This window comes from Pongo abelii, chromosome 6, assembly GCF_028885655.2.
Source record: "Pongo abelii isolate AG06213 chromosome 6, NHGRI_mPonAbe1-v2.0_pri, whole genome shotgun sequence".
NCBI classification, from domain to species: domain Eukaryota; kingdom Metazoa; phylum Chordata; class Mammalia; order Primates; family Hominidae; genus Pongo; species Pongo abelii.
The window spans coordinates 26,728,505-26,841,462 of NC_071991.2; the positions used below are offsets into that span (position 1 = coordinate 26,728,505).

The 112,958-nt window shown below is 39.4% G+C and overlaps 1 protein-coding gene, 1 long non-coding RNA gene and 4 pseudogenes across 10 annotated transcripts in view; 2 read left to right on the forward strand and 4 right to left on the reverse strand.

Moving 5' to 3' along the window:
• Positions 1-454: 454 nt before the first annotated feature.
• LOC100438267 (glycine cleavage system H protein, mitochondrial-like) lies at positions 455-1,966 on the reverse strand (annotated as a pseudogene).
• Positions 1,967-14,302: 12,336 nt separating this feature from the next.
• Positions 14,303-17,215, forward strand: LOC100435275 (igLON family member 5-like; annotated as a pseudogene).
• A 4,415-nt stretch (positions 17,216-21,630) lies between these two features.
• Positions 21,631-85,707, forward strand: LOC100438994 (zinc finger protein 680). 9 transcript variants are annotated; one of them, XR_010140693.1, is made up of 6 exons: positions 21,648-21,828; positions 38,807-38,933; positions 39,437-39,532; positions 60,700-62,136; positions 62,494-62,649; positions 77,925-79,058. XR_010140693.1 is itself a non-coding variant. In XM_009242759.4 (4 exons), the coding sequence occupies exons 1-4, from the start codon at positions 21,799-21,801 to the stop codon at positions 62,037-62,039; spliced, it is 1,593 nt and encodes a 530-aa protein (XP_009241034.3). In that variant the 5' UTR covers positions 21,631-21,798; the 3' UTR covers positions 62,040-75,370. The 9 variants fall into 9 exon arrangements, 5 of the variants coding, with proteins under 5 accessions (XP_009241034.3, XP_054416497.1, XP_054416498.1 ...); XR_010140694.1 differs by lacking the exons at positions 62,494-62,649; positions 77,925-79,058 and adding an exon at positions 83,392-85,707; XR_010140692.1 differs by having other exon boundaries at positions 60,700-62,649.
• On the reverse strand, positions 82,783-83,943 carry LOC100435651 (heterogeneous nuclear ribonucleoproteins C1/C2-like; annotated as a pseudogene).
• Positions 103,267-103,698, reverse strand: PONPYGV1R-PS1842 (vomeronasal 1 receptor ponPygV1R-ps1842 pseudogene; annotated as a pseudogene).
• LOC129060635 (uncharacterized) overlaps positions 107,122-112,958 on the reverse strand; it is an 8,339-nt gene continuing 2,502 nt past the window's right edge. Inside the window, exon 2 of the long non-coding RNA XR_008527480.1 lies at positions 107,122-109,898. This is a non-coding gene — a long non-coding RNA (uncharacterized LOC129060635). The remainder of the gene's footprint in view (positions 109,899-112,958) is intronic.

The window sequence follows — 112,958 nt, forward strand, 5'->3', positions numbered from 1 at the left end:
TATTATGTTAAAGGTGACAAATCTTGGCTTAAGGAAAACCAGATTTGTGACTAAAGGAAACATTTTCTTGGAGCTTTTCATTGTTCTGGCTTAAATTTCCTTTTAAAAAGTAACTTTCCGGCCGGGCGCGGTGGCTCACGCCTGTAATCCCAGCACTTTGGGAGGCCGAGGTGGGCGGATCACGAGGTCAGGAGATCGAGACCATTCTAACACGGTGAAACCCCGTCTCTACTAAAAATACAAAAAATTAGCTGGGCGTGGTGGCGGGAGCCTGTAGTCCCAGCTACTTGGGAGGCTGAGGCAGGAGAATGGGGTGAACCCGGGAGGCGGAGCTTGCAGTGAGCCGAGATAGCGCCATTGCACTCCAGCCTGGGCTACAGAGCGAGACTCCGTCTCAAAAAAAAAAAAAAAAGTAACTTTCCATAAGTTAAAGTTAGCACTTTCACAAATACTAGCAGAGTCACTAAATGAAATATTAACATCAAAACACATGATTAACAAAAAAGTATTTTATTATTTTGCTGCAAAGCTGTTGCTTCACTGTGTAAAAACAGCATCAGCAAATGCAGTGTATTGCAAAATTAAGATAGTGTTGTTCCTCATCTGACACTGTACAAGCAACAAAAACCTCTTCACTCCCAGTTATTTCCAATAGAAAGATCATTAACTATTTCAGCCCAAATCCAGGTATGGATATATGCAAGTTACAATATTATATAAAGCTTAAGAATAACAACGTTATCTTTGAATTATGTAATTTTTATAACCAGTTTTTACCATGGATAATCTCATGAATTCTGAATACCAGAGCCTAGACTAAAAATCATAGGATATTGTGATAAAGACGTGTATTATATTTATCTATAATCATTAGAAAGTTAAAGGGCATTTTCTTTCATTAGCAGTGTTAACAGTTTTTTTTCCCCCAATCGGTAATGCTAAAAGTTGGTATTCTAAGTCTTACATCCACCCCTAGTTTAAGACAACTCTGCTGGGTTATTTCACACTAGTTTATTTAGGGGTTCCATTTTCACTCCTCAATAGATTTTCTCTATCTCTCATATGCTTCTTCACTCGTAAATTCATCTAGTTCTGAAGGGTTACTTGGTGTCATCTTGATCAGCCAACCATCTTCATAACAAGATTTGTTTACAAGTCCTGGATTTTCTCCAAGAGCTTCATTAATTTAAGTTACTTCTCCTGATAAAGGAGAATAGAGTTCACTAGCAGCTTTCACACTTTCCAAAGCACCAAACTCATTTTGTTTGTTCAATTTTGTCCTAACTTCAGGCAGACTACGGTAAACAATATCTCCCAACGCTTCCTGTGCAAAATTGCTGATTCCCAGTGTTCCGATATCATTTTCTGTTGCCATCCATTCATGTTTCTCTGTGAATTTATGCACCGAGAGCAGAGCTGGTCCCGCGCGCAGCGTCCGAACGGCGCCCACCCCCAGCTTCCAAGGCCTCGGCGGGCAGGGCGCGGCGGGTGACAGGGCCGCGCGAAGGGTACAGAGCACCACCCGCACGCACGCTCCGCGCCACTCGCAGCGCCACGTTCGCAGGGGTGCTGGGGGTCGCAGCCTTAAGCCTTGGCCAACCGCGTGGGGAGGCGGGGGGGGGGGGCGGGGCCTCTAGTAGGCATCTTTGTTAGTGGGTGAAAATCCTGTGGTGGTAGCTGTGGGGAAAAGGGGATCTGTTATCAGCGCTCCTTTCCTTTAAGTTTTCGGTCTTCTCTCATCCTGGGAGGTGACCTGGAATCACAGGACAATGGACAGTGTGACAGCCTGTGTAACAGGAGAGCAGAGCCTCCCTTTCCCAGATACCTAGAGTTACATTCCAGGCCAGGCCTCTGAGATATCTTTCTTCTGGCACCAAATCTGTAGTTTGCTGTATATCAAGCAATTCTCCAACACCAACGCACTGTCTAAAACTTGAATTCTGACTGTTAGTCCAAGCTGCTCCATTTTGTAAGCCCCCCCACCATTTCGCAGACCATGGTGTGTCCGGAATTCGTGGGTTCTTGGTCTGACTTCAAGAATGAAGTCGCGGACCCTCGCGGTGAGTGTTACAGCTCTTAAGATGGCGCGTCTGGAGTTTGTTCCTTCTGATGTTCAGATGTGTTCTGAGTTTCTTCCTTCTGGTGGGTTCGTGGTCTCGCTGGCTCAGGAGTGAAGCTGCAGACCTTCGTGGTGAGTGTTACAGCTCTTAAGGCAGCGCGTCTGGAGTTGTTCGTTCCTCCTGGTGGGCTCTGGTCTTGCTGGGTTCAGGAGTGAAGCTGCAGATCTTCATGGTGAGTGTTACAGCTCATAAAAGCAGCGTGGACCCAAAGAGTGAGCAGTAGCAAGATTTATTGCAAAGAGCGAATGAACAAAGCTTCCACAGTGTGGAAGGTGACCCCAGCCGGTTGCCAATGCTGGCTCCAGCAGCCTGCTTTTATTCTCTTATCTGGCCCCACCCACATCCTGCTGATTGGTAGAGCCGAGTGACCTGTTTTGACAGGGCGCTGATTGGTGCGTTTACAATCCCTGAGTTTGACACAAAGGTTCTCCACTTCCCCATCAGATTAGTTAGATACAGAGTTTCCACACACAGGTTCTCCAAGGCCCTACCAGAGCAGCTAGATACAGAGTGTAGATTGGTGCACTCACAAACCTTGAGCTAAACACAGGGTGCTGATTGGTGTGTTTACAATCCCTGAGCTAGACATAAAGGTTTTCCAAGGCCCCACCAGAGCAGCTAGATACAGTGTCGATTGGTGCACTCACAAACCTTGAGCTAAACACAGGGTGCTGATTGGTGTGTTTACAATCCCTGGGCTAGACATAAAGGTTCTCCAAGGCCCCACCAGAGCGGCTAGATACAGAGTGTCGATTGGTGCACTCACAAACCTTGAGCTAAACACAGCGTGCTGATTGGTGTGTTTACAATCCCTGAACTAGACATAAAGGTTCTCCAAGGCCCCACCAGAGCAGCTAGATACGGAGTGTCGATTGGTGCACTCACAAACCTTGAGCTAAACACAGGGTGCTGATTGGTGTGTTTACAATCCCTGAGCTAAATATAAAGACTCCACGTCCCCACCAGACTCAGGAGCCCAGCTGGCTTCACCTAGTGGATCCTGCAACGGCGCTGCGGGTGGAGCTGCCTGCCAGTCCCGGTGCCGTGCGCCCGCACTCCTCAGCCTTTGGGCGGTCGATGGGACTGGGCGCCGTGGAACAGGGGGCGGCGCTCGTTGGGGAGGCTCGGGCTGCACAGGAACCCAGGGAGGCGGGGGAAGGCTCAGGCATGGCGGGTTGCAGTCCCGAGGCCTGCCCCGCAGGAAGGCAGCTAAGGCCCGTCGAGAAATCGAGCGCAGCGCCGGTGGGCTGTCACTGCTGGGGGACCCAGTACACCCTCCGCAGCCGCTGGCCCAGGTGCTAAGTCCCTCATTGCCCAGGGCCAGCAGGGCTGGCCGGCTGCTCCGAGTGTGGGGCCCGCCAAGCCCACGCCCACCCGGAACTCCAGCTGGCCCGCAAGCGCCGCACGCAGCCCCGGTTCCTGCTCGCGCCTCTCCCTCCACACCTCCCTGCAAGCTGAGGGAGTGGGCTCCAGCCTTGGCCAGCCCAGGAAGGGGCTCCCACAGTGCAGTGGTGGGCTGAAGGGCTCCTCAAATGCCGCCAAAGTGGGAGCCCAGTCAGAGGAGGTGCCCAGAGCAAGCGAGGGCTCTGAGGACTGCCAGCACGCTGTCACCTCTCAATGGTCAGAATGAAACATTTCACGGGGATTCGGGCCGTGCCAAACATCCTGCCCAACCACAGGACTTTCTTATCACACCCGTCTGTGTAACAGTCCAAGCAACCTCCTTATTACATCTTGCTGGAAAAAGGGCCAAACTGCCTGACCACAAGAACATCTTATCAACATCCATCCAGGCAGCAAGCCATACTGCCTAGATCCCTCCCACCAGTCTGAGCCAACATACAATTCCATTTTATGTCCTTCCTAAGAACATGCTGACTTCAGGGTACAACACTTTCTAATCCAAAATCTGATATTTTCTCACTCTATTTGCCATTCCCCTTCCACCTTCTTTCTAATCTTGTTTGCTCCTCACTGTGAAAGAAAGCCTTTGTCTGCCTAAACTTTGCAATCCTTAAAGATTTTATAGTTGGTACTTCCTTCTGTTGCAATACTCTTTTAAAATGCAAATGTTTTAATAGAAACCTAATTTTATTTTATTTTACAAAATCTAGAAACTGCCTCAAAACAATAACAACTTTATTTTCAGTAAGACCCTCCCATTCCTTTTCCATTTTAACCTTAACTGCATCTGCCTGTGGGTCCCCAGCTTTCCAGGGCTCTGTAGCTTCTCTCAGTATAAAGGCTTCTTCCAAGGCTGGTGTGAGCAAGCTGGGACATCTGCAGGGGCAGCTCCCCAGAAAGAACTAACTGGGACTTTTAATAACCCCCTTTTGCAGACTCAATATTAGCCTTAGCTTGAAGTCACTGGACTCAAGCCTTAATTTCCATGTCAATTATTCATTTGGTTTTTGAAACTAAGTGTTTGAAAAATCCAGCAAAATTACTCAAACATGGTGTTAATATAAGAGAAGAATTTTTTTTTTTTTTTTTTCCAGACAGTCTTGCTCTCTTGCCCAGGCTAGAGTGCAGTGGCACAATCTCGGCTCACTGCAATCTCTGCCTCCCACGTTCAAGCGATTCTCCTCCTTCAGCCTCCTGAGTAGCTGGGATTACAGGCACCCGCCACCACGCCTAGCTAATTTTTGTATATTTAGTAGAGATGGGGTTTCACCATGTTGGCCAGGCTGGTCTTGAACTCCTGACCTCAGGTGATCTACCTGCCTCGGCCTCCCAAAGTGCTGGGATTACAGGTGTGAGCCACCGCACCCGGCCGACAGTTATATTTTATACCTCAATAAGAAATGCCAAAGTATCTATTCCTTTCAGAAAATAAACCCATTATTATTTGTTTTGTTTTTTTTTTCTTTGAGACAGAGTCTCGCTCTGTCGCCCAGGCTGGAGTGCAGTGGCGTGATCTCGGCTCACTGCAAGCTCCGCCTCCCGGGTTCACGCCATTCTCCTGCCTCAGCCTCCTGAGTAGCTGGGACTACAGGCGTCCGCCGCCACGCCCAGCTAATTTTTGTATTTTCAGTAGAAACGGGGTTTCATGGTGTTAGCCAGGATGGTCTCGATCTCCTGACCTCGTGATCTGCCCGCCTCGGCCTCCCAAAGTGCTGGGATTACAGGCTTGAGCCACCGCGCCCGGCCCCATTATTATTTCTATTAAAAATTATGTAGTAGGCCAGGCGTGGTGGCTCACACCTGTGATCCCAGCACTTTGGGAGGCCAAGGCGGGTGGATCACGAGGTCAGGATCACAAGGTCAGGAGATGGAGACCATCCTGGGTAACACGGTGAAATCCCGTCTCAACTAAAAATACAAAAAAAAAAAAAAAAAAAAAAAAAATTAGCCAGGCGTGGTGGCACGCGCCTGTAGTCCCAGCTACTCGGGTGGCTGAGGCAGGAGAATTACTTCAACGTGGGAGGCAGAGGTTGCAGTGAGTCCAGCTTGCGCCACTGCACTCCAGCCTAGGCGACAGAGCGAGAATGTCTCAAAAAAAAAAAAAAAAATTATGTAGTAAACAACTAGTCATATGGGAACACTTCTAGGAGTATCAAGTTTCAGCTCATAAAATTTAGCATAAATCTCAGAAATCAAGATGATGGGATATAGAACATAGATAGTCAGTGTCACAAACTTACTCTGCCAAAGGAAGAACTGATGTTTTCATAAATCTATGTAACTCACCAATTATTTACCACATTTTCTTGTGGAAATGTATTTATTTTCTGCAGCCAAAATGAGAGTTTTTTTCTATTCTTTTCCTTGGTAGCATTCTAAAAGCTAGGTCTTGGAATTCTGTTTGTAATCACCCAGCCATTTAAAAAAGACACACACACCTGAGAAAATCCCAGAACTCACTCTGGGCAAGAAAAAGGTAAATGAGAATTGTTAACAAATGGAGTATGAAATTAGGTATTAATTTACTCTGAAATCCACCTCTTTGATACCCTTTGTGAACATTTTCTTACCTTTTAAGTCCCACTAATAAAATGCAAGTTACAGTTTAAAAGCTGAAGTCAAAATAAGTGAACAAATTTTTTCAAGGTAACAAACCTAAAAAGTGGCAGTACTGATGAGAAAACAAATGTGTCTGACTCACGTGTCAAATCAGGCCATCTAATCACTTGAAAGATTCTCCCACCCCATCCTACTTATTTAAGTTCTCAAAGACCACCCTCTCAGGAGACACTGCCCTATGCCTCAGTGAGTGCCCCAGATGCTTTTTACTTTGCAAGTTCTTGCACCATTTCACTGGGGTCATGTTTGGGTTTTTTGTCTTTGGGGATACTACTTTTTCTTTCACAAATCTTAGAGAATACAGGTGGCAGAAATTATTTCTGTGCTTTACCCTCAATGGCAGCATCTGATTGGCTGACCAGCAATGTGTCTCCAAGAAATAAGCTGGGTTGGGCGAAGACAATCTTACTATCTAAAAAAGCCTGGGCACGGTAGCTCACGCCTGTAATCCCAGCACTTTGGGAGACTGAGATGGGCAGATTACCTGGGGTCAGGAGTTCGAAACCAGCCTGGCCAACATGACAAAACCCCCTCTCTACTAAAAACACAAAAATTAGGCCGGGCGCGGTGGCTCACGCCTGTAATCCCAGCACTTTGGGAGGCCGAGGCAGGCAGATCATGAGGTCAGGAGATCGAGACCATCCTGGCTAACATGGTGAAACCCCGTTTCTATGAAAAATACAAAAAATCAGCCGGGCGTGGTGGCGGGCGCCTGTAGTCCCAGCTACTCGGGAGGCTGAGGCAGGAGGCTAGAGAATGGCATGAATCCGGGAGGCGGAGCTTGCAGTGAGCGGAGATCGTGCCACTGCACTCCAGCCTGGGCGACAGAGCGAGACAAACAACAACAACAAAATTAGCTGGGTGTGGTGGACGCCTGTAATCCCAGCGACTTGGGAGGCTGAGGCAGAAGAATTGCTTGAACCTGGGAGGCAGAGGTTGCAGTGAGCCGAGATCGCGCCACTGCACTCCAGTTTTCGCGACTCTGTCTCAAAAAAAAAAAAAAAAAATCTAAAAAGGTTTGCTTTTCCAAGGAAGACTACACCAGGAGATTCCTCTCAGCCCCAGGGCACCCACCTGCTCCCTTGAGAGGCTACACTCCATACCTCAGGTTGTCTTATGGGAGAAAATGACTCAGGAGCTGATATTCACTAGACACTCTAGCCGACATAGCCACAGTGGATATCTTGGTTTATCCCCAGACAGTACTGAAACCCAGGACCAGAAAAAAACTGAAGGGTGGCTGAGGACGCATCACTCCATAAAGTTTCCAAAGGGAAACCTTCACCCAAAAACATTCTGATAAAATCTCTGTGGCTAGGAAAGATAAAAGGAAAAGAGGCACAGAGATTTTTTACAATAAAGCGTCAGGAGAATTATTCTCTGCTTTCTTCTCATGGGAAATATTTTCAAACAGAAAACAAAGTGCCATCCAACGCTTTATCAAAAAATGATTAAAATACGGAATATAAAATGCACACTGAATGGCAAAAATGTAAATGCATTCTAAATCTAAGGCTTTTTTTTTTTTTTTTTTTTTTTTTTGAGACAGTTTTGCTCTTGTTGCCCAGGCTGGAGTGCAATGGCGCAATCTCTGCTCACCGCAACCTCTGCCTCCCGGGTTCGGGCAATTCTCCTGCCTCAGGCTCGCGCCTCAGCCTCCCAAGTAGCTGGGATTACAGGCACGTGCCACCACGCCCAGCTAATTTTGTATTTTTAGTAGAGACGGGGTTTCTCCATGTTGGTCAGGCTGTTCTCGGTGATTCATCCGCCTCGGCATCCCATTGTGCTGGGATTACAGGCGTGAGCCACCGCGACCGGCAATCTAATGAATTTTTTTTGTAAATTACTCTTTGGGGAAACAAAATTCAGCCTTAACCAACTATAAACTGCCAATTAACCAATGATTACCTAACCAGGAAATTTCCACCTTGATCGTACAAATTAAGAAACTACATAACTCTACTAAATCAATTATTGAATTTGAGTTTCTCCATCATGCACTTTATACATAAAGTTTTTTCCATCATGCACTTTATATATAAAGTTTTTCTTTTATATTTAAAGTTTTAGGGACATGGATGAAGCTGGAAACCACCATTCTGAGCAAACTATCGCAAGGACAGAAAACCAAACACCGCATGTTCTCACTCATAGGTGGGAATTGAACAATGAGAACACTTGGACACAGGGTGGGGAACATCACACACCAGGGCCTGTCGTGGGGTAGGGGGAGGAGCGAGGGATAGCATTAGGAGATACACCTAATGTAAATGACACGGTAACGGGTGCAGCACACCAACATGGCACATGTATACATATGTAACAAAGCTGCACGTTGTGCACATGTACCCTAGAACTTAAAGTATTAAAAAAAAACCTAAAAAATAAAAAAAGGAATCGTTATAGAAAGTACTATGTAGAGATATAAGAAAAGCAGTAAAATCTCATTATAAAGAAAGAAAAATAAATAAAGTTTTATATATAAAGTTTTTCATGGACCACAAACTACAAACCATAGCTGCTAGCTGGGTGCTCTTCAATTCTTGAATTACCCTTTTTTTTTTTTTTTTCTGAGACGGATTCTCGCTCTGTCGCCCAGGCTGGAGTGCAGTGGCGCAATCTCGGCTCACTGCAAGCTCCACCTCCCAGGTTCACGCCATTCTCCTGCCTCAGCCTCCCAAGTAGCTGGGACTACAGGCGCCTGCCCCCACGCCCGGCTAATTTTTTGTATTTTTAGTAGAGACGGGGTTTCACCGTGTTAGCCAGGATGGTCTTGATCTCCTGACCTCGTGATCCGCCCGCCTCAGCCTCCCAAAGTGCTGGGATTACAGGCGTGAGCCACCGCGCCCGGCCCTTGAATTACTCTTTGATTTTATTCTTTAATATTTTTACCTTGACTCCCATAATTTTTTTTTCTTTTTTTTGAGACGGAGTTTCGCTCTAGTTGCCCAGGCTGGAGCGCAATGGCGCAATCTCGACTCACTGCAAACTTCGCCTCCCGGGTTCAAGCTATTCTCCTGCCTCAGCCTCCAGGGTAGCTGGGATTACAGGCGCCCGCGACCACGCCCGGCTAATTTTTGTATGTTTAGTAGAGACGGGGTTTCACCATGTTGACCAGGCTGGTCTTGAACTTCTGACCTCAGGTGATCTACTCGCCTCGGCCTCCCAAAGTGCTGGAATTACCGCGTGAGCCACCGCGCCCGGCCCGACTCCCATAAATTTTTAATCAAAAAAAAAAAAAAAAAAAAAGCGGGGGTACTGGAAACACCACAGCCCAAAAGTTCTTCTTATTCATGAACCCCACACCCCGAGTCAGGATTTTCCCTTGACTACCGTCCCGTGGTCCCGGCACAACAGGGGAGAGATGCGGCGATGCCAGTGCAGAGCTGCCCAGCGAGAGCTCCAGGCCATGGCACAGTCACTGCGCAGGGAGGAGACAGGGTGCCCGGGGTCCCGTCTGTCAGCCCAGCTGCCATCTTATGGCTGAAGGGGACTGAGGGCCGAGCTGTACCAAGGACAACTCTGGCCAAGGATTTTGGAGCCGACGGCGGGGAGGCCGGAGTCCCGCCACAGCCACTTCAGACTGGTTCCAACCAGCCCCTCCCCCTCTCTCGGGGTGTCGGACCCAGCAGACTCACCATTTTTCCAGGCTTCCCAGGGGGTCCTGGCATCTTAGCTGTGGATCTCCCAATACCTACAGGTCACAGGGACACAGAAGCTGGGCCTCTAGGAGCAGAAGACACAGAACAGAGAAGACCTGGAGCTGCGACTGCAGCCAGAGACAAAGGCCGCGCCAAATCTCGAAAGCCGTCCTGTCCACTCCAGCTGCGTGCCTGATTGGATGGATCCCAGCCCAGAGTCCCTGATTGGATAACATTTAACACCACACCCCCTCAGGCCCTGAGTGACAGAAGACGTGCTCAGGTGCTGGGCTGAATGAAAATAGAGTGAAACCTAAGCTGCAGCTTTTTCAGGCAGGGTTTCCTCCCTGAGCTGACCCAGGCCTGCCTCAGAGGGCATTTGCATTTAACCATGTGTAAAAGATCATATGCATTTATAAATAATATATTATATGGCTATTCACAAGTGAAGATAATGTAACAATTATTTTAAAATTCCAGATTTTATTACCTTCCCGGCTTCTGGTCCTTTGAGCAGGCAGCCTGAGATTTTAAAAAGAAGGCAATCCTCTGAAATAAAATGTGGGCCACATGTGAATTCTAAATTTTCTAGTAGTCAAATTTTAAAAAGAAAGAAGCAACAGGTGGAATAAATGGTAACCATTTAATTAACCCAATATATCCAAAATACTATCATTTTAATATGTGAGCAATGTGTAATTATTAATGAAGTATATATAATTTTTACTCTAATTTAACTTTCTAGCACATCGCAGTTCAGACCATCCACATTCCAAGCACCCAGAAGCAACATATACCCAATAACTGTCACATTAAAGTGCAGCTGTGATGTCAGGGTGGGCAAAGGGCCTGAAAATCCCTTTTCTGCCAGAGGTAAAGGAAGAGCCTCTTCCTACCAACATCTCTCTTTAGTTCCGAGGGTGCAACAGATAGTGACCATAGAAAGAGCAGAGGGCAGCCGGACAAGGCAGCTCACACCTATAATCCCAGCACTTTGGGAGGCTGAGGCAGGTGGATCACTTGAGGTCAGGAGTTCGAGACCAGCCTGGCTATCACGGCGAAACCCCGTCTCTACTAAAAATACAAAAATTAGATTGGCGTGGTGGCAGGTGCCTGTAATCCCAATTACTTGGGAGGCTGAGGCAGGAGAATCGCTTGAGCCCCAGAGGTGGAGGTTCTAGTGAGCAAGATCACGCCACTACACTCCAGCCCAGGTAACAGAGCAAGACTCTGTCTCCAAAAAAAAGAAAGAAAAAAAAGAAAGAACAGAGGGCAGCAGAAATAAAATAACCCCAGGTAGACCACTGCTGGCCACATGTTTTCCATTTTTGTTCCAGAGATCAGACAGTGAACAAAGGATGATGGGTCCACAGGAGAAGAAAACTCTATGTCTTCAGATATGTCCACAGTCTTGACCTCCAATGTATAAATATAGAGAAAACAGATTAAAGGTAAACTTATTTTGCCATTTGGCCTTGGCACTAATGGTCAGGCTGTGGTTATCTGTTTTCTCCTGTGGTTTATGGGAATGTGTGAGTATAAGCACCAATCACATGCATACATGTCTACATGTATTTATTCATTTCTCAATATTACAAAACATCTAACTTTAAATCAGGGAAAAAAAGTCAGCACTTTTAGGGTGCCCACTGTTAGAAGGTAACTAGTAATCAATTTGCCATTAGTTTTTGGCATCCTATCTGCACTGGGTGCACGTATTAGTTAGCTCTTACAGCATAACAAACCATCCAAAACTTCTTAGCTCATAATTGCAATGGTCAGCCATTTCGGCTAGGCTTGGTGGGGCCATTCTTCTGGTCTCAGCTGAGCTCCTTCAGACATGTATCATCAGCTACCTGTCAACTAGGCAGCTGTGCTTCTGGGCATGAGCTTCTGCTTCTGGGATTGTCAACAAGGGGCACCTTGCTTCTCCTCCCCGTTGTATCTTATCCTCCAGCTGGCAAACATGGGCTTTTTTCATAGAGATGGCAGCATTCTAAAAAACAATTAGAAGCATTTAAAACCACTTAAGCCTAGGCCTCAAACTAGCACACTGTCATGTTCACAGGTTTCTACCACCCTGAACAAATAAGGCCAGCCAGATCTGGGGTTTGGAAAACAGATTCTGGATCTCGATGGGAACACCTGTAAAAGCACCTGGCAATGAGCATGGAACAGGGAGAACAAAAAATTGCTACCATTTGTGCAATCAGAATCATTCTGTTTTTCAGCTTTTTGTTTTGTTTTGCTTTGGTTTTGGATATATGCGGCTTATAGAACTCTTCCACATCAAGAAATTGCCCAAACACCCACAGCTATTAAGTGACTGGGCTGAGACTCACTGTCCAGGGCTCTAAATCCTGGAGAGTAACACTTCTAAAATAGAAGCCAGATTCCTTTTAGATTTGTGCCCAAATAGTACTGTTTATTATTGGAAATAATCTCAATAAATTGCATAAGCACACGGTGGCTCATACCTGTAATCGTAGCACTTTGGCAGGCTGAGATGAGAGAATCATTTGATATCAGGAGTTAAAGTGCAGCCTGGGTAACATAGTAAGATCCTGTATCCATGAAAAAGACATTACCCAGGCATGATAATGCATGCCTGTATTCCCAGCTACTCGGGTGGCTGGGGCAGGAGGATTGCTTGAGCCTGGAAGGTTAAGACTGCAGTGAGCCATGATTGGTTACACCACTGCACTTTAGCCTGGGTGATGGAGTGAGACCTTGTCTCAAAAGAAAATAAAATAGCTGGGTGTGGTGGCTCACGACTGTAATCCCAGCACTTTTGGAGGCTGAGGTGGGCAGATCACCTGAGGTTGGGAGTTCGAGACCAGCCTGACCAACATGGAGAAACCCCATCTCTACTAAAAATAGAAAATTAGCCGGGCGTCATGGCACATGTTCGTAATCCCAACTACTCAGGAGGCTGGGTCAGGAGAATCTCTTGAACCCGGGAGGCAGAGGTTGCAGTGAGCCGAGATCACACCATTGCACTCCAGCCTGGGCAACAACAGCAAAACTCTGTCTCAAAATAAATAAATTAATTGGCCGGGCATGGTGGCTCACACCTGTAATCCCAGTACTTTGGGAGGCCGAGGCGGGTAGATCACAAGGTCAGGAGATCGAGACCATCCTCGCTAACACGGTGAAACCCCATCTCTACTAAACATACAAAAAATTAGCTGGGTGTGGTGGTGGGGGCCTGTAATCCCAACTACTCGGGAGGCTGAGGCAGGAGAATGGCGTGAACCCAGGAGGTGGAGTTTGCAGTGAGCCGAGATCGCGTCACTGCACTCCAGCCTGGGCAACAGAGTGAGACTCCATCTCAAAAAAAAAAAAAAGACATAGAATAATGTGGAGAAAACAGCTGAGAGATGAGTTTAGAAATCAAAGTCCAACAACACATTACTTATTTTTTTATAGAAAAAAATTTGAAAACGTTTCAAAGAAAAAAGCTTTTAGAGAAATTAAATTTCACAGAGTTTAATTGAGCAAAGTATTATTTGCAAATCAGGCAATCTGTGGGCCCAGAGTAGGCTCAGACTTCAACACAGCCACATAGTAAAAAAAGATTTATAGACAGAAACAGCAAAGTAACATACAGAAAAAGAAAGTGAGGTACAGAAGCAGCCAGATTGATTACAGCTTGAGATATGTCTTATTTGAACATAGTTCAAAAAGTTGATGTCCTTTTATTGGCATAAACACAGTAGTTGGTACAAGAATGGGTTACAGTCTATTTATATATCCAGTTAGGTTCAGTTTACTATGTACAGTTTACTATGGTACTATGTACTGTGGCAATTAGCAATTGCCATAACAGAATTAAATAAATATTTCTTATGGTCATCTGCTAAAAGCTAATTAATTAGAAAAATTGGATAATGACTTTATGCTTTATTACATGTTAATTGTAAATGGTTCCAATCAGCATAAATATACTATTTTCAACTTTGAAAGATCCAAGAATGATTAAATCCTTCTGAATAATTGTTTATAATAACTAAGATTATAGCCCTGTAGTTACAAAAATAATAGAAAAAATAAAGTTTTTCTATTTTATGATAACAACATTCTTCAAATTATTTGAAGTTTAAAGTTTAAAGGCACTGGGAAAAGGGATTACTACATTCTGGAAAAGGGATAACAACATTCTTCAAATTACTTGAAGTTTAAAGTTTAAAGGCACTGGGAAAAGGGATTACTAGAGATGTCATTTTACTATGTTACCCAATAATGTATTATTACCATTTGTTACCTGCAACCTTGATTAAGGTGGGATAGGTTACAGATGGTGACAGGATAGACTTCATTCAATGCACAACAATTTAAACACACTAAAGCCACTTTTGTTTGATCTTAAAAATTATGGGTCGCGCCCCCCCAGCCCCCTCCCCCCACACCCCGGGCCGGTGCAGCCGCAGGCGGGGTCCCCCTCCCCCTTCCCCCTCTCCCCCCAGGCCTCGCGCGCCCCGGACCGGCCCCCCCTTTCCCCTCCCCCTCCGTGCCGCCTCTGTCGCGATGCCCCCGGCTGCGCCCGGGGCCCGGCTTCGGCTTCTCGCCGCCGCCGCCCTGGCCGGCTTGGGCGTCATCAGCCGAGGGCTGCTCTCCCAGAGCCTGGAGTTCAACTCTCCTGCCGACAACTACACAGTGTGTGAAGGTGACAACGCCACCCTCAGCTGCTTCATCGACGAGCATGTGACCTGCGTGGCCTGGCTGAACTGCTCCAACATCCTGTACGCCGGCAACGACCACAGGACCAGAGACCCGCGGGTGCGGCTGCTCATCAACACCCCCGAGGAGTTCTCCATCCTCATCACCGAGGTGGGGCTCGGCGACGAGGGCCTCTACACCGGCTCCTTCCAGACCCGCCACCAGCCGTACACCACTCAGGTCTACCTCATTGTCCACGTCCCTGCCCGCATTGTGACATCTCGTCGCCTGTGATGGTGAATGAGGGGGGTAATGTGAACCTGCTTTGCCTGGCCGTGGGGCGGCCAGAGCCCACGGTCACCTGGAGACAGCTGCGAGACGGCTTCACCTCGGAGGGAGAGATCCTGGAGATCTCTGACATCCAGCGGGGCCAGGCCGGGGAGTATGAGTGCGTGACTCACAACGGGGTTAACTAGGCGCCCGACAGCCGCCGCGTGCTGGTCACAGTCAACTATCCTCCGACCATCAGGGACGTGACCAGCGCCCGCACTGCGCTGGGCCGGGCCGCCCTCCTGCGCTGCGAAGCTATGGCGGTTCCCCCCGCGGATTTCCAGTGGTACAAGGATGACAGACCGCTGAGCAGCGGCACGGCCGAGGGCCTGAAGGTGCAGAGGGAGCGCACCCGCTCGATGCTTCTCTTTGCCAACATGAGCGCCCGGCATTTCGGCAACTATACCTGTCGCGCCGCCAACCGGATGGGAGCGTCCAGCGCCTCCATCCGGCTCCTGCGCCCAGGATCCCTGGAGAACTCAGCCCCGAGGCCCCCAGGGCCCCTGGCCCTCCTCTCCGCCCTGGGTTGGCTGTGGTGGAGAATGTAGGCGCAACCCAGTGGAGCTCCCCTCCCCTCCCCCTGCAGGGGGCCTCAGGCCAAGAGTGAGAGAAAAGGGGGAGCAAGAGCCCTGGGTCTCTTGGGGGCAGAAGAGCTCTCGGCCACCAAGGAAGAAAAGAGGAGAGAGAGGAGGAGGCAGAGGAAGAAAGATCTTTAGAGAACCCATCACTGTGAGGGGTAAAGCAAAATTATGCATCTTTCTACAGCCATTCTCGCCACCCGTTCACGTTTCCGATTGTGACCCACTCCCGCCACCCCATACCCCTCTCTCTTAGCTCAGGCTGTCAACTGGCTTGTGTGGGTGTGGGTGTGTGAGTGTGCGCCTGCATGCTTGTGTAGGTGTCTGTGTCTCTGTGTGTGTGTGTGTGTGTGGATGGGTGGGGGGAAGGGACTCAGCCGTCCTCCCACCCCCAAAACCCCCATGTCCACTGTCCCCAACCCTACTGCCTCTCACCTCTGGCTGGAGGTAGGTATGAGGCTCTGCAGTGGAAGCTGTGAAGAGAGGCTTACCAGGCTCCCTGCTTCCCCAATATATGCAGGCACACTGACCCCTCCCCCTGTCGAAAGGACAACTCCTGGCAGGTTGGGAGTGGGGAGGGGCATCGCGCTCACCTGTCAAGCTGTCATTCAGCCTTTGTGAGTAAGTGGGGGACCTCCATCTGGGCTCTGGGCTTCCCTGCTGTCAACCACCAGCTTCCTGTAGCCAGAGGCCCCATCGCTGGCTCAGTGGCCTGAGACCTTCCCACTTTTCCTGTCCCTCCCCACCCTGGATTTTCTGGACCCCTCTTGGGCCAATCGGTGCTTCCATCCAACTGTCAGACTGGTGGCAGGAGTCACCTGTCTGTTTCCGTGCTTTGCCCTACCCCTGCCACCACTCCCTTTGGCCTTGATTTCCCCACCTGTGGCACCAGCCAGCTGCCCTTGGGGCCTTTGCAGCTGGCCCACAGGTGTGGGCTTGCTGGTCTATCACTTCCTGGCCTCTCCACCAACTGTACCTCCCAAAGGCTACCTGACCGCCCTCACACACACTCAGATGCACCACACACACACACCGGCGACTGTGACCAGCAATAGCCCCCTGGCTCCAGCTGTCCTGTAGCTGGTGACTAGCTGTATTTCCCCCTGGGTAGGCATCTGTTGTCAGGAAGGGACACTGAGAGGCTGCAGCCTCAGCTCTGATTGTAGGACTACTCCACCCTGGTACACCACACCACACAAAGTGGGGGACAGAGAGGCATCACACAGACATCCTGAGCCCAGACAAAGATGCCATGTCACCAACTCCGACTCCCAGGAGACCCTCTATATAAACACCCACCCCAAACCACACCACCCAGAGTCTGGTGGAGAAGAGGAGACAGCAAGGAGTAGTGACTGTACCTCAGACGGGCGCATGGGCCCCATCCCACATTGTCTTCCATTCCCAGGATCCAGGGGATAGGGTGGGACCTGGGAGGGATTCTAGGGAGGGGGTGGGGGGCCCTGGGGGCCATGTGTTCCAATTCATGGGGATTGTTGAGACCACCACACCAATAAACACCTTTTTCCAAAAAAAAAAAAAAAAAAAAATTATGTTCATGGCCAAGTGCAGTGGCTCACGCCTGTAATCCCAGCACTTTGGGAGGCCGAGACGGGTGGATCACGAGGTCAGGAGATAGAGACCATCCTGGCTAACACGGTGAAACCTCGTCTCTACTAAAAATACAAAAAATTAGCCGGGCATGGTGGCGGGCACCTGTAGTCCCAGCTACTCGGGAGGCTGAGGCAGGAGAATGGTGGGAACCTGGGAGGCAGAGCTTGCACTGAGCCGAGATTGCGCCACTGCACTCCAGCCTGGGCGACAGAGGGAGACTCCATCTCAAAAAAAAAAAAAAAAAAAAATTATGTTCACACAGGCTAGATGTGGCTTGCATTCCAATGGTTGAGACTCTTTCACCTGAGACTGAGACTCGGTGGTTTTCAGTTCACTGTCTTCTAGTTGCATGATGAGTGCTGTGTAAGATCAAGATTCAGAGGAAGAGGAGATGGTCAAGAGGAATCTGATTTGGTTGCATTCATGGCTTCCCAGAAGCACCGTGAATCTCAATAAAAGAAACCACTGGCTGGTGCGGTGGCTCGCACCTGTAATCCCAGCACTTTGGGAGGCCGAGGTGGGTGCATCACCTGAGGTAAGGAGTTCGAGACCAGTCTGACCAACATAGAGAAACCCTGTCTCTACTAAAAATACAAAAAAAAAATTATCCGGGCGTGGTGGTGCATGCCTGTAATCCCAGCTACTTGGGAGGCTGAGGCAGGAGAATCACTTGAACTCGGTAGTCGGAGGTTGTAGTGGGCCGAGATTATGCCATTATGCCATTGCACTCCAGCCTGGGCAACAAGAGCGAAACCCAATCTCAAAAAAAAAAAAAAAAAAAAAAGAACACTAACTGAGAATTAGGATATTAAACCTGGACAAGAGAGAGAATAAACACCTGTGATTGAGCAACTTAAATTGGAAGGTGATTGCCAGAAATTGCATCTGGAAAAGACTGGGAGTAAGTGCGAAGATGGCCCTGATGTAAAAGGGAAGACTCCACCTAATCTGAAGCGTGCTAAGATTATAGAAGCAGGAGATGGGCAGCCATAAATTAAAAAGAAGACGAAGTGGTTGGTCGCGGTGGCTCACGCCTGTAATCCCAGCACTTTCGGAGACCAAGGCGGGTAGATCACGAGGTCAAGAGTTCAAGACCAGCCTGGTCAATATGGGAAACCCAGTCTCTACTAAAAATACAAAAATTAGCCCGGCTTGGTGGCAGGCACCTGTAATCCCAGCTACTTGGGAGGCTGAGGCAGAGAATTGCTTAAACCCGTGAGGCGGAGGTAGCAGTGAGCCGAGATCCTGCCACTGCACTCCAGCCTAGGTGACAGAGTGAGACTCCGCCAAAAAAAAAAGAAGACACACACACACACACACACAGATGATGTCACATTGAAAATTTGGCTGAAATTTTGAAAATACTGTCAATTAAGTTTGAGTTTTCACTGAAGCAAAAAATAAAACAAGTATCTTAGAATTAACTGTATTTTATTGTCTTAAAGTGCAATTGGTAAAACCAATTTACTTCTTTAAATTTCAAATTTTTCTGACTATAATGCAGTAGACTATGACTCTAAACATTTCCCTCATGCATTTTGTGGGAATTATGACTTATCATAGAGTCAATCACAAAGAGAGTCTACACTTAAATTTTCTCCTTGCATCTTAAATTTCAGTATCTATAATCCTCCATAAAAAAGAATATGAGAGGCTGGGCATGGTGGCTCACTCCTGTAATCCCACCATTTTGGGAGGCCGAGGCTGGTGGATCACCTGAGGTCAGGAGTTCGAGACAAGCCTGGCTAATGTAGTGAAACCTTGTCTCTAGTAAAAATACAAAAATTAGCCGGGCGTGGTGGCAGGCGCCTGTAATCCCAGCTACTCAGGAGGCTGAAGCAGGAGAATCACTTGAACCCAGGAGGCGGAGGTTGCAGTGAGCTGAGATGGCGCGATTGCACTCCAGCCTGGGCGACAAAAGTGAAACTCCATCTCAAAAAAAAAAAAAAAAAAAAAAAATGAGGCCGGGCGCAGTGATTCACACCTATAATCCCAGCACTTTGGGAGGCCGAGGCAGGTGGATCACCTGAGGTCAGGAGTTCAAGACCAGCCTAGCCAACATGGTGAAACCCAATCTGTACTGAAAATACAAAAATTATCTGGGCGTGGTGGTGTGCGCTTGTGGCCCCAGCTACTCGGGAGGCTGAGGCAGGAGAATTGCTTGAACTGGGAGGCAGAGGTTGCAGAGAGTCTAGATTACTCTGCTGCACACCAGCCTGGGTGACTGAGCAAGACTCCATCTCATAAATAAATAAATAAATAAAGCAAATCTAACATAGAAGAACTTTTCATAGTTTTAATGCAGCCAACAACTGATCAAATGCTTTTCTATAAATGCTAAAATGAAGGCATAACATCAAGTGATTTGAGAGTTAAATTACCTCAACATTCATATTTTGAAAATTTAAAATTCTTTCAATGCAAAACAAGAAAAGTCAAATATAACTACAACGCCTCAAAAGATCAAACCCTTGCTTCTTTTAGTCTTACATAAAAGTAAATGATATATTTTAACTTTGGATTACTCTGTATAATAAACACTAGAGTAATGTCTAAAATGTTAGTGTCTTAGTGCTTTCTACTGTGAATTACCTGATGATTACTTCTACTTGATTTCTAATTTTTTTTACATTTACTGAATTTGAAGAATATTATTTAATGTGAACACTCTGGTGTTTTCTAAGGTATACTTCTTAGAACAAATGGTTTTTCTCTATTTATTATATTATTCATAGGGTCTGTCTAAAATACAAATTTCCTAAAGTTGAAGAAAGTGTCAACAACTGTTTGAGGGTTTCTCTCCAGTATAAATTCTCCTGTGTACAATAAGATATAAGTGAAGATATTAAACTCAACTTTTCAAAGTCAGGAAATGTAACATTAAAAAATGAGGTGAATCTTAATAACATAAATAAAGTATACAATCACAAAAAACAGATACTGTCGGAATCCACTTATATGAGATAGCTAGAAACAGAAACCAAAATGATATTTTGAAAAAGATAAATAATAGGAAATTGGGCAGTTGTTTCAGGAGTATTGAGTTTTGTTTAGAAGATAAAAATGTTTGCCGGGCGCGGTGGCTCATGCCTGTAATCCCAGCACTTTCGGAGGCCAAGGCGGGCGGATCACCTGAGGTTGGGAGTTTGAGACAACCCTGACCAACATGGAGAAACTCCATCTCTACTAAAAATACAAAATTAGCTGGGTTTGGTGGCACATGCCTGTAATCCCAGCTACCCGGGAGGCTGAGGCACTAGAATCACTTGAACCCAGGAGGTAGAGGTTGCAGTGAGTTGCGATCACGCCATTGCACTCCAGCCTGGGTGACAAGAGCAAAACTCTGTCTCAAAAAAGAAAAAAAGAAAAAGAAAGACCAGGGAGGGATCTGTAGACATAGAGCTTTCTTCTTCTGTGGCCCCATCGTGCTTTGTTTACTGTCTGATCTCTGGAAGAAAGGTGGGCAACAGGTGGTCTTCCTGTTGTTATTTTATTCCTGCTGTACTCTGCTCTTTCTATGGCCACTATCTGTTCTACCCTTGGAACTGAAGAGAGATGTTGGTAGGGAAAGACTTTCCCCTTATTTATGGCAGAAAAAGGATGTTCAAGCCCGGTGTGATGGCTCATGCCTGTAATCCCAGCACTTTGAGAGGATGAGACAGAAGGATTACTTAAGGTCAGGGGTTCGAGTCCAGCCTGGCTGACATGGCAAAATTCCATTTCTACTAAAAATACAAAAATAAGCCAGGCATGGTGGCACATGCCGTAATCACAGCTACTCTGGGGAGGATAAGGCAGGAGAATTGCTTGAGTCCAGAATGTGGAGATTGCAGTGAGCCGAGATTGCACCACTGCACTCCAGCCTGGACATAAGAGCGAGACTCTGTTTGAAAAGAAAAGAAGAGAAGAGAAAGGAAAAGAAAGAAAAGAAGAGAAGAGAAAGGAAATAAAAAGAAAGGAAGAAAAGAAAAGAAAAAAGAAAAGGGATGTTCAGGATTTCATCTTCTGCCATCAGAGCTGCACTTCAATGTGGCAGCTGTTGGCCACCTGTGGCTACTGGGTGCGTGGAATGTGGCTGGTCTGAACTGCGATGTGGTAGAAAGGTCAAATACATAGTTTTAATTTTTTTTCCAAAATATATATACCTTACTAATAATTACATACTGGTCACATATTAAAATGATAATATTTTGGATATATTGGGTTAATTAAATTTCTACAATGAATTCATCCTGTTTTTTTTTCTTTTTAAAATTTTCCTTCTAGAAAATTTAGAATTCACATGTGGCTCACATTCAATTTCAGAGGATTGCCTTTTTTAAAAAAATGTCAGGCTACCCGCTCAAAGGACAAGAAGCCAGGGAGCTCATAAAATTGGAAAATTTTAAATAATTGTTATTGTATTATTTTCATGTGTGAATAGCCACATAATATATTATTTATAAAGGCATACGACCTTATACACAGGGTTATATGCAAATACCCTCTGGGGTGAGCCTGGTCCGCTCAGGGAGGAAGCCCTGCCTGAGAACGCTGCAGCTTTGATTTCACTCTTTCTACGTTCAGCCCAGCCGCTGAGCATATATTCTGTCACTCAGGGCATTAGGGGGTGGGGCCCGAAACATTATCCAATCAGGGACGCTGGGCTGGGACCCCCGTCCAATCAGGCACGCAGCTGGAGCGGACAGGACGGCTTCCGGGATTTGGCGGGGCCTTTGTCTCTAGCTGCTGCGGGAGCTCCAGGTCTAGTTTTTACTGCTCTGTGTATTCTGTTCCTAGAGGCCCAGCCTCTGTGGCTCGTTACCTACAGGTATTGGGAGATGCACAGCTAAGATGCCAGGACCACCTGGAAGCCTAGAAATGGTGAGAGTGCGGTCCGACACCCCGAGAGAGGGGGAGGGGCTGGTTGGAACCGGTCGGAAGTGGCTGTGGCAGGACTCCAGGCTCCAAGCACTGGGCTCCAAAATCCGCGGCCCGAGTTGTCCTTGGCGCAGCTCGGCTCTCAGTCCCCTTCAGCCATAAGATGGCGGCTGGGCTGACAGCCGGACCCCGGGCGTCATGTCTCCTCCCTGCGCAGTGACTGTGCCTTGGCCTGGAGCCCTCGCTGGGCAGCTCTGCACCCGCAGTGCCGCATCTCTGCCCGATAACTCGGTGTGCAGGGTTCATAAATGGGAAGAGCTTTGGTCCATGGGGTCCCAGTCCCTCCTTTTTTCTATTAAAAATTCATGAAAGTCACTGCAAATATATTTAAAAATGTAATAGAAGAGTGGTTCAAAAATCATAGAGCACCCAGCTATGATTTGTAATTTGTGGTCCATGGGAGGGGCTTGAAGGAAAGACTTTTAAGTGGTGTATGATGAATAAAATTCAATAATCGGTTAGGTACAGTTACATAGCTTCTTAATTTGTAAGATCAAAGTGGAAATTTTCTGGTTATGTAATCGGAGGGTACTTGGCAGTTTATAGTTGGTTAAGCAAGAATTTTATTTCCCCCAGTGTAGTAATTTACAAAAAACAATGTATTTGAGTTAGATTTTTTTTTTTTTTTTTTTTTTGAGACGGATTCTCGCTCTGTCGCCCAGGCTAAGTGCAGTGGCGCGATCTCGGCTCACTACAACCTCTGCCTCCCGGGTTCAAGCGATTCTCCTGTCTCAGCCTCCCGAGTAGCTGGGATTACAGGCGCCCGCCACCACGCCCGGCTAATTTTTGTATTTTTAGTAGAGACGGGTTTCACCATGTTGGACAGGCTGGTCTCGAACTCCTGAGCTTGTGATCTGCCCGCCTCGGCCTCCCAAAGTGCTGGGATTACAGGCGTGAGCCACCGCGCCTAATGTACTTTTTTTTTTTTTCTTTTTTGAGACGGAGTCTCGCTCTGTTGCCCAGGCTGGAGTGCAGTGGCGCGATCTCGGCTCACTGCAAGCTCCGCCTCCTGGGTTCACGCCATTCTCCTGCCTCAGCCTCCTGAGTAGCTGGGACTACAGGCGCCCACCACCATGCCTGGCTAATTTTTTTGTATTTTTGTAGGGACAGGGTTTCACCATGTTAGCCAGGATGGTCTTAATCTCCTGACCTCGTAATCCACCCGCCTTGGCCTCCCAAAGTGCTGGGATTACAGGCGTCAGCCACCGCGCCCGGCCCTAGTGTACATTTTTGATACTGTATTTTAATTAATCACTTTTTGAGAAATCATTGGATGGTACTTTTTAAAAGATTTGTTTTCCGTTTGTAAAAATTTTCTGTAAGAAGAAAGCAAAGAGTAATCCCCGGACACTATTGTAAAAAATCTCTGCTGCCTCTTTTCCTTTTATTTTCCCTAGGCACAGAGATCTTATCAGAATTTTGGAGGGGTCACAGTTTCCCTTTGGAAACTTTATGGGGTGATGTGTCCTCGGCTACCCTTCAGATTTTTCCTGGTCCTGGGTTTCAGTACTGTCTGGGAATAAACCATGATACCCACCATGAGTATGTCTGCTAGAGTGCCTAATGAGTATCAGCTCCTGGGTCATTTTCTCCCATAGGACTGCCTGAGGTACAAAGTGTAGCCTCTCTAGGGAGCAGCTGGATGCCCTGGGGCTGAGAGAAATCTCCTGGTGTACTCTTCCTTGGAAAGGCTGACACCTTGAGACATTAAGATTGTCTTCACCCAACTCAGCTTCCGTTTCTTTGGGACACATTGCTGGTCAATCAGATGCTGGTATTGAGGGAAAAACATAGAAATAATTTCTGCCTTTTGGATTCTCTGAGGGGGCAGAAAAATAGTGAAAAAAATATGATGAAAAAAGAGTGAAAGACAAATAGTGAAAAATTTGTAAAGGAAATTAAAAGGTAAAATATTTACAAATGGTGTAAAAGAAGTGAGTTTCAGAAAAAAATTAATATCTACGTATATTCCATTTGTTAAAAATTCTCATTTACTATTTTGTTCTCCAGACTGAGTTTAGTAATTGTCACAGGTAGTTTTTTTATGGCTGGGTAATTTTTTTTTTTTTTCCCTGAGACAGTCTCATTCTGTCACCCAGGCTGGAGTGCAGTCACATGATCTTGGCTCACTGCAACCTCTGTCTCTTGGGTTCAAGCGATTCTCCTCCCTCAGCCTCCTGAGTAGCTGAGACTACAGGTGCTAGCCACCACGCTTAGCTAATTTTTGTATTTTTAGTAGAGATGAGGTTTCACCATGTTGGCCAGTCTGGTCTCAAACTCTTGATCTCAGGTGATCCACCCGCCTTGGCCTCCCAAAGTATTGGGATTACAGGCGTGACCCACCGCACCCAGCCTAGCTGGGTAATTTCAAACAGAATTCCAAGCCTTAACTTTTAGAATGCTAGCTATCTAGGGAAAAAATACAGAAAATCTCTTCTCCATTTTGGCTTTAGAAAATGAATACATTTCTGGCCGGGTGCAGGGGGGTGGATCACCTGAGGTCAGGAATTCGAGGCCAGCCTGGCCAACATGGTGAAGCCTTGTCGCTACTAAAAATACAAAAATTAGCCGGGCGTGGTGGCACATGCCTGTAATTCCAGCTACTTGGGAGGCCGAAGCAGGAAAATTGCTTGAACCCAGGGGGGCGGAGGTTGCAGTGAGCCAAGATTGTGCCACTTCATTCCAGCCTGGGCGAAAGAGCGAAACTTCATCTCAAAAAAAAAAAAAAAAAGTAAAGAAAAGAAAATGAATACATTTCCACCAGAAAAGGTGGTAGGTAATTGGTGAAGTTACATAGATTCTTGAAAACATTAGTACCTCTTTTTGCACAGCAAATTTGTGACAGTGAATATTTCTAGTCTATACCCTGTTATCTTGATTTCTGAGTTTTGTGCTAAATTTCATGAGATGAAACTTGGTACCTCCTAGAAGTGTTTCCATATGAATAATTGTTTACTACATAATTTTTAATGGAAATAATAATACATTTATTATCTAAAAGGAATACTTTTGCTTTTCTTATTGAGATATAAAATGTAAGCATCTTCAAAAAAGTCCTCCCTGGCCAGGCACAGTGGCTCAAGCCTGTAATCCCAGCACTTTGGGAGGCCAAGGTGGGTGGATCACTTGAGGTGAGGAGTTTGAGACCAGCCTGGACAACATGGTGAAACCCCGTTTCTACCAGATATATAAAAAATTAGCCACGTGTGGTAGTGGGCGCCTGTAATCCCAGCTACTCAGGAGGCTGAGGCAGGAGAATTGCTTGAACCCAGGAGGTAGAGGTTGCAGTGAGCTGAGATCGCACCACTGCTCTCCAGCCTGGGTGACAGGGCGAGACTCTGTCTCAAAAACAACAGCAAAAAAACCCTAAACAAACAAATAAAAAAAATAAGTGGATTTATATGCCTGTGCTCCAAACTTGCTGAGTCACTCTGGCCCGGATGTCTGCCTTTGCCTATTCCTGACCAAAGCACATCCATGTACCTTACAGCCCCCAAAATGAATAAAGCCTTTCCTAGAAGTTGCCAACTTCCTAATGAAAACTTTGCCCTTGACTTTGGTAATATCAAAAATTGCAGATATATGTGGAAGGAAAATAAACTCTTGGGACCCTGAACTCACTATGCCAAAAGTTAAGCTGGGAACTGGGTCATGTAAAGATTGGCTTCCTTTTATTCCCAAACAGATAGCTGTAATTTCACATGCTTACTTTATCTTGTATAAAATGTAGAGTTACTGAGGGAGAGAGAGAAGGGGGAATGCATGATTGACTTCTCCGAACCCTTTCTACATGTAAAATATAGATTCACTGAGTGCTAATCAGAGCCTCATGGGAATGTAGCCAATAGCCTCATCACCTACACTCCCTCTTGTTTCTCCCACCCGGCCTTTTTTCTTCCCCTCCCACTTGCTCTTTCTTCTTTAAATACTGAAGTTCCCAAAACATTCTTTGGAAAAAACACAGGACACAGATCCTATTGCGACTTGTGTTTCTTTCTCCCAGGTGTGTCCTCAGCGTTAACAAAATAAATCTCAAAATTGATTGAAAAAAAAGAAAAAAAGAAAGCAACCCCTTTTCTGCCTAAACTTTGCAATCTTTAAAGATTTATAGTTGGTGCTTCCTCCTTTGGAATTCAAATTTTGTTTACATAAATCTGTGTTTTATTTTACAAAGTCTAGAAACTGCCTCAAAACAGTAACAACTTCATCTTCAGTAAGACCCTCCCAATCCCCTTCCATCTTAACCTTAACTACATCTGCTGTGGGTCCCCAGATTTCCAGGGCTCTGTAGCTTTTCTCAGTATAAAGGCTTCTTCCATGGCTGGGGTGAGCAGCTTGAGACATCTGCAGGGGAGGCTCCCCAGAAAGAGCTGGGCCTTTAATAATCTCCTCCCAGGTGAGAGAGGACTGAACACTTACAGGAAATTAGCTCTGATAACAGACCCCCTTTTCCCACAGCTGCCACCCCAGGATTCCCACCCACTCACAAACATACCCAGAAATTGATGTGTCCACACTCCTCCCAGGACTAGGCACCACCATCAGGAATTTCACCACAGCATTTTTGATCCTAGTGTTTTTTTTTTGCCAAAAATCCACAAAAGTGTTTACAGTCTCCTGCATATCCCCACCCCCAGACACTGAATCTGCAGCAGCAACCTGCTTCTTCCACCAACCAACGGTTCTGTACCACCTGTTCATAATCTCATCTGCCTGCCCGGACACAGAAATAAACAAGTACAGCCCCACCTGGGCCACTATCTGTAGGACAAACTAGTCCTTCCACCTACATTGCACTCTCCTCCACCCATGGATTTTATTCCTTTTAACTTTTATTTTTGTTTCAGGGTTGGGGTAAACGTACGAGTTGTTATATAAGCAAAATTGTGGCATAGGGGTTTGGTGTAGATTATTTTGTTAATGAGGTACTATGCATAGCATAAACAGGTATTTTTTCTAGTCCTTTCTGTCCTCCCACCCACCACCCTCAACTAGGCCTGTGTCTGTTTTTCCTCTCTTTGTCCTCCACCTCCTGGGTTCAAGCAATTCTGCCTCAGCTTTCTGAGTAACTGGAACTACAGGTGTATGCAACCATGGCCGGCTAATTTTTGTATTCTTAGTAGAGACAGGGGTTTCACCACATTGGCCAGGCTGGTCTCAAACTCCTGACCTCAAGTGATCTGCCTGCCTCAGCCTCCCAAAGTGCTGGGATTGCAGGCATGAGCCATTGCACCCGGCTTTTTTTGGTTTTTTTTTTTTTTTTTTTTTTTTTTTTGAGATAGACCCTTGCTCTGTCACCCAGGCTGGAGTGCAGTGGCACAATCTTGGCTCACTGCAACCTCTGCCTCCCGGATTCAAGCTATTCTCCAGCCTCAGCCTCGTGAGTAGCTGGGATTACAGGTGCGTGCCAACACACCTGGCTACTTTTTGTATTTTTAGTAGAGACGGGTCTCGACCTGTTGGTCAGGCTGGTCTCGAATTCCTGACCTTGTGATCTGCCTGCCTCAGCCTCCCAAAGTGCTGGGATTACAGGTATGAACCACTGCACCCGGCCTTATGGTAAACTTTTTTTTTTTTTTTTGAGACAGTGTCTCGCTCTGTCGCCCAGTCTGGAGTGTAGTGGCGCGATCTTGGCTCACTGCAGGCTCCGCCTCCAGGTTCACACCATTCTCCTGCCTCAGCCTCCGGAGTACCTGAGACTACAGGTGACTGCCACTACGCCTGGCTAATTTTTTTGTATTTTTAGTAGAGACGGGGTTTCACCATGTTTGCCAGGGTGGTCTCAATCTCCTGAGCTCGTGATCCGCCTGCCTTGGCCTCCCAAAGTGCTGGGATTACAGGCGTGAGCCACTGTACCCGGCCCACCTTATGGTAAAAGTTTTAAAATTCCTTACAAATTTTGAATAATAGACCTTTGTCAGAAGCGTATTTTACAAATATTTTCTTTTTATTGTGTAGGTTGTTTGTTTACTCTATTGATAGTTTGCTTTGCTGTGAAGAAGCTCTTTAGTTTCTTTAGGTCCCATTTATCAAGTTTTTGCTTTTGTTGCAATTGCTTTTGGTATCTTCATTATAAAATCTTTGCCAGTTCCTATGTCGATAATATTTTCTTTATCCAATTGACATAGGTATTTTTTAGATTTTCTTTCAGGGTTTTTTACAATTTTATGTTCTACATTTAGGTCTTTAATCACCTGGAGTTGATTTTTTTTTATATGGTGTAAGGAAAGCATCCAGTTTCAGTCTTTTACATAGTGCTAGCTGGTTATTCCTGCACCATTTATTAAATAGGGAATTCTTCCTGCATTGCTCTTGTGACCTTTGTGGAAGATCAGATGGTTGCAGGTGTGTGGCATGATTTCTGGGCTCTCTATTCTGTTCCATTGTTCTATAGTCTGTGTTTGTACCGGTATCATGCTGCTTTGGTTACTGTACCTCTGTTGTATAATTTGAAGTCAGGTAATGTAATGCCACCTGCTTTGTTCTTTTTGCTTATGATTGCCTTGGCTATTCAGGTTTTTGTTTTTTTTTCGGTTTCATATAAATTTTAAAATACTTTTTTTTTTTTTTTTTTAGTTCCGTGAAGAATGTTTTTGGTAGTTTGATAGAAATAGCATTAATTCTGTAAATTTCATTTGGCAGTATGGCCATTTTAATGATATCAATCTTTTCTATCCATGAGCATAAAATGGCTGCCCATTGGCTTGTGTCATCTCTGACTTCTTTAAGAAGCATTTTGTAATTTTTGTTTTAGATTTTTCACCTCCCTGATTAGGTGTATTCCTAGACATTTTATTATTTTTGTGGTTATTGTGAATGGGATTTTTTTTTTATTTGGCCTTAGGTTGAATGTTGATGATGTTCAGAGATGTTACTGATTTTTGTACACTTATTTTGTATCCTGAAACTTCTGTTTTCTAGTTTGTGTGCATAGATTTTCTAGTTCCTGTGCATAGAAGTGTTCATAGTAGACTTCAATAGTTATTTGTATTTCTGTGGGGTCAGTGGTAGTCATTTCTAATTGTGTTTATTTGGACCTTCTCTTATTTCTTTATTATTGTAGCTAGTGGTTTGTTTATCTTTTTTTTTTTTTTTTTTTTTTTACAAAGATTTAACTCCTGGATTTTTTGGTCTCGTATGTTTTTTTCTGTTTAAATCTTCAGTTCAGATCTGATTTCGGTTATTTCTTGTCTTTTCCTAGCTTAGGGGTTGGTTTGCTCTTGCTTTCTCTCATTCTTTTATTCATGATGTTAGGTTGTTAAATTGAGATCTTTGTAACTTTTGGATGTGAGCTTTTAGTGCTGTAAATTTCTCTTTAACACAGCCTTAGCTGTGTTGCAGAGATTCTGGTATGTTGTATCTTTGCTCTCATTTTTTGCAATGAACTTCATTTCTGCTTTAATTTCATTATTTACTCAAAAGTCACTTAGGCTCAGGTGGCATAATTTCCGTGTATTTGTATCATTTCAAGTGGTTTTTTTTTGGTATTATATTTTTATCAAGCTGTGCTCTGTGTGTGTGGTTGGTGTAATTTTGGAATTTGCTGAGTGTCTTATTTCTGATTGTGTGGTTCAATTTTAGAGTATGTGCCACATGGTAATGAGAAGAATGTATAGTATGTTGTTTTTAGATTAAGAGTTTCGTAGGACTATTTGTCCAAGTGTTGAGTTTAGGTCCTGAGTTCTTTGTAAATTTTCTGCCCTAATAATCTAACAGGGTCTGGTGGGGTGTTGTAGTCTCCCACTCATATTGTGTCAGAATCTAAGTCTCTTCATAGGTCTCTGAGAACTTGCTTTATTCATGTACATCCACAGATTTTTTTTTATAACACCTTTCTGTATTCTGCTTTTTCTCTCTGTAAACATTCTTTCAAGTGCACACAGTGTGCCCAAGGCTACTCCTGGGATACCTGAATCCAGTGTCTACTGAAATTCAGATGTCCAAGAGTTCAAGAGCATGTCTAAAGACTTGGCTGTTATAGGAGAAAATAAAAATAAGAGGCTCTATTCTCCTACCTGAAAATAAGGAAGGCTATTAAGGCTATTATCCTCATCTCTCTTTTCTTAAAGCATTTGGATTATATGTACTTTTTTTCTCTGCTTTATTGAAATATATGTAAATCATATAAATCATATTAATCTAGGTGTAGCTAAATAAACAGTTCAGTATATAACAGTGGAGTTGGAGTTGAACCTTGGTTTCTATTTATTACTTCAGAACAATTACCATTGTCACATGAAGCATTTGTAGGCAACCTACAATCATATACTTTTTTTTTTTTTTTTTTTGAGATAGAGCGTTACTTTGTCCCCCAGGCTGGAGTGCAGTGGCACAGTCTCAGCTCACTGCAACTCCATTTCCCAGGTTCAAGGAATTCTCCTCCCTCATCCTCCTGAGTAGCTGGGACTACGGGCATGTGCTACCATGCCTGGCTAATTTTTGTATTTTTAGTAGAGACAGGATTTTGCCATGTTGGCCAGGCTGGTCTTGAACTCCTGACCTCAGGTGATCTGCCCATCTCGACCTCCCAAAGTGCTGGGATTACTGGCGTGAGCCACCATGCCTGGTCAACATTCATATAAATTAAAGAGTATTTTCTACAATAATATAAATATAAGGCCACAATATTTACTTTGAACCAAACCCTTAGTCATTTTAATATTGTTATTTCTACTTTTTAACTATAAAGTGTTTTAACTGAATTATGGTTAAAGAACACTTTCACAAATCCTACATACATTATGACCAGTACATTAAAATTATTTATATTTAGATACTTATCTCTAATATCTAAATAAAACTTATTACCAAATTGTTACAGTAGATACTAGTCTTACATACTTATTGCCTTATCCAGTAGGGATAACTATAAGTAAGCATGAGTTTAGTGTCTTTCATTTCAGTAAGTTAGAATGCTGCTATTAAAGGACAAATAAACACAAATGATGTGACCACCAAAAAACTATAATAGCTCTCCTCTTAGCTGTGTTGCAAGCTCAAATATATTCCACTATATAAACAAAATCAGATTCTAATTTTTCATCAAAAAGTGCTGGTGGTGACAGAGCACGGTGGCTCACGCCTGTAATCACAGCACTTAGGGAGGCCAACGTGGGTGGATCACTTGAGGTCAGGAATTCGAGACCAGAATGGCCAACATAGTGAAACCTGTCTCTACTAAAAATATAAAAATTAACCGAGTATGGTGGCAGGTGCCTGTAATTCCAGCTACTCTGGAGGCTGAAGCAGGAGAATTGCTTTAACGTGGGAGGCGGAGGGTGCTGAGATCATGCCACTGCACTCTAGCCTGAGTGACAGAACGAGACTCCATCTCAGAAAAAAAGTGCTGGTGGATGTAGTCTGATGTATTCCAATAGAATCCCCCCTTTCAATGGCTAAAAGATGAGAAAGCAGCAGAGATGGAGGAATCTTATAAAATTCTGCTGAGAATATGCTCCCTTCTTCATAATGCTCATGTTTCTCATGCTGAGTAGCTGTGTAATTTGGGTATTTAGAGAGAAATATTTTATAGGGAAATATTTTCTGGCTGACTTCATCAATCTTAGATGTAATCTGAGTTTTTTCTCAAGATGCATTTAACTTATTTTTTCTCTCAATATAATCTTTCTGAGACTGAGAGATGTTTTTCTCTCCAATGCTTTGAGTGTCTGTTTCAGAAGCCATTTTAGCATTTCACAGTGTCCGTGAATGAGGTGGGCTGTCACACTGGAACTCCTGGAGCTATCTCTTTACAGACTCATGCTGGAAATCCCGCAGAACGTTTTCCATGTCACCATTATAAATAGAAACTGAGCCTAAAACATTGTTCCCATTCTCATTATTGTGAAGGTGCATTCCTACCCAGGAGGCCTGCAGGCTCTCCTCCTGCAGCTCAGGCTTCGCTCTCTGATGTGGCGCTGGAGTGCTGCTGTGGCACTTGGGGTTCATGTGAGATGTGACCTCCCGGCTGTTCACCCTGTATTGTGGGCTGTACCTCAGTGGCAGAAGGTAGGGGTCAAGAGAAAACTCCAGCCACCAGGAGAGGGCAAGCAGAAGTGCTGTAGTCCAACGCTCGGGGAGTAGAGAGCCATTGCTTCAAAATGTAAATAGCCAAGATGATAGCACACTATTCAGATGTTTCTGTAGGAGACTGAGAGCCTACCTTTAGCAAGCACGTGGTTTTATATTGCAAAACTACCCTCTGTCATGAAGATCTTAAAAGTTTATTTTGTAATTATATATAACAAATTAACATACACGGATGGCCTCCCCAATTACCAGGTGAATTTAGAATGAACTACGCATGACATGGTGCTGTAAGTTTTTCTACTCATGGGCTAATTATGGTGACCATCTTTCTGTCTTTGCAATCTGTTAAGCAGATTGACCTTGATGCATGTCAAATTCTGGTTTAATTGTGTAATATAACAGTTTTATTTCTGTTCAGTCATTGTGGAGTTGCTCTAGGGCTGGAGAAAATTTGTCTTTTAATTATATTTCCCAAGAACTGTCTAGAATTACCAGACATGACATAAACATATAAGGCGCCAACCAAGCTTTACTCTAGAGGGGCCTTTCCCTCTCAGGCTTCCGGTCAGCTCACAATTGTGCTGCAGAATGCATACTCTCCCCTAAATATGCAGGCAGAATTGTTTCTCTGCTTGTTTGATAATCTGTAGTCCTTTATAGTCACTTTTAAAGAGGTTAGACCAAATTTCACAGGGCAGCAATCAACCATTTTACCTCTTTCAATGACTCTTGTATTTTCAGACCTGAAACTGATTCAGAGACCATGAGGCTCACAAACTTAAGAGTAACATGTGTGCATTGAGTAGAAATGAGAATCTCTGCTTTCTCTTTCCTCGTGTTGCTAAAATGTCCATAAATCTGCAGGTGACACCTGCTACTACTCCATTTATTCAGGACCTAAATCTGCAGCTCCAAATTCTGAATCGGGATCTTGGGAAAAAAATAAAACATTTTATCTGAGAAATGCATGTCCGTTTAGTTATAAGACTCAAAGAGACATTAAAATGAGACCACAATTATGTCTTTCTTCCTTCTTTTAGCTATTATCTCTTAAAACTGCTTACTATAGCCATAAGTAGCTATAAGTTAAACTAATAATTCCACACTGGACACTATAACCCACACCCTATAGCTTAACAATGTATAGCCAATTAGTAATCGATTTTATTTTTGTAAATAAATAAGAATTTCTAACAACTTTGTATCAGTCCACTCTCTGTCCCTCTGTTTTTGCCTTTACAAATCCACTTGTAACTGCTGCTAATCAAAGTGTAAATTTTTGACAGTTTGAATCTTTGCTCTCAAGTTAACAGTCCTCAAGCTTGACCCAAATAAGCATGTTGCCTCAGTTTTTCGTTTTTTGTTTTTTTTGAGAGGGAGTCTTGTTCTTGTCGCCCAGGCTGGAGTGCAGTGGTGCGATCTCTGCTCACTGCAGCCTCTGCCTCCCGGGCTCAACCGATTCTCCTGCCTTAGCCTCACAAGTATCTGGGATTACAGGCACGTGCCACCACACCCAGCTGATTTTTTTTGCATTGTAAGTAGAGACGGGGTTTCACTGTGTTGGCCAGGCTGGTCTCAAACTCCTGACCTCAGGTGATCTACCTGCCTCAGCCTCCCAAAGTGCTGGGATTACAGGTGTGAGCCACTGCGTCCAGTGTCTCAGTTTTTTTTTTTTTTTTAGATAGACATATCATTTAGAATGTGCTAGAGCAGCCTCTATAAGGGGATCTCTCCTTTGGTTGTACCCCATTTGCTGTAACACCCAAGAATGCAGAGCTAGGTTGATCCCACCTAGAATCTGCACATAAGGTTTGGCCTCTGCCTGGGTTTTACAATACAGGGCCAGACTTAGGATTGAGAATGTACAGAAAACCAACAGGAGGCATGTTCTGCATTGTGAGATGTCAACATAGACATCTTAAAGTTCTCTTTTGAGAGTATGGCTTCTTGAGCTTTTCAGATCTTGTTCCGTGACCTGCTACAGTTATGTGAGAGGCACCAGCTATACATAGAATCTCATGGGAGAATCAGTAAGTGTAAACAAGCGTCTTAGGAGTGAGAGATCAAGGCCACAGAGTATCCAAAGCCATGACCACAGCTGTATCTACCTGTAAAATGTGGTAGTGGAGTATTCCTGTCCTTCCTGTTACTCAAGAGCTAGCTCATCAGGACAGGTGATCCAAATTCTGGAGCTCCACCAGGGCAGTTTCATTGTTTTTTTTTTTTTTGAGGCAGAGTCTCACTCTATTGCCCAGGCTGGAGTGCAATGGCGTGATCTCAGCTCACTGCAACCTCTGCCTCCCGGGTTCAAGTGATTCTCCTGCCTCAGCCTCCTGAGTAGCTGGGATTACAGGCACATGTCACCACGCCAGGCTAATTTTTGTATTTTTAGTAGAGACAGGGTTTCACCATGTTGGCCAGGCTGGTCTCAAACTCCTGACCTCGTGATCCACCCACCTCAGCCTCCCAAAGTGCTTGGATTACAAGCATGAGCCACCGCGCCCAGCCAGTTTCATTTTTTATATAGGATCACCCTGAGTCTCTCCTGCTTGGTACATCATCGGGTCATCAGCCTAGGGTCATTGGGAACCCTCTCACAATCACCTAGGCATCTTTGAGACATTTGAGGTTGTCCAGAGCAGAACTGTGTCAGGCTGACAAGAGTGGTTAATTATGCTTCTGTCTCAGTGTAAGACAAATGAGTCAGTCTGCATTTGTTCCTCCCCTCATACAAGAGATGTCTTGGTTGGTACCCAGATGAGAGTTTCTCAAGTTTCCTGGTGCTTGGGTGAAAAAAAAGGAAAGGGTCTGGAGACTCAAATAGATAAACTAATTGCTTCCATTTTATATGGCCATTAGAAAATAGTTGAAGCAGTCAGGGTTCCTACCATGCAGGAACTTTAAGTCTAGACTAGTAACTGGATAAATGGTTGAAGCATTATATGGTTGGTACGATGTATAGATGTGTGGAAAAAAAAAAAACTTGGCCTTTGGCCACTTTCTTTATATTGTTGTGACTTCTGATGTCATCACCTGAAAGGATATTTATGAACAGAAGAGTTGTTATTGTTTGTATTCTTTTTTACTTTCCTATTAATACATATTTATGTCCTAATAAATTACCCTAGAAAACCTTAAGGAATTTGTTGAAATTATTTATTAGTATACGTTATAAAATTGACATGGCAGTGGCTAAAAGAAATTAGAGTTACACAAACTCTGTAATGTAAGTTTCTCTGAGGTAAGCTGAGAAAAATCAGAACTGGAAATACCTCAGTGGCATAGAGAGCAGAATTCTACATAGGGTCCACTCCCTGCCCCAGTTCTGCTAAGATTCACTCTTTTTGGAGGCCTTATTTAGGTCTGACCCCACTGTGGAGTCTTGCCTCACCAAACTGATTAGAAGAAATTAGTTTTGTCTGGTGAGTCCTGCAGCCTTTTTAGAACTGGTGCCCATAATTCTTTGAAACTCAGAAGCAGATAAATGGGAAAAATATTTATTTTAGGGCCTTAATTTTTTATTTTTTATTTTTATAAAAACCAGTACTTGCTGAAATGTTCCATGTAGCAACTTGTTTTCTATTACTGCAGATTTAGTAGTTGCTCCATAAGCCACGATAAAGTAAATATAAACACAATAAAAATTTTTCTAAATTACATTAAGCTTTTCTGTATCCCTCTCATCTGTCTATATTTAGCTTTTATTTTATACATCTTCAAGACAAAATCAATGACAGAGAAACAGAAGAAATAAAAATCCTGGGCTCTTTATCCTGAGATTTATTGAACACCTCTTACCAACTCCCAGGGTGTTATAAGGATTAAATCAAATAATGTATTTTTCCCAGCACAATGCTCTGTAACACTTGAGGACATAGTACCTGCTTAATAAACGTTACGCTAGTACATGTGTACATGTTGTTTTCCAAATGCAGACTCATTCAAATATTGCTCCCTTTTGTTTCCTCTGTAAACTTTAAAGGACCAGCAAAGAATATGATACTTGAGGATGGAGATTGGTTGTCTTTATTTGTGTTGTGACAAGAGTGCTGAGTTTAAGGGAGTCTGTGCTGTGCCTGCTTTCTCCAACTAATGCTAATAATGAGCCCAGGAAGAGCAACATCAGCATTGACAGAGGATTTGTTTAAAACACCCATTCACGGACCCTTTCCAAACCTGCAGAATCACATTACATAGAGACCAAAATTATCAAGTGATTTATAAGCTCATTAAAGCTTGAGAGGCAATGCTTAGCTAAGTGGTTATCAACCCAGGCTTCTAATTAGGATTAAATGGCCAATTTTAAAAATCTTACTTGTGTCCTTTCCACAGGTTCTGTTAATTGTTCTTGGTGGAAGCATCCATATTGTTTTAAGTAAGGGCCTCATGTGACTCTTAAAATGAGGACAGAGTCAAGTATGAGGGGTTCAGGATACATTCATGAGAGTTAAGTTCCACCTTTGCATTGAAGGTTGGTCACAGGGCCTGTTCTGTTCGGGTTTGGTAGAGACAGGTCATTGTGGCCCATATTGCCATTATTGTAGCAGAAATTGCTGGTGTCTGTGCCCGGGGAGGGCACCTGAGAACAGGAAAAGAGAAACATATATATATTTAAGAGACGGAGTCTCACTCTGTCGCCCAAACTGGAGTGCAGTGGCGCTATCTCGGCTCACTGCAACCTCTGCCTTCCAGGTTCTAGCAATTCTCCTGCCTCAGCCTCCTGAATAGCTGGGATTACAGGCTCATGCTGCCATGCCTGGCTAATTTTTTTATATTTTAGTAGAGACGGGGTTTCACCGTGTTGCCCAGGCTGGTCTCGAACTCCTGAGCTCAGGCAATCCACCTGCCTCGGCCTCCCAGTATGCTAGGATTACTGGCCTGAGCCACTGTGCCTGGCCGAGAAACTTACATTTTTATCTTCATGGAGCGTCTCATTGTTCCTGAATCTCTTCTTGTATAAAGGACAGAAGTGGGTGGACTTTTTCTTCAGGTTTTGGTTTTTCTGCCTGTGGGTGTGGTGATAGCAGGTAAACGGGGTGCTGACACCTATAGAGGCGTATTCTCAAGATACAAGTGTAATTTGTCCAGAGAATCTCATCTGAGAAGGAATTCCAAAAAAGGAAAAAGAAAAAGAATTGGTTCTTTTTTTTACTTAAACCTGTCTCAGATCAAGAGCTGTGTCCACTCTTCCTCCAGGAATGCCATGTGTTTAGTACTTGCAAACCCTTTACTTCTCTACTCGATCTTTTCCTCCCTAATGAGCTAGTTTCAATTACTTTAAAAATTCGTTATAATAGTCAAGGGTCTCTGAAAAATATTTTTCCTAGGTACCAGAGCCTTCTTTACATTCTCTGCATCATGGCTTCTTATGTGCCATGCAGAATTCTCATTATGAATTTATAATCTGCAATATTAAAAATATTTCCTTTGTAGCTGTTGAATTATGGGAACGTGTGGATACTCAAGATTTTTACTGGGGAAAAGCTGGGGTCCTTAGTAAAGAAAAAGAACATGTAATGTTGAGGATCCATCTGTGTTCTCTATTAGCTCTGTGCAGAAAAGGATCAAGAAAATGCTTATTTAAACAGAATGTCATTTATCACCCATGAAGTTCTGAAAAAAATTTTAGGAGATTCCTGCTCTCTAGGGTGCTGAAGAAAGACTACTTAAAATCACTATTTAATAGTACAGTAAATAGGAGCTACCTGTATTTTGAACTTTGCATAAAGTTGATGTTTCTTTATGGTTAAATTTAGATTATAATTTACTTTTTGGGGGCAGTATTCCAGCAGTGATGCTGTGTTCTTTGTGCATCAGCACATCATAAAAATTTGTTCCTAGTGCAATTGATGTTAATGATTCACTTGGCTAAAGAGCTCTCTGACAAGTTTTTTTTATAGTTAATTACTTTTCATTAGTATCTTTATGCAGCTGATGTGCATAAATTATCACATTTGATTTGGCAGCTGCCTTTCTTCCTTAGGTTTTATTTGCATATATGTCTTTGGAAGATGAAGGCTCTCATCTTTATTTACAAAAAAACTGGGAAAAACACAGGTTCTTTTTTTTTTTTTTTGAGATGGAGTCTCGCTCTGTTGCCCAGGCTAGAATGCACTGGCGCAGTCTCAGTTCACTGCAACCTCCGCCTCCCAGGTTCAAGCGATTCTCCTGCCTCAGCCTCCCAAGTAGCTGGAATTACAGACGCACATTGTCATGCCCGGCTAATTTTTGTATTTTTTTTTTTAGTAGAGATGGGGTTTTGCCATGTTGGCCAGGCTGGTTTCGAACTCGTGACCTCAGGTGATCCGCCTGCCTCGGCCTCCCAAAGTGCTGGGATTACAGGCGTGAGCCACCGTGCCTGGCCAGCACAGGCTCTTTTACTTAGTGGATGTTTGACAAAATACTCTTCTTGGGCCAAAAACATTGGCATTACTGGTGAGCTTGTTGGAAATTCAGAAATTCAAACTTTATTCCAGATTTTCTAAAAACAATCCGCATAATAAGATCTTCAGTTTATCATACACATTAAAATTTGAGATGTACCTTCTAACTCAACATATCTTTTCTATCTGAAAAATATACACAACTCATTGTGTATGATGTAAATATAGCACTCAAAAATTTACACGTTTGTATTCATGTCCTTTTGTAGTTTTTCTTCAAAAAAGTATATATACACTGATGTTGTGGATCTTATGCTGTTCTCTTATCTGAGTTAAAGAATATATTAGAGAATATTTCTGCATTGAAATTTATTTTATTGTATAATTTGAGTCACTCCTATAAGTCAGAATCAGTTTTCTATACTGTCTTACTTTGCCTTGAGCCAAAATAAAAATTCTGCCCATGGTTATTCAGTAAATATATGTGTGTGTGTGTGTGTGTTTTTCAGGGACCATTGACATTTAGGGATGTGGCCATAGAATTCTCTCTGGAGGAGTGGCAATGCCTGGACACTGCACAGCGGGATTTATATAGGAATGTGATGTTAGATAACTACAGAAACCTGGTCTTCCTGGGTGAGGATAACTTCAACACACAATTCCTAATATGCCCTAAAGGTTTTATTTCTCTTTTTTTGCATAACTTGTGGTAATTTGTGCTTTGCATAAATGAGTTTCAGATCCCTGTTTTCAAGAAAATCTTTGAGATTTGTCCGTGTAGAAAAAAATTTCTTCAGTACGTTTCATCGTGACCTGAACTTTCCACATTCCTGAGCTGATCTATATCCTTCACTCTAGATTAGTGGTAATTACAGAAATTTGATGGCATAAAATGTTGTTGCCCACACCTTAAAATTTAATTGCCACCACCAATTTTTGATTCAGTAGTACTGGGTAGTGAAATTAAAGACCTAAAAATTTAAAGTATTTTCTAAATATTTAGAAATGTCTGTTATAAATTAGTAATTTGGGATTAATTTACTAGAATATGCTATGACATTCTCTTTACTGAGCACATTAGTAGGTTGGTAACTGGAGAATATGAGCAAGATTCATGTTATTTATTTTTAATAAAACAGGTATTGCTGTCTCTAAGCCTCACCTGATAACCTGTTTGGAGCGAGGAAAAGAGCCCTGGAATAGGAAGAGACAGGAGATGGTAGCCAAACCCCCAGGTAGGTGAGAGTGATAGTGAATACAACAGATGACACAGATGAGAGGTCCAAATGTCAAAGAGAAAGTCAGTTCTTGACATGGGATTTGGGAAGCTATGTTCCAGAGAAAGTAGTTTCTGGGAAGCTCAGTTTCTTTTCTCTTGCTCTCACATAGGGGCATCTTCTTTATGCTCTTAAATTCTCTAAAAATTCTACTTTCCCATCAGTGATCTTCCTTCAAGTTTACTGTGAGCCAAAGTCCTCTTCATGGCTTATAAGAGACTGCACAATCTGACTGATGTTCCATTGTTTTAGGGATACACAAATATCTGCAAAATTTTGAGAAACCCTGTTATTTTTTAAGTTCTCTTTCTACATCACGTCTGAAATGTGTGTGATTAGTGGTTTCTTTTCCATTTTTTTGGTTCATTTTTCTGCACATTTCATCTTGCTTTTATTATTATAGTCTTTTTTTGATAGTCGAAATATAGTTTGAAATTATAATGTCCTTCTTTGTTCTTTTTCCTCAAGATTGCTTTGACTATTCAAAGTTTATTGCAGTTTCATATAAATTTTAGGATTTTATTTTTCATTGCTGTAAAAAAATGCCACTGGAATTTCGATAGGGAGTTCATTGAATCCATAGATTATTTTGGATAATATGGCACTTTAACAATATTTATGCTTTCAATCCATGGACATAAAATATTTTAAAATTTATTTGCGTTGGCCAGGCACAGTGGCTCACACTTGTAATCCCAGCACTTTGGGAGGCCAAGGCAGGGAGATCACTTGAGGTCAGGAGTTTGAGACCAGCCTGGCCATCAGGGTGAAATCCCATCTCAACTAAAAATACAAAAATTAGCCTGGCATGGTGGCAGGTTCCTGTAATCCCAGCTACCCAAAAGGCTGAGGCAGGAGAATTGCTTTAACCCAGGAGGTGGAGGCTGCAGTGAGCTGAGATTGTACCACTGCACTCCAGCCTGTGTGACAGAGACTCTGTCTCAAAAAATAATAATTATTTGCCTCTTCTCTATTTCATTAATATATTTTTATTGTAAAGATTTTTTTACCTCCTTGTTTAAATTTGTTCTCAGAAATTATGTTAATGCTACTGTAAATAAGATTGTTTTCTTAATAATCAGTTTGCTTTAAGTGTATGGAACCATATCTTAAACTTGTATGTTAATTTTATATTTTGCTAATTTACTGAATGTATTTATTAATTTAAACAGGTTTTAGTATACTGTTTATAATTTTTTATATATAAGAGCATGTGATCGATAAGCAGCAAGTTTTTACTCATTTGTCTTCAATTTCAGTGAGTTTAAAAACTTTTTGACGAATTCTTCTGCCACATACTTGCAGTTCTATGTTAAAATAAAGTATTTACAGTGGGTACAATATAGTTTTGCATTGGTGTCTGAATTTGAAGGAGCAAACACCTCTTTAAGTTTTTATAAACTGGTTTAGGAGGTAAAGATTTTTTTTTGTTGGGTTCTCAGGGTGATGGGATGCCCTCTGGGTTTGTAGTGGAGAGGGCCGTAGCTTGGTCACAAGGCTGCTGGGTCTGCACTAGGGCTCACCTTTAGTTGGCTTAACAGGGGCTTGGGTAATTGTAATTTCCATTATATTTTGGAACAGACTAAATATTTTTCTGGATATTGCTCTGTAGGGCAGACAGTAGGGCAGGTTTTTGTAATTGGGTCTATATATGGTGGGCCTCATATCAGAATGTGGATGAGTATGGCTTTCACTGAGTATCAAAGAGAATTTTTTCAGGTCACTGTGTGGGTTCCTATATAGGCAGAACTGGCCATGAACTATGGCTCAGGGAGCTGGAACTGAGTCATTGAACTGCTTCAGAAACCACAGTAAAGGACAAGGTCTGCAGGCCTGCCTGCATGGCTATAAATGGCTGTCTTCCTCCAGGCCTCTGGAAGGGCACGGTCTCTCTCAGACTGTGGCTGGGAGGAGTTTGGAATGATTAGAGAGTAAGTTCAGAATTCTCAGTGGGACCAAATTTGGTGGGCCATTTCCTGGTCTGCAGCCTAGAACAGGGGTCCTGTATTTTTCCACCTGAATGAGGGCCTGCCTTCTGAAAAGAACACTCCTTAATCTTAGACTGTAGCAGTTTCACAACACCCTCTCTGGATCTCAAAGCTCTCTTAAAGGCACTTATTTTTGAGATGGGTTTTGGCTTCATAACCCAGGTTGGTCTTGAAATCCTGGCCTGAAGCAGTTCCCCAACCTGAATGTACCATGTAGCTGTCATTACAGGTGTGAGCCATGGCTCACGTAAATGCATTTTTGTCAGAGATGGCTGATAAATTTTCTTGCTGTGGGATGATAAGCAAATAGGGAACCTTTTATTTTTCCATCTTACTGATGTCACTCTCCCTATACATTTTTACTTTCTATTTTCTATTTCAAATTTTTCTGTACTTTAGGTTCAGACATTTAGGACAATATGCTAGAACTTACATGATATGGCTGATGTTACTTATAAATTTAAGTTTGCTTCAGGCAAACAGGAATTATAGGATTTTCACCCACTTTCTTAAGCATATATCTAAGTAATGACATAACTAATTTCTAAATATTTGTTTTATATATAAGAAGTGCTAACCATATTCTGCAAAATATATAATTTTTAAATTTAGCAATGCAAGACTATTATTTTGCTTCTAAAGTTGGATTACAGTAGTTTTATTTTGTGTAAGAATAGCATATATTTAAAACATAAATACTAATTTATTATAAATTTATTGTTAGAATCTTTTATTTATAATTATACTGTTTTTTTCTGAAATTTTATTGCAACACAGCGCGTGCCAATGATTTGAAATACCTGCTTTCCATGAGTACACACAGTCAAATATTGTAATTATCTAGACAAATTCTTTAATGGTACATAAATATTGCAAAGCGGATTTTGTGAGTAAACATTTCTCTAGTTATTGTTTTGCAGTTCCATATTAGTGTTTTATTTAGTGTAGGTTTTTAAACATCAGTTTATTGTGATTTTTTGTTTTACTTATATATTTAGACATTTTGCAATTCTGTTTGTAAACTTTAAGTCAACATGGGGTTTAATTAAAAGATAAATCAGCCGGGCACAGTGGCTCACTCCTGTAATCCCAGCACTTTGGGAGCCCGAGGCGGGCAGATCAGAAGGTCAGGAATTCGAGACCAGCCTGGCCAATGTGGTGAAGCCCTGTCTCTACTAAAAATACAAAAATTAGCCTGGCATGGTAGCGGGTGCCTGTAGTCCCAGCTACTTGGGAGGCTGAGGCAGGGGAATCTCTTGAACCTGGGAGGCGGAGGTTACAGTGAGCTGAGATAGCGCCACTGTACTCCAGCCTGGGCGACAGAGCGAGACTCCATCTCAAAAATAAATAAATAAATAAATCAGCCATATGTCTATCACAATCAGTTTATATATGTGTGTGCTTTTATCTACAAATATGACCTCAATTTTGGTTATGGCTTATTTTGTATGTATTCTTTCTTAGCTGATTTTCAGTGGTTGTCCTATCATATCTAAATGAGTAGTCATGGAAATCGCCTTCTTTTCACCATGTGTTTAATGATGAATATATATTTCTTTTGCATGAGAGAAACACGTTTGTGATTTGAAGATAATTTTTGAAAAGATTTATAATTTATTTTTTTCAGTTTTTCTTTTAAAAAAATTAATTGTGAAAATATAACATAAAATTTACCATCTTAAATTCATTGAAGTGTACATTTCAGGACCAGGCATGGTAGTGGCTTACTTACATCTGTAATCCAGGGATTTTGAGAGGCCAAGACAGGAGGATCACTTGAGCCCAAAATTTGGAGACCAGCTTGGGCAACATATAAAGACCCAGTCTACAAAAAAATTTTTTTTTTAAGACAGGCATGGTGGTGTGCACTTGTGGTTTCAGCTACTTGGGAGATTGATGGGGGAGGATTTACTTGAGCCTGGTTGAGGCTACAGTAAGCCATAATTGTGCCACTGCACTCCAGCTTGGGTGACAGAGTGAGATCCTGTCTGAATAAAAGTTGTACATTTCAAGCATGTTAAGTGTATTCACACTGTTAGGCAAAATACTTCTAAAAGTTTTACATCTTGTAAAACTAAAACTCAGTACACATTAAGTAACGACTGCCCATTTTACCCTCTCTTCAGCCCTTGACAGACACACTTCCACTTTCTGTTTTTATGAGTGTGACTACTTAAGATATCTCATATAAGTGGAATCATACAGTATCCATCATTTTGTTACTGGCTCATTTTAGGTGACATAATTCTCTCAACATTTGTATTAAAATGGGACAAGATTTTCTTTTTGGTTTTTTTTTTTTGAGATGAAGTTTTGCTCTTGTTGCCCAGGTTGGAGTGCAGTGGTGCCATCTTGGCTCACCTCTACCTCCCAGGTTCAAACAATTCTCCTCCCTCAGCTTCCCAAGATTTTTTTTTTAAGGCTGAATAATATTCCATTGTATGCATATGTTACTTTTTTTATGTATTTATAAATCAACATCTGGATTGCTTCAGCATTTTGGCTTTTTTTTTTTTTTTTTGAGATGGAGTCTTGCTCTGCCTCCCAGGCTAGAGTGCAATGGCACAATCTTGGCTCACTGCAGTCTCCGCCTCCCAGGTTCAAGTGATTCTCCTGCCTCAGCCTCCTGAGTAGTTGGGATTACAGGCGCCCACCACCACACCTGGCTAAATTTTGTATATTTAGTAGAGACGAGGTTTCACCATGTTGGCAAGGCTGGTCTCAAACTGCTGACCTCAGGTGATCCATCCGCCTCCGCCTCCCGAAGTGCTGGGATTACAGGTGTGAGCCACCGTGCCTGGCCGCGTTTTGGCTTTTGTGATGCTGGTACAAGAAACATAAATGTTCAAATATGTCTTCCAGGTCCTGCATTGCATAGTTTGGATGTAGATCCATAAGGGGGATTGCTGTATTTAATAACTCCATTTTTAATTATTTGAGGAACATTTATAACATTTGTAAATAATGGTTGCATCCTTGTTTTGCACCAACAATTAACGTGGGTTTTATTTTCATTGCATCATCAACTGATTTGATGTTTCCTAGAAAACTTATAGTGGCTATTATAATGGGTGGGAGAGGATTCTGTTTTTCATTGTGATTTTCATGCATTTGTCTACAAAGTAGTATTTTTGTGTATCCTTTCAAATGCTTTTTTGCATTTGTATCATTTTGATGAAAATTTAATTCAATTATTTGTCCACTTCTAAGTCGTTATTCAACTTTATAATTCAGTTTTAATAGTTGTTTATATATTCTGAATATTAACTCCTATCACATGTGATTTGCAAATATTTTCACGCATTTCCTAAGAGGCATCATTACTCTTTTGAATGTTTTCTTTGATATGCAGAAATTTTGAAGTACAGTGTAGTTCAGTTATTCTGTTCTTTGTTGCTCATACGTTTAATGTTGTATCTAAGAAAATGGTGCCAATACCAATGTCGTGTTTTTTTCCTATATTTTTTCTAAGAGATTGTTATTTTTTAAATTTCTAAATATTTTATTTCAAATATTCTTTGTATATAGTTCAAGGAAAGGATTCAGCTTTATCAGTGTAGATAACCTGATTTCAACGTTATTTTTTTGAAAAGATTGTCTTTTCTCTATCATGTGTTAATGGTGACTTAGTGAAAGATCATTTGATCATACACAAAAGGGTTCTTTTCTGGGCTCTCTATTCTGTTTTTGTTTGTTTTTTTGTTTTTTTTGGAGATGGAGTCTTGCTCTGTCACCTAGTCTGGAGTGCAGTGGTGCTATCTCAGCTCACTGCAAGCTCTGCCTCCCGGGTTCACGTCATTCTCCTGCCTCAGCTTCCCGAATAGCTGGGACTACAGGCGCCCGCCATCACGCCCGGCTAATTATTTTTGTATTTTTAGTAGAGACAGGGTTTCACCGTGTTAGCCAGGATGGTCTCGATCTCCTGACCTCGTGATCCGCCCTCCTTGGCCTTCCAAAGTGCTGGGATTACAGGCATGAGCCAGTGCACCTGGCCGTCTATTCTGTTTTTTATCTCTTTATATGTCATTGTGTCAGTACCACATTATTTTTGCTGTTGTAGCTTTTAATATGTTTTTCAATCAGGAAGTATAATGCTTTTTTTTCATGGTTGTTTAGCTAGTTATAGTCATAATCAAATTTAAAAATTTTAAACATTTCTGTAAAAAAAACTATTGGGATTTTTATAGAGATTATATTGAATTTTTTTACCACTTTAGTTTATATTGACATCTTAACAAAATTAAATTTTTTGACCCTTGAGCAAAACTATGTCAAAGAGTATGTTTTATTTTATTTTAAATTAAATTAAGTTTAAAGACAGGGTCTCACCTTGTTGCCCAGGCTACTTTCAAACTCCTAGGCACAAGTAATCCTTCTGCCTTGGCCTCCTGAAGTTCTGAGTTTACACATTTGAGCCACTACACTCAGCCTGTGTGTTTCATTTTCATATATTTTTGGATTTGCCAATTTTACCTTTGCTTTTAATTCCTAGTTTTATTAAGTTTTTGTCAGAAAACACACAGTGTATGATTTTGGTGTTCTTAGATTTATTCATCATTGTTGTTTTGAGGCAGGATTTTACTGTCACTCAGGCTGGAGTGCAGTGGCATAATTTTGGCTCACTGCAGCCTCAGCCTCCTGGGCTCAAGTGATCCTTACCCCTCAGCTCCCCGTGTAGCTGAAACTACAGACATGCACTATCATGTCTGGCTATTTTTTTTTATTATTTGTAGAGACAGGGCCTCACTGTGTTACCTAGGCTGGTCTCAAACTTCTTGTCCCAAATGATACTCCCACCTTGGTCTCCCAAAGTGTTGGAATTATAGGCATGAGCTACTGCACCCAGTTGTTATTGTTAAATTTAATAAGACCCATTATGTGTTTTCACAGAATACACTAGGTGCAAATAAGAATATCATATATTCTGTTGCTTTTGACTGAGAAGTTTTTTATGAGTCTGTTAAGCCTAGTTGTTCTATGCTATGGTTTGGATGTCCGTGTTCTCCAGACCTCATGTTGCAATGTAATCCTGAATGTTGGATGTGGGACCTGGTGGGAGGTGTTTGGGTCATGGAGGCAAATTCCTCATGAATGGCATGACGCCATCCTCTTGGTAATCAGAAAGTTTACACTCTATTAATTCAAATGAAAACTGCTTCATTAAAAGAACCTGTTTCCTTCACCTCACACTTGCTCTGTCTCTTACCATGTGATATGTCCAGTTACTCTTTGCCTTCCACCATGATTGTAAGCTTCCTGAGACCCTCACCAGAAGCAGATGCTGGCACATACTTCTTGTACAGTCTGCCAAAGTGTGAGCCAAATAAACATGTTTCTTTATAAATCATCCACTCTTAGCTATTCCTCTGTATGCAAAATAATCAATGCAGTATATAATGTCTAAGTTTTCTGTTTTCTTATTAATCTTTTATCTTAATTTTTTATTATTGAAAATGGGGTCTTGATATCTACAATTATTATGTTGCTATGTATTTCTTTCTTCACCTTTGTCAATATTTGCTTTATATATTTTGGAGACCTGATGTTATTAATACACGTACATATAGATAGATAAATATGATAGTTATAGATTCCTGGCAAATTGACCCATTTTACTTACCATTATATAATATCAATCTTTGATTAATGCTACTACTTGACTTATTTGTTTGTTTGTGTTTTTGTTTTTTTGAGACAGAATCTCACTCTGTCGCCCAGGCTGGAGTGCAGTGGTGTGATCTCGACTCACTGCAACCTCTGCCTCCTGAGTTCAAGCAATTCTCTTGCCTCAGCCTCCCGAGTAGCTGGGATTACAGGAGTGTGCTACGATGCCTGGCTACTTTTTGTATTTTGGGTAGAGATGGGGTTTCATCATTTTGTCCAGGCTGGTCTCGAACTCCTGACCTCAAGTGATTCACCTGCTTCGGACTCCCAAAGTGCTGGGATTACAGGCATGAGCCACCGTGCCTGGCCAAGTATTTGACTTAAAGCATATTATATCTGATATAATGATGACCATCTCACCCAGTCGTGGTTACTATTGGCATGAAATAAGATTTTTTTCATTTTGTTACTTTCAGCCTATTTGACTCAATGTTAAAATGAGTCTCGTATAGAGAACATATTGTATGCTTTTTTACTTAAGCCATTCAGGCATCTTATTTCTTTTTCTCTTTCTCTCTCTCTGTCTCTCTCCCTCCCTCCCTCCCTTCCTTCTTTCCTTCTTTCCTTCCTTCCTTCCTTTCTTTCTTTCGTTCTTTCTTGTGGCCTCACTCTGTCAACCAGGCTGGTTTGCAGTGACGTGATAATTAATGGCCCACTGCATCCTCAACTTTCTAAACTTAGAAAATTCTCTAACTTGAGCCACTCCAGTAGCTGGGTTACAAATATGCACCATCACATCCAGTTAGTTTTTTTGTATTTTTGGTAGAGACAATGTTGTCCAGACTGGTCTCAAATTCTCTTTTATTTTTTATTTTTTTAATTTTATTTTTCTATAGGTTATTGGTGTTTGGTTCCATGAGTAAGTTCTTTAGTGGTAATTTTTTAGATTTTGGTGCACCCGTCACGTAAGCAGTATTCACTACACCCTATTTGTAGCCTTTTATCTCTTGCCCCTCTCCCACCCGAGCCCCCCTAAGTCCCCAAAGTTTATTGTATTGTTCTTATGCCTTTGCATCCTCATAGCTTAGCTCCCACATATCAGTGAGAACATACAATGTTTGGTTTTTCATTCCTGAGTTACTTCACTTAGAATAATAGTCTCCAATCTCATCCAGGTCACTGCAAATGCCATTGGTTCATTCCTTCTTATGGCTGAGTAGTATTTTATCCCATATATACACCACAGTTTCTTTATCCCATTGTTGATTGATGGGTATTTGGGTTGGTTCCATGATTTTGCAATTGCAAATTGTGCTGCTATAAACATGTGTGTGCAAGTATCTTTTTCAGATAGTAGCTTCTTTTCCTGTGGGTAGATACCCAATAGTGGGATTGCTGGGTCAAATGGTAGTTCTACCTTTAGTTCTTTAAGGAATCTCCACACTGTTTTCCATGGTGGTTGTACTAGTTTACATTCCCACCAGCAGTGTAAAAGTGTTCCCTGATCACCGCATCTATGCCAGCATCTACTGTTTTATGATTTTTTGATTACGATCATTCTTGCAAAAGTAAGGTGGTACTACTGCATTATGGTTTTGATATGCATTTCCCTGATCATTAGTGATGTGGAGCATTTTTTCATATGTTTGTTGGCTATTTGTGTATCTTCTTTTGAGAAATGTTTATTTGTGTCCTTAGCCCACTTTTTGATGGGATTGTTTGTTTTTTTCTTGCTGATTTGAGTTCATTATAGATTCTGGATATTAGTCCTTTGTCAGATGTGTAAATTGTGAAGATCCTTTCCCACTCTGTGGGTTGTCTGTTTACTCTGCTGACTGTTCCTTTTGCTGTGCAAAAGCTCTTTTGTTTAATTAATTTCCAGCTATTTATCTTTGTTTTTATTGCATTTGCTTTTGGGTTCTTGGTCATGAAATCCTTGCCTAAGCCAATGTTTAGAAGGGTTTTTCCAATGTTATCTTACAGAATTTTTATAGTTTCAGGTCTTAGATTTAAGTCCTTAATCTATCTTGAGTTTATTTTTGTATAAAGTGAGAGATAAGGATCCAGTTTTATTCTCCTACATGTGGCTAGCCAATTTTCCCAGCACCGTTTGTTGAAAAGGGTTTCCTTTTCCCACTTTATGTTTTTGTTTGCTTTCTGAAAGATCAGTTGGCTGTAAGTACTTGAGTTTATTTCTGGGTTCGCTATTCTGTTCCGTTGTTCTATGTGCCGATTTTTATACTAGTAACATGCTGTTCTGGTAACTATGGCTTATAGTATAGTTTGAAATCAAGTAGTCTGATGCCTCCAGATTTATTCTTTTTGCTTAGTCTTGCTTTGGCTATGTGGGCTCTTTTTTCGTTCCGTACACATTTTAGAATTGTTTTTTCTAATTCTGTGAAGAATTATGGTAGTATTTTGATGGGGATCTCATTGAATTTGTTTATTGCTTTTCGCAGTATGGTCATTTTCTACAAGATTAATTCTACCTATCCATAAGCATAAAATGTGTTTCCATTTGTTTGTGTTGTCTATGATTTTTTTCAGCAGTGTTTTGTAGTTATCCTTGTAGAGGTCTTTCATGTAATTGATTAGGTACATTTCTAAGTATTATATTATTTTTGCAGCTATTGTAAAAGGGGTTGAGTTCTTGATTTGATTCTCCACTAGGTCACTGTTGGTGTATAGAAGAGCTACTGGTTTGTATACATTAATCTTGTACCTGGAAACTTTGCTGAATTCTTTTATCAGTTCTAGGAGTTTTTTGGAGGAGTCTTTGGGGTTTTCAAGATAAACGATCATATCACCAGCAAACAGTGACAGTTTGACTTTCTCTTTACTGATGCCCTTTATTTCTCTTGTCTGATTGCTCTGGCTAGGACTTCCAGTGCTATGTTGAAGAAGAGTTGTGAGAGTGGGCATCCTTGTCTTGTTCCAGTTCTCAAAGGGAATGCTTTCACCTTTTTTTCCATTCAGTATTATGTTGGCTGCGGGTTTGTCATAGATGACTTTTATTACGTGGAGGTATGTCCCTTGTATGCCAATTTTGCTGAGAGTTTTAATCATAAAGAGATGCTGGATTTTGTCAAATGCTTTTTCTGCATCTATTGAGATGATCATGTGACTTTTAACTCTGTTTATGTGGTGTATCACACTTATTGACTTGCATATATTAAACCGTCTCTGCATCCCTGGTATGAAACTCACTTGATCATGATGGATTATCTTTTTGATATGTTGTTGGATTCAGTTAGCTGGTATTTTGTTAAGGATTTTAGCATCTATGTTCATCAGGGATATAAGTCAGTAGTTTTCTTTTTTGATCATGTCCTTTTCTGGTTTTTATATTAGCATAATGTTGGCTTCATAGAATGAATTAGGGAGGGTTCCCTCTTACTCTGTCTTCTGGAATAGTGTCAATAGGATTGGTACCAATTCTTCTTTGAGCGTCTGGTAGAATTCTGCTGTGAATCTGTCTGGTCTTGGACTTTTTTTGTTGGTCTAAAATTACCATTTCAAAAGCTACTTGCTTTTGGTCTGTTCAGGGTAGGAGGGTTTTATTTTTACAGGAATTTATTCATCTCTTCTAGGTTTTCTAGTTTATGTATGTAAAGGTATTCATCGTAGCCTTGAATGATCTTTTGTATTTCTGTGGTATCAGTTGTAATATCTCCCATTTTGTTTCTTATTGAGGTTATTTGGATTTTCTCTCTTCTTTTCTTTTTTTTTGAGATGGAGTCTCGCTCTGTTGCCCAGGCTGGAGTGCAGTGGCACGATCTCGGCTCACTGCAAGCTCTGCCTCCCAGGTTCAAGTGATTCTCCTGCCTCAGCCTCCCAAGTAGCTGGGATTACAGGCGCCCACCACCATGCCCGGCTAATTTTTTGTATTTTTAGTAGAGGTGGGGTTTCCCCGTGTTAGCTAGGATGGCCTCAGTCGCCTGACCTCGTGAGCCACCGTGCCTGGCCTATTTATGTTTTCAAAAAAACAGCTTTTTGTTTCATTTATCGTTTGTTTTTTTTTGCTTCAGTTTCATTTAGTTTTGCTCTAATCTTGATTATTTCCTTTCTTCTGTTGCATTTGGATTTGGTTTATTCTTGTTTCTCTAGTTTCTTGAATTGTGACCTTACTGTCTCAAGTTTGTGCTTTTTCAGTCTTTTTGATGTAGGTGTTTAGGGCTGTGAACTTTCCTCTTAGCACTACCTTTGCTGTATCCCAGAGGTTTTCATAGGTTGGGTCATTATTGTCATTCAGTTAGACAAATTTTTAAATTTTCATCTTGGTTTCATTTTTGACCCATTGATCATTCAGAAGCAGGTTATTTAATTTCCATGTATTTGCATGGTTTTGAAGGTTTTTTTGGAGTTGATTTCTAGGTTTTTTTTTTTTTTTTTTGAGATGGAGTCTCACTGTGTTGCCCAGGCTGGAGTGCAGTGGCACGATCTTGGCTCACTGCAAGCTCCAACTCCTGAGTTCACGCCATTCTCCTGCTTCAGCCACCCGAGTAGCTGGGACTACAGGCACCCGCCACCATGCCTGGCTAATTTTTTTGTATTTTTTAGTAGAGACGGGGTTTCCCCATGTTAGCCAGGGTGGTCTCGATCTCCTGACCTTGTGATCCGCCCACCTCGGCCTTCCAAAGTGCTGGGATTACAGGCGTGAGCCACTGCGCCCGGCCGATTTCTAGTTTTATTCCACTGTAGTCTGAGAGAGTGTTTGATATAATTTCAATGTTCTTTAACTTATTGAGGCTTGTTTTGTGGCCTATCATATGGTCTATCTTGGAGAAAGTTTCACCCACTGTTGAGTAGAATGTGTATTCTGTGGTTGTTGGATGGAATGTTCTGTATATATCTGTTAAGTCCATTTGTTTCAAGGTATAGTTTAAGTCTGTTGTTTCTTTGTTGATTTTCTGTCTTGATCTGTCTAGTTCTGTCAGTGGGCTATTGAAGTTCCCCACTCTTACTGTGTTTATCACATTTTTTAGGTCTATTAGTAATTGTTTTATAAATTTAGAAGCTCCATTGTTAGGTGCATTAATGTTTAGGATTGTGATGTTTTTCTGTTGGACAACGCCTTTTATTATTATTATTATTACTATTATTATTATTTTTTATTTTTATTTTTATTTTTATTTTTTGAGATGGAGTCTTGCTCTGTTGCCCAGGCTGGAGTGCAGTGGCATGATCTCAGCTCACTGCAACCTCTACCTCCTGGGTTCAAGCAGTTCTCCTCCTCAGCCTCCCGAGTAGCTGGGATTACAGGTGCCTGCCACCACACCTGACTAATTTTTGTATTTTTAGTAGACATGGAGTTTCTCCATTTTGGCCAGGCTGGTCTTGAACTCCTGACCTTGTGATCCACCTGCCTCAAGCCTCCCAAAGTGCTGGGATTGAACAAGCCAAGGCCTTTTATTATTCTGTAATGTCCCTCTTTGTTTTTTTAAACTGCAGCTGCTTTAAAGTTTGTTTTGTCTGATATAAGAATAGCTACTCCTGCTCACTTTTGGTGTCCATTTGCATAAAATGTTTTTTTCCACCCCTTTAATTTTATGTGAGTTCTTATGTGTTAAGTTAGTCTCTTGAAGGCATCAGATGGTTGGTTAATTCTTATCCATTCTGTATCTTTTAAGTGGCAGATTTAGGCCACTTACATTCAATGTTAGTATTTAGATGTGAGATACCATTTCATTTATCGTGCCATTTGTTGCCTGTGTACCTTGGTTTTTGTTTTTTTGTTTTTGCTTTTTAAATTGTATTTTTGTTCTATAGGTCCTGTGAGATTTATGCTTTAAAGAGGTTCTGTTTTGGTGTATTTCCAAAATTTGTTTCAAGATTTGGAGCTCTTTTAGCAGTTCTTGTAGTAGTGGCTTGGTAATGATGAATTATCTCAGAATTTGTTTGTCTGAAAAAGACTATATCTTTCCTTCATATGTGATGCTTAGTTTCACTGGATACAAAATTCTTGGCTGATAATTGTTTTGTTTGAGGAGGCTGAAGATAGATAGGGCCCCAGTCCCTTCTAGCTTGTAGGATTTCTGCTGAGAAATCTGCTGTTAATCTGATAGTTTTTACTTTATAGGTTACCTGGTGCTTTTGTCTCACAACTCTTAAGATGTTTTTCCTTGTCTTAACTTTAGATAACCTGATGACAATGTGCCTAGGTGATACTCTTTTTGTGATAAATTTCTCAGGTGTTCTTTGTGCATCTTGTATTTGGATGTCTAGGTCTCTAGTAAGGCTGAGGAAGCTTTTCTCGGTTATCAACCCAAATGTGTTTTCCAAACTTTTAGATTTCTCTTTCTCACAAATGCCAATTATTCTTAGGTGTGGTCATTTAACATAATCCCAGACTTCTTGGAGGCTTTGTTCATATTTTCTTATAATTTTTTCTTTGTCTTTGTTGGATTGGGTTAATTTGAAGACCTTGTCTTTGAGCTCTGAATTTCTTTCTTCTATTCATTCAATTCTATTGCTGAGACTTTACTGTAAGTGTGTCCAGTGTTTCCTGAAGTTTTGATTGTTTTTTCTTTATGTTATCTATTTTCTTGAATATTTCTCCCTTTGTTTTGTGTATTGTTCTTTGAATTTCCTTGCACTGGGCTTCGCCTTTCTCTGATGCCTTTCTTATTAGCCTAATAACTAACCTCCTGAATTCATTTTCAGGTAAAACAGGGATTCCTTCTTGGTTTGGATTTATTGCTGGTTAGCTAGTGTGATAATTTGGGGGTGTTAAAGAGCCTTGTTTTGTCATATTACCAGAGTTGGTTTTTTGGTTCCTTCTCAGTGGCGTAGGCTCTGTCAGAAGGAAGGTCTAGGGCTGAAAGCTGTTTTTCAGATTCTTTTGTTCCCTTGATTTGGTATTCTCCCCTTTTCCTGTGGATGTGGCTTCCTGAGAGCTGAGCTGTATTGATTGTTATTTCTCTTCTAGGTCTAGCCACCCAGCAAATCTACCAAACTTTGGGCTGGAACTAAGGGTTGTCTGCCCGGAGTTCTGTGTTGTGAACTGTTCATGGGTTTCTCAGCTGTGGATACCAGCACCTGTTTCAGTGGAGGTGGTAGGGGGGTGAAATGGACTCTTCTAGTGTTCTTAGCACTGGTGATTTAATGCTCTCTTATTGTGCTGATTTGCCTCCTTCTGGGAAGTGGTGCTTTCCAGAGAGCATCAGCTGCGGTAGTATGGAGAAGAACCCAGTGGGTGGGGCCTTACAACTTCTTAGAGTATATGCCCTTTGTGTTCAGATACGAGGGTGGGTAGGGAAGGACCATTGGGTAGGGGCAGGGCTAGGTGTGTCTGAACTCAGACTCTCCTTGGGTGCGTACTGCTTTGGCTGCTTTTGAGGATGGGGGTGAAGTTCCCAGGTCAATGGATTTATGTACCAAGGAGGATAATGGCTGCCTCTGCCAAGTCTTGCAGGTTGTCAGGGAAGTGGGGAAAAGCTGGCAGTCACCTGCCTCACCCAACTTCTACACAATCCAAAGGGCTGGTCTCACTCCTACTGTGCCCCACCTAACAGCACCAAGACTCTTTTCAGGCAGTTAGCAAGCAGGGCTAAGAACTTGCCCCAGGCTACCCACCTCCTAGCTGTGAAAGAAAAGGGCATTAGTTCTTCTCCGGCCCTGTGACCTGTGACCTGTGGACTCTGCAGGTTGGATTTGATGGATTCTCGCCCTTTGCCGAGTTCTGGCCCGGAGGCTTCTCAGCTGGTTCAAATTGTCACAAAGTTCAGCTGGAGGTTTTCTTCTCCCTGTGGTGTTTTTCTCGTGCCTGTGGCTGCCCTCCAAAAAGATCCTTGTGATGCCAGGAAGGAATGGCCTGCTTGGGGACCCAGTGAGCTCCTAGGGCCTTTTCTGCTGCTTCTTCCACCCCCATATTTCACTTGGCACTCAATTGACTCACCTCCAGGTAAGGTCGGCATCTTCTCCCACAAACTAGACCTTCAGTTTCCCCAGTGGGGGTGCATGTTTCAGAGGTGAAGGATCTCCCTTTTCCACTTCTGCAGTTTGGGCACTCACAGTATTTGGGGTGTCTCCTGAGTCCTGTAGGAGCAGTCTGCTTCATTCAGAGGATCTGTGGGTCATTTCAGGTTTCCTGATTTATTCCTGCAGTTATTCTGAAGCTAAAATTTATGACACAAGCCTCCACACACTGCTTTGTTCACCTGAGTTGGAGCTGCAGTCTAGTCCTGCCTCCCATCCACCATGATGCCCCCAGATTTGTCCTCAAACTCTTGAGATGAACTGATCAGCCCACCTTGGCTTCTCAAAGTCCTGAGATCACTTTTTTTTTTTTTTTTTTTGAGACAGAGTTTTGCTGTTATTGCTCAGGCTGGAGTGCAGTGGCACCATCTCGGCTCACCGCAACCTCCGCCTCCTGGGTTCAAGTGATTCTCCTGCCTCAGCTGCCCCAGTAGCTAGGATTACAGGCATGTGCCACCATGCCCTGCTAATTTTGTATTTTTAGTAGAGACGGGGATTCTCCATGTTGGTCAGGCTGGTCTCGAACTTCTGACCTCGGGTGATCCACCCTCCTCGGCCTTTCAAACTGCTGGGATTACAGGCGTGAGCCACTGTGCCCAGCACCTTTTTTTATTAATTAGTTTAATTAATGTATTTTTAAAATGATTGCTTAAAGAAGTAAAGTTACTATTATCAGTTTATTGTTATTGTTTTATGTGTTTCTTGTAGATATGTTTTCTTTTTCATTGTTCATTTTAATGCTTATTTTTGTTTATTTATTTATTTATTTTTTTGAGACAGAATCTTGCTCTTGTTGCCCAGGCTGGAGTGCAATGGCGTGATCTCGGCTCACTGCAACCTCCGCCTCCTGGGTTCAAGTGATTCTCCTGCCCCATCCTCCTGAGTAGCTGGAATTACAGGCACCTGCCACCACACCCAGTTAATTTTTGTACTTTTAGTAGAGAAGGGGTTTTGCCATGTTGGCCAGGATGGCCTCGAACTCCCGACCTCAGGTGATCCGCCCACCTCGGCCTCCTAAAATGCTGGGATTACAAGTGTGAGCCACCTTGCCGTGCCAATTTTTATTTAAGTTTGTTGTGACATACTTTGATTATTTTAAAATTTTGTTTCACATACTTTCTGGAAATACAATGTAATTATCTTGAAAAGTGGAGATTACATAAAACATCTTAAAGTTAAAACAATATATTTTAATTTCATAACAACTTCAATTTAATACAAAAACTAATATATTTTCCAGTTTTTTTATTGATGTTAAAAACTATTATTTTTTATTGGGTATCGACAGATTTATGCAGATTTATTTTTAGTTTCTCATATTATATAGAATAACTTTAAAGGTTTTATGCTCCATCATTATGAGAGTAAAGAATTCTATGTGTGTGTGTATATTTACATTTAATAGCTTTATATTTATATATAGTTTTATGATGCTGTCCAGCATCTTTTTTTTTTTTTTTTTTTAAATAATGGACTCACGTTAGCATTTCTGTTTGTTTATATGCAGAGTCTTACTGTGTTGCTCAGGCTGATCTTGAACTCCTGGTCTCAAGTTATCTTACTGCCTTGGCCTCCCTAAAGATGTGGGATTACAGGCATAATACACTTTGCCAGGCTACTATGTAGCCCTTCATGTAGAGCTGTGCTAGTCATAATGAATCATAACACTGTCACCTTTTATTTTGAAAAGCCTTTATTTTTCTCTGTTTTTAAAGTACACTAATCTTGAATCAAGTATTATTGGTTAGGAATTTTATTACTACATCAAAATTTGGGAAGTTCTCAGCCTTTTTTGTCTACAAGTAACCTCTACATTACTTTTTCCCTACATTCTTTTTCTAAGAGTTTTTTAATGAATATATTGATGTACTTGATGGTGTCCAATAAGTTTTACATTTCATGTTTTAATTTTCTTTTGGAATTTTATATTTTTGTGTTACATATTTTAGGATATGCCACCTCACATGAGTTAATTCTTTTGGTTTTTTAGTTTATATTATAATTGAGTATGCCAGTATTTAACTCTGTAAAATTTAAGACAGTGTGGAACAAAGTCAAATATGAATCAGCCATATGTCTACTACCAATATAACGATCTCTGTGTTTACCTGTATAAATATTTTCCCTGTTCTTTTTATGACTTGTATATTTCTGGTATAGGTTTGTTGCGAATGGTTGTTTAATCTTGACTAGGTGAGAAGTCATAGAAATTCTCCTAATTTCAACATCTATTTATTCATGAATCTATATTATTTTTGTGTGGGAGAAAAACTTCTCTATTTAAAGATAATTTACAAACGATCATAACTCTGTATCTCTTTTAGGTATTGTCTATTTTTACTTGTCAAAAACACATAACATTTACAATAGAATATTTTTAAATGTTTATTTTAGTCCTATTATATTGACATTGTTATGCAACATATTCCTAAAATGTTTTTATCTTGCAAAGCTAAATATCAATACCCATTAAAAAACTATGAATTTTACCCATTTCCTGGCACTTTTCAAACACCACTGTGTTTTCTCTAAGAGTGTAACTGCTTCGTATATCTCATACAATCTCTGTCTTTTTGTGACTGGCTCATTTTATTTTGCACAATGTCATCAAGCTTTATAGTTGTTAGAATATTTTCTGCTTTTTAAATACTGGGTGATATTTAAGTATTTTATATTTTAAATTATATCTACTGAGTAATTTGGTGACAAATTTGCACTGCTTTTACCTATTGGCTTTCAGTAACAATGCTGCAATAATTACAGGTATGCAAATGACCTATATGATCATATATGTGAAAGTTTATGTGCCGCATTCTGTTCTACTAGTGTACGTTTTTACCTTTGTACTCATACCAAATTGTTACAGTTCTGTAGCTCTGTAATGTGTTTCAAAATCAGAAACTGTAATGCCTTCAAAATTGTTTATTTTATTGCAGATTTTTGGGTACTTTATTATCTCTTAAGACTTTATATACTTTGGGGGTTGCTGTTTCTATTTCTTCAAAAATGCAATGAGAAATTTGAACAACATCGCATTAAATCTGTAAATTATATTGAGCAGGATGGACATCTTCACAAGATTAATTATTTTAACATTTCAACAAGCATGCTCAAGAGAGTGTATTGTTTAATTTCTATGTATTTGTGAATTTTTCAATTTTTTCTTCTTACTATTCTATACTCATTTCATTTTGGTCATAGAAAGTAATCCATAAAAATTTAGTTTTAAATAATTTGTTAAGACTTCTTTTTTGGTTTACCAGGTTGTCTATCAAGGAGAATTTCGTATGAGGTATTGAGAAGGCTGTTTATCGTTACGTTGTTGAGTGTTCTCTATGCCTCTGTTATAAATAATTGTTTTATACTCCCTTCAAGTCCTGTTTCTTTACCAATATTTTATCTTTTTAAAATCTTTATTACAGAAAGTGAAGCATTAAAATATTCTACTATAGTTATATTGCTCTCTGTGTGTTTCTTTCATTCTGACAGTATTTGCTTTATATATTTGGAAACTTAATGTGAGATACACACACACTGCCATATACAAATTTGTCATTGGTTCCCAGCAAATGAATCTATTACTGTTTAATATTCTTCTTTGTGAGCCAGGCATGGTGGCTCATGCCCATAATCCCAGCACTTAGGGAGGCTGAGGTGGGTGGATTGCCTGAGGTCAGGAGTTTGAGACCAGCCTGGTCAACATAGTGAAACCTCGTCTCTACTAAAAATACAAAAAATTAGCTGGGTATGGTGGTGGGTGCCTGTAATCTCAGCTACTAGGGAGGCTGAGGCAGGAGAATCACTTGAACCCGGAAGGCAGAGGTTGCAGTGAGCTGACATCTCACCATTGCACTCCAGCCTAGCCAACAAGAGCGAAACTCCATCTCAAAAAAAAAAAAAAAAATTCTTCTTTGTCTCTTTGGAGTTTGACTTCAAGTATATTTCATAAAATATGACAGTTTTTGACTTAAGATGTATTTTGTGTAATATTTTGACCTCTTCTTCTCTCATTTGATGAATATTTGCGTGAAATGTGTACTTTTGTCTTGCCACTTTCAGTCTCTGTTTATCATTAGATCTATCCTGACCCTTGTAAAAAGGCATGTTGGATCTTGGTTTTTAAAATTCTTTTTTTTTTTTTTTTTTTTTTTTTGAGATGGAGTCTCGCTCTGTCGCCCAGGCTGAAGTGCAGTGGCGCGATCTCAGCTCACTGCAAGCTCCGCCTCCCGAGTTCACGCCATTCTCCTGCCTCAGCCTCCCAAGTAGCTGGGACTACAGGCACCCACCACCATGCCCAGCTAATTTTTTGTATTTTTAGTAGAGACAGGGTTTCACCATGTTAGCCAGGATGGTCTCAATCTTCTGACCTTGTGATCCGCCAAAGTGCTGGGATTATAGGTGTGAGCCACCGCGCCCGGCTTAAAATTCTTTTAATAAATCCCTTTAATGAAAGTATATCTCTTGATTGGAAAGTTAATTTTACATATATTTTACATATATATATATATTTGGATAATTTTCTGAAAGAGAAAGAATGTTATTTTATTGTTTTATTTGATTCTTTTACTTTTGTCTCTGATTTTCTCTTTCTGTCATCCTTGGTGTCTTGTTGATTTTTGTATTGAAATGCTTCACTTCCTTCTTGTTTTCTTTTGTATATCTATGCAGATATACAAAACACTTTCTTTGTGGTACCTTGGGGATTACATAAAACCTCTAAAGGATACAATAATATATTATAATCTGGTAGAAAAATTAACTTCCCTTGCATATAAAAGTTCTATTTCATTACATCTGCCCTGAACTTTATTATTAATGTTGCTAATTATTTCTTTTTATGTTGTATATTAATAGACATTTATAATACTTTCTATGATTTTATCTTTCAAATTTTAGAGAATAATTAACGTTTTCTGCACCATTATAATAATGTTAAGGAATTCTATTTGTATGTGCATATCTTTTTCATAAAGTTATGTATTTTTATATAATAATGTGTTGTTTTCTGTCATGTTATTTTCAGTGGAAGAAACTGCTTTCAGCATCTTTTTTATGTAGGGAATTTGCAGTGCCAATATACTTTTTCAGAATTTGGTATTTTGGAAGTTTTTTTTTTTTTTTCCATTTTGTAGGACAGATTTGCTGATGGTATTATTCTCATTTGATATCTATTTTTCTCATGACTTTGACTATATCACACACTTCTTTTCTTGCCTGCAAAATTTTCTTGACAAATTCACTGGTTATTTAAAAAGACTATGCTTATAAATGACATATCATTTTTATACTGCAACTCACAAGATTCTCTTCTTGGTCTGTGACTTTTGAAATTGTGTTTATATATGTGTTTGTTATAAATATCATTGTGTGTATCCTAATTTGTCAAGCTTCTTCATTTGTACATAACTTTTTTTTTTTTTTTACTTTTAGGATTTTTTAGTTATTTATTTTTGTATTTTGCTTATGTAGTTGGTGTAATTTTATAAATTTGATTTGTAAAATATATTCTATCTGAGTCTAGGAAGTGGCATAATTTGTTATTTTTATGTCTTTCAGTTATATATTCTCATTTCACTGAAGACCTTTGGCCAGAGCACAGCATAAAAGATTCTTTTCAAAAAGTGATACTGAGAGGATACGGAAAATGTGGACATGAGAATTTACAATTAAGAATAAGCTGTAAAAGTGTGGATGAGTCTAAGGTGTTCAAAGAAGGTTATAATGAACTTAACCAATGTTTGACAACTACCCAGAGCAAAATATTTCAATGTGATAAATACGTGAAAGTCTTTCATAAATTTTCAAATTCAAACAGTCATAAGAAAAGAAATACTGGAAAGAAGTTTTTCAAATGTAAAGAATGTGGCAAATCATTTTGCATGCTTTCACATCTAACACAACATATAAGAATTCACACTAGAGAGAATTCCTACAAATGTGAGGAATGTGGCAAAGTTCTTAACTGGTTCTCAGAGCTTATTAAACATAAGAGAATTCATATGGGAGAGAAACCGTACAAATGTGACGAATGTGGCAAAGCCTTTAACCAATCCTCAACCCTTATTAAACATAAGAAAATTCATATTGAAGAGAAACCCTTCAAATGTGAAGAATGTGGCAAAGCCTTTAGTTTATTCTCAATCCTTAGTAAACATAAGATAATTCATACTGGAGACAAACCTTACAAATGTGATGAATGTCACAAAGCCTTTAACTGGTTTGCAACCCTTACTAACCATAAGAGAATTCATACTGGAGAGAAACCCTTCAAATGTGAAGAATGTGGCAAAGATTTTAACCAGTTTTCAAACCTTACTAAACATAAGAAAATTCATACTGGAGAGAAACCCTACAAATGTGAAGAATGTGGCAAAGCTTTTAACCAGTTTGCAAACCTTACTAGACATAAGAAAATTCATACTGGAGAGAAATCCTACAAATGTGAAGAATGCGGCAAAGCTTTTATACAGTCCTCAAACCTTACTGAACATATGAGAATTCATACTGGAGAGAAACCCTACAAATGTGAAGAATGTGGCAAAGCTTTTAATGGATGCTCCAGCCTTACTCGACATAAGAGAATTCATACTAGAGAGAATACCTACAAATGTGAAGAATGTGGCAAAGGCTTTACTTTATTTTCAACCCTTACTAACCATAAGGTAATCCATACTGGAGAGAAATCCTACAAATGTGATGAATGTGGCAATGTTTTTAACTGGCCTGCAACTCTTGCTAATCATAAGAGAATTCATGCTAGAGAGAAACCCTACAAATGTGAAGAATGTGGCAAAGCTTTTAACAGGTCCTCGCACCTTACTAGACATAAGAAAATTCATACTGGTGAGAAACTCTACAAACCTGAAAGATGTGACAATAATTTTGACAACACCTAAAACTTTTCTAAATATAAAAGACACCATCCTGTTGAGAAACCCTAAAAATGTGAAGAATTTGACAAAGCCTTCCAATGATTGTTACACTTGCTTGTAGGTAAGATAATTTATACTGGAGAAAACTTTATAAGTGTAAAGAATGTGACAAAACTTAACCAATACTCACATCTTATGGCACAGGAAAGCATTTTTACTTGAGAAAGATCGTACAAGTATAAAGAATGTGAAAAAGTCATTGATATCTTTTCACATCTTACTCAACACCAGAGAGTTTATACTTATTAAAAGCATTATAAATGCAATTACTGTCAAAAGAAATTTCAGAAAATATAACACTTTAAAGTGAAGAAGCATGTTTATTTTGAAGACAAACATAACAAATATAAGGAGTGTAGGAGGGTTGTAGTACCTTTACTTGTATTACAAATCTTATTGTACTCATTTTGTACTATAGAGAAACGCGAAGCAGTTGCTCAAACTTTGTTCAACATCAGGGAATTTATATTGGAGAAAAATCCTGCAAATGTAATGAATTTGGAAAAACATTTTTTTTCAAAAACTACGGTGTCGAAAACATGAGTTTATATTGAAATGTGTTTTTGCAGATGCAGTAAGTATGAAAAATATTTAATCCAAAATTAAGTCTATGTAAATATTAAAGAATTTACAGTAGAAATAACTAAGGCACTGACACTTTAGACATTACACTAAAACAGAGTGTTGAGTATAAAAAAATCTATAAGTTGTTAGATTATTTGTAAATAACTTTAAAAGGAGTAGAAGATTGTTTAGAGAGTTATAATTACATTGAAAGTATACTTTTTTCTTGAAAAAATTATAGCTTATTTGAAAAGTAAATAATGATGAAATTCAACTCTCAAATTACTTTATCTTCATTCCTGTTGTATTCACATGTGAAAGCGTGTTGCTGTGTCAGATATAGGAGAGATTCTTTTTTTATTAGATGGACATTATTTATGGTTTTTTCTGTGGAAGAGTATGGGCATTAAAATGTAAGGTTTATGATGAAAATCTAAGTGGAGAGGCCCTTGTTAGTTTACTTTCCATATTGAGTGATGCGTGAGGTGGGTGTTCAGAGTAATATTCTGCATCATAGTGAGAGAAAAGCATTTTTAATTTTACTTTAAATTAAATGTAATTAAATTACTAGTGAATCATTTTACTAATTGTACTTTTATGCTATAAATGCAGTACATTTGAAAATTTTTAGATTATGTATAAGCTTAATTTTGTAATTAAACATTTCTTTAACATGTTAAGACTATTGTGCATTCAATGAAGCGTTATTATGCCATTAACTTTAACCTTTTTCACTTTACTCAAGGAGGGAGGTAAAAGAGAGTAACAATATGTTATTTGGTCATGAGATGTTAATCTTTCTGTGCCTGGCTTATTTCAACTAATATGCTGTCCTCCAGGTTAACTGATGTGATCAAAAATAATAAAATTTTCTTTTAGATTCCACGTAGCAAAAGCAAGAGTAAGAGAAAAGAACAAATCTGGAGGCATCACATTACCTGACTTTATACTATAAAGCTTTAGTCATCGAAACAGCATGGTGCTGGTATACAAATAGGCACATAGACTGTAAACGTGTGTGCAAGTATCTTTTTTCATATGATGCCTTTTTTTCCTCTGGATAGATACCCAGTAGTGGGATTGCTAGATCAAACGATAGATCAACTTTTAGTTCTTTAAAAAAATCTCCACACTATTTTTCAGAATGGTGCTAATTTACATTCACACCAGAAGTGTAAAATTGTTCCCTTTGCACCACATCCCCACCAACACCTCTTATATATTTTTTTATTTTTTAATTATGGCCATTCTTGCAGGAGTGAGGAGGTATCATATTGTGATTTTCATTTTCATTACTCTGATAATTAGAGATGTTGAGCATGTTTCCATATGTTTCTTGGCCATTCGTATATCTTCTTTTGAGAATTGTCTATTCATATCCTTAGCCTACTTTTAAATGAGATTGTTTTTATTTCTTGCTGGTTTGTATGAGTTTTTTGTAGATTCTGGATCTTAGTCCTTTGACAGATGTATAGATTGTGAAGATTTTATCTCACTCTGTGGGTTGTCTGTTAACTCTGCTGATTATTTTTGCTCTGCAGAAGCTTTTTAGTTTAATTAAGCCCCATCTGTTTATATTTGTTTTTGTTGCATTTACTTTTGGGTTCTTATTCATGAAGTCTTTGCCTAAGCAAATGTCTAGAAACGTTTTTCCAATGTTATCTTCTAGAATTTTTACTGTTTTAGGTCTTAAATTTATGTCTTATATCTATCTTGAGTTTATTTTTATATAAGTTGTGAGATGAGTTTCCAGTTTTATTCTTCTACATGTGACTTGCTAAACATCCCTCCATTATTTGTTCAATAGGGTTTCCTTTCCCCACTTTATGTTTTTGTTTGCTTTGTCAAAAATCTGTTGGCTGTAAGTATTTGGTTTTATTTCTGGGTTCTCTATTCTGTTCCATTGGTCTATATGCCTATTTTTATATCAGTACCATGCTGTTTTTGTGACTATGGCTTTATAGTATAAAGTTATGTAAACTTTAGGATTGTCTTTTCTCATTCTGTGAAGAATGATGTTGGTATTTTGATGGGAGCTACATTGAATTTCTAGATTGCTTTTGGCAATGTAGTCATTTTCACAATAGTGATTCTACCAATCCATGAGTATGGGATGTGTTTCCATTAGTTTGTGTCGTCTGTGATTTCTTTTAGCAGTGTTTTGTGGTTTTCCTTGTAGAGGTCTTTCATGTCATTGTTTAGGTATATTTTTAAGTATTTTTTTTCCAGCTATTGTAAAAAAGTTGCATTCTTGAATTAATTCTCAACCCAGTCACTGTTGGTATATAGCAGAGCAACTGATTTGTGTACATAAATTTTGTATCTGGAAACTTTGCTGAATTCGCTTGTCAGTTCTGGGAGATTTTTGGAGGAGTCTTTATGGTTCTTTAGGTATACAATCATATCATCAACAAATAGTGACAGCTTAAATTCCTCTTTGGCTGCCCTTTATTTCTTTCTCCTATTTGATTGCTCTGGCTAGGACTTCAGTGCTATGTTAAATAAAAATGGTGAAAGTACACATCCTGGTCTTGTTCCTGTTTTCAGAGAGAATGCTTTCAACTTTTCCTTGTTCAGTGTTATGTAGGCTGTGTTTTTGACATAGATGGCTTTTATTACATTGAGGTATGTCCTTTGTATGCAGATTTTGCTGAGGGTTTTAATTATAAAGGAATGCCGGATTGTGTCAAATGCTTTTTGTGTGTTTATTGAGATGATCATTGTTTATAATTCTGTTTATTGGTGTATCACATTTATTGACTTCTATATGTTAAATCATCCCTGCATCCCTGACACAAAACCCACTTGATCATAGTGGATTACCTTTTTGATATGTTGTTGGATTCAGTTAGCTAGTATTTTTTTTTAAAGGATTTTAGCCTCTGTGTTCATTAGGGATATCAGTCTGTAGTCTTCTTTTTTGGCTGTGTCCTTTTCTGGTTTTCGTATTAGGGTGATGCTGGCTTCATACAATGAATTATGGAGGGTTCCCTCTTACTCTGTCCTGTGGAATAGTGTCAATAGGATTGGTACCAATTTTCCTTTTAATGTTGGGTAGAATTCTGCTGTGAATCTGTCTGGTCTTGGACTTCTTTTGTTGTTAATTTTTTAAATTACGATTTTAATCTCACCGCTTGTTATTGGTCTGTTCAGGGTTTCTGATTTTTCCCGATTTAAGCTAGGAGGGTTGTACATTTGCAGGAATTAATTCATCTCCTCTAGATTTTTGTGTTTATGTGTGTAAAGGTGTTCATAGTAGCCTTGAATGATCTTTTGTATTTCTGTGATGTCAGTTGTAATATTTCCTGTTTTGTTTCTAATTAAGCTTAATTGGATATTCTCTCTTTTTTTCTTAATCTTGCTAATGGTCCATCAGTTTTATTTATCCTTTAAAAAACCAGGTTTATGTTTCATTTGTCTTTTTTTCTTTTTAATCTTATTTAGTTCTGCACTGATCTTGGTTGTTTCCTTTCTTCTGCTGGGTTTGGGTTTGGTTTGTTCTTGTTTCTCTAGTTCCTTGAGGTGTGACCTTAGATAGTATATTGTGGTCTTTCAGACTTTTTGATGTAGACATTTAAAGCTATGGACTTTCCTCTTAGCACGGCCTTTGCTGTATCTCAGAGGTTTTGATAGGTTTTGTCACTATATCATTCCATTAAAATTTTTAAATATTTTTCGTCTTGATTTTATTGTTGACCCAATGATCATTCAGAAGCAGTTTATTTAATTTCCATGTATTTGAATGGTTTTAAAGGTTTTTGTTGTTAACTTTCAGTTTTATTCCACTGTGGTCAGAGAAAGTACTTGATATCATTTCAGTTTTCTTAAATTTATTGAGACTTGTTTTGTGGCCTATCATATGTTCTGTCTTGGAGAAAGTTTCATGTCCTGGTTAATAAAATGCATAGTTTGTGGTTTTTGGCTAGAATGTTCTGTAAATAGCTGTTAAGCCCATTTGTTCCAAGGTATAGTTTAAATCCATTTTTTCTTTATTGACTTTCTATCTTGATGACCTGTCTAGTACTGTCAGTGGAGTATTGAAGTCCCCCACTATTATTATGTTTCTGTCTATTTAATTTCTTAGGTCTAATAGTTATTGTTTTATAAATTTGGGAGCTTATAAAGCCCCATTTTCCACTTTTACAGTTTGGGCACTCAGAATATTTGGGCTGTCTCCCAGGTCCTACAGGAGCAATTTGCTTCCTTTAAAGGAACTGTGAATTATCTTGCCTTTCCTGGTATATTCCTAGAGTAGTTCTGTGTAGTTTTAGCAATGCAACAAGATTTAACAGGTTTTCTTTTGTTTGAGATAACACTTAGAGTTTTTTGTTTTATTTTTATGAAAATTAAAAAATATGAACACAAAAGTGAGGTTGGAGTGAAAGTTTAATAAGCAAAAGAAGAAAGCTTTTTGCTAGCAGAGAGGGGTTTCTGAATAGGAGTTCCCCCTGTGAGGCTGGGGTTCAGGGTTATTACGGACTAGGAATAAAAAGAAATGTGCTTAGTTTGTGGGCTGTTTTGGAGATCTTGTGACTTAGCTTGGCCTGGGACTAATTAGAAAGCTTGGGCTGAGATCTTGGCCCAGGACCAATTAGAAGCTGAAATGATGATATATAGATGCTGCTTAGCTTGGCCCAGGACCTATTAGAAGCTGAAGCGAAAGCTTGGCCTGGGACCTTGGCCCGGGACCAATTAGCGTCTGAAGTGATGATTTATAGGAGCCGCTGTATAGTTTAAATAAAGGTGAGTGCCCACTGGAGCTCACTGTGTTTATGCCCACAAAAGGAGAAGAAACTTTTTTGGAGCCCTCTGATTATATAAAGGATAAAGGCATTTTATACCAGGCCTTGTTTTTTATTTGAGTGAGCTAGAGGTTTGTGCAAGTTTTTATTTAAATAGGCTGGAGGTTTTTTTATTTGTGCAGTTGTGGGCATGTTTTTAGGCACAATACTTTATGCCAGTTTTTTTATTGGTGCCTGCAGCTTGAATTTTTTTTTTCCAGGCTGCATTTTACATTATGTGGGGTTGAGGCAATGACTCATTGGCTGGGGACTTTTCAGGGACCTTTCTGTTGCTATTTACCTAAGGCAAGCAAACTTCTTTCAGTCTCCACTCAGGAGTGGAAACCGTAACTATTTTTATGGAGATTAGGCATTGGATTTTTTTGGACTGCTTTTTGCTTGAAAGGGGCATTGTGTAGGGAACAGTAGCCAGGATTTTTTTTGGGGGGGGGGTGCTAGTTTAAGGGTTTTTGGAAGAGGTGCACATTTATGTGTGTGTGTGTGTGTGTTGCACTGATGCAAACAACTATATTGTTGTAAGTCAAGAATAATTTAACTAGTTTTTAGATTTTAGAGGAGCTAGGCTGAGAGAAACAAATGCATTTTAAATTTTATTTACAGGAGTATACCTTGCTTGTTAAAAGGTTTTAAGAAATTCTTACTTACTTTGAAAAGCAAAATAAAGATTAGCAATTTGTGTGTGTGTGTGTGTGAGACAGAGTTTTGCTCTTGTTGCCCAAGCTGGAGTGCAGTGGCACGATCTTGGCTCACTGTAACCTCTGCCTCCCGGGTTCAAGCGATTCTCCTGCCTCAACCTCCCAAATAGCTGGGATTACAGGCATGCGCCACCACGCCCGGCTAATTTTGTACTTTTAGTAGAAACTGGGTTTCTCCGTGTTGGTCAGTCTGGTCTTGAATTCTCGACCTCAGGTGATCCATCTGCCATGGCCTCCCAAAATGCTGGGATTATAGGCATGAGCCACCACGCCCAGCCAAGATTAGCAATGGTTTAAGCAAAAGTTAAAAACATTGCTTTTGTTTTCTATTAGTTTAGTTTATTTTGTTAACTTTTGTTTTGCTTGATATTTATAAATATTATGTTTTTATTATGGGTTTTATTAATGAGTTATGAGTTTATTTTATTGATATTTATAAATATGAGTTTTTATTATGAGTTTTATTATTATAGAATTTTTTTATTATGAGCTATTTATGAGTTTTGTTTTGTTATGAGAAACCTGCATTGGAGAACATTTGTTAAAGTTTTACAGCTAATTGTAAACCATTTTTTGAAGAAAATTAAAATAAGATAATATTTTATTTTATAAAATAAATAAAATAAGATAATGTTTATAAATGACAAAATGTTTAGGGTGATTACAGTTAGAAGCACAATTGACAAAGAAATGTGGTTATTTTTGTGGCTTATAATAACATAACCTTAATTGTGATTGATGGTGCACATTTAGACATTAGAATCTTAGATATTTTATATGGTTTTGGAACATATGTTAATGATATTTACTAAAATATAACCTGAGGAAGATTAGATATTAATTTGGCAATTTTATATACCTAAACTTGTTAAATAATTTTGTTAACCTCTGTTTTGGATGCCCCAGGAGCCCCTTGCAGCACTCAAGAGCTAGACATTAGAAAAGACAACTTTGAAACTGAAATTTGATTTTGTGAAGTTTGTTGAAGTTGTTGGAGGTTTAAAACACTTGATATTCTGAAATAAAATTTTAAATTACTGTAAGTTATTTGTTTTGCTAAAATGATGACTTAAAATTTGAAAAAGCAAAACCTTTTACTAGCTCTTATTATTACATAAAAATTTTGATTGGCCAGGTGTGGTGGCTCACACCCGTAATCCCAGCACTTTGGGAGGCCTAGGAGGGTGGATCATGAGGTCAGGAGATCAAGACCATCCTGGCCAACATGGTGAAATCCCGTCTCTACTAAAAATAAAAAAATTAGCTGGGTGTGGTGGCAGGCACCTGTAGTCCCAGCTACCCAGGAGGCTGAGGCAGGAGAATAGCTTGAACCCAGGAGGCAGAGGTTGCAGTGAGCTGAGATCACGCCACTGCACTCCAGCCTGGGTGACAGAGCGAGAATCTATGTTAAAAAAAAAAAAAAATTTTTTTTTGATTAAAAGAAAGAAAGCTAAATTTTACTGTTGCATACTGTTCATGTTAACCCCAATTTTAATGAAACCTTATAAACAATTTTCTTCAATTTTAACTAATTAGACCATGAGGTGAGAGTTTTATAAACCTTTTGTAACCCTTTACAAATTTTGCTAAGAGTAGATTAGTGCTTTAATAAAACCTTGTGTTTGTATTTTAATGCTTAATTTGAAAAACTATATAATATCCTTTAGAATTTTAGTTGATATGTTTACATACAGGATTTTTTTGCAAGATTAATTTATACAGTTCTTTTTTTTACAATTTGCTTAAAGCTTTTGCTTTAAGACTTTTTTATTTTTAGGCAAAACGTACTTTTAAAAAAGATTTTACTAAAAACACATTTTACTGCTTTTGCATACCTTGCATGTAAATTTATTTTTAGTAGTTTTAATTATATGTTATAATGATATATGTTATAATGATAACTTTCAGCAATGAATGTAAAACCTGGTAAATTGTTTTAGTTATGTGCTAGGCGCAGATGAATTTTGACTTTTTTTTAGCATAGTTAGGGGCACATACACTTTTTGGCCTTACTCATTGTGAAGCAGGCAAATAGAACAGTTTTTAAAGGCCAAAGGAGTAGTTTACAACCTTAAAACATTTAGCAAATTTAATATTTGGCCAGAATAATTTTGATTACCTATTTACATTTTGTAGACATTTATACTTTATTAATAATCTTTAAGGCTGATTTTATTTTTTAAAGATTAAAGTTACATAAACTGAAAGGTACCACAGCCTTTATTTAAAAAAATTGATTTAAGCACTTATTTTTAATTAGAGCTTTTTTAAATAGACATTACACACACAACACATGTATAACCACACAGAAAAAAAAAATTTAGTATTTACAAGATTTTTTACTTGCCAGTTTTTAACTGGATTATTGGCCTCTGGGTAAAGCCCTTTAGGAACAAGGCTAGAAATATAGTTTTTATTTACAGGGCTAGGAATACAGTTTTTAGGGATTTTATGAGAAAAATTTTTTTTAAATGAGATTTGTGGTGTTCTTGTTTTTAAGAAGTTTTAGGCCACCAGAAATTATTTTAGGACCTTTTATGAATGGACCAAGAGTGGCAAGGCACAGTGGAGAAAAGTCATTTAGTTGACTGAGAAGAAATTTTTTTTTTTTTTTTTTTTTGTTGGAGACGGAGTTTTGCTCTTGTTGCCCAGGCTGGAGTGCAATGGTGCGATCTCGGCTCACTGCAACCTCTGCCTCCCAGGTTCAAACGATTTTCCTGCCTCAGCCTCCTGAGTAGCTGGGACTACAGGCGCACGCCACCACGCCCAGCTAATTTTTGTATTTTTTTTAGTAGAGAAGGGGTTTCACCATCTTGGCCAGGATGATCTCGATCTCTTGACCTTATGATCCGCCTGCCTTGGCCTTGCAAAGTGCTGGGATTACAGGCATGAGCCACTGTGCCCAGCCCCTTAAGAAACTTTTTTTAGAAAAGATTTATGAAGAGAAAAACATGAAACCTTTTAAAATATATTTATAGCTTGGATATTTATTTTTAATAGTGCTTTTTTTTTTTTTGGAGACCAAGTCTTGCTCTTGTCTTCCGGGCTGAAGTGCAATGGCGCGATCTTGGCTCACTGCAATCTCCGCCTCCCAGGGTCAAGTGATTCTCCTGCCTCAGCCTCCTGAGTAGCTGGAATTACAGGTGCCCACCACCATGCCCGGCTAATTTTTGTATTTTTAGTAGAGATGGGGTTTCACCATGTTGGCCAGGCTGGTCTCAAACTACTGACCTCAGGTGATCTGCTCGCTTCGGCCTCCCAAAATGCTGGGATTACAGGCGTGAGCCGCTGTGCCTAGCCAATAATGCTTTTTAAGAATTTTTTTTTAATTAATTAAAACTTCACAGAGAATATAAACAGTAATTTTACCATTTTTTTTCCTAGTTTGCACCACTACCTGTTAACAATTATGTTTAGGTTTTTTTGGAGGGTTTTTTGAAGAAAGTGTCTGGGTTTAGGCAAGGGCAATGTTTTTTGTTTGTTTGTTTGTTTGTTTTACTAAAGATTTTTTTTTAGCAGCAAAGCTTGATATTTGAGGCGGTGATGGCCAGAGACTATTTTTTAGAGGACAACAGTTTTGCAGTACTGTGTGAGGTATAAACAGTTAAGTTATTTTCCATGGTTAGCCCACTTGCTGTTGAGTCAGACCTTGAGCCTTAGCCAAAACTTTTAGGGCTATTTTCTTTTTTCTTTTGATACATAGAAATTAAATACCTGAGGGCATCAGCCCTCAGTCTTCCCATAGAGACTGTGCTTTAGCTGGTTAAAAGTTTTTGTGTTTTAGGTTTTATTTTATTTTATTTTTTTGAGATGGTGTCTTGCTCTGTCGCCCAGGCTAGAGTGCAGTGGCCCAATCTTGGCTCACTGCAACCTCTGCCTCCTGCGTTTCAGCAGTTCTCCTGCCCTAGCCTCCCAAGTAGCTGGGATTACGGGTGCCCGCCACGGTGCCTAGGTAATTTTTGTATTTTTAGTAGAGATGGGATTTCACTGCGTTGACCAGGCTGGTCTCGAACTCCTGATCTCGTGATCCACCACCTTGGCCTCCCAAAGTGCTGGGATTACAGGCATGAGCCACTGTACCTGGCCTGTGTTTTAGGTTTTTAAGTTAGGAAGTGAGTTTTAGCTGCTTACATTTTTGTTTGTTTTTTATGAGGTGATACAAAGGATGAGCTATTTTACCATACTCAGGTATTTATAATTTACAAAAACATGTAATGCCTTAAAATTCTTTTAGCTCTTTGAGGGTTTTGGGAAAGAGGAAAGAAGGAAATAGGCTTATTTATTTATTTATTTATTTTGCTTCATGCTTTAGTTTTTGTTTTTTGTTTTTTTTTTCTTTGAGATGGAGTCTCACTCTGTTGCCTAGGCTGGAGTGCAGTTGTGTGATCTTGGCTCACCACAACTCCACCTCCCATGTTCAAGCGATTCTCCTGCCTCAGCCTCCCGAGTAGCTGGGACTACAGGCGCACACCACCATGCCAGGCTAATTTTTGTATTTTAGTAGAGACAGGGTTTGACTATGTTGGTCAGGCTGGTCTTGAACTCCTGACCTCGTGATCCGCCCACCTTGGCCTCTCAAAGTGCTGGGATTATAGGCATGAGCCACCGCGCCTGTCTGCTTTAGTTTTTTTTTTTTTTTTTTTTTGACAAGACTGGACTTAAGTACCTTACTGAAGTTTGAACTGAGCTTTAGATTTGGGTATTTTATGTTTTTTACCTGCTAGAAAATTAAAAAGAAACTTAGTGCCTTTTTGAAAGACTCCCTCAGTTGGGGCACAGAGGAGAGTGTTATTTATATACTGCAAAGTTTTAAATTGAGGCTGAGCAAAATTAGATTTTTGGAAACAGCCTGTTTTTGCAACTTTTTTTTAATATTAAGGGCTGCCTGAATAATAAACCTGTTTTTTTAATTGAGTTGGGATACAGGTAGGTGTTTCTACTAAAGCTTTTTTTAGGCTATTTAAAAAGGTGGCCGGGGGGGGGGGTGCGTTATTTGGTTTTTGATTTAGCAAGGACAGTTTAGAGTTACTAAGAGGTTTGGTTTTGGTTTTTTGCAAGCTTTTTAAAATGCATATTAGAAAGTGTTTTGTTTTGTTGTTTTTTTTTAAATTACGTTATTTATAGGATTACCAAGACTTTAATTAGGTTTTTAAGGGGCATTGTTTTATTTTAATTGGGATTGGGGATCTTGTTCTACCCTTTTTTCCTTGGGGCTTTTTTGTTGTTGTTGTTTTGACTGCCTAGGCCTCCAATTTGTAAGATGGCTATGCCCTTATGCAAGAGAATATAAGTCTTTTTTTTTTTTTTTTTAAGAGTTTTACGGTTAAAGGAGCTTTAGTAATTTAGAATACACTTGAGGGGAGTATAGACTGCAGATGGTCTGTTGCCCATCTAGAACGAGAGGGAGAAACAAAGCTTTCCTTAGTTTCTTTTCTCCCTTTTGTGTGACCCAGGGTGGAGAGCAAGAGAGAAAGGGCATCCTCTTTCTCCTCCTCCTCTCTCTCCTTTGGGTTCAGGCTACCATTATAGGTGCTGCAACATGGATACAAGCGTGACCTTTACCCGTGTTCCTGGAGAAGCTAGTCGGCAGGGTTTAGTTACACTTACCTGCTTAAAATTCTAGCCTTTTGTCCTGCTGGATTTCTAGACCCACTCAGCCCAAAAGGCTCCCAGGGTACCCCAGATGTTGGAAGAAAGTATGTAGTAGTTGGATTTGGGCAAGATTTTTTAATGAAGGGAATGTTTTAATACTATTTTTGGCTTTCCTTGCTATGGCCCCAGTGAAGAATTTAAAAAGCACAAAGTAAGACTGATTAACTTTTATACATAAAATTTCTGTTTTGTTTGAATGCCAGTGTAATTGAATGCAGAACAGATGCCTTAAAAGTGTAAAAATTGAATGGCTGCCCTTTCTTTGATGGGGACAGTATTGAAGCTAAGATTTGTCTTATTAGGATGGCTTCCTCCTGGCTGTTGAAAGTGGAGTTTTTCTGTTTACACATAGGACGTGGGGCCTGATTACTGATAGAGAGACGTAAAAGGGAAAAGAATGGAAGATGAGAGGTTTTGGGCAAAGGGCTGACAAGGCTCCCCATGGAGAAAAATTCTGTTCCATTATGTGGCACTGCAGGATTAGAAGTGTTAGGTAAAAACTCTGACTCCAAATTCTTTTTAGGCAAAAGTTAGGTTTGGGGTTGGATAGGCTATTATTATAGTATGCCCCCCAGCATAAGAAAATCAACTGTTTAAACTCATTGGACAATGCTGAACTTTTATGTGGAAGGAAGAAATAAATGGAGAGGGGGAGGGTATTTACATGAGGTGACATTCCCCTATACAGTGCCATAAATGTCTATTATTGGGGACAAAAAGCCCTTACTAGAAAATTTAGACTGAAATCCCAAAGTCCCCCTGTCTCAAGGAATCACAAAAACGGCAATTTTTTAAGTTACATTCGTAAGACACTAACTCTACCCAGCAAGATTATATCTTTAGGTTGCAGAAACATCCACGACATTGTATACAAAGAAGGGATAGGAGGCATAATAGCCATCATAGGAAAGGAAAATGCAATAGGAAAAGACTGGAAGTCCTTGTGCTGACACCCTGACAGGCTGTTGGGGACTAGAGTTAGTCCAAGGGCCTTTAGATAACACTGAGGTATAGCCCAAACCAGAAATTTTTAGTTGCCTAGGACCCCCTTTTAATTCCATGTGATGGCTTAGGTCCTCTGTGAAAAGTAGCTAGATTGGAATAGACAAGAAGTTCTAAAAATGAAAGTAAAGGGTTAAAATTAAACCACTTTGTAAGTGGCTGATTAGTAATTCCAGTCTGTTTCATTTTTAGTCAGGTAGCGAGTATACAGGAAATTTATTAGCTCTCATTTTTTATTCTGTTAGATCATGATGAGTGTTAAGCCTGAAAACAAGCTGGCCACATCAGTAGTTTGTAACCCATGTTAATTCTAATCAGTCAATCTGGGGCTATAATAGTAGTTGAATGTTTTCAATACTATCCTTGGCAGATTCACATACAGCATAAATATAAATATTATGGTAACATTTCTCATTGAGTACTGTTCTTTAGCACTCCAGTAAATTTAAATATAATTTAAAAATATATATTCATGCTTGAACCCAAGAGGCGGAGTTTGCAGTGAGCTGAGATTGCACGACTGCACTCCAGCCTGGGCAACAGCAAGACTCTGTCTCAAAAAAAAAAAAAAAAGTATGTGTGTGTATATATATATATATATATACACACATATATGTAAAATATGTATATATACACACATATATATAAAATATGTATATATACACACATATATAAAATATGTATATATACACACATATATAAAATATGTATATATACACACATATATAAAATATGTATATATACACATATATATAAAATATGTATATATACACACATATATATAAAATATGTATATATACACACATATATATAAAATATGTATATATACACACATATATATAAAATATGTATATATACACACATATATAAAATATGTATATATACACACATATATATAAAATATGTATATATACACACATATATATAAAATATGTATATATATACACATATATAAAATATGTATATATATACACATATTAAAATATGTATATATATACACATATATAAAATATGTATATATACACATATATAAAATATGTATATATATACACATATATAAAATATGTATATATATACACATATATAAAATATGTATATATATACACATATATAAAATATGTGTATATATACACATATATATAAAATATGTGTATATATACACATATATATAAAATATGTGTATATATACACATATAAAAAATATGTGTATATATACACATATAAAAAATATGTGTATATATACACATATAAAAAATATGTGTATATATACACATATAAAAAATATGTGTATATATACACATATAAAAAATATGTGTATATATACACATATAAAAAATATGTGTATATATACACATATAAAAAATATGTATATATATACACATATAAAAAATATGTATATACACACATATATAAATATGTATATACACATATAAATATGTATATATACACACATATATATAAATATGTATATATACACACATATATAAAATATGTATATATGTAGATATACACACATATATAAAATATGTATATATGTACATATACACACATATATAAAATATGTATATATACACACATATATAAAATATATATACACACATATATAAAATATGTATATATACACACATATATAAAATATGTATATATACACACATATAAAATATGTATATATACACACATATATAAAATATGTGTATATATACACACATATATAAAATATGTGTATATATACACATATATATAAAATATGTGTATATATACACATATAAAATATGTGTATATATACACATATATAAAATATGTGTATATATACACATATATAAAATATGTGTATATATACACATATATATAAAATATGTATATATACATAGTTTTTAAAATATATATACATTCAAATAACTTGTTTCTCTAACAAGTGAAGGAAATAATTTACTTAGACATTTAGAGAGAATTTTACTCAAAACAGTAGCTTTAGAGCCTTTTAAAGTATTTTATTATTTTGAACATTAAAAATCAAGAAAATTTATTCTTGAGTGTTGGGTTCATACTATTCATAACATTAAAAGTTTACTAACCCACATCACTAAATGAGCAAACCATTTGAAATTAAAAAAATGTGTGTGTGTGTGTGTGTGTGTGCGTGTGTGTGTGTGTTTGTTTCCTGGAATTTTAAGATGAAAAAACACTTTTTTCTCTAGCCCAAATTCTTAAAGTTTATTTCTCTCTTTTTTCTAAGAAAAGTATTAATAGTATTTTTAAATGGCAAATCAGAGTTGTATACATTTATGGGGTACAATGTGATGTTTTAATATACGTATATAATATGGATGGCTCACGCCTGTAATCCCAGCTACTCGGGAGGCTGAGGCAGGAGAATCACGTGAACCTGGGAGATGGAGGTTGTAGTGAGCCAAGATCGTGCCATTGCACTCCAGCCTGGGTGACAAGAGCGAAACTCCGTCTCAAAAAAAAAAAAAAAAAAAGAATAATTGAGTTGAGTTGAATAACATATGTATATCAACTCGCTTACCTATCCTTTGTGGTGAGACATTTGAAATTTACTCTTAGTTATTTTGAAATACACAATATATTGGTGTTTACTATAGTCCCTGCTGTGCAATAGATCTCAAAACCTATTTACCCTATTTGAAACTTTGTACCCTTTGATGAACAACTCTCTGTTTCCTTCCAACCACCCCCAGCCTCTAGTAACCGTTACTCCACTTTCTAGTTTTTGAGTTAAACTTTATTAAATTCTACGTATAAATGAGATTATGCACTATTTGTCTTTCTGTGTCTGGCTTATTTCATCTAGCATAGTGTCTTCTAAATTTATCTATCTTGTTTCAAATAATGGGATTTACCCTTTCTTGACGCTGAATAGTAATTGTTTATACCACATTTTTAAAAGAATTAATATAAATATATATTTGTCTATTGGTTGAAAAAGTCTGTTCTTAGGGAAAAATATTTCTGTGTTAAAGCATGTATTAATGTAATTCAGCATATAATTATCTTATTAAAATTACCTAATTTCTACTGAGTACTGACCATAACACTATATATGTGTTAATAAATTTAATTCTCACAGTAACTTAATAACATAGGTATCATTATTACCCTCATTTTACCAGAGGAAGAAACAGAGCCACTGAGAGAAATGACTTGCTCACAACAGCAGAGCCAATATTAAACCACAGGCAACTTTGTCTGCACAGAGGTAACACTCTTGAGTACAACAATAAAAAACTTCAAACAGAAAATAATTATTTTAAACTCTCATTTTAAATAAAAAATTTTTAGAAATTGAATAATTGGATACATTTGCATTGTTATATCTGTGCATGAATGTATAAAATGGTATATTAAAGAGAAATAATTTAAGCCAGAAAAAAAATTAGTTAATATTTGTTGTGAATAAAATTGGAAAGTAATTAATTATTATTTGCAGGTATTATCTTTGTTTACTTAGATAACAAAAGAAACTAAAAGACTAGGCTGGGTGTGGTGGCTCACGCCTGTAATCCTAGCACTTTGGGAGGCCGAGGCAGGTGGATCACAAGGTCAGGAGATCGAGACCATCCTGGCTAACACGGTGAAACCCTGTCTCTACTAAAAATATGAAAAATAGCTGGGCATGGTGGCAGGCACCTGTAGTCCCAGCTACTGGGGAGGCTGAGGCAGGAGAATGGCGTGAACCCGGGAGGCAGAGCTTGCAGTAGCCGAGATGGCGCCGGTGCCACTGCACTCAAGCCTGGGCAACAGAGCAAGACTCCGTCTCAAAAAAAAAAAAAAAAAAAAAATCTAAAAGACTATTTTAAAAGTCTATTCAGGTGGGTGGGCAAAATTCTAAGATGATCCTCAAGGTTCCCAGCCTGTTTCACACCTGCTGTGTAATCCTCTCCTCTTGAGTGTAAAAAAACTGTAACTGTGGTGTGAAATTACTCATAAAATTAGGTCACTAGTGTGTTGCCTTTGTCATCAAAAGGGAGATTATCCTGATTGGGCTAAACTGAATCAGAGGTGCTTTTAAGAGAAAGGGACACATAATAGAAAAACACTTCAGCTGGCCTGGAAGTAAGTGATTTCTAGGTGGGCCATGCTGTAAGCTGCTTATGGTGGCCACATGGCAGGAAATATATTTGTATATTTTCATTATTCCTGCCTCCCACATGGTGCTTCCAGTAGAGAGGACAGGAGGATCTCATGGCAGAGGAAAAAAAAAGGAGTCTAATTTATGCAAAAAGAAAAAAAATCACCTCTCATCTGAGATAGCCTAAGATAAACAAAGGAGACAACATTGATTACGTCAATGGGAGGAAGAAACAACCTGGATGAAAGGGCTCACTGGCACTGTGGAATGACATTTAGAAAGCCATAGTGAATGATCAGCCTCTGGAACATCAATAGCCTACCAACAAGGGATCTCATTCTTACTATAATTAAATCAGCATGTCTGCACCATTCTGGTAGCCCAGTTTTACACTACTCATTACAAAAATACCATGGAGACTAGTGTGTACCCTCCTAGAATTGAACTTATTATGAAAAAGCATACCTAATTATTTGTTTTTACAATTGAAATACCTTGAAGACATAATAAATTTATTAATAATTGACATCTAATTACAGAGAATTTTACTATACTGTAATATAATATTGACTTTAAACAGTATGATTATGTCTAGAATGCATGGAGTTATATATGTAGTTTTTCTTAGTTTAACATGATAAAAGTAACAGATGAAACATTTGAAGTAGAATAAAATTAATCAAAACCACATTTTTTCAATGGCTTGGCATAATTGCCGTGCTTTTTGAAATGGCCTGATTACTAACACGGAGCAAAGACATGATTTTGGCTTTGCTCGATCATTATGTTCTTGACCTTTTAAAATCTAAAATTCTGGCTAAAGGATTTTCAAAGGGAGTATTATTTAGATGGCTCCCTTGGGTTTCCAAGGCAATACAAGAATTTTGATAGGCAGAAAAATGCATGCTGCATAACACATTGCTCTTCTCTGATTTGCCTTAACACTGAAAGATTGAAGATTGCAAATCTAGTCTCTCAATTTAGAGTAAATTGACAAAAAATTTATTTCCTAGCCACACAAATCATTATATAAAACTAATGGGTAAAAGATGCCATTAGCTGCCAAAAACTTGTGTGACTAGATTCAGGAAGCATCTGGACATGCAAATAACAGCCCGTTAAATTAAGACCCTAATAGGTGCATGTGGAAAGCATTTATGTGCAATGTGGTGCACTTCCTCTTGGCACCTTTTTCTGTGTCTTTGCAGAGATACCAGCTTTTTCTGAGTGACTCAGGGTGAATACTGGGCACTGAGAATGCTGTATTCAGAGTCATTACTGTGAACACGGTTAACACATTTCTTCCATATTATAAAAAATATGAATCCTACTCTGCCTCACAAAGGCTTTTAGTAAAAGATTGTTTATAGTACTCAATTTGGATTCATGGAAAATTTTCACATTCCAGATAAATCAGAAACAGTTAAACGTAAACCAAATTCCATAAAACATATGAATGAGATAAAATCTTCTTAGCTAAAAAATTGTATATTATCAATAAATTTAGGGAAAAATAGAAAACCAGTACTTTAAGCCAAATAACAGTGTTTGGCACATGAATACCACCCAAACAAGTGCTCTTCATCGTCATCGTTAAAATAGCGATAGCAGCATGTTCTTTCCTGGCACCAGCTAGCCTGTTTTCCACTGATATAAACGGAGAAGGCATTGAAATAGTGAAAGAGGGTAATATAAATGGAATAATTATATAAAATGCAACTTTTAATAAAAAGCATTTGGTATTGCATAACTATAGATGAGACTATTAGTATGAGGTCATAATAGTATTCTATTGACAGAATAACTTCACAATATTCTTATTTAAAATAACATTTTTCTGCTGTATATTTGCTATCTTTTGGCCAAATACTACACGAGCTCAGTAGAAATAAAAGTAATATTTTACCACAAGCACTTTATTATTGATGCATATGCTTATTTTGTTTAAAATATGTTAGCTTTTTAAAGAAGATGTATGATTTTTTTGGTGTGTTTTTATTGCTAGGAAGTGGCTGTCCTGCCAGGAAACTGCTATTCTCAGCTTTACCCACATTGACTAGTAGTGAGTGGAAGTGATGTGTGGATAAGAAGCAAATATGTCTTCTCCGCATCTTGTTTTCATCCATTGGCTAAAGAAAAAGGAGGATGCAGATAGAAAATGAAAGAAGATACAATCCCTGAAAGATTAAGTCTTCTTAAGCAGACAAAAGACTCACAGATGGCCAGGTGCAGTGGCTCACACCTGTAATCCCAGCATTTTGGGAGGCAAGGTGGGCGGATCGCCTGAGGTCAGGAGTTCGAGACCAGCCTGACCAACATGGTGAAACCCCATCTCTACTAAAAATACAAAAATTAGCTGGGTGTGGTAGCATGTGCCTATAATGCCAGCTACTCAGGAGGCCGAGGCAGGAGAATCGCTTAAACCCAGGAGGCAGAGGTTACAGTGAGCCGAGATCGCGCCGTTGCACTCCAGCCTGGGCGACAGGTGAAACTCCTTCTCAAAAAAAAAAAAAAGCCTTCCAGTTGATTTCTTAGGTAATAGCAGAATCTGTTTTTTCTGTAGCATAAGAATTCTTGATTTACCACCTTTAGAGGTACTGAACAAAACTGTATATGTGTTCTGAAATCTGGATTTATTTATAAGCTCATTAGAGACTAAGTCATGGCAACACATTATAGTTCATTATTTTCGTCTAAATTCTTGTTGAGCCGCATCCATCTATATATAATACTAAGTTGCTAACAGCTTCTTTATACCAAGCCACAACTCATTTTACCTGGTGGTTTCATTTGAAATGTATGAGCTGTATTATATAACATTCAAATAAGTAATACTTTAATTCAAAGACTATGGAAAGAAGAGTCATACAGGCACACTGATAGTGAATTGGAATCTGGCACCTGACACTGATTAACAGGTTGAACAGATTCAACTAGACCTAGTGCCACTGCACTCCAGCCTGGGAGACAGAGCGAGACTCCATCTCAAAAAAAAAAAAAAAGTTCACAGACGGTGGGGATGTGAGCAAAAAATATATTATTCTAAGCATCTGAAATTTTAGTGTACAACCTGCATTGCCTTAACAGATATATTATTCAGTTTTGATTCTTCAGGATATGATTCAATCCTCTGGTGAATCAAAACTGAGAGGAGAATAACTTATTTGTTAAGGTAGGAAATGTAGGGAAGACACTTTTTTTCCTCCAAATTCCTGGTTTAATAAGGACTTGTTTATTTTGAGAAAAATAGGTCCCAAACATCAGGCTGTTAAAATAACCCACAGTATCAACCTTAAAAAGCAAATCTTAAGACTATAACACTGTTTTTCTAGAGGATGCATTTAACATGGCAACTCATTCACAAAAATACATTGTTATATTTGTGTTGAACTGCCCCACAAATCACACCTATGTGGGGGTGTAACACACATACTTCTAACTCAGCTGCTTTTAGGAGCTATGCAACTAAATTAGATTGCTTTTGCAGTTAGGGAGGCAACTACTGAAATTATGTATGATGAAAAAACTACTTTCTGCATAATGAGATAATTTTGGAGACAGTTGATAAAAACCGTACATCCGGCTGGGCACGGTGGCTCATGCCTGTAATCCAAGCACTTTGAGAGGCCGAGGCGGGTGGATCACGAGGTCAGAAGTTCAAGACCAGCCTGGCCAACATGGTGAAACACCATCTCTACTAAAAATACAAAAATAAAATTACCCGGGCGTGGTGGCACGTGCCTGCAATCCTAGCTACTCCGGAGGCTGAGGCAGGAGAATTGCTCAATCCGGGAAGTGGAGGTTGCAGTGAAGCAAGATTGCACCACTGCACTCCAGCCTGGGCAACAGAGCAAGACTCCATCTCAGAAAAAAAAAAAAAAAAGAAATACATCCTTTTTATTGTTAAGTCATAAAGAGGTTTCAAAATTAAAAGCAAAAACTACAGGGTAAGACTTAACAAAACTACTAGGAGTGTCAAAGGAGGTGAAATGGGACCTAGGTGCAGGGCAATATGAATTAACATGGGAAAGACAAGGACAATGAGCATGTGCTGAAGATATTAGAGGAGAAGATCTGGTAAAAAAATTTGATCTTAGAGAAGCACCTAGGTAAACAAATATTGGGATAAGATTTCTAACCCCCACTATGTGCTTAAGAGTCATTTTTGCCATTGGCACTGTCTCTGTCATCCTCTCCTTCCTCAGCCTCTTTTTCATCCTTGGTCAACTCCAGCTGGCCATCCCCCACCTTCATTATCATCATCATCCAGTAGATCCCCCTCCTCAGCAGAGTCATCTGTGCCCCCCTCAGACTTCACATTAATCTCATTTTTCTTCACTGAGCTCCTGCTCTATTCCTCTTCTCACTTACCATTCTTCATCTCTACTGCTTGTTTGCTCTGTTCCTTTTAAATTTTTCCAGGTTTTCCAGGGGTAACTCCACTTTTTGTTTTATCTGGGTCAGTTCCTTCTTAATGGCCTAAAGGTCATCTCCTTTCAACTTTCCAGACTTGGAAGATCCCTGCTGTCCACTCTTAGAATTGAAGCCACTTTTGCCCCTTCATGAGGTGTTTTCTGATACATGCTGACGTTTCGAGGGCACTACAGCCTAAGCAATAGGAGGAAGAGGAGGAGGAAAATGTGCTGGGCAACTGTACATCCTTTCACAATAATCCCGTTGAAAGTCATAGTCCAAGTCAAGAGAGGAGCTGAATAGAGGTGATGGAGAAGGGTGTTCTGTTACTGACCCCATACATCGCTGCAGATCATTTCACACCTGCTTTTCCTCCGTTCACTTTTGGCTCTGCAGCCAGGTTAATATCTAAAACCTGGCCAGCAATTATTCTGCCCTTCTCTCTTCTACAGCAGCCGGGGCATTTCTCTCATTCACCTATTGAACAAAGGCAAAGCCCTTATGAACAGAGCAACCCACAATTTTGCTGCACGTCGAAAAGATTGCCTCCACATCAGACTTCTTGACCACAAGAGTGTTGAGATTTCCAGTGAACACATGGAGTTCATGGAGCGAGGATCTGTTCTGTTGGTAACATTGCTGGCCATTGTGTTTGATAAGGTTTCCAGAAAGCCAAAAACAGGAGGAAGGAGGGAGAAGAGATTCGATTCTGAGTCTCCTACTCCCAGGTTCTACGTGGAGAAGCCAACTGCTGCTCGTGGTCGGCAACGTGGCCACAACCGCTCAGTCTTCGTCTCTTCACAAAATCAGCCCCATTACTTCTGACCAACATCTCCACTCCCAGCCCCAGACAATCATCATTCTACTCTATGCTTCTATGAGTTTAAACCTTTTTATACTCTACATAGAAATGATATTATGAAAGTTTTTTTCTGTGCCGTCTTATTTAGCATCATGTCCTCCAGGTTCATCAATGTTGTTGCAAATAACAAGGGTTCCTTTTTTTTTCCCCATAGGGCTGAGTAGCATTCCACTGTGTAAATATATCACATTTTCTTTATTCATTAACCTGTTGATGGACACTTAGGTTGCTTCTATATCTTAGATATTGTGAGTAATCCATTTCCTTCCTTTTCTCTCATTTGTTTTTATATCTTTTTTCCTTTTTTTATATCCAGGAGTATTTTATTTTTAAAATATAAACTATGAATGTTAAATGCCTTCATTTGAGCTTCATTTGGGTCATTAGCTGTGTTCCCAGAGGAAATTATTTTACATCCTTGGTATAAGAATTAAAGAGAAGAGAAACACAAAGGGTGGCTTGACAGTCAACAGGGACAGGTTTATTTTGAATAAACCTAGGGGGGCAGCTGGCCGAATTAGGTCAGAGCCCACACTCTTTTACAGACTAAAAATTTTTAAGGATTTAGGGTGGGAGAGTTTATCGGAGGCTTGGACTGCTTCTATGTCTCTTCGTTGTGCTTATCTGGGAGGGAGAGTTGTGTGTCTGTTCCCATACATCTTTCTGCAGCTGCAGGCATAGCCCCCCAGTCTGCTTTTAGCTTCCCAATCTTAGTGCACCCGAAGGGAAAAGAATGTGCTTATTAAGGCCCACTGTTTTACTGGGGCCTATTGTATGAGGGTGAAGATTGGCAGTTACTCAAGAGACTTTCCTTCCACCTCCCTGTGTGCCCAAGCTGGCTGTTTTTTGTTTCTTTGTTTGTTTTGTTTTTTTGAGACGGAGTCTCGCTGTGTTACCCAGGCTGGAGTGCAGTGGTGTGGTCTTCGCTCACTGCAACCTCCACCTCCTTGGTTCAAGCAATTCCCCTGCCTCAGCCTCCCGAGCAGGCGCACGCACCACACCCGGTTAATTTTTTGTGTTTTTGGTAGAGATGGGGTTTCGCTATGATGGCCAGGCTGGTCTCGAACTCCTGACCTCATGATCCGCCCGCCTCGGCCTCCCAAAGTGTTGGGATTACAGGCGTGAGCCACCGTGCCCACCTGAGCTGTCTTGCCTGTATTTTACTGTCTGCTCTTTCTGGCTGCTTGTAGTTAGAAGAGAAGTGATTTCCTTGAAATGCATGAGGCTAGAAAGGGAGCTAGAACTTAAAAGTGGCAATGTTTGTCTGAGTTGACCTTGCTCCTGCTCTATCACTTGGAGCTTCAATCTTCATTGTTAATAAAAAATACTATTTCCCCCAGGGCTGTTTTAATTCATACAAGGTAGCTATAAGTAATTTTCACTGAAAGCCTTGTCTGAATATAGTACAGTAAATATTTAAAAATAAGAACAAAATCATTTATATTTCAAAGATCCTTTATTATAGTTTAGTGGGTATATTATGTCATATTTAATGTATTTATTCTTTCCAAAAAATGCCAAAATAAAAATGTTATTATTTTTTCTGGAATAACAGACTAAGAGTTTCTACATTGTGACTTTGCTAATTTTTGCATATGGTGTTAACTGCTACCTTTGAATTTAGGTTGAATTTTAAACCCACTGTTGTTTACTTTGTGTAATATTTGTTTCTTTTGGGGAATCAAATATATTAAATATGGACTGTTTGGGGTAACCTAATTTCTGGGCTTAATTTCTGCTTTCTTTCTGTTATTAAATCTGGAATTTTAGAAATTACTAGGATTCAAATAAGGTTGGTTTGGAATCCAGCAACAGAAAATCCCAGAAAAAAGTGAAGGACACAGCTACTGGATAGTGCCTTTCAGTGAGATATATACATGAAACAGAGTTCAGTGAAATTTATAAAATTATTGCAAGTTTGTTGAATTTAGAAACTAATTGCCTACAATATATTAGGCACTTAGTTTGTCTGTGGCATCCTTAGCTTAAGAAAGCTGACATTACTGAAAATAATATTGCTACTGTAATAAACTTTGGAACAAATATTTATGTGCTAGTAAACATTTGCCTTACTTCTTAAATACATGTCATTCTGGCTCAGTCCTTTTGGCACAACTGTTTATAATTGCAGAGACTTTCACCAATGTTCATTTTATGTTTATTTTTACATAGTAAGCTTCACAGTTGACATCATTATATTGGGATGCACCAGGCAATTCCTGAGCCTTAGAGCTGACCATCCTACCTCATCCTTCTTATTTCACGTGCTCTGTTGTTGTGTTTCTCTCACTCCATATTTGAGTCTTAACGAGGCCTCAGTCTGGAGAAACCAGAGGAATGGGTTGCCATATATGTTGGGTTGAGAATCAGGATCCTCTTGAGGATAAAGACTTGACATTTATTATTCATAGTACAAAGTAGAATTTTTAAGATGCAGACATGTTGTTGTTTTTGTTTTTTTGAGGCGGAGTCTTGCTCTGTTGCCCACGCTGGAGTGCATTGGCATGATCTCAGCTCACTGCAGCCTTTGCCTCCTGAGTTCCAGCGATTCTCCTGCCTCAGTCTCCCGAGTAGACTAGCTGGGATTACAGGCGCGCACCACCATGCCTGGCTAATTTTTGTATTTTTTTTTTTAGTAGAGATGGGTTTTTACCATGTTAGCCAGGCTGTTCTTGAACTCCTGACCTCAGGTGATCCGCCCACCTCGGCCTCCCAAAGTGCTGATATTATAGGCGTGAGCCACCGCGCCCTGCCAACATGTTTTATTCAAATTAAATATAGATGATTTTATCAGTATGCCCATATGGTAAAAATAACTGTATCAAGTCCATCAAATGTTCTGCTTTAGACTCTCCCAACGCAAAGATCAATATATATGAATTGGATGTTAGTTTTGTTTTGTTTTTTAGTGTAGGCTATTGTTTTTAAGATTTTTTTTTCTACTTTATGCTGATGTTAAGCTACACAAAGCTTACCAAAAGATTTATCATATTTATTTTTTACCCAAAGTTACAACACTTAAATATTTAAAGTGACATTCTGGATTCCCATTTTCCAGGTGATGTAGTTTGCATTTATTAGTACTACCTTTCAGTTTTTCCTTATGTGGTGCGAGATTATAAAAATGCCTTCCAGCTGATTTCTTAGGTAACAGCAGAATCTGTTTTCTCAGACAGTAGCATAAGAATTCTTGATATACCACCTTTAGAGGTATTGAACACACTGGATAAATGTGGTGAAATCTGGATTTATCTATAAACTCATTAGAGGCTGACTCATGGCAGCACATGTTATAGTTCAATATTTTTATTTAAATTGTTGAGCCACATCCATCTATATGTGTAACACTAAGATTGTAACAGCTCCTTTACACTAAGCCTGAATTCATTTTACCTGGTGATTTTATTTGAAATGTATGAGCTGTATTATATAACTTTCAAATAAGTAATACAAATTCAAAGAATATGGAAAGAAGAGTCATACAGGCACACTGACAGTGAATTGGAATCTGGCAGGTGACAATGATTAACAGGTTGTGCAGATTCAACTAGACCTAAATCCCTGAAACAATATTAAAAGATAGAATTTTTAAATTAAAAACATTGACAATATAATAGGCCTATTTAAAAAAATGTTTACCCATCATCAGTCGATATTAAGTTAAACTAGAAAATTTGGAACACACTATACAAAAAAAATGAAATAAGTCAACTATCCCCAGGCTTACTCTGATCAAAATAAGAGTTCAGCATATTTGAAAACACCAAATTATTATGAAAAATATTCATTTTGAACAGATCTTTTATATATATTACTTCTAAATAAACCTAATACTAATAGGTTTGATTTATGAAATATTTGTTTATGTCTATCGCTGTAGTTAAAAATTGAGATATTACATAAACATACTCTTTAAATAATTTTGATTAAAATATTTGGTGTTTTAATTGAGTACCAGTATTCATACAGTATGGCAAATTCAGGCTTATTGTATAAAATGGCAAAATAGTATTTTACTTTTTGTAAAATGCAAAATGGTATTTTACATTTTTTGACTATTTTGGCATTTTATAAAATAAGCCTACATTTTTGGAGACATTTTTAAAGAAGCCAATCTTTTCTAAAATAAAATTAATATATCAAAAACTAGAGACATAAATTTCATATACATCGTTTACTGAATTCTACAGTAATCTGTAAAGTTTGTTTGTGTACATCAATGTTAGATTACCTAAAACATAATAAAGTTTCTACTTTACGTTATATTTAATATGCAAAAGTCCAAAATATATCCAGACAGACAAAAATTGTGGCTGCCACTTTAAAAAACAAATGTTTGTCTGGCCATGGTGGCTCATGCCTGTAAGCCCAGCACTTTGGAAGGCCGAGGCAGGCGGATCACTTGAGGTCAGTAGTTTGAGACCAGCCTGGCCATGATGAAACCCTGTGTCTACTAAAAGTACAAAAATTAGCTGGGAGTGGTGGCAGGCACCAGTAATCCCACTTACTCGGAAGGCTGAGGCAGGAGAATCGCTTGAACCCGAGAGGCGAGGTTGCAGTGAGCCGAGATCGCGTCACTGCAGTCCAGCCAGGGCAATAGGGCAACAACTCCATCCCAAATTAAATTAAATTAAAAAAACCAAAGGTTTTAGCACGATAAAGAACGTTAAAATGTAAACTAAACTATGACAGTTTTGATTTAAAATATGATGAATGACTTTTTATTTGCACTTGTGTTAAGAATCACCTTTATTTTTTTGAAACACACAGGAAATGCTGCGGTGGTAACTTGGCTGGGTGATGACTGGGATGGTATTTACTATCCTAGGAATGGTGGGGTCCAGTGGAGCAGAATCCTCAGCACCTGACCATATTCACTGCTGTCCTTTCTCTCCCTAAGATTCGTTTCTCAGACTCCATCATCAACTCTGTTTCTATCGTGGCGTGAACGGTTTTTCGCTGCTTTAGCATCTAACTTTGACTTCTGCTAATTTTCGTTGATAGTTTGTTTTTCTTGTCCATCTCTGGTGCTGGCTTTGCTGTTCCACTTTGAGGAGTTCCGGCAGCTTCACCCTCAGCTACTCCAACAGTCCGTCCCTTTGGCTCAAACTCTTGCAGTTTCTTTCGGTTCTTCTGTTCCTGGCGTCTGAGATTTGTCAGCAGAGCCTGTTTTTCAGGGAACATGGCTACCACCTCCTCCCTCCTGCGGGGCGGCTCCTGCACTTTTGGTGGGCGCTAGTCCCAGCCGCGGCCCAGCCAAGCACAGCGGGAACCGCAGCAGCAGCCGGAGTGCCAGCCCCCGGGGTCGCCCAGGCCAGGGACGCCACGGCTCTAACCCTGGGTCGAGGCCCAGATCGGTGCACAGAAAGCCGATGTCAAGTGGAGCATTTCCCACAGCTGGGCGAGCCCTCCTCAGCCTGCGGAGCCAGTTCCTGCCACCAGCTTCATGCTGCCCCTGCCACTGCCCCTTTCATTAGAGGGACGCACAGGAAGGCACAGGGGCACAGAGACATCGTGGAAGAGTCCAGGGGAAGGAGGAGGGGCGGGGCCCGGCAGCCTCAGGCCCAGGGCATTGCGGCGCGCCTCATGCCTGAGCAAACATCAGCCACTGTCACCGCGGGGAGGACAGAGGGGCCCAGGCTCCCCCAGCCAGCCTTCCTCTGTGCCAGGAGAGGAGAGAACTTTCTTTTTTTTTTTTTTTTAATTATTATTATTATAATTATACTTTAGGCTCTATGGTACATGTGCGCAACGTGCAGGTAAGTTACATATGTATACATGTGCCATGCTGGTGCGCTGCACCCACCAACTCGTCATTTAGCGTTAGGTATATCTCCCAATGCTATCCCTCCCCACTCCCCCCACCCCACAACAGTCCCCGAAGTGTGATGTTCCCCTTCCTGTGTCCATGTGTTCTCATTGTTCAATTCCCACCTATGAGTGAGAATATGTGGTGTTTGGTTTTTTGTTCTTGCGATAGTTTACTGAGAATGATGATTTCCAATTTCATCCATGTCCCTACAAAGGACATGAACTCATCATTTTTTATGGCTGCATAGTATTCCATGGTGTATATGTGCCACATTTTCTTAATCCAGTCTATCATTGTTGGACATTTGGGTTGGTTCCAAGTCTTTGCTATTGTGAATAATGCTGCAATAAACATACGTGTGCATGTGTCTTTATAGCAGCATGATTTATAGTCCTTTGGGTATATACCCAGTAATGGGATGGCTGGGTCAAATGGAATTTCTAGTTCTAGATCCCTGAGGAATCGCCACACAACTTTCTTAAAAAGAAGCACAGGGTAGAACCTGCAGATCTGACCCAATTAAGTTTTCGTCCTTTTTATCTCTTTTCTCTTTTTTTTTGCCTTTTCCTTTCAAATTATGCTCACCTGAAGTCAGATTTCATGTTCCATCTTCATGTGGCAATTTACATGTAATCATAATGGTCACAACTTTAAAAACTTTTTTTGTTTTTTTAATTTGGAGATGGAGTCTCACACTGTCGCCCAGCCTGGTGTACAGTGTCGCGATCTCAGCTCACTCCCAGGTTCAAGCAATTCTCAGGCTTCAGCCTCCTGAGTATCTGGGATTACAGGCATGCACCACCACGCCCGGCTAATTTTTGTATTTTTAATAGAGATGGGGCTTTGCTATGTTGTTCAGGCTGGTCTCAAATTCCTGGCCTCAAGTGATCTGCCCAGCTTGGCCTCCCAAAGTGCTGGGATTACAGAAAAATTTTAATTTATTTTACCCAACAGTGCTGGGTTAACATTAAACTTTTAATAGTGCTTTCTGAATGCTACAGTTTATTACCTTTTATTTGATTCTATTAACTAAGCTATAGTAACTAATAAGTCTTAATTTGCATACCTTGACAGTTTACAAAGGGCATGTATTTATTCATTTAACCAATCAATGTGTGTTGAGCATACACAATGTGCCATACTTTTTGCTAGGCTTAGGAAATAAAATGAAGAAAAGAAAGTATTGGTCTCTACTCTCATAAAACTTTCAGTCTGGCTTCATGAAACTCTCACACACTCCTGAGAAGTGGATACCTCTGAAGTCTCTTATTAATCTCCTACCCAAAGTAACCACTATCTGAATTTTGTGTTATTCTTTAATTTATGCAATTTTATCTATAAACCATATACATTTTAGTGTTGCCTGTTTTTTGCGTTTATATAAATTTTACCATTTTATATCTAGGACTTGCTTTTTTATTTATAATTTTTTTATTATTTCATGTTGCTTAGCATAGCTGTACTTGTGCATTTTCACTGCTGCATAGTGTAAATGTACATCAATTTATAAATCAATCTGATTGACAGTGGATATTTGTGAATTCCAATTACTCCATATTTTTACCAACTTAGAATTACTAGACATAATTTTTGACAAAATGGTGAATTAGAAAAGTGTATCATTTATAATTTTAATTAGCATTTTCATAGTTACTAATGAAGTTGGAATTTTTCATAAGTTTATTGATCTAATAAGCTCTAAGACTTGCCATCTCTCCTATATTTAATGTCTTTTTCTTATTTATTCATAATAATAAATAAGTCTAATAAATAATTAATAGTCTGTTTTTTTAATATATATATACTTTTTTTTTTTTTTGAGACGAAGTTTCTCTCCTGTTGCCCAGGCTGGAGTGCAATGGTGTGATCTTGGCTCACTGCAACCTCAGGCTCCCGGGTTCAAGCGATTGTTCTGCCTCAGCCTCCCAAGTAGCTGGGATTACAGGCGCGCACCACCACACCTGGCTAATTTTTTTGTATTTTTAGTAGAGATGGGGTTTCAACATGTTGGCCAGCTGGTCTTGAACTCCTGACTTCAGGTGATCCACTCGCCTCGGCCTCCCAAAGTGCTGGGATTACAGGTGTCAGCCACAGTGCCCGGTCTGTAATATATATATTTTTAAATATCAATCTTTTGTAGTATATCTTTTAAAAATATTTTCTCCCAATTATGCTTTGCCTTTGCATTATCTGTAGTAAAACATGTTTTTATACATTATTAATCATCAAAAGTTTAAAATTGATAGTCTAATTTGTAAATATTTTTATGCATTATTTTTATCTTGTGCCATGTTTAGAAAATTTTTACCCCAGTTATAATAATATTTTCCTGTATTTTCTCCTAAAAGTTTTAATTTCTTAATCTATGTGAACAAGTTTTTTGTGTGAGTTGCTTTTCAGGTATCCAGTCTACCTAGGTAGAACCAATTGTTTAGGTACTAGTTTATTGACTAATTCTTCTTTGCAAGTATAATTGTATAACTAATTTCTCATTTTAATCTGTTGACTGGAACCACAGATGCAATAGTTAACAAAAATGTTTACATCAGCATCATTATCATGTTTATGATATTAAAAAACAAGCTTTTAATAGTTTATTATGTACATTTGCTGTAGTTTATTTTAGATACCTTGTATATTTACAAAATAAAATAACATCTTTTATTTCTAGTTTGCTAGGCTTTTACCGAGCTCTTTTCTGTGCCTATTTTATATACACGTGTAGATTTTAGTGTTCAACTTATCCTGTACTCCTGAGATAATCTTAGTCATGGTTTTACTTATTTTATACAGAATGTGAAAGGAAATTAAATTTTGGGACCCCAAACTCATTTAGTTGAAGGAAAATGTCAAGCTGGAAACTGGGTCTCACAAATCTGTCTCCCCCTTTTGGTTCCTAAATAAGATGGTTACAAGATGAAGGGCTACACACCTCCCCCATATTTTGTGCACAAGAAAATTCCTGGTGAGATATTAAAACTTCACCATGGCAATGCAACTTGATAGCTTATCTTTACAGGTGCAGTCACCCTGGCCCACCAGACACAAATGCATATCTGATTTTTTTCCTACCCCATTTTGTCTGTGTTATGTAAAATGCAGATTCCCCACATTTTTCCTCTGCCCCCTTTTATGTAAAAACTGTGTGCTTCTCAATATCCCACCCTTTCCCCTTTAAATTTGGAGCCCTCAAAATCATCTTCAGAAAAAGGCATAGACCTATCTCCTGGGTGTGTCCTTAACTTTGGCAAATAAATCTCCTAAAATGATTGAGATGTGTCTTGTTGTTTACTTCAACTGACATCTGGTAACCACAGAGGGATCCTGACTGAAAGTGACTTACCTGGCTTGTGGCAGTTCACTTTTCAGTGCTTCGTACCGGCTTGTGCACCTTATGGCCCGAACCGACAGGACAATTTACGGAAGTCTGGGACCCCTTTTCTCCAGGGATCCCTGATTTTCCAGCGTTTTTCAGCTGGGGGGGTCGGAGGTTTTTTTGCTGTTAAAAAGACTCTTTTGCTTCTGTGTCGGCAGAGAGTCGTCTCCAGCATGGGCCCCATCAAGTAGTAAGAAACTGGTTTGGGATTCTGCCTTGCAAATTCTTCTCTTTCCTTTTTTTGTTGTTGTTGTTGTTGTTCTTGTTTTTGAGACTGAGTCTCACTCTATTGCCCAGGCTTGAGTGCAGTGGGGCAATCTGGGCTCACTGCAATCTCCGCCTCCCAGGTTCAAGCGAGTCTCCTGCCTCAACCCCCCCCCTGCCCCCCCCAGTAGCTGGAATTACAGGCGTATGCCACCACACCTGGCTAATTTTTCTTTTCTTTTTTTTTTTGAGATGGAGTCTCTCTCTGTTGCCCAGCCTGCAGTGCAGTGGTGCAATCTCGGCTCACTGCAACCTCCGCCTCCCAGGTTCAAGCAATTCTCCTGCTTCAGCCTCCCGAGTAGCTGGGATTACAGGCGCACAACACCATGCCCGGATAATTTTTGTATTTTTTTTTTAGTAGAGACGGGTTTCACCATGTTGGTCAAGCTGGTCTCAAACTCCTGACCCGTGATCTGCCTACCTCAGCCTCTCAAAGTGCTGGGATTACAGGCGTAAGCCACTGCACCCGGCCTAATTTTTGTATTTTTAGTAGAGACGGGGTTTCACCATGTTGACCAGGATGGTCTCAATCTCTTGACCTCATGATCTGCCCGCCTCAGCCTCCCAAACTGCTGGGATTACAGGCGTGAGCCACCACACCCAGGTGCAAATTCTTTTAAATGACTGAAATAGCATAATAACATTAACAACTAGCTGGTGTTAATTTCCTGCCTACACTTAGAGCACTCAGAAACTGTATATTTTGTGTGATCATTGTTAGTTATGCTTTTTTGTTTTTATTTTTTGGTGTGTGTGTGTGTGTGTGTGTGTGTGTTGTGTGTGTGTTTTGGTCCTTTCCCTTATCAGATTTGACCAACTTTGAACCCTCTAGCTCATGAGTTTGTAATCTTCCACTCTGAAGAAATACAGCACCTTGCTCCCCTCAGCCTTTTGGGGCATTCTCAGATGACTGGGAATCATGTGAGGTTGTCTAGGAGAAATGCTCCCTAAAACGTGCAGATGTTCTAAATAGGTTTCCCCTTTCAGAAGAACATATTTAGAATCCAATCTCATCTAGCAGGGGCATATAACGAGCCAAACCCTACCGCACCTTGAGCCCCTGACACATTTGTGCTAAGTAGCTTGGACACAGGTGGACTGAACCGGTTCAGGGGGTAACGGCCCTGAAAAGCTAGGTCTGAAAGCAGCACATTTTTGGTTTGACACACGTCCCTACTTGATCAAATCTGAAGAGGAGCTCTAAATTATGGAGAACAAGGCCTCTAAGACCCCGGGTGCTGCAGAAAACAAGGTTCTGCCTGTGGAAACTCCGCTGGGTATATGCAAAATGCTTATGGTAAATCATCATGCAAATATTTAACTAAGTGGACCACTATAACTAAAGCAGATTCTAAATTCCAATGGCCTAAATTGGGATCTTTTGAGATGCCTAAATTAGTGTACCTGTGAACCAGGATGAAAAATTCAGGCACAAATCTAAGCGGCCAGAATGGGAGAGTTATTTTTAGTGGTATTTGGAGAGTAGCAAAAGGGGCAAAGACTGCCTCACCTCCCTACAGGAGGTGAACAAGCAACTTAGAAATACTAATCAGGAACTCTCTAATCTTATATCTCTCAAAAAATACTCAAAATCCCTTCCTTCCCCCTTGGCACCACCCTCACCTCCACCTACAGCACCACTCTACTCTGTCCTCTCTGAACTTCCCAGACCAGACCTGTGCCCTTTCACACTCGCTCAACAGAAGGCAGTCTGGAATCTGACTTAAAAAAGGCCTCACCCACTGACAGTTCCCTTAAAGCCCCAATGGCAGTGTCTCATCTGGAAGATGTAAAAAGGAAGGACCTTCTCTCATGATTGCCCCATTTCAGGAACAAACAGTAACAGGTAGGGGAACCCAAGTTATTGTCTACTAACCTTGGTCAAAGACTGAATTATGAAGCATAGTTTAAAAAATTCCTGCTAGGGTGCGGTGGTTCATGCCCGTAATCCCAGCACTTTGGGAGGCTGAGGTAGGTGGATCACCTGAGCTCGGGAGTTCGAGACCACCCTGGGCAACATGGTGAAATCTTATCTCTACTAAAATACAAAAAATTAGCTGGGCTTGGTGGCGTGTGCCTGTAGTCCCAGCTGCTCAGGAGGCTGAGGTACGAGAATCGCTTGAGCCCAGGAGGTGGAGGTGGCAGTGAGCTGAGATCGCTCCACTGCACTCCCGCTTGGGCTACAGAGTAAGACTCCATCTCAAAAAAAAAAAAAAAAAAAAAAAAAAGTCCTGACCCCCATGAAGTTCCAATCAGGTGTGCCCAAGAATTTGAGCTCATTATCAGAACCTATGACCCAGGTCATTCAGACCTTTATCTGCTAGTTCACATGTTGGTCTCAGAAGCTAAAGGTAAAGAATGGCTGGAAAAAAGCACAATGGTCAGACCCTATAGCTGATTTAGCCCCTGAAGTTCCAACAGAGCCACAACAACCAGTCCCCAAAATCCAGAAGACAGGTGTAAAGATGCATGGGAATGAGCGATTGCTGTTAAATGTTATTCCTTCAGTGTTCCAAAGGGTTGTGGATTGGAATAAAATCCAACAATGCCACCAGAACCCAAATAAATCAGTTTTAGATTATTTCACACATTTTGATAAAACTTTAAGACAATATTGTGGGATGTGAGCTGATTGCTTTGAAAACAATAAAATGATACATATTAAATGTAAATTTCTTAAATGGAGTAGATGATGATTTAACCAGCCTTGTAAAATGCCACATAACAAACTGGGCCACAGAAAGAACTAGTAAACTAGTTAACTTAGCTGATCAATTATCCTACACTATGATAAAAAAAGAAAAGCAGAAGAGTGCCCACTTACAGCTAAAGCAATTAAGTTCTCAAACCTGTCAGCCGTAGAAAGATTTTAAGCTCCCTTTGTCTGAGAACTCTTTCCCTCCCAGTCTGTTACTACTGTAAAGGATCAGGACACCTTAAAAGGGATTCTCTTAGGCTGAAATGAAAGAAAAGGCAGGAAAATGCAATTCAGGAAGACCAGGGGTGCTCTGAGGAAGGACAGAAGTTTCACCTCTCCAAATATTCTATCCTGACGAACAAATTGAGAGATTAATATAATAATAAACCATAGCTTAAAACTGTTACAGGAAAGGTGTCCTGATCCAGACCCTGAAACAGGGTTCTTGGATCTCGCGCAAGAAAGGATTAAGGGAGAGTCTGCAATGCAAAGTCAAAGCAAGTTTATTAAAAAAGTAAAGGAATAAAAGAATGGCTACTCCATAGAGCAGCCCTGAGGGCGGGTGGTTGTCCATTTTTATGGTTATTTCTTGATGATATGCTTAACAAGGGGTGGATTATTCACGCCCCCCCTTTTTAGACCATATAGGGTAACTTCCGATGTTGCCATGGCATTTGTAAACTGTCATGGCACTGGTGGGAGTGTAGCAGTAAGGACCAGAGGTCACTCTTGTCGCTATTTTGGTTTTGGTGAATTATGGCTGGCTCCTTTACTGCAATCTGTTGTACCAGCAAGGTATGTATGACCCGTATTTTGTGGTGACCTCCTATCTCATCCTGTGACTTAGAATGCCTTAACCATCTGGGAATACAGCCCAGTAGGTTTCAGCCTCATTTCACCCAGCTCCTATTCAAGATGGAGTTGTTCTGGTTCACAGGCCTTTGACACAACTGCCTTAATTGACACTGGCATGACTATATCTCTGATAAATCCCGCCTTATTTAAAAACCCCATTCCTTGGATAATGAAAGAATTAACATGGTAGGTATGTCTAATAAAAGGATCTTATGTTTTAAGTCAAAACCTATACCTTATCATTTCATGGGGTTCAGATTCCTTACAGCAGGCTCTAAGTGTGACATGCTCAGTAGGTTCCGTATGTTTCTTATATGCCCTGCGGCCTCTGTCCATCTTCTGGGCTATGATCTTCTCAACACCCATGATGCCTATATCTCTTTTTCATCAAAAGGTAAACTTTTTTTATAATTAGAGCCAGGGGACCAAAAATATCAAATTAAAAAATGTCCTGACAATGTACCACAATTTAGTACTAGTAATGTTAAAACATCATCTTGTGACCAGGCAAATAAAATGGAGACAGAGGAGAAAATATTAGGGGAGAAGAGAAAATACTGGAATAAAGAGCAGGAAACAATAAAACTCCTTTTAGCTTCTCTAATTTTTCTGTTAACCCCAGAAGTGGAACACTTGCTCAAGGATGTCCCCTCCCACTTATGGTCTCAGTCAAATACAGATAAAGAAAAAAGTATTCTCAGCCACTCCAATAAATGTAGAGATAAACCCCCCAAAACCCCTACCCAACCTTAAACAGTATCCTCTATGAAAAGAAGCCATAGATGGACATGCCCCTATAATACACGATTATCTGAAATAGGGGTTCATTATTCCCTGCACAAGCTCCTGCAACAATCCTATATTCCCAATTAAAAAAAAAAAGTGGGAGAGGATGGAGATTTGTGCAGGACTAGAGGTCAATAAACAATGTCGTATTACCCAGGCACCCACTAGTCTCCAACCACATACGTTTCTATCAGTTATACCCACTACCAGCCAGTGTTTCTCAGTGTGGATCGCTGTAGTGCCTTTTTTAGTATTCCTATAGATCCAGACAGCCAGTATTTGTTTGCCTTTACTTGGAAAGACCCAGGGCTCAGCACTCATTCAGTAGATGACCTTCTCCTTTGTTCAGACACACTATCTTTCTCCGAGGAAGATAGCCTATATTTACTCAAAGAGTTAGCCACCAAGGGACACAAAGTGCCTGAAGACAAACTTTAGCTATGCTTATCGCAAGTTAAATATTTGGGGCATATAATCTCAGTCAAAGGACTGATTATTAACCTGACAGAGTGAGAGGAATTTTAGTTTTCCCAATGTCCATCACTAAGAAACAACTTAGAGGAATTTTCGGCCTGTCAGGCTATTGAAGAAACTGGATACTAAATAGACAATCTAAGGTCACATCTCAAGAAACCAGAGAAACAAGAACAAACCAAACCCAAACCCAACAAAAGAAAGAAAATAACCACGATTAGAGCAGAACTAAATAAAACTGAAAAAAAAAAAATTCAAAAGATAAATGAAGGCCAGGCGCGGTGGCTCATGCCTGTAATCCCGGCACTTTGGAAGGCAGAGGCAGGCAGATCACGAGGTCAGGAGATCGAGACCATCCTGGCTAATACGATGAAACCCTGTCTCTACTAAAAATACAAAAAAAAAAAAAAAAAAAAAATAGCCGGGCGTGGTGTTGGGCGCCTGTGGTCCCAGCTACTTGGGAGGCTGAGGCAGGAGAATGGTGTGAACCTGGGAGGCGGAGCTCGCAGTGAGCAGAGATCGCGCCACTGCACTCCAGCCTAGGTGACAGAGCAAGACTCTGTCTCGAAAAAAAAAAAAAAAGATGAATGAAACAAAAAGCTGGTTCTTTGAAAAGATAAGTAAAATTAACAGAACATTAGCAATATTAACCAAGAAGAGATAAAAGTCCAAATAAGTGCAATCAGAAATGAAAAAGGAGATATTACAACTGACACCACAAAAATGCAAAAGATTATTCAAGGCTACTATGAACACCTTTACATACATAAACTAGAAAATCTAGGGGAAATGGATAAATTCCTGGAAAAATACAACCCTCCTAGATTTAATCAGGAAGAATTAGAAACCCTGAAGAGACCAACAACAAGCAACAAGATTGATGGTAATTAAACAATTACCAACAAAAAAATAGTACAGGACCAGATGAATTCACAGCTGAATTCTACCAGACGTTCAAAGAAGAGTTGATATCAATTCTATTGACAATATTTCAAAAGATAAAAAGGGAATTTTCTAAGTCATTCTATGAAGCCCATATCACCCCAATACCAAAACCAGAAAAGAACATAACCAAATAAGGAAACTACAGACCAATATTCTTGATGAATGTAGATACAAAAATTCTTAACAAAATATTAGCTAACTTAATTCAACAGCATATCAAAAAGATAATCCACCATAATCATGAAGGTTTTATATCAGAAACGCAGGTATTGTTTAACATATGCAAGTCAATAAATGTGATACATCACATCAACAGAATTAAAAACAAAAATCACATAATTATCTCAATAGATGCAGAAAAATCATTTGACAAAATTTAGCATCACTTTATAATTAAAACCTTCAGCAAAACTGGCATACCTGGGACATACCTCAATGTAATAAAAGCCATTTATGACAACCACACACTCAACATAATACTGAATGAGAAAAAGTTGAAAATATTCTTCGAGAACTGGAACAAGACAAAGATGTCTACTCTCACCATTTCTCTTTAACATAGTACTGGAAGTCCTAGCCAGAGCAGACAGGAAGAAGAAATAAAAGGTATCCAAAGCAGCAAAGAGAAAGTTAAACTGTTGCTGTTTGCTGATGATATGGTCAGATACCTAGAGAACCCTAAAGACACTTCCGAAAAGTTTCTAGAATGATAAATGAATTCAATGAAGTTTCAGGATACAAAATTAATGTACACAAATTAGTAGCTCTGCTATATACCAACAGCGACCAAACTGAGAATCAAATCAAGAATGCAACACTTTTTATAATAGCTGCAAAAAAACAAACAAATAAACTTAGAAATATACCTAAACAAAAACGTGAGATACCTTACAAGAAAAATTAAAAAACCCTGCTGAGAGAAATCATAGATGACACAAACAAATGACAACACATCCCATTCTCATGGATGGGTAGAATCAATATTGTGAAAATGACTATACTGCCAAAAGCAATATAAAAATTCAATGCAGCTCCCATGAAAATATCAACATCATTCTTCACAGAACTAGAACAATCATAAAATTCATACAGAACCAAAAAGGAGCTCACATAGTGAAAGCAAGACTGAACAAAAAGAACAATCTGGAGGCATCATATTGCCTGACAACAAACTATACTATAAACCCATAGTCACCAAAACAGCACTGTACTGTTATAAAAATAGGCACACAGACCAATAGAACAGAATACAGAACCCAGAAATAAACCCAAATACTTACAGTAAACTGATTTTTGACAAAGCAAACAAAAACATAAAGTGCGGAAAGGACACCCTATTCAACAAATAATGCTGGGATAATTGGCAAGCCACATGTAGAAGAATAAAACTGAAAACTCATCTCTCACCTTATACAAAAATCAACTCAAGAGGGACAAAAGACATACATCTAAGACGTGAAACTATAAAAATTCTAGAAGATAACATTGAAAAATTTTTCTAGACATTGGCTTACTCAAAGACTTTATGACCAAGAACCTAAAAGAAAATGCACCAAAAACAAAGATAAATAGATGGGGCTTAAACTGAACGCCTTCTGAAAAGCAAAATAAATAATCAGCTGAGTTAACAGATAACCCACAGAGTGAGAGAAAATCTTCACAATCTATACATCTGACAAAAGACTAATATCTATACATCTGACAAAAGACTAATACCCAGAATCTACAGAAAATTCATACGAATCAGCAAAAAAAAAAAAAAAAAAAAATTCCATGAAAAAGTGGGCTAAGAACATAAACAGACAGTTCTCAAAAGAAGATATACAAATGGCCAACAGGCATATGGAAACATGCTCAATATACCTAATTATCAGAGAAATGCAAATCAAAACCACAATGTGATACCACCTCACTCCTGCAATAATGACCATAATCAAAAAATAAAAAAATAGGACATGTTGCCAGGGATGTAGCACAAAAGGAATGATTTTACACTTGGTGTGAACGTAAACTAGCCCAACCACTATGAAAAACAGTGTGAAAATTTTTTAAAGAACTTAAAGTAGATTTACTGTTTGATCCAGCAATCCCACTACTAGGTATCTATCCAGAGGAAAAGAAGTCATTATATGAAAAAAGATACTTACACACACGTTTATTGTCTATGTGCCTATGTGTATATCAGCACCATGCTGTTTTGGTGACAATAGCCTTATAGTTTGAAGTAAGGTAATGTGATGCCTCCAGATTTGTTCTTTCTGCTTAGTCTTGCTTTGGCTATGTGGGCTCTAAGAGAATACCATTTTGTTATTTTCAATCACATGGCTAAACCTGGCAGACAGTATATTAGCTGAAATTAGCCAGGCACAGAAGGATAAATATCTCATGATTTCACTTAGACATAGATTCTAAATAACTTAATCTCATTGAAGTAGAGAGTAACATGGTGACAACCAGATGCTAAGATATTTAGAAAAAAGGGGTTGGAAAGTTATCTGTTAAAGAATACACAATTATAGTTTGTTAGGAGGAATGAATTTAAGAGATTTATTTTGCAGGCTGGTGACTTTAATTCATAATAATGTATTTTTGAAAAATGTGAAGACAAGATTCTCTCACTAGAAAAATGTTAACTATGTGAGGTAAAGCAATTAAGAATTAAGCATTTCCAAAAGACACATGAAAAAATGCTCACCATCACTGGCCATCAGAGAAATGCAAATCAAAACCACAATGAGATACCATCTCACACCAGTTAGAATGGCGATCATTAAAAAGTCAGGAAACAACAGGTGCTGGAGAGGATGTGGAGAAATAGGAACACTTTTACACTGTTGGTGGGACTGTAAACTAGTTCAACCCTTGTGGAAGTCAGTGTGGCGATTCCTCAGGGATCTAGAACTAGAAATTCCATTCGACCCAGCCATCCCATTACTGGGTATATACCCAAAGGACTATAAATCGTGCTGCTATAAAGACACATGCACACGTATGTTTATTGCGGCATTATTCACAATAGCAAAGACTTGGAACCAACCCAAATGTCCAACAATGATAGTCTGGATTAAGAAAATGTGGCACATCTACACCATGGAATACTATGCAGCCATAAGAAATGATGAGTTCATGTCCTTTGTAGGGACATGGATGAAATTGGAAATCATCATTCTCAGTAAACTATCGCAAGAACAAAAAACCAAACACCGCATATTCTCACTCATAGGTGGGAATTGAACAATGAGAACACATGGACACAGGAAGGGGAACATCACACTTCAGGGACTGTTGTGGGTTGGGGGGAGGGGGGAGGGATAACATTGGGAGATATACCTAATGCTAGATGACGAGTTGGTGGGTGCAGTGCACCAGCATGGCACATGTATACATATGTAACTTACTGCACATTGGGCACATGTACCATAAAACCTACAGTATAATAATAATAATAATAATAATAATAATAATAATAATTACAATAAAAGAAAAAAAAAAAAAAAGAATTAAGCATTTGATAATGTATACATATTCAAAACATGTTTGGCCAGGCATGGTGGCTCATGTCTGTAATCCCAGCACTTTGGGAGGCCGAGGCAGGCAGATCACGAGGTCTAGAGATCGGGGCCAGCCTGGCCAACATGGTGAAACTCCATCTCTATTAAAATGACAAAAATTAGCTGGGCGTGGTGGCACATGCCTGTAGTCCCAGCTACTTGGGAGGCTGAGGCAGGAGAACTGCTTGAACCTGGGAGGTGGAGGTTGCACTGAGCCGAGATTGCACCACTGTACTCCAGCCTGGTGACAGAGTGAGACTCTGTCTCAAGAAAAATAAAAAAATAAAATAAAATAAAAAAATTATGTTTTACCGAATAAATACACATTTTATCCGTCATGTTAAAAATATATTTTTAAACATTATAAGAGGATAACAATGTTTCAAATACTGTGTTTTTGTCATAAACTTGGTTGAATGATACCAAAAATATGTAATTTTTGTGCTGTTTTTGTCACTTAATTTGTCAGTCATAAGCATAAGAACTTTGATACTTAACTGCATGTTCTGGACCCAGCATGGTACACGGGAGAAGCCAATGTACTTTAGGGCTTTTACTTAAAGCTTAGGAAACCTGGAACTTCTGGTGCAGATTGTAATAATATGGAAAACACTAAAAGGTCAGGTGTTGCTTATGGTTCCATGACTACCCACACAGTAAACAAGTTCACTTACAAATTAACAGAAAATATTTTAATCCAAAAGCTGCCATGATCCCAAAATTTTTCCAGAGAAAATGACAAGGGAGTTGGCTACAGTTAGGTGACTAAGAATGAACATTGTAGACTGAACTTTACACCCCCTAAAGATTTTACATAGAATAAGAGAAAAATTTCTCCAAATTGTAACATCAACATGGAAAAAATATTATTCCAAATTTCAAACCCACAGAGTTCCTTTTATTGTTTTGCAACACTTCACATTTACACATAAAATTAAAAAAAAAACTGCATGGAAACATAAGATGCGCTATAAGTGTATCATAAAAAATTAAATTTAAAATTCTTCACTCACCATTAACTCTTAAGAATTTCTAAGATATATTTTCTAGCAAATTTTATATATGCCACAATTTGTGTAAGAAACTAATAAAATTTTCCTTTTACACACATAGGAAAACAATGCTAACTGATTTAATCCTCTCATCTGTCGACAGTGTATGCCTATTATGTTAATTAACTGATCTGAAAGTTATATTAATAAACTCTCCAGTTAAAACCAATTTTTTAGTGCATTAAAAAATACCAACTTTCTCATCAGAACCTACAAAGTACCACGTGAAATGACATGGCATGAAAACAACAGTGAGTAAACTGTAATCATAACACAGAAAAGGAGACGGGCTGTAACGCATACATAGTTGGAATACAATAAAATGACAAAACTGAAGATAATTAGAATGTAACAGAAGCAGAATTTGTTTAAATTCAGCAAAATTGAGCTTTGCAGCCTGTAATAAATGTTCTCTTCACATGAACAGTTAATGTTATTTCTTCACAATTCATATTTTCCATCTCTGACTTGAAGTCACAAACTAACACCAGCAGAAATATTTATGGCTTATTATGGAGCATCTGTTATACAGCAAGCACTTTCATGTTTTTTGCTACATTTATATTTTAAAAAATCCTCATGACTTATAAAGCCTGTACTTACCTGAACAAATTGGTTCAATAAATTAATTTACTTGTGTCAATTATAAACATGAAAGAAACAATAACTAAAGAATAGTAGGCTTGGCTAGGTGCGGTGGCTCATGCCTATAATCCTAGCACTTTGGGATGCTAAGGTGGGTGGATTGCCTGAGGTCAAGAGTTTGAGACCAGCCTGTACAACGTGGTGAAATCCCATCTCTACTAAAAATATAAAAAGTTAGCGAGGCGTGGTGGCACATGCCTGTGATCCCAGCTACTTGAGAGGCTGAGGCAGGAGAATCACTTGAATCTGGGAGGTGGAGGTTGCAGTGAGCTGAGATCACGCCATTGCACTCCAGCCTGGGCAACAAGAGTGAAACTCTGTCTCACAAAAAAAAAAAAAAAAAAAAAAGAAAAAAAGAATAGTGTGCTTATACAGGGTTCTGCAATTAAATGGAATATTCTAACTGAAAACATAATACACTAATTTTGGAATTACATCTAAAAATTATTTTGTGTGCACTACTAGATTTTATTAAAATCATTCGTATAATCCCTTACCAGCTCATATAATGAGTACTTTATATACTATATAACAAAGAAATTATAACATACAAGATAATTATAAGTCTAGCATGAGTACCAGGCAAGTAAAAAAAAAATTGCATGGGGAGATTCTGAACCACAAGCCTTAATATTTTACAGTAATTCAACAGAAAGCAGAGATCATAGATTTGTTTCCAGCATTTTTGAAGTTTTTAGTTTTCTAGTAAATTAGTCAGCTTATTAAAATAATGCTTTGTTTCAATATTGCTTTTTACTCTGAAAATAAGTACAAACTCATACTTACACACACACTTACTTCATAATTTACTTTCACCTAACAGTTATCTTTATAGTAATATATGTTTGTGTAAATAAAAATTAAAAGTCTGTGTTTCCAGGAAGAGAGGGCACATGTTCATATAAAAATATAATAAAACTTTAAAAATATTTAGGACTCAGAAATGTATAAATTTTATGTATATGTCTATGTAATTTTTATTATGACCTAAAATGACCTGGTAGTCACTAACAGTTTAATTGTACATTTTAATATAACTAGAAGTGTACAATTGGATTGTTTGTAATACAAAGGATAAATGCTAGAGGTGATGGATACCTGATTCACCCAGATGTGATTATTACAGATTGTATGCCTGTGTCAAAACATAACATAGGACAGGCGTGGTGGCTCACCCCGTCGGAGGCCGAGGCGTGTGGATCACCTGAGGTCAGGAGTTCGAGACCAGCCTGGCCAACATGATGAAACCTCATCTCTACTAAAAATACAAAAAAATTAGCCAGGCGTTGTGGCACACGCCTGTAGTCCCAGCTACTTGGGAGACTGAGGCAGGAGAATCACTTGAACCCCAGAGGTGTAGGTTGCAGTGAGCCGAGATCATGCCACTGCACTCCAGCCTGGGTGACAGAGTGAAAAACAAAAACAAAAACTAAAAAACATAACATATATGGCATAAATATATGCACATACCGTGTACCCACAAAAATTAAGAAATATAAATTTAAATAAATAGAAAAGAAATAAAAATTTAAGTGATGGGAACAATGTTCTTTAACTTACTTGCAGTTTAAAGCCACTGGCAAAAGAGATTTCTGGAGATATTATTCCACTATTTTACCAAATCACATACTGTTACTATCTTTTACCCACACTCTTGAGTAAGGTGGAATAGGTGAATGTTAGTGGCATAATAACACTTTATTGAATGCACAATAGTCTTGACATGTTAAAAAATGTACAATTAAAAAATTAAGTTCATACATAATCTAAAAAATTTTAAATGTACTGCATTTTACTGCATAAAAGTACAATTAGTAAATTGGTAATTTAATTACTTTTTTTTTTTTTTTGAGATGGAGTCTTGCTCTGTCACCCAGTGGGGAATGCAGTGGCACGATCTTGGTTAACTGCAGCCTCTGCTTCCCAGGTTCCAGTGATTCTCCTACCTCAGCATCCCCAGAACCTGGGATTACAGGTACACACCACCATGCCTGGCTAATTTTTGTATTTTTAATAGAGGCAGGGTTTCACCATGTTGGCCAGGCTTGTCTCGAACTCCTGACCTCAGATGATCCACCCACACTGGCCTCCCAAAGTGTTGGGATTATAGGCATGAGCCACCGTGCCCAGCCCCTTTAATTTAAACTAAAATTAAAAATGCTTTTCTCTCACTATAATGCAGAAGAATATTACTCTGAACACCTACCTCATCACTCAGTATTATAAGTTAACCACCAAGAACCTACTTAGATTTTCATTATAAATCTTACACTTTAATGCCCTTAGTCTTTTATAGAAAAAAATAAGTGTTCACCTAATAAAAAAGAATCTCATATCTCTGACACAGCAACAATTCATTACATGCTTTCACATGTGAATACAATATGAATGAAAAAAACAGAATAATGTAATTTGAGAGTTGAATTCATCCTTATCTGCTTTTCAAATAATCTGCAATCTTTTTAAAAGTATACTTTGAATGTAATTATAACTCTCCTAAAAATCTTCTACTCCTGTTTTGTTTTTTTTTCTTTTTTTGAGATGGAGTTTTGCTCCTGTTGCCCACACTGGAGTGCAATGGCGTGATCTTGGCTCACCACAACCTCTTCCTTCCGGGTTCAAGCAATTCTCCTGCCTCAGCCTCCTGAGTAGCTGGGATTACAGGCATGCACCACCACACCCGGCTAATTTTGTTTTTCCAAGTTAATCAGGCTGGTCTCAAACTCCTGACCTCAGGTCAGCCTCCTAAAGTGCTGGGATTACAGGCATGAGCCACTGCATCCAGCCTTACTCCTTTTACAGTTATATACAAATCATCTAACAACTTGAGTTATATTTTCTATACTGAACACTCTGATTTAGTGTAATATCTAAAGTGTCAGTAACTTATTTCTACTGTAAATTCTGATATTTACATAGACTGTGAATTAAATATTTTTCATACTTACTTCATCTGCGAAAATATATTTTAGTATAAATTGTGTTTTCTAGGCTATAGTTTTTTAAAAAATGTGTTTCCAAATTTATTACATTTGCAAGATTTTTGTCCAATATAAATTATCTGATTTTAAACAAAGTTTGAGCAACTGCTTCAGGGTTTTCCTCTAGTATAAAATGTGTACAATAAGATTTGTGATACAAGTAAAGGTACTACAACCATCCTTATATTTGTAATATTTGTCTTCAGCATAAACATGCTTTTTACTTTAAAGGGTTATAGTTTCTGAAAGATCTTTTGACAGTAATTGCATTTATAATGCTAATTAAGTAAAAATTCTGATGTTGAGTAAGATGTAAGCAGACATCAATGACATTTTTATATTCTTTATATTTGTACAATCTTTCTCAAGTATAAATGTTTTCCTGTGCAATAAGGTGCGGATATTGCTTCACAGTTTTGCCACATTCTTTACTTATAAAGTTTTCTCCAGTATAAATTATCTTACCTATAATCAAGTGTGACAACCACTTGAAGGTTTTGTCACATTCTTCACATTTTTAAATTTTTTTTTTAATTTTTTTTTAGACGGAGTCTCGCTCTGTAGTCCAGGCTGGAATGCAGTGGCGTGATCTTGGCTCACTGCAAGCTCCGCCTCCTGGGTTCACACCATTCTCCTGCCTCAACCTCCCAAGTAGCTGGGACTACAGGCGCCTGCCACCACACCCAGCTAATTTTTTGTATTTTTAGTAGAGACGGGGTTTCACCGTGTTAGCCAGGATGGTCTCGATCTCCTGACCTCGTGATCCGCCCGCCTCGGCTTCCCAAAGTGCTGGGATTACAGGCGTGAGCCACCGCGCCCGGCCACACATTCTTCACATTTTAAAGGTTTTTCACTAGGATGATTTTTTGTATATTTAGAAAAATTGGAGGTGTTGTCAAAATCATTGTCATATCTTTTAGGTTTGTAGAGTTTCTCATCAGTATGAATTTTTTTATGTCTAGTAAGGTTTGAGGACCAGTTAAAAGCTTTGCCACATTTGTCACATTTGTAGGTTTTTCTCCTGTATGAATTTTCTTATGATCAGCAAGAGTTGCAGCCTAGTTAAAAACATTGCCACATTCAACACATTTGTAAGATTTCTCTCCAGTATTAATTGCTTTATGATTAGTAAAGGTTGAGAATACACTAAAGCTTTTGCCACATTCTTCACATTTGTAGGTATTCTTTCTAGTATGAATTATCTTATGTCAGGTAAGGTAGGAGGGCCCATTAAAACATTTGCCACATTCTTCACATTTGTAGGGTTTCTCTCCTGTATGATTTCTCATGTGTTCAGTAAGGTTTGAGGACTGGGTAAAAGCTTTGCATCATTCTTCATATTGTAGGATTTCTCTCCGGTATGAATTCTTTTATGTTTAATAAGGTTTGAAAACTGGTTAAAAGCTTTGCCACATTCTTCACACTTGTAAGATTTCTTTCCAGTATGAGTTTTCTTATGTTTAGTAAGGTGTGAAAACTGGTTAAAACCTTTGCCACATTCTTTACATTTGTAGGGTTTCTCTCCAGTATGAGTTTTCTTATGTTTAGTAAGGTGTGAAAACTGGTTAAAACCTTTGCCACATTCTTTACGTTTGTAGGGTTTCTCTCCAATATGAATTCTCTTACAGTTAGTAAGGGTTGAGAACTGGTTAAAGGCTTTGTGACATTCATCACCTTTGAAGGGTTTGTCTCCAGTATGAATTATCTTAAGTTTACTAAGGATTGAGAATACACTAAAACCTCTGCCACATAATAACATTTGTAGGATTTCTCTTTAGTATGAATTTTCTTATGTCTAATAAGGGTTGAGGATTGGTTAAAGGCTTTGCCACATTCTTCTCATTTGTAGGGTTTCTCTTCTGTATGAATTCTTTTACGTTTAATAAGCTGTGATAACCAGTTAAAAACTTTAGCACACGCCTCACATTTGTAGGAATTATCTCTAGTATGAATGCTTTTATGTCATGTTAGGTGTGAAAACATGCAAAATGATTTGCCACATTCTTTACATTTGAAAGGTTTCTTGTCAGGATGTCTTATGACAATTTGAATTTAAAAATATATGAAAGACTTTCATACATTTATCACACTGAAATATTCTGCTCTGAGTAGTTGTCAAACATTTGTTAAGCTCATTATAACCTCTTTTGTGCACCTTATACTCATCCACACTTTTACAGTTTATTCTTTACTGTAAATTTTTATGTCCACATTTTCCATGTCTTCTCAGTATCACTTTTTGGAAAGAAGCCTTTATGCCTTGCTCTGGCCAAAGATCTTGGGCATAATGAGAACACTTAACTGAAAGAAATAAAAATAAAACATTTCTTCACTTGCTAGAGGCAGATGAATAAACTTTACAAATCTAATGTATAGGCTGAGTATGGTGGCTCATGCCTGTAATCACAGCACTCTGGGAGGCTGAGGTGGGTGAATGACTTGAGGTCAGGAGTTTGAGATCAGCCTGGCCAACATGGTGAAACCCTGTCTCTATTAAAAATACAAAAATTAGCTGGGCATGGTGGTGGGCACCTGTAATCCCAGCTACTCAGGAGGCTGAGGCAGAATTGCTTGAACCCAGGAGGCAGAGGTTGCAGTGAGCCAAGATTGTGCCACTGTGCTCCAGCCTGGGCAACAGAGCAAGACTCTGTCTCAAAAAATAAAATAAAATAAGTCAAATAGAAGAAATGTATAGAACAAAAAAAGGGGTGGGGAAAGATGAAGCACATAGATAATCCTGGTAAACAGCTGTGATTAATAAAATTATCCATCTTTTGTGTTCTCCAGGAACAGTTTACAGAAAGAAACACCCTTCCCATTTGACTTAGATGGTGTAAGTACTCTCTTGTCTTACTTATCACATCCAAACATGAACTCTCCACATCTTCTTTTTCTCATTAAGAAATCAGTTGGATTTGTCTTCACTGGTCAGAATAAAATACTTCTTAATCAAAGTTTATCTCCTTCCCACAAGCTTCTGAACTTTCAGCTACCCTCAGTCTGAGCCAACATAGAACCCCATTTTATGTCCCTTTTAAGAACATGCTGAGTTCAGGGTAAAAAATGTTCTGATCTAAAATCTAATTATTTTCACCCTCCATTTGCCATTCCCCTCCCACCTCCTTTTTATTTTATTTTATTTTTTTTTGAGACGGAGTCTCGCTCTGTTGCCCACGCTGGAGTGCAGTGGCACGACCTCAGCTCACTGCAAGCTCCGCCTCCCAGGTTCACGCCATTCTCCTGCCTCAGCCTCCCGAGTAGCTGGGACTATAGGCGCCCACCACTACGCCCGGCTAATTTTTTGTATTTTTAGTAGAGATGGGGTTTCACCATGTTAGCCAGGATGGTCTCGATCTCCTGACCTTGTGATCCGCCCGTCTCAGCCTCCCAAAGTGCTGGGATTACAGGCGTGAGCCACCGCGCCCGGCCCCCATCTCCTTTTTAATCTTGTTTGCTCCTCCCTATGAAAGAAAGCCCTTGTCTGCCTAGACTTTGCAGTCCTTAAAGATCTTATAGTTGGTACTTCCTCCTGTTGCAATGCTTGCTTGGAATTCAAATTTTTTACATAAATCTAACTTTGTTTTATTTTACAATGTTTAGAAACTGCCTCAAAACAATAACAACTTCATCTTCAGTAAAACCCTCCCAATCTCCTTCCTTCTTAACCTTAACTGCATCTGCCTGTGGGTCCCCAGATTTCTAGGGCTCTGTAGCCTCTCAGTATAAAGGATTCTTTCATGGCTGGGGTGCACAGGCTGGGAAACCTGCAGGGGAGGCTCCCTAGAAAGAATTAACTGGACCTTTAATAACATCCTTTTTCAGGCTCAATATTAGCCCTAGCTTGGAGTCACCAGGCTAAAGATTTGATTTCTATGTCAAAGGTATTCACTTGGTTTTTGAAACTAACTCTTTGAAAAATCCAGCACAATTACTCAAACACGGTGTTACTGTAAGGAAAGGAATTTATACGCTGCTTACACTTCACACCTCAATAAGAAAAGTAAAAGTATTTATTCCTTTCAGATAATAAACATATTATTTTATTATTTCCATTAATAATCATGTAGTAAACAACTAGTCATATGGGAACACTTCTAAGTGGTACCAAGTTTCACCTCATAAAATTTAGCATGAAACTCAGAAATCAGGCTGGGCGTGGTGGCTCACGCCTGTAATCCCAGCACTTTGGGAGGCCGAGGCGGGCAGATCACGAGGTCAGGAGATCAAGACCATCCTGGCTAACACGGTGAAACCCCGTCTCTACTAAAAAATATATAAAAAATTAGCCAGGTGTGGTGGCGGGCGCCTGTAGTCCCAGCTACTTGGGAGGCTGAGGCAGGAGAATGGTGTGAACCCGGGAGGCAGAGCTTGCAGTGAGCTGAGATCGTGCCACTGCACTCCAGCCTGGGCAATAGAGCAAGACTCCGTCTCAAAAAAAAAAAAAGAAACTCAGAAATCAAAATAATGGGATATAGAACAGAGATAGTGTCACAAACTTACCCTGCAAAAAAAGAAATTGATGTTTTCATGAATCTATGTAACTCACCAATTAGCTACAACATTTTCTTGTGGAAATGTATTCATTTTCTAAAACCAAAATAAAAGAGTGATTTTCCCTATAATTTTCCTTGGTAGCTAGTAATCTAAAAGCTAAGCCTTGAAATTCTGTTTGAAATCACTCAGCCATAAAAAACACACCTGAGAAAATTGTTAAACTCTCTCTGGGAAAGAAAAAAGTAAATGAGAATTATTAACAAATGGAATATATGATTACATATTAATTTTTTTAACCCACCTCTTTTATGTCCTTTGTAATTATTTTTTTCTACCTGTCAAGCCCTACTAATAAAATGCAATTTACAGTTTAAAAACTGAGGTCAGGCTGGGTACCGTGGTTCATGCCTGTAATCCCAGCACTTTGGGAGGCTGAGGCAGGTGGAACACCTGAGGTCAGGAGTTTGAGACCAACCTGGCCAACATGGTGAAACCCAGTCTCTACTAAAAATACAAAAATTAGCTGGGCGTGGTGGTGTGCGCCTGTAATCCCAGCTACTCCAGAGGCTGAGGCAGAAGAATTGCTTGAACCCAGGAGATGGAGGTTGCTGTAAGCTGAGAGCGCACCACTGCACTCTAGCCTGGACAACAGAGCAAGACTCAGTCTCGGTTAAAAAAATAAAATAAAAAAACTGAGGTCAAAATAAGTAAACAAATATTTTCACAGTGACAAATTTATGGTGTGGCAGTGCTGATTAAAAAACAGATGTGCCTGACTCATGTGTCAAGTCAGGTCATCCAATCGCTTAAGAGATTCTCACCCCCCATCCTGCTCACTTAAGTGCTCAATAACCTGTCTCTCAGGAG

Coding starts and splice junctions, on each gene's coding strand:
- LOC100438994 (XM_009242759.4), top strand. CDS start 21,799: ATGCCAGGACCACCTGGAAGCCTAGAAATG. Junction 21,829..38,806: donor CACCTGGAAGCCTAGAAATG/GTGAGAGTGCGG, acceptor TGTGTTTTTCAG/GGACCATTGACATTTAGGGA. Junction 39,533..60,699: donor GATGGTAGCCAAACCCCCAG/GTAGGTGAGAGT, acceptor TATGTCTTTCAG/TTATATATTCTCATTTCACT.